The sequence below is a fragment of the Mirounga angustirostris genome, unplaced genomic scaffold (assembly GCF_029215605.1).
Source record: "Mirounga angustirostris isolate CCGP_5_RB_7025 unplaced genomic scaffold, mMirAng1.0.hap1 SCAF_1, whole genome shotgun sequence".
Classification (NCBI taxonomy): domain Eukaryota; kingdom Metazoa; phylum Chordata; class Mammalia; order Carnivora; family Phocidae; genus Mirounga; species Mirounga angustirostris.
In genome coordinates, this window is record NW_026991709.1 from 125,522,732 (window position 1) to 125,642,343 (window position 119,612).

General features: G+C 49.7%; 1 protein-coding gene across 1 annotated transcript; it reads left to right on the forward strand.

Annotated features, from left to right (window-relative positions):
- The first annotated feature begins 19,057 nt into the window (after positions 1 to 19,057).
- On the forward strand, positions 19,058 to 103,907 carry SLCO2A1 (solute carrier organic anion transporter family member 2A1). Its single transcript, XM_045903755.3, has 14 exons — positions 19,058 to 19,945; positions 56,620 to 56,757; positions 62,227 to 62,389; positions 83,036 to 83,263; positions 84,151 to 84,249; positions 86,335 to 86,471; positions 88,207 to 88,285; positions 88,821 to 88,985; positions 89,996 to 90,185; positions 92,381 to 92,546; positions 94,880 to 95,043; positions 98,485 to 98,549; positions 100,919 to 101,042; positions 101,935 to 103,907. The coding sequence occupies exons 1-14, from the start codon at positions 19,850 to 19,852 to the stop codon at positions 102,053 to 102,055; spliced, it is 1,935 nt and encodes a 644-aa protein (XP_045759711.1). The 5' UTR covers positions 19,058 to 19,849; the 3' UTR covers positions 102,056 to 103,907.
- The last annotated feature ends 15,705 nt before the right edge of the window (positions 103,908 to 119,612 follow it).

A 119,612-nucleotide genomic window follows, 5' to 3' on the forward strand; every position in this document is an offset into this window, starting at 1 on the left:
GGGGGGGGGCGCACCTTGGCAGAGTGGTTCTCCTGTGCTACATGGCTGGGCTTCCGACAGCTTGGGTTTGCATCCCAGCCCTGCACGGACTAGGTGTAGGACTCTGGACAAGTCACAGGTCTCTCTACGCCCCAATAGCCTCCTCAAATGGCAAGAATGAGACTCTATCTTATAAGGCTGTTATAAGCAGCACATGATGGGTGCAGAGCATCTAGTGTCATGTCTGGGACCCAGGTGGGACAAGTGCTCAGTGCATGCTCACAATCATCATTATTGAGGCTGCCTTAGTATTAATCCCAAACCATGAATCCTGACTGCAGGGTACTGCAGGAGTCCTGCCCGAGTAGCTCTCTGTCCTTTTTCTTCCTTTCCAATACACAGCCACCACTCCAACTAACTTGAGCATGTCTGTGTTTCTTGCAGCTTGAAAGAGCTTCTCTAACATGGAAATAAGAACTGTATTGATTTGCCAGAGCGCAGGTGGCCAGGATGCCCAGGCCCTCCAGCACTCCATGTTATACACGTGGGAAAAGCAGCTGCTGGGTGGTGGCTTGGCCTTTAAAGGGCGAGGTCTTGAGTGTCCTTTGGATCAGTGCAAGCCCAAAGAAATGCAGTTATGGGGCACGGCGTAGCTCCCGGAGGGAGAGGTGGTGGAGGCCATTTCTAGCCTGGAGTGGAGGGAGGGAGCGGATGTCCCAGCCTGTCCAGGGGAGGAAGGACAGCACTCCAGGGGCTGCTGTCCCTTGGCAGCGAGGCCATGCCCCTGGCTGTGTGTGTGTGAAGCAGGTGTATGCGTGGACAGGGATGGGTGAATAGGTAAGAGCGCAGCATGTCCCATGTCCATTGATGCATCTGTGTTTGCCAGGGTGGATGTGTGTGAGGGCAGGCTGCAGGGAAGGGTATGCGTGTGCAGTTTTGTCCCTGGGGAGCACTGTGCTGGGGTGTCCTGCGTGTGTGTGCCTGAGGATGGGTAGCGTGCTCAGGTGTGGGTGTGGCCCCAGGTGCGGATGAGTGTGGGGTCACAAGTGTGCTTCGTGTGTGGGTGATGGCTGTGCATGCCTGTGTGTGTGTGTGATTCTGCGCATGGTGGGTGTGGGAGGAAGTAACCCTCTGCTTTCAGCAGCCCTGCTGGCCCTAGTGCAGGACGGGGCGGGGCGGGCTGCCTGGCCACCTGGCTGACGGGGCTGTAATGACAGGCTTTATGGGGCCTGCTGAGTCCCAGGAACCAGAGCCATTCAGGAGCCGCCGACAGAAGACAAGGAATGAGGAAGTCCCAAAGGCTTCTCTGGGTTTTCATTTCAAGAGGCACAGAGTGACCTTTGTCCCCAACACTTGGGCTTGTGTCTCCCTCAGAGAAGGAGAAAGGTCAAGTTTCACTTTCTTCCAGTTGTTTTCACTTTCAGACCCCCTTGATTAAACACCGGGGAAGGTGGGGTAGTAATGGCATGACGTGTGCCCGGCTGAGGCGCCCTCATGAGGGCCCTGGCCAAGGCGGCCGACCGGCATGGACACTGCGACACAGGAGCCGCGACCCGCCAGCCCAGCGGACCTGAGGAGAGACGCGCTGACTCCCAGGGCACTCCCACAGGACCTGTCTGGGCCTCCTCATTTGGACTGCTGAGAACACAGCTCCTCAGAGGAGGAGTGGTTGCCCACGGTAACGCAGGGCAGAACCAGCTGTCAGGCCTGGGACTGGTGGAGCGCAGCTGGCTGACTGTCCCACAGCAGGTAGTGGCGGGAGCAACTCTCCTGACCCACGTCCTAACAGTCTGTGCCAGACGGCGTGGCTCCCAGCACCTCTGTCCGCCCAAGCCACCAAGCCACAAGGGGTGCCTGCCTGGTCCTCACTGTCCCTTCCTATGCAATCGGGTGCCGGGTGGGCCCTGACTACTCCCTCAGGCCATACTCACTCCAGACCCTGGGGTCCCCCCAAGACTTCTCCTCAGCCTCAGTCTCCCACTCTTGAGGAAGGTCCCTCCCATGGGAACCGGCCATGAACAGGCCCAGCTTTCTCTCTGGGTTACCAACCCCCAGCTCCACATGTCCCCTCCCACTTGGGTCGTGTCTGTCTTGCCCTTGACCACTGCCCTCCCAGGTCCTGGGGCTCTGCTGGATAGTCACCGTGGGCTCTCTATTCTCCAGAGTGTCCCCAACAGCAACAACTCACATGTACACACATGGCCAGACACTGTGCATCCTTAGGGACACCTTTCCCCATCAGCACATGGCTTGCCTGCCTGCAGCCGGCCCCTCTCCCCTCTCACGACCCCTGTAAACTGGCCCAGATCCGTCTGAGGCTTACTCTCCTGGCCCCCTCACCCATCGACCTCTGCGGGCTCCACCTGTGTTGTCTATGTCTTGGCGGATCCTTGACATTCCTCGGGAATATGTTTGTTCTGCGTTTCAAATAACATAACGATAGTCTTTTCCCCATCAGTCTCCATATGAAAGGGAGCCCAGGGCGTTCCTTCATGCCTTCTACTTTGTGAGGACCAGGTGAGAAGACAGCCATCTGTGAACCAGGAAGTGAGTTCTCACCAGACAGAATCTGCCAGTGCCTTGACCGTGGGCTTCCAGCCTTCAGAAACATGAGATAAATTTCTATTGTTTCGAAGCCAGGCTATTCTGTTATAGCAGCCTGAATAAACTAAGATACTCATGAATACTTTTTTTTTTTTTAAAGATTTTATTTATTTATTTGAGAGAGAGAGAATGAGAGACAGAGCATGAGAGGGAGGAGGGTCAGAGGGAGAAGCAGACTTCCTGCCGAGCAGGGAGCCCGATGCGGGACTCGATCCCGGGACTCCAGGATCATGATCTGAGCCGAAGGCAGTCGCTTAACCAACTGAGCCACCCAGGCGCCCCATGAATACTTTTTTTTTAAATTGAGGTATAGTTGGGCGCCTGGGTGGCGCAGATGGTTAAGCGTCTGCCTTCGGCTCAGGTCATGATCCCAGGGTCCTGGGATCGAGTCCCGCATTGGGCTCCCTGCTCAGCGGGGAGCCTGCTTCTCCCTCTCCCTCTCTCCCTCTCTGTCTCTTATGAATAAATAAATAAAATCTTTAAAAAAATAAAATAAAATAAATAAATTGAGGTATAGTTGACATAGCATATTAGATTAGTTTCAGGTGTACAAGATAGTATTTTGACATCTATATATACATTATGTAAGTCTAGTTAACCATCTGTCACCAGAATTACTACAATATTATTGACTCCATTCCCTATGCTGTACTTTACACGGGGATGGCTTCTTTATTTTAGAACTGGAAGTTTGTACCTCTTAATCCCCTTCACCTATGGCAACCACCAGTTTGTTCTCTGTTACCTGTGAGTCTGTTTTTGTTGTTTTGTTAATTTGTGTGTTTTGGTTTTTAGATTACACATATGAGTGAAATGTTAGGGTATTTGTCTTTCTCTGTCTGACTTATTTCGCTTAGCACAATGCCCTGCAGCTGCACTCATGAACACACTTTCAGAAAGGAAGAAGGCAAGCTGAAGGAAGACACGTACCTCCACATTGCTCTTGGGCAAGGATGACGCGGCGAACATCTTCGTGAGTGATTCCCATGTGAGAGCAGAGCTGGACTCTGCTATGACATTATTCAGGTTAATGACACCATTATATGCATTTGTAAAATAAATAATAAGATTTCTTTATTCTTAGACTTTGATAACACTTCTAGGCCCTATTAATAATACTTGTGGATTGCAGATATACCAACAAAATAAAAATCTATTGCAAAATGTTCGCTATTTGAAAACAGATTAATCTTGTTCATTTATCCTGTAAAGTGTCACATGTTAGGCTGATTTATCTCCTATATGCTTGTGAAATGCTTTGGGATGAACATTGCTCTCAAATACAATGTCCGGAACACGATCTGCTTCACTTCCCTGCACGGCGTTTTGGGGATGTGTCGACACCTCTGTTGGCCCTGGGGGCGGGGGGGGGCTAGTCACGCCTTCCCACTCCCCAGTTTAAGTGGGTCAGCAGCCACATTTCCCGCCACATCAGCCTTGGCTGAAATAACTGGCAAGTTGACACAAAAACCTGCTTGAGCCTCATATTTCTTCTTGTTGTGGTTTCCCTACAAATGCCAGGTTACGAGCTGGATCCGATGTTGAAAGAACAAGCAGGAAAGAGGGGAGTTACACTGCTTTTGATTTGAGCAGGCAAAAGGCCAAGATGGGGGGCAGCAGGCGGACCCCAGCCTTGGTAAACTTGAGGAGCAGACTTCCTGCTCACTCTGCTCTCAGGAGTTCTGCTTCAAGAAGTCATTTTGGCCTCAGAGCCCAGAGAGGGAAACCTGGGGCTGTGACTTTGGTCACGTGGCCCAGACAGGCAGCACTCTCCAACCCCAAGCCAGCATGAACTGGCTGGACTGGGGGGGACAACAGTCATCTGCTGGAGCAACACATAAGGATTCTCGCCTGGCCAGGGGCCTGAGCAACACTGCCCAAAGAAAGGAGCGTATCCATGGGGGTACTTGAAATGATGTTGGGTACATAAATTTGGGGATACTTGAAATGATCTTAGGTATATAAATTTTAGCATTTTTGTAAATGGTTATGAATTATTACAATCTAAACCAGGAAAATGTGACATCAAATTCAATAATCATCTATTATACCGTGATACGCCATAGACTGGCTTCTTTAACTTAATCCACATTATCACATTATTTGGCCATTTTAGGTAAGACGGCTTTGTCTGCCCAGCAAGACTGACTTCCCTAAGGCAGGGCCTATGCCTGAAACTGTATGGGCCTGGCACTGAGAGCCCCATCAGCAAGGTGAGCCAGGCATGGAAAGAAGCCCAGCTGTGAGCAGATCTTCCCAACTCTTGGCTCTGGGCAAGACAGGTTTGTTTCTGTTTGGTGACCAAATCAATTCTTAAAAAAAAAAAATCTTTCGTGTGCCTTTTATTGACCTCTGGCTCCATCCCTGGCCCTTTTTTGTTCTTTAGTTCTCCTTTAAGGCCCCAAATCTGAGGACTGGGAATTAGGGGCATTACTTGATGAGACAAGGGGAGGGATGCCTTCAAAGTAATCAGAGGACACCCTGCCCTTGTGGATTCCTGGATCTTTAATCTACAGAGAAGGGGAGGCAGCCCTGGATGCTGTCTCTAGTTGGGGGGCCATCAGAAGGTCGTTGGGGGCTCCTTCTGGGGTGGGGCCAGTGGAGGGGAGGGCCAGGTTGGCCAAGTGGACAGGGAGCCTGTGACCAGGGGCTTTTCATTTGTGAGCTGCTGAGGGACCAATCCATTGTTCCTGAGCAGCTAGCTAGCTGCAGGATGGAAAGAGGATTTGTTTTATGCCCCATCTGAGAACTTCAAAAAGGGAAGGATTTAAAGAAACAGGAAAAACTCAGTTTAGATGAGAGTGGCCAGGATCGTGTCAGATCTTCAGGAATGGACAGATTATTCTGGAATGAATGCATTCGTTCATTCAACAAATATTTACTGAGCATCTTTTGAGTGCCAGGCAATGATCCAGGCACTGCTTCGCTGGCTTTATTAAAATATGGCTGTTTTAAATCAAATCTGGGTCTTGGTAAGGAAGTGAGTACCGCTTTATTACAGTATTTGCCAAAGAAAATATCAAATACTTTTAGGCTTCATCCAGAGAAACTCAACCCCCGCCTCAGCAGCTTCATACGTTCATGAGTACGTACACCTCAGCGCTCTGAGCATGAGCGCCCTTCTTCCTGTGCAGATATGATCAGCCCTTGCTGGCTGAGGGAAACAGGGCAGACATTTGGCAGGGGACTCAAGGTAAAGGCTGTTTATTTAGTCCCTCCTACAGACAGAGGGCAGAGAGGAAGGAGCCGGGGTGGCTCTGAGGCTTAGCCCCTGGGGAGCGACGCTGGCCTGCGTTGAGGCTGTGCTCATGCAAATGTGTTCATCCCATTTCCTTTCCAGGGCTGGCATCCGCCCTGTGTGGAAAGTCCTTCTGTGAGTGCTGGTTGGGGGGCTCAGGGTGCTAGAGGAAACAGAGTATTCTGAATGTGATTGATAATATTTTTCGGCCTTTGCAGAGGCATGTGTCCTTTTTTTTTTTAAGATTTTATTTATTTATTTATGAGAGAGAGAGAAACAGCATGAGAGGGGAGAGGGTCAGAGGGAGAAGCAGGCTCCCCGCTGAGCTGGGAGCCTGATGTGGGACTTGATCCCAGGACTCCGGGATCATGACCTGAGCCAAAGGCAGTCGCTTAACCAACTGAGCTGACCAGGCGCCCGGCATGTGTCCTTTTAAAACTCACATGGATGGGACATAGAGAAAATGCAACCGTCCGAAAGGAATATGTGTGTCCAACCTGGAAGCAGGCAGAGCACCCTCTGATGGCCATCACTACCACCTACCTATGGCTTGCACACCATTAATGGCCATTAATTCTTACTTCCTGCTCTCCGGCCACAGCGAAGTGAACCAAGAGTGAGTCCAGGCACAGAAACAAGCTGATGTCAAGGGACTCACCATTGTCAGCTGAGCCAAAGGGGAAGGATGAAACCATCCCTCCAGTTTAGATGGCCCACATTTATATGAGCCTGCTGTATGTATTGAGGGCTTCCGGAGGAGGCCATTTCCCCTAAAACAGTGATCCTCAAAGCATGGTTGCTGGACTCACAGCAGAATCACCCGGGAACTTGTTAGACATGCCAGTTCTCGGGCCTCACCCCAGACCCACTGCATCAGGAGCTCCAAGAGGAGGGCCCAGCAATCTGTGTTTCTGATATACACTAGGTATGAGAATCACTGCTGTATGCACACCGCCTCCATTCATCCCTCCACATCTGCACAGCCCAGGCAAGCTTTGTCATCCGTAATCTACAGGTGAGACACCAGATCCCACTGTGCATTGAGTGGCCCTGCTGCTGTCCACTGGCCTCTCCAACTTCCACTGAAGCCCGTCGGTGGTGGGGAAGACAGAGCAGCAGAGGTGAATGGACCCCAAAATGTGCTGTTGTAGAGACCAGATGGGCCAGGCTTCCATATGACCTGTGACACTGTCTCTCAGGGCCAGGTGGAAGAAGAGGTGACATCTGCACTGTCTGGGCGCCGAGATTCCATACTCTTGACACTTTAGCCTGGTTCCAGAGAGTGAATTATCCTAGTCTGGATGAACAACGTCATGAGCATTATCCTTACTATTTGCGGCTATTGCAACTGCGTGGCTGTCAGGAGTGAGAAGGACATCTAGCAAGACTCAGAGATTTCTGCCTTGGCGTTGTTGATGGGAAACAGGCGAGCAAGAGGAGGAGGTTTGGGGGGAAGGTGGATGCACTCAGCTGAGTTCCAGGCATCTGTGGGCTGTCCAGATGAGAAGTCAGGGGACCCTGGTGCGTGGTTTGGAGGTCAGGGAGGACCTGGACTGGAGAACGCTGGTGTGAGTGACTCAGTGGCAGATGGCAGCTGAGGTCATGGGGTCCGAGTGGGGGAGGCTCAGAGCACTAGAGCGCTGCCACGGGAGAGGGGTGCATACCATGAGGGTGCTGGAGGAGCCTGAGAAACAGCCCAGGGCGGGGGGGCAGGAGAGGCAGGAATGGGGAGTGTTGGCTCAGCAGGGAGAGAGCCCTCATGAGAGAGCAGGCGAGGCTGCCGAGAACCCACCAAGAGCAGAACCCCAGCCCCTGGTGAACTTGTCAAGGGTAATCCCACTGGGACGGTGAAATCGCCAAGCCAGCTTGTGGTGGTTGAGCTGTGAATGGTAAGCGAGAAAAATAGAGACAATCTTAGGAGACCTGACCATAAAGGAGAACAAAAAAACAAGACAGCGGCAAGGGGAAGCCAAGGGGTTGTTCTGTTATTAATATGGGGAAACGTGAGAACATAAGCAAATTTTCTGCAGAGAGAGAAGAGAAAGAGACCGCAGGGGAAGATGCCAGGGCGAGGAGGAAACTGGAAGGAGCAAATACCCTGCCGAGAAAGCTGCAGGGGATGGACACAGAGCACATTCTAGGGGTTAGTCACTCTCAGCCAAGAAGAGGGATAGCCCTTCCATGGAACTCTCTAGGCTGTGGGCTGGAAGGAAGTGGAAATAGGTGGGGACAGGGAGATGGGAGGACTGAAGGCGTTAAAGCACTGCGTGTCTCTGTGAAGTGCAAGGCCAGCTACGGTTGGGTTTGGCCAGAGTAGAACATGGGTGTCTAGAGGTGGAGCAGCTCCTGGTGGAGGCGACCCCCAGGTGTGGGCACAGGTGACTGATGCGGCTGAGAGGGAGAGGCCGCCAAAGTGGAGGAGGTCAGGCACTGTGGATGTGGGGACGGGAGGGTGGTCATGTGGTGTGAGAGGAAGCCAGAGGAAAAGCTCTTGAAGAGTGAAGCGAGGGACTGGAGGGGTGGGGGAGGGTGGGGGGAGGATGGGTGACAGAAATGAGAAAGGGGCTGAAGGGAGGCTGGGTTGGATATGTGAGCCTCATGGTAGGCAGGGCCCAGGAAACAGAAGTGGCCTCAGGGACCCAGGAGAAAGCCTCCTGCCATCCTTATGGTCCTGGGTATTGGAGAATGAGCAGCTCCACTCAGAAGGGCACAAGTGGACCTTGTGGGAAGCCAATTCTGATAAAAGGCAGGAGAAGGGAGCAGAGGGGGGCAGAGGGGGGCAGAGGCTGAGGAGGTGAGGGATGGGGACCACGGACCCCAGGGCTCAAGGCAGGCTGAGAGGAGCTGGAAGGGCAGAGCAGTGGGAGCAGTTGGGTCTGGAAGGAATCACAGAGGGGACTCAGGGTGGAGGAGGCAAAGGATCTAGATCCAGAGGTCTTGAGTTTGAGCATGCCCCATGCCAGGGTGGGGGCCTGGCTGCTGGCCCAGGTGGACCCAGAGGCTTGGCAGGGTAGGTTGATGTTCTTCAGGCTCCAAGGCTGAGGGAGGAGGCAAGGGCAGAGGGGCAGTGATCACATTCCCTGAGTTACACCGGCACTTTCTCAAATCTAGCTATGGTTGATGATGTTCTCTTGTTGCCTTTGATGCCTTCCTCTCTCTCTGCCTGGATAGAGCCTACTCACCCTAATGCAGTTCCTACCTGCTCTACAAGCCTTTCCTGATCATCCTCGGCCTCTGAGCTCTTACCACATTCATTGTTTTCTCATTTTAATCCTCAAATAACCTTGAATTTTTATTTTATAGTTACCCATCTATGGACTCATATATAATTGGTGAGTCTTTGCTGATTGCACACCAATCAAAAATTTATTATGGATAACTCTTTTTATTAAGATTTTTTTTTCTTAGAGAGACAGAGCATGCATGGGAGTGGGGGGCAGAGGGAGAGAGACAATCTCAAGCGGACTCTCTGCTGAATGCAGAGCTCGTCAGGGCTGGATCTCACGACCCTGAGATCATGACCTGAGCTGAAATCAACAGTTGGATGCCCAACCAACTGAGCCACCCAGGCACCCCGATAATTTTTTTTAATGTGGATGTTACTATATCAAGATATGCATATCATAAAAGCATAAAAATAGAAATTAAAAATCATGAGACAGAAATAGCTCTAAATAGTTGTAATATATTCTGTCCATTGCCCTTGGGATTGTCCTAGGCCCCCACCAGGGTGCACACACTCCTCTTGAGATCACAGATCTGTATTAGGAGCTGGAGGGATAGGCTGGTATCTTATATTTCCTCCATGTCTCCTTTGTGAATAAGAATCATGTCATGTTCATAGCAGGTGCTTAGTAAATATTTGTGAAAGGGACAAATAAACAAGTCATCCAGGAATGTTTTGGGATAGAGGCGGCATCACAGCATGGCCAATGGCTTGGACTTGGGCATGAGATGGATTGCAGTTCACGTTCGAGCTCTGCTCCTCACTGGCCCTATCACCAAAGGCAGGTTCTTGGGCTCCCCGAATCTCAGTTTTCTTCCCAGGGAAAGGGTCACTATGAGCAGAGCTCCCCTACAGGCTGATGTGAGGATGGAGCGTGCAGCGCAGGGTTGGGTTCATGATGATGGGCCACCAATGAGGAGCAGCGTTTTCTGGTTGTCTGATGTGCGGGCTTGAAGTAGCTGAGCTCGCCTGTGTGTGTGTGTGTGTGTGTGTGTGTGTGGATGCGGATTTTGACAAAAGTCAGTGACTGGAACAGTGACTTGGAGCACTTTGAAGTAGCCCACATACCCTCTCATTGTGCAGACACAGTGGGGAGTAGTGACCCCTCCTTCCCCTAAGACCACAAGGTCAAAGCAGGGCTGGGCCAGGAGCATCTCCCCTGACACCCATCTAGGCGAGGGATTGACGGAGATTTGGTTTCAATTCTGAAAACGGGGCTTGTGGAAAACTGTTATGTGGCCAAGTGATTCTTCTTTTGCTTTTTATAAAGCTTATTTACTTCATTCTAAAGTAATATTTATCATTAAAATCAGAAAGATGTAGAAAAAAACAAGATTAAAAAAAAAAAACCCGGGCGCCTGGGTGGCTCAGTTGGTTGGGCGACTGCCTTCGGCTCAGGTCATGATCCTGGAGTCCCGGGATCAAGTCCCGCATCGGGCTCCCTGTGCGGCGGGGAGCCTGCTTCTCCCTCTGACCCTCCCCCCTCTCATGTGCTCTCTCTCTCTCATTCTCTCTGTCTCAAATAAATAAATAAAATCTTAAAAAAAAAAAAAAAAACCCTCACATTCCTACCATGGAAAGACTATCTTTATTAACTTTTTTTTTTTTTTATAATTTCTTTTAGTCTTGCCTGGTGTTGTCCAAACCTTGGTTTCCTGGATTTATCTAATATGCCAGCAACAGGAAATCCAGCTCCACAAAACTTAAACCATAAAGAGAATCTATTGGCTCACAGGACTGCAAAGTCCAGATGCAGAGTCCTGGTGGCAGAGCATGAAGGACATGGTTACAGGCTTCAGTGACCTCCATCCCACATTCCCACTCCTTCTCCCTAGAATGCCCCAGGCCCCAACACTGAGGGAGGTGCCCCCCGCTGCTGGCAGTCTTGGGAGAGAGTGCGCCGTCCTGACTGAGGGACTGTCCAGCAGAGGGCCAGAGCGGCGAGGCCTGGCCCCCATGCTCCCACCCACCAGGCCTCATAACCTGAGAGTGAGGAGGGGTGGTACTCCAAAGGAATGTCAGGTGCTTCCACCCGAAGTGGGACAGATTCTGGCGGGGGCCCACAGCAGATGTCCACTCCTTGGTTATCATCCTACTACTACAGCCAGAGGGAGGTTCTTGGGCCCCGAGCCCCTGCAAGGATTAGCCCTGCATGCCAGTGTGAGAGGGCTGTGGTCTCCCCATCCTCACGTCCAAACCCTCCCTAGATCCCCTCCTCAGCCTCCTCTCCTGCTGGCTTCACAGGGGAGCACTGAACATTCTCTTCCTGAATCCCCAGCAGTGTGCTCCCTCCCTGTGACCCATGACCAGGGAGGAGGCTTGACTTCCAGTGACCTCATCAGGTGACTCAGTGCACAGCGAACACGGCCCAGGGTGTGTTAGGGACCCCGGGCCCAGGTGAAGGGCCCCACAGAGCTTTACAGGCCCTGCAGTCTACAGCTGAGAAAGCAGTCGATGCTGCCCGAGAGCCAGGCGAGGGGCGGGGCACAGCGCAGGGACAGAGCAAGGACAGAGCAGGGACAGAGCAACAGAGGAGGTCATTACCAGAGCGATCGCTGCCGGCCCGCAGCCTCCGCATCAGCGCTGTCCGGCTGGGAAATAAGGTCCAAGATGAGCACCTACGTCCCCACCAGTCCCCGAAGGAGAGGTGGGGAGAGGCAGGCTCTTCTGACAGTCGTCCCTGCTCTGTCTCCTGCGGGCGGCATCCTGCGATCCCCGCTTGTGTTTGTACTTGGTCCCTGCCCCGAAGGCTCACAATCCACTGATAGAGGCTCAGTCCAAACAATGCAGGGAGGGCGTGTGCCTGGTGTGTGCCCTTTCCCCGAGGGAGAGAAACAGGCCCTGGGAGACAGGGAGGGCGTGTGAGGCGCATAAGGGAGGGAAACAGGGGACAGAGGCCTTCACGACAAGCAGGGAGGCTGCAGACCTGGACGAGTAAAGGAAAAGGAGAAGGGGGGGCCAAGAAGCAAGACAGAGGGAAGAGGAAAAGATCCCTTCCGGGAAGCAAGGGTGGGTCAGGTGGGAGCAGGAGACCAGACCTGGATTCAGAACCAGGGAGAGGGCACAGGGAGGGATACAGGTGGCCCAGAGGGACGGATGATCAAAGGACTACTGGCCATGTGGGAAATGAAGAACACAGAAAAGAGGCTCAGCTCACTTCCCTCACCAGGCCGACCCAGCTGTGGACGAGGTGAGGGAGAGGTGAGGAAGAGAGGGGCACCTCCAACCGGGAAATGCCAAGAAGGCTTTAAGGAGGCCTGTGCGTGAGGGTACATGTGTGTGTGTGTGTGTCTGTGTGTCTGTGTGTCTGTGTGCTGGGCTCCTGAGGAGGAGTGGAGGCCAGGACTGGGACTGGGACTCCCAGACTCTCCCATGCAAATGTAGAGGGGAAGACAGGGAGGGCAGAGGACAGCAGGGCCTGCAAGGACACCTAATCCTGTAGTTGCCTCCTGGACCCAACATAAGGGGAGGATGGGGCTCCAGACAAGCTTACTTAGGGGGTTGGACTAAGGGTCGCCTAGGCTCTACTAAACAGAAGTCTTTGGGAAAATGTCATTATGGAGAAAGCAGGGCCTCCTAAGGAGAAAAGCGGGGAACAGCTGAGGAGGGAGCAGGGACCCATGAGGAAACCTCTGCTGAGTAAGGAGAAAACAACAGTAGTAACAGTGATGGTGATCATTAGTGAGGGCATGTGTTCACTCCTCATACAGCTCTAAGTGGCAAGTGCCACCCAGAGAGGTTAAGTGACTTGCCATAGGTCACACAGCTAATAAGTTGACAGAACAGGGAGAGAACAAGAGGATAACCCCTCCTTTGGACTGTGAAGTCCAATACCTCAATTACACAGGTGAGGGATCCAGCACTCCCCAGGAAGGTGCCCATGCAAGGCCTCTGACCTACAGTCCTGGGGGCTGAGTTGCTTCAAGCAGAATTAGGGGTAGGGAACAGGATTTTGGATCAAGGTAGCCACACTCCATGGCATCCTTGGACCAGCCCTGAGTTGGCTCTCTGAGCTCCAGGGCTTGGTCTGGGCTGTTGGGGATAAGGAAGACCCCAGGGTCCCCAGTACCTAGGTGGACTCTCCAGCTGGAAGAGTCATGCCTTTCCTGCTGGGGCACTGGTCTTCCTCTATTGGGGCTGAGAGGGATATCACTGGGGAGGGAGAAGGGACCTAAGTGGTAGAAATACAGCATGAGGACTGATTTTGAATACCATAGAGAAAAATATCTAAATGTGTTCAAATTACACTGTTTGCAATCAGTCCTAAGGCAAACTTTTTATTTGCAAAAAGTTATTCAAGTCGTTATTTGTAAAAGACAAAACTTAGAGACACCCCGAACATTCAACACCAGCTCTGGGTTTAAATAACTCCTCGTTGCCATTCAGAGAGATGGTGATGAGCCCTTCTCAAAATGGAACAATGCTTATGGTCAAAGAGTAGGAGACAAATAGTACCGTGAGTTTTCTAAGTGAAAACTTACTCACTGGGAAGAATTAGGAAAAAACAGAAATTCCTCAAAGCTTAAATAGTGGTATGGAATGATGGGTGAATGAAACAAATAGTTTCTCTCTCCTAGTAAAGACACAGTTGAGTTATCTTTGGAAGGGTATAATATAAAGATTAATAAAGTTTAAAAACAAGCATCACTGCAGAGACAAGGCAGTGGTGTTCTGTCTACTCAGGAACATTCAGATGACGGGATCTGCTGGGTCCCGGGCTGCACAGGGCCAAGGATGATGTAGGTGCCCACTGACTGAGCCATGTGTGAGCCCAGAAGGAGCAAGAGGCCGAGGTGAAGTCTGAGCTCTCTGGCGTGGCTGCTTATCACACAGGTGTGGTGATGAGCGGGCACAAGGATAACAGGCTCTGATAAGCATCCCTCCGCATGACCTGCACTGAGGTGGGCGGGGTGCAGAGGCTGGGGCCAGACTGGGGCTCCTCACCCACAGGGAACAGACATGGGAGGGATGCAGGGTGAGGCCTATTTAAGTTTCTCTTTTTCCTGCCCTGCTGTGCTTCCTGCCAAAGCAGAGCATGACCTCCACTGACTGAGACTCGGAGAGCACAGCCCGGCCTTGAAAAGCCTTCCCTGGAAGCACATGGAAATTCTGTTGCTGCGTGCCCCAGCCTGTGCCAAGCGTTGCTGTGCCCCAGGTGATATGCAGAGAACCTGGGGTCCCAGGAGGCGGGACCCCCTGGTGCTGTGGCACCCTTCCCTCTTGTCACGGCATTTTCTCAGGGAAAGGGAGGGCAAAGTCGGCCTCAGGTCCTGCGAGGGAGATGTGGGGCTGTTGGAGTGTAGGGTGGGCTCTATGTCACCATGGAAGAGAGAATGGCATGCAGTAGGTGTTGCAGGAATGGGATGTGCATGGTAGAGAGGAGCAGAATGGAGCGGGGTCTTGGAGCTGGATCTAGGAGGGCCACCGCGGCCTCAGGCGGTGCTCAGACCTCACTTAAGGAGAGCACTCCAGGCCAGTGGTGCTGGCAACAGAGGTTGGGAGGGGGCAAGGGTGGGCAAGGAACCAACATGGGCTTTGGACCCCTAAAGAACCATCCTGTGGGGGAGGGGGGCTCTGACTTGGCCTGCCTGCACGCTGTGACTCGATCTCTGTGAGCAAGAACCTCCAGGAACTGGGATTTTGCACTGGGCTGCCAGTGTCTGGGTCCTGGCTCTGCCACGTACTAGCTATGTGTCCTGAAGCAAGTTATTTTACCTCTCTGTGCCTTAGATTATCCAAATAAAAAGTGACACTAACAAAAGTAACCCCTTTCATTGGATTGTTTCGAGGATTAAATGAATCAATGTTGTACTGGTACCAAGTACGGACCGTCAACACTGTGTGTATGTTAAATAAAAATACAAACTAGTGGCCAAGGTGGCCCACGGGGGAGCAGGCTGCCGCATGAGGGGCAGTGACAAAGCGCTAGACAAAGCCGCAGGTGTGCCCTCCACCTGCCACAGGTGGGGCGCAGTCACTGGGGGACCTCCCCCGCCATGCCTGCATGTGCGCAAGGAGCGGGGCGGCCAGAGTTAATTCATGAGCACTTGAGGGAGGATTCAGATTGCCGGGAGTCCCTCATCAGTGGCTGCAGGCGGACTGATAAACATACCTAGGGGACCCTGGCGGCCACCGGGGAGGACAAGGTAGACAAGAAGCCTGGGGGTGAGCGGTGGGCAGAAGGGACGGCCCCAGGCAGTAGGGGTTTGACAGAGAAGGCTTGGAAGCCTCAGGACAATGAGGTCTTCCCCAGTCACTGGGTCTTTTTGGAATTCAGCTAAGCTCAATTCCATTTAGGAGACGTTTTTTAAGCAACAGGGAATGCTGGGCCCAATGAGGGACAGAAAGAGAACTGGCACAGAAGCTCCCAAGGAGCTCACAGCTGAGTTGGAAAAAGAGACATAGGGCCCACTTATTGCCGTCGGCACTGCCAAGCACCATAGCAACAGCCGCTGGCGCCGAGAGCCCACTACACGCTTTGGAACAGCCCCCCAGCCACGCGTTAATATCTCCGTCTTCAAGAGAAGGCACTGGGGAGCTGGGAGGTTAAGCAGGCCATCTGAGGTTACCCAGCTGAAGAGAAGGGTGGTCAGCATCTACGTCTGACTGTAAGGTCTGCGCCCTTAGCCACCACATGTATTGTCCCTACTGTCACTGGTGATAATAAAGGCAGAGACACATTGTATGTGCTAGGGGAGAGCCCTGAGCCGGAGTTTATTCATCTGTAAAGTGGGGAGAGTGACATCTAGTTTCTTGAGAGACAAGGGATGATGTATGTGACAGGTCTGCACCATGCAAGGCATGTTTCTACTCCTGCTATGGAGGCCCAGAAAGGTAGTAACAGGAGCTGCTCTTGAAGCGTAGAAGCCAAGCACTATGCGGCTGGCAGGGGAACAGAATGAGCAAAAGCCCGGAGGTGTGAACATGCAACTGGTCCAGCATGAGACCTGAGAAAGCAGGAGATTCAGGCAGAGGGGAGAGCCCAAAAGCTGCTGATAGCCCCTTTCCAGTTCCTCTGCAACACACATAATCTGACCTCTGCACAAACTACCCACCAGAAACACTCTTGCCAAGGTCTTCAACGCCAGCCTGTTGCCAGCCCATTGGCCATTCTTAGGTCTTATCTTCCCTCCTCCACAACCTGGATGTGTTCCTGATCTTCTCTTTGAAACACCACGTCTCGGCTGGCTTTTTACCCTGCATGCTGGGTTCTCCCCTGTCTCCTTTGCTGGATCCATCCCCTGTGCCACCCCTGAATGTGGCTGTGGTCAGTCGTGGGCCTACTTCTTGTCAACAAATTCTCACTGGGAGACTCATCCGTTCCCGGGGCTTACCCACCGCCTGCATGTGGGATGTCCAAGACCCGATCTCTAGCTCAGCACCCACCCTGAGCACTGGACCCATATACCTCTCTGCAGGGCTTCTAGACCTGCATGTACTCCAGGCAGTTTGAACTCAAAATGAGCCCAGAGGGGTCCTGCATCCCCCCAACAGCTGCTGCTCTTTCTGGGTTCTCTCCACCAGGGGTTGGCATCACTAATGCAAGCCAGATCCTGGGAGTAACATTCCCTCACTAACACCTGGGTGCCACGTCCTGTCAATGTCTCTCGCATCTTTCTCTCCCCCGCACAACATCCCCACTGCTACAGAACACACCTTCATCATGGCTCCTGGGGCTCCACAGAACGCCCCATTGCACTCCTACCCAGCTGCCAGAGAGGTCTCTGTAAAATGCAAATCTGCCCAGGGCACCCCCTGTCCAGAAGCCTTCAGTGGTCCCCACTGTGTTGGGGATAAGGCCCACACTTCAGAGCAAGCCACTCAATGTTCCAGCCTCTGTACCACACATTCCCACTGTCCCTGGGTCTCCAACAGGACTGAAACCATGGAGCAGATAGGTTTACCTTCCTTCACCCCAACCATCCCAATCCTTCCAGTCCCTAGGCCTCAGCTTGAGGCTCCCTTCCTCCAGGAAGCCTTCCTACTGCCCCAGAATGAGTTAGGGCCCCTCTTCTGTGCCCCTACAACAGCTGTGCATGACAGAGAGCTATGCTCTCTTTCTACAACACAATAATGCTTTCTCTTCTTGCTCCCCACCTGAGACCATGGAGTCTTTGAAGTCAGCAACTGTCCTTGTGCTTTATTTTTCTATGGTGCTAAGAAATATTTGCTGAAATCAAAGGATTTGGGAAGGATCTTAGAAACAGACCCTGGGGGTGCTTTTAGGAAATGGTTACTCTTTGTGCAGACACTGAAAGTTGAATACACTATATCCTTTCTCCCTTTTTCCCTAACATAACCCCAATTTTGTTCAGGAGATAGCAATAACATAAACTACATTTCCTAGTCTCCTGCGCAGAGGGTAGCCATGTGGCCTAGTCTTGGCCAACAGGACTTAAGAAAAAGTAGCTAAGTGTGCATGGGAGAGATCGGCTTCCCCGCTGTGAGCACAACCCCTTCCTGTTTCCTGTCTTCCACTTCCTTCTTGGAATTAAGAGAAGAGGCTGGAGGTGGAGCGGCTATCTTGTGACAATGAGCTCACCACACTCTAAGGAATCCTTCGGGGCCTAGGTCATGACCCCTGGACTACTACTATCAGGCTTCTTACTACGAGACAAATAAATCTCACTGAAGCCACTTTGGTCAGGTCTCCATTACATTTAGCTAATTGTAAGGGCAGATAAAAGCAAATGACCGTTGGTGAGCATTTCTGAATAGGCCTTTCCTTTGGAGATGATGCTGGTCCTGACAGCAGGCAGAGGGCAAGATTAATGGAGTAGGATAAAATGAGGGTTGGAGAAGATGACTCTCCCCGGGTTTCTATCAGAGGACCATGACAAGGCCTCACTCAGGGTTTGAGGAAGAAGCTCCAGGCATCGCAGGCCCAGTGTGCCTGTGACCAGGGCCTTCTCTGCTCTGAATGAAATGAAATGCTCTCTTCTTTCTCTTCTCATTGTGAAATGAGGCTGCTGGACTAGATAACTTTTCAAAGGGCATAGTGCTCCAAGTCTGGGCTTTGGAGTCAGGCCGAGCTGGGTTTGGGTTCTAGCTCCATCACTTACTAGCTGTGTGTCTTTCAGTCATTTTTTTTTAGTTGACCTCTCTAGCATCATCATCTGTAAAATCCAAATTGTAACAGTACCTATAACTGTTGGACTAATGCTGGGGTTCTAAGGAATCACGCATTTAGACACCCAACAGAATGCCTGGCACAATACACCATGGGTACTGCAGCGTGCATTGAATGCTCTGGGTGGCAGATGTCCTTGTGTTCCAAGTTCTCTCAAAGGGTAGACTGGTGACTTGGAGTTTCCTGCCTGTTCTGGGTCTGAGGATGCTGCAGGGCTCTGGGAAGCCTCTCTAGATGCCCTTTACTCTGTGGGTGAGTGAAGTGGCCAGAGGCTGCCCACTGTCCAATGGCTTTTCTTCCAGCACACATGCTGTTGTGTCCAGGGTTCTTGGACCGCAGGTGGATAGGGGAAGCCCACAGACAGAGGACAGCCCAGACCAGGCCCAGAAAGGCTTTGTCCTGTGGGTCTTTGTCTTATCCAAAGTTTCGCGGGTATTGAAGCTGGGCTTGTGCTTTTCCTGGCAGTTGAGTGGGCCTGCACAGGACTACAGGAATTAGGGAGCTGGAAAAATACCTCCAGAATTGGATTCCTTACTGCAGCTGCTTTTGGCATAACTTTCTTCTCCTTGTCTTGAAAAGCCTCACCTTCTTTCTCTTCTCTGCAGTAGGAATCCTGGTGGAAAAAATCTTGGGGAGGGGGGGAGGAAATAAAGCCGCTGTTCTATTCCAGCCCTGAGAAGGTCAGTGGGGTGCGTCCCTCATGTCCACGGGGGGCCCTCTCTCTTGGCCGCAGTACTTCAGGCCAGACCCAGCCATGCTGACACTTGACAGCGCCTGCAGTTTACCCTGGCTCAGGTCCAGAGAGTTCGCCCGGGGCGGCCCCCTCTCCAGCGCAAAGAGCAGTTTAAATATAAATCAGTCCTCGACACAAACAGCCTCAGCGAGTCTCGGAGCCATCGCCGGAACTGAGAGCCCAGGTTTTCGGCGAGTGCAAACAAGCAGAGACCCGCTCCGTAAATCTCCCCGAGGGCGTCGGGAGGCGCGCCGCGGCACCCCTCTCCTCTTGAAAATTCGGCGCCCCGTCAAGCCCCCTGGCTCCCGTTGGCCCCTGCAGCCCATCTCGGCTCTCCTGCCCCCGAAGCCCTGCCAACCTCTTCTCCGGTCCCCTCCAGTCGCCCGCCTGTCGGTGCCCGCTGCACCCCCCGCCCCGCCCCGCCCGCCCTCCAGGCCGCCCCCACCCGCCTGCCGGCTCCCGCCCCTCCAGCCGCTACCTCCCCCTCCCCGGGGCCCGCCGCCCCCCGCCGCCCAGCCGGGGACCTTCTCGGGGCGGTCAAGCCTCGCGGGTCCAAGCCGGGCTCCGGGAGCAGAGGCGACCCCGGGCGCGGAGCGAGGTCACGCGCGGTCGGCCGCCGCGTCCCACCTGTCTGAGGGGGCGGCCGCGGCGGGGGCGGGGGCGGGGGCTCGCAGCGCCTTCGACAGCCGAGGAGAAGAGGGAGGAGGGAGAGCGCGTTTCATCATCGGCGACGGCGGCTGCCGCTTAAAAACTTCTGGGCGCGCACTCGCTCGCGCAGTCTCCGCGCTGCGAACCTCCTCCGGCGGCCGCGGCCGCTCTCACCAGCCACCCGCGCGGCCGCCCCCGCCCGAGGCGCCCGGCCCCTGCTCGCCCCGCCGCCCGCCCGGGCCCTGCCGCCGGCGCGCCGCTGCTGCGTCCCGCCCCGCCGGGGTCGCCACCATGGGGCTCTGGCCCGAGCCCGGCGCGCGCCGGGGCAGCGACGCCTCCTCGGGCCGAGCTGGCCGCTGTCCCCGCTCGGTCTTCAGCAACATTAAGGTGAGCGCAGAACCCGCGACCGTCGGGGCCCGAGCGGGCCGGGCGAACCTTCGGCGGGCTCCCGCGTCCGTCGGCGCTGCGGGGCCCGAGGGGGACGCCGGGGCGCCGGGGCTTCCGCTCGGCCCTCGGTGCCGCGCTCAGGGACGCCTCCCCGGGGGCCTGGCGGCGGGCGAGGGGCGCCCGGACGGAAGATCTCGTGCTGGGCGGTGTGTGCGTGTCTCCGTGTGGTGCGCGCGCTCTCACGCCCTCCTCGGGGCAAGAAACAGGACAATGACCCGACCTGCCTATTGGGTCAACTCTTCCCAGGTGGCGTCCTGCCCTTTGAAAAAGAACATCTCGCGGGGGACTTTTTCGGTCTCCTGCGGGCAGTTAACTTGGGGAAGGGGTGGGTTTGGAGGTGCCGGGAGATGACAGGCTGTGGTTCCCCTGAGATGGGGGTCAGAGCCTAACTCATCCTGGGGTGGGTGGCAGAGGGGACGTTCTCCTTCCCCAAAAGCTGCAGCGCCTGGGCTCTGCTACCTCTCCGCGCTGCTGCCTGCAAAGTTCAGCACTCCCTCCCGGGGGTTGGCAACCCACACAGCGTGCTTCCTGGTCTGGAAATGGCCCCAGGAAAGCGGCAGGCCCTCGCAGTGTGTCCGTAACACCGGAGCAGGTGCCTCCGTCCTGGCGAGTTGTTGGGAGTGGGTGAAGAGGGGGTGTAGGTGGCCGAGGGGTGAGGACACTCTCGTCCCCAGGGGGATGGGGAATGCTCACCACTTCCTCACACGTCCAGGGCGACCTGGAATAGTTGAATCCACACTCAGGCTCTTTTGCTGGTTCTGCCTGGGCAGAAACAACTGAGAGATGCACCTCCTGAGAGGCCAGAGCTGCTGTGGTGAAGACTGCAGAGCCCACATTAAGGCTCCTTGAGGGTAGTTGCGGGGAGGGAGGATGGTCCAGAGAGGTTCTGTCCAACAATCATACAGTCAGATGGGGCTAGGTAAAGCCTCCAGTGGTGCAATTAACAGGAGGATGGGGGAGAGGTGCTCTGTGGACTGATTATGTGAGTGTTCACCAGAAAGAGATCTGGAGGTCACAGTGAATCCCACCCGTATACTTACTCATATTGTTAGCAGTGGAGCTGCGATCCCCACTCCTGCTTCTGCTCTGGCCCCACACCACAATAAATAAAGGCTGAGTTGATTCCATGGTTGGATGTAAATAAGACACAGAAATTTTGAGATAGTTTCAGATAGTCCTCAAATTGCCTCACCTTTGGCCAGACCTGGATGAGAACACTGTGTGTGGTTTTGGTCCCACCATTCAAAAGAGTCTTGGAGAAGTTTCAGCAGAGAACTGTAGAAAATTTGGTGTTTATAAATTAGGGATTGGGAGGAAAGGGTGGGAGCAGCAGCTGGGTGGTCCGAAAAGGAAGAGGCCCAGGAGAGAGTCAGGGTGGGGGCACATCTCCCTATTTCACCAACAAGGGCAACAGAGGTAGCTTGTCCCAGAAGAGTTTTCTGACAGTGAGGGTCACCCCCCATGAGATTGATCCATCTAGACCTGCCCTGAGTCCCTAAAATGAGTTTATGGCCACAGTTTCTTTGAAGATCTATAAAAATGAGATTATGTATCATATGTTGATGATTTAACCACACATGCCTGAGGCCTGGACCCAGGCCAGTTGGCCTCCTAAAGGTTCATACCAGTTAAGAGTTTTTCTTAACTCTAAAAATCAGATTCTCTTAATTATTACCTCCACTGATCCATAGTAACTCTGAAACCAGAGTTTAGAGAGACTTCCACTTAGCTTCTCTTAATCAGCCTGAAACCAGGAACAATTTGGATATCTCAAGGCAAATCTGGGGCCTGGAATTCCATTAGTTAAACTCATATAAGCCTTTTCTTCCAGAGGACAGTAATGGTTGTCTGGGGAATTGCGATTTGCTGGGAGATTCCCTCCTCCCAATGAGAGGTTGGGTGATTGCTCTGCATTCTCTCCCAATAGGTGATGGACTGCATGTGTCTTGTGAACATGTGTGACATGGGGGCTAACAGGGGACACCCAACCTAAGGACCCATTCTTTTCCTGGGACAGACTAACATTGGCTTTATGACATTCCTGCCAACCATATGGTTTAGGGGAAGGGGATGAGGCCACAAGATGTAGATCCAAGTCAGTCTAACCTCTTACTAACTAACACATGGGGGCATTTCTCACCTTTCCTGGGCATCAGAGTTCTTATATTAAAACAACAGCAACAAACAAAAAACAGGTACTATGAATGATCCCCACCTCATGGGGGCTCCTTAAGGATTATGTGGCATGAGGCACAGGAAACCGATTTTGTAAACCATGTAGGACTCTCCAGGACTGGCATCAATAAGATGTCAGTTTGCCTCAACAAACAGGATGCACGTTTAAACACCATTTAGGATCTGTTGTTCCACCAGTTATGCCTCACATGAGGCATAGTTAATAATTAAGAGAAACTACAGTTAATGTCCAAAATAGACGTAATAGTAGCTAACACTAATGGAGCTATCTGGATGTACCAAGAATTTGGGATATATTCCACCCATAATTAATCCTCATTATGACTCTATCTAGTGGATACTATTACTGTCGCCATTAATGATGAGGAAAACAAGGCTTAGTGAGGTGTGGACACATAGCCAGACAGGGGTGGAGTGTCGAGGAACCAGGTATGGGAGACCCCAGGGTCAGAGACTAACGGCCAAGCACCCTGCCCTCACCACCACATAGTGCTGCTCAATCTTGGTTGAGCACTCAGGGATACCGGAGGTATGCTTGTTCCTAGGGGTCAGTGCTTTCTTCAGGCCCTGCTGACACACACATCCCAACTGGGAGCAGGGGTCGCTGTCATGGCTATAGGATGGATGTCCCCAGTCAGTAACAAGCTCATCATACCTTTTTACTCTTCACAACTCTCCCTAAAGAGCCTGGTGACTCTCACTTATGGGGTGAGGTTTTTGTACTCTCTCCTGTAGGAGTAAATACAATTGTATTTATTCTGGAGACAGTCTGTATTGCCTCTGGCTACAGGATTCTTAAGAAGCAGAAGACATGCTCACTAGTCATTGACAGAGAGAACAGTTCAACATCCAGAACTCTAAATTAAAAACAGATTCATTCATCGATTATGGGGGTAGGGGTGGGGAGGCAGGAGAAAGAGCCTTTGTGGCTAACGCATCCTGGCAGCCTCAAAGAGATCTGTTGCTTCTTGAAATGAAATTTGGGGGACCAAACTGAGGTTATCTTATAAAAGGAGTAGACCATTGGTAATTGCTGCCCAAATTTCAGGAACTCCCACACCTCAGGCCCCAGCGCAGGGAAATAGTGTATATCCTGTCAGTGAGGGAGAGTCCAGTGGGGATGGAGGGCATGGGATACATAGTGGGAAGAAAGGGACGGACAGATCTCACAGCTTGGCCTATGTGGCCCAGTGACCTCTGACCTGGGAGGGAGGTCCAAAATTGAGGGAGAGGTACTTTATCCTGGCCTGTGTCTATAACTTCCTAAGGCCTCTGACCCCCAAATGTGGGGAGACATCTTGGGCTTAATCTCTTGGGCTTAACCTCTTGGTTTCCAGAGGAAAGTGCTATATCCCACCAACCTGACTATTCATGCTTGGGGAAAACACTCTCAAAAGAATCCCTGGGGCCAAAGAATTCCTTAACTGGCCTCATGGATTAAGAGGTGCCCACTCTTCCTGCCCCAGGGCTGGTGGGTATTTCTCTGATGTTGAGGACAACATTTATCTATATCCCCTGAGAGGGCTTGGCTTGCCCTGCTTATATATGGGGGTGTGGGGAGGGGAGAATAATAGGAACTGGTTGGGTGGGGGTCACAGGTCACTCAGACCCTTTTCTCCTGTGATGATGCTCAACGCCCTTCTCCTGGTGATGAACTGGGACCTATACTGCCACAGAACAAAGGGAAGACTGATTTATGTCTCACAATATGGATCGCTGATCTTATCTCTTTCTGATCATTCTCTTTTGTCTGTGACAGTGACTTTGCTTCCATTCTAGGAGATCCAGATATGATGTTGGGATGCTGGGTTGGGAGCATGGCTTCCCCTCACCTTCTTTTGCTCTGTTTGTGAAATGCGGAAGAATGTGGGTGGTTCCCAGTGCAGACCTCATTCCTCCTTGTTCTCCCTCTTCACACCCCTGCTTGGTTACCCCTCCCATGGGTTTAACCACCTCCAGCCCTTGCTTCACCCCAGTTTCTGGCCTGTGGAGAGCTCCAGTTATGTGCTGAAGCCAGAGAGCTTGGGCATGGTGAAGCTAAGAAGCTTGGGACGCTCTCGGGCAGTGGCCCCCATTTTATATCATAAGTTCATGACCGTGTACTTGGGCATTGCACTCTCAGTGTCTGTTGAACAAGGACATAAAGAAATAGCTATGTGAATTTACACTTGTCTGTACCCCACAGGACCAGCACAGATGGGTTGTCACCATGGTCCTTGGGGGCTCCTTTTGAGGGGCTATGGGAGAAAGCTGAGTTCTTAGTACCAGACAAAGCTTGATTTATTTTGAGTTTTTAAAAAACTTCTTATTTTGAAACAATCATCTATTCATAGGAAAAATAGTGTGGAGAGGTGCTGTGCACCCTTCACCCAGTTTCTCCCAGTGGTTCTGTCTTAATTCTGCACTATAATACCAAAAGCAGGGACTGGACATTGCTATAATGTGTGTGTGTATTTTCATGCCATTTTGTCACAAGTTTGGATTCATGGAACCACCACCCTACTGCCTCAAGACACAGAACTATTTCCGTCACCACCAAGATCTCTGTTGTGCTACTCCTCTGGAGTCATGCCCACCCCCTTCCGCCTGCCTCCTATCACAACCCCAAATCTGTTCTCCAATACGATCATTTGTCATTTTGAGAATGTTACATAAATGGAATCATGCACTATGTAACCATTTGAGATTGGCTTTTCTCATTCAACATAATGCCCTTGAGACCCGTCCAGGATGTTGCTTGTATCAATAGTTTGTTCCTTTTTATTGTTGAGTTGTATTCCATGGTATAGATGTCCTATGATTGGCCTAAACATTCACTTATTGAGGGACATTTGGGTTGTTTCCAGTTTGGGGCTATTACAAGTAAAGCTGCTATGGACAATCATGTACAGGTTTTGGGGTAGACAAAAATTTTCATTTCTTTGGAGTAAATGCCCAGGAGTGCATTTGCTGGGTTGGATGGTAGTTGCATGTTGATTTTTTTTTTTTTTTTAAGAAACTGCCCAACTTTTTTCCAAAGTGGCCATACAATTTTACATTTGCACCAGTAATGTAAGAGAGATCCAGTTTCTCTACATCTTTGCCAGCATTTGATGTTGTCACTACTTTTTATTTTAGCCATTCCAATAGGTTTGTAGTAACATCTTGGCATGGTCTTCATTGGCATTTCCTTAATAGCTAGTGATGTTGAACATCTTTTCATGTGCTTATTTGCCATGTGTATGTGCTCTTCATTGAAATGTCTGCTTGTATAGTTTGTCCTTTGTCTAATCAGAATTTTTACTATTGTTTTGAGAGTTCCTTATATATATGAGATACAAGTCCTTTGTTAGGCATATGGTTTGCAAATATTTTCTCCCTGTCTGTAGCTTATCTTTTTATTCTCTTAACTGGGTCTTTCATAGAAAAAAATGTTTGGATTCTGATGAAATCTAATATATCGATTTTTAATTTTCTGGATCCTGCTTTTGGTGTATGCCTAAGAACTGCTCATCAAACCTAGTCCCTGAAAGTTTTCTCCTATATCTTCTAAAAGTTATATAACCTTGCATTTAAATCTATGATCCATTTTGAGTTCATTTTTGAATAGGTGTGAGGTTCTTTTTTGTTTGTTTGTTTGTTTATAGTTATCCAATTGCTCCTGCACCATATGTTGAGAAGACTATCCTTTCTCTATTGAATTGCCTTTGCTCCTTTGTCAAAAGCCAGTTGGCCATGCTTGTGTGGATTTATTCTGGGTTTTCTGTTCTGTTTCATTGATGGATATGTATATCTCTCTGCCAATACCACACTGTCTTGATTACTGTAGCTATTCAGCAAGTCTTGATGTCAGGTAGAAGCTTGATTTTTTTTGTCTGCAGTGGTATGTGTTTATCTTATGGTTACCATATTTTATAACCCATTCAGTTTCCCTTCTACTTTGTCTTTTAGGAAGATTTAAAGACAAATTTAAAGCTTGCTTTTAGTAACTGGATGGGATTTTATGTATCTCTGTGCTCCAGCTTTTCTTCTGGGCTCAGCTGAAGAGTCTTTTCCTTTGAACTTGATTTGTTAATTTATGATCCTAAACCTTTTTTATTCTCCACAACAGCCTTGCAAGGGAGGTTTCAGCATCTCTATTTCACACTTGAGGAAATGGAGGCTCATTCAAGACCACCTGTCCAGTAAATAGCAAGCAGGAATTCCCTCTCAGGGTCAGCTCACTCCCCAGCCCTCTTCTTCCCATGGCCACAGACTGCCTCTCAGTTCTGTATTCTCTCATCCATGAACATTTGGACCTGAGCTCCATGATCTCTGAGGTCCTTGCAAGTTCTCAGGTTCTCATCTCATGCTGTTCAGTTGCTGATGGAGATGAGACTGGGAGCAGGGCCAGTTGGGTCTGAGCTTTGCTGGGAGACCTGCTATGAAACCTGGCGGAAGTGGAGGGTGCAGACTGGCTTGTTGTCTTTGATCAATCCCCAGCTCTCTCAGTTTAGAGGACCTTGATGGATTACATTTGATCAGGGTGGGGAACGAAACCAAGGCAGGGAGTGTCAGGCTGCACCATGGGTTGAAGGATGGGTAGATACTCCAATGAGTAGTCCTCTCCCAGAGCAAGTCCTCCCAGCCTCTTTGTCCTGTTGAACAAGATGCTCAGGAGGCTCCAGGGAAATGCTGGAGGCTCTGGCATGGCTGGAGGGAGGAGCACCATCCTGGGACACTAACCCCAAATGAACTGGGGGACATTCAGTCTGGTCAGCATTGGTGCTGGCTCCCCACAGGGCTGCCCGCCGCCCCTCCCCACCCCACCCCCGCCTCCCCGAAAGTAGGCACACTAACCCTTTGGTAGACATTTAGTGTGCACCTGAGTCCTGTAGGAATCTGGGAGTTCTGGTAACAAGTTTCATTTTGTTTAGTCAAACATCAGTAATACCTACTTATGTTCCGAAGAATGTTACATCTAACACCCCTGGGAGATGCTGGCCTAGAGCACAGAAGGCCTCAGCTAAAATGCAGATGTCATTAGGGAGGGCTGCAACAAGCCAGTGTTTGTCCAGCCGCCCCACCAAGATGCCCTGAATTCTAGGAGAGAGTGAACAGGTTTCCACACAGGGGTAGACAAGAGGATGAGTGGATGAACCACGAGTATTACATTTCTGGGATATTTTATGTTTTATCTTAAAATCAAGTGAATTTTATATTTTCCTCCACAGTATAGCTATGTGTTTCCGAATATGTTGTATTTTCCCCCAAATCTTGGAGTAACATTGATGCTCTAGGAAGCTCTGCCATGTCTAGCTCGTGTCTCCCAAATGTGACTCCCAGGTAAAGCATACCAAGTTTGGGAAACACAACACAGGTAAACCTCAAGTCAGAACTAGTTTATCCAGTTAGTTCACCCAGCCAGCTTGTTAAGCCAGACGGAACGGTACCTAGAAAGTTTAAGTAGGACAGATACGGGGTGTGAATGTCAGACAATTCCTGGGTTGATCCCTGTGGGACACCCAGGAGATGAGCCAGCTAGAGAATGTACTGAGGTCCCTGTGGGCTTGGAGGAAAAGGATAGTGGCAGAACGGAAGGGTGGGGAGGACAGCAGGCTTCCCGAGTCACCCTTGCCCTACATAATGGGCTGCCAATGAGTTTGCAGGATGAAATTTTTTTTTTAAAGATTTTATTTATTTATTTAAGAGAGAGAGAGTGTGCGCATGCAAGAGAGCGCATGAGCCGGGGGGAGGGGCAGAGGCAGAGGGAGAAGCAGACTCCCTGCTGAGCAGGGAGACTGAGGCAGGACTCAGGCCCAGGACCCTGGGATCATGACTTGAGCCAAAAGCAGACGCTTAACCGACTGAGCCACCCAGGTGCCCAGGGTGGGATTAAAATGACCATTTTCTCAGTCTCTTTTACATCCTTCCTGTCTTGTGCCTCAGGCCCTTTTGAAAACTTTCTGCTTTGCCTTTGCTTCTCAGTGTATTTGAGGGAAGTGGCAGGAGCTAAGCATTGGTGCAGGAGCCTGGGGCTCACTCACTCATAAGCCTTTACTGAGTGTCCACCACGTGAGGCTCTGTACCAGGTATTACTGTTTGCACTTGGCTCCCTAAGAGGCTCCCAAGCTTCCAAGAAACAAGAGTCTGTAAATTCCCTGCCTCTCAACATGTCCACCGGCCTTATTTTGCCCAAGACTGAAGCAGTTTCTGGGACACAGGACTTTCAGTTTTAAAACTGGAGAAGTTCTGGACAGGTTGGGACAAGTTGGTCACCTTACTGCCTCCTTTGCTGTGACATTGTACAAGAATGGACTTCCACCTTGACTGTGGGGCAGAGGAGCCACCGATGGAGGGTCAGGGATGGTGTCCGGTGATGGAAATAAATCGCAAGGATCTATGGCAGGAAGGGATTGTATTCGTCCAGAGAGAAGACGAGGAGGAACCAGGACACTGGTGGTGGGGCTCATGGAGCAACAAGCCCCATTACTCCTTCTTATTTGTATGCAGAAGTCCTCCTACCCAGTCCTGCCTTCGTTGCTCATCATGATTCCTAAGCATTTTTAACATCTCATGGTATAGAATCCATACAAGTGATGATAAAACTGACCTGTAGAAAGATAGTGCTTCTTGGCTTATAGAATTATTCAATTTCAAAATTGAATGTGACGAGAAAGATCATCTGCTCAAAGAGGCAGGAATCCTCTTGATGATGTCCTTACCTCTGTTTGCATAGCCCTAGTAATGGGGAACTCACCACCTCACAAGGCAGGTCCAGGAACTGGTAGCACCACAGGCTTTAAGTCTCTGCTATGTTGAGCTGAGGTCTGCCCCTGCCCTTCCATTGGCATCCCCAGAGAGAAGCTAGCAAAACCCCCTCTTCCTGGTCACTCTCCTGGATATTTCCAGTAGAAAGCAGTCTCCCGGGTGCCTGGGTGGCTCAGTTGGTTGGGCGACTGCCTTCGGCTCAGGTCATGATCCTGGAGTCCCGGGATCGAGTCCCACATCGGGCTCCCTGCTTGGCGGGGAGTCTGCTTCTCCCTCTGACCCTCCTTCCTCTCGTGCTCTCTGTCTCTCATTCTCTCTCTCTCTCAAATAAATAAATAAAATCTTAAAAAAAAAAAAAAAAAGAAAGCAGTCTCCCCTCTCCCATAAGTCCCTCTAACTGGGGAGCTACTTGTCACGGATGAAATGGAAAGCCAGGTGGTCTGGACTACCCTCCTCTAAAAGCCAAACCAGGCTCTGAAGTTAGTCATTGCTAAGGGGTATGTGTGGTCCCCGACTCTTGTTGTCCCAGATCACAGAGGTTTTCTTGCTGGTTCTAGTCACTGCAAGGAGTTTGGTCACCACTCATGAAGGAACCTCCAGCTTTGTGGAGGCTGGTGGGCCCTGAGTTTCCTGGAACCAGCAGAGACCTTCCCATGATGGGGAACTCCATCCCATCAGGCCCTGCAAATTTATGCCCTCATGAGCTGTGAGGCCTGCCCAAGCCCATCTCTCACACTCTTCCTCCTTACCCCAATCTTCCTCTGTTCTCACCGCTAGCTCTCACTTCCCCCTGACTCTGCAGGCCTTCACAGAGTGTCCATGCCAAGCCTGGAAGAGCCCTGGATAAATCATTGTCTATCCTCTGGCCTCCAGCTAGATGACATCTCTCAGGAGGAAGTAGACAAGAGGCTCACTGGGGACTCCATCCTGACTTTATCACCAGAGGGCCCATCAGAGACCCTCACAGAGGGATCTGACCTAATGCTAGCAGGAACATACCTGTGGGATATACTCCAGGGATACACCCCACACATCCCTCCCATCCCCAAATGGCAGGGCCAAATTATTATAGAACCAGCTTTGTCTATTGGGCCATCTCCACCCCTGAACCTTGTCACTGACTTGGAAAGTGAGCCTACAGCGCCTTGTGGTTGTCCATTTCATTTCACATTGCCCCTGCTGTCAGGAGACTGTCCTCCTAGGCTCACCACAGCCTGGGGGGCTCCTTCTTCTTTGTACTCAGCATCCTAAGAAAGCACAGTCCCACTGAATCAACACGTGAACTTAACATATAAGCATGTAAAACTAACAAGGAGTGGGGACAAGGCTGTTTTGGTTGCCTGAAAATCACAAATATTCAGAATTCCCATCCTCAGCAATACATTTTTATTAGTAACAGTTACAATTTTCTGAGCTATCTTCACAAAGATGGATATATTTTATTACGGCATGTATATATGGGAAAATATATGGGGGCATATGGATATCAAATTGTGAATGCAAATGCATTTGAGGGAACCTATTATGTGCCAAATTTAGTGAAATAATAAGTGGACCTTTCAGAAATGCTATCTGACTAAATCTTACCTCCCATTCTCCAAGATGCATATTATCTGCATTTCATAGTGGAAACTGGCAGGCAACTCATGGGAATTGCCACATTACACAGTGACAAAGCTGGTATTTGGGGACTCTGTCTTACGACTCTTTCCTCTATGGCTGCTTCCTGCATCCCACCACAAATCCCAACCAGCTGGGGCACCTGGAGGGCTCAGTTGGTTAAGCGTCTGCCTTCGGCTCGGGTCATGATCCTGGAGTCCCAGGATCTAGCCCCGCGTCGGGCTCCCTGCTCAGCGGGGAGCCTGCTTCTCCCTCTGCCCTTCCCCCTGCTCCTGTGTGTGTGTGCACATGTGTGCTCTCTCTCTCTCTCTCAAGTAAATAAATAAAATCCTTAAAAAAAAAAAATCCCAACCAGCTGAGCCAGAGCTTTGCACTTCAGTCCTTCATACCATCAGACACAAGCAGGTCTACTTATTTGTATGTATTATTGTATTTTCCTAAGCCAAATTTGACAATGGTTGCCCTGAAAGTCTTTGTTCCTCAACTTTCCTCTCTTTCCCCTCACCCGTGCTCATAAGGCTAGACAGATACTCCAGCTGAACAGCACACAGCACGCAAGGACCCAGCCTGAAGGTGGCTTAGAAACACTTCCTAAAGAATAAATGGAAACCCAGTCAGCTGAACATTTTATTATGTGACTCATAATGCTCAGAAGCTTATAGTGAGGAAATGACTTATATATCTAGAAACTGGAGAGTCCAGGGGACGTCCATCTATGGAATATTTACAAATTATTTTTTGAAGTTTTCTTGAGAATAGTTTAAACTTGGGGGAAGGGTTCATTCTATAATCTAAAATATAGGCTGTAGGATAGGCAACTATATGTAGAGATGATCCAAATTTTTAAGTCACAAGAAGACTTGAAGAGGGTACAGCTAAACAGATAGTTCTCTGTGTGAGAAGCCTACAAATGGTTTTGTTTTCCTTCTTTGTGACTTTCTGTGTTTTCCATTTTTCTATGATAAATATGTCCTGTGCTTATAATTAGAAAAAACTGTCAATTATAAAGCCCTAAAGTCTGTGGTGACACCCACACCCCCCCTTTGCTGGATATTCATTGTGGGATATGAAATACCATATAAGATGGGAGGTGTCTGGTCTCCAGGTACCTAAGGCTGGACCAAAGATGAAGCCAGGATGGCCGGCAGGGCTGTGCAGTTCTCTAGAGGGACCATTCCCAGTTCCCATCACTGTTCCCACTGCATTATTACATTTGTTCTTGCATTTGAGTCTTATGGCTCCTCAGAGTTGGAGATAAAGTCAAATAACAATACTTTAATTCTTTTTTTTAAAGATTTTATTTATTTGAGAGAGAGAGCATGAGCGGGGGGAGGGGCAGAGGCAGAGGGTGAAGTAGACTCCCCGCTGAGCAGGGAGCCCGATGTGGGGCTCCATCCCAGGACCCTGAGATCATGACCTGAGCTGAAGGCAGATGCTTAAACGACTGAGCCACCTAGGTGCCCCAACAATACTTTAATTCTTAAAGAGAGATAAAACTATGGAACATTTTCTTCTTTGGGAAGATTTGAGAGGCGTTTCTCTACTTCCCTCTCTGCTCTTCTGGTGCCCACTCCCAGTGGCTGGCTCAGAGCTTGGGAATCTAGCCCTAAGTTTGGCCAAGCATCTTAGGGAAGTGAGTGTATCTGATGGGCTCCATGCCATGAAGGAAGAGTGGGCCTGAGGGAGAGGCAGTGAGGATAGAGGACGGGACAGGAACTGCTAAGTGCTGCCTGGGGTCTGGTCCTGAGCCTGGACTTTTACACCCAGGTGGATGTGGGGACATTCTGGGTGGGTTTTCACCCAGTCATTTGGTAAGCCTTGATTAACTACCCCCTGTTTGTAAGATAACACTCTGCAAGCTTTGTATTCAGCAGGGCTTTCGAAACTCTGAGGCCAGGAATCGGTCAGGATGGCTGCCTGAGATGCATTCATTTTGTTCATTCATTCATGCAACATGTTATTATTGATCACCTACCATCAACCATTGAAGATACAATGATGAACAAAAGAGTGGGCTATGTCCTCTCGAGAGATATATAAACAGTGAGCAGATGCACAAATAACATGGTTACAATGTGTGTCAAATGAGGGGGAATGGAACTGGGTTCTCTGAAGAAGAAGGGGGTAGAGATAGAACTGGATTCTGCTTAATACATATGCAGCCACAGGCTCTGGATTCTAAAAAGTCATCGTCATGCTTCTGATATATAACCTCTGCTTGGGGAATACAGCTGTGCATCAGACAACACAGCTGTGCATCTTTCAAAGGCTCTGGTTAGTTAGGATAAGATGGATCATAAAGACCAATAGTAAATTATGGCTTCCATCAACATGACAGGTTCACATAACACGGGACTTCATACTATAAATACCTAGAGATGCTTCATAAAATAGAACACCACCAAATATTTAAAAGTGGAGCCAAGCTTGCAAGAAAGAAAGTGAAATTTTCAGGTGCAAGAAATGAAGACTGAGTTGAACACCAAAACAATGAGTGTACCAACTGACCCTACAGCAGGGATGGAGGGGAGAAATGTGTGTGGTATGACTAGACCAGTAAAGAAACCCTAAAGAAACTCGTAATGGAGATTAGGTATTAGTAATCACACAGGGAGCAAAGATGGCATGGGGAGTTGGCCCTCAGATTGATGCGTAAAGCTGGCCCCCTGGTGAGAAGGGTACTAATTAAACTCTGCCCACCACCCTAGGGACAGCAAAGAGGCTTATCTCTAACAGGACCTCTGGGTGAAATAATTCCTCTAAGAAATCATAACCCCAAGTCTGTGCCACATAGAATTGAAAACAACTTATACTATCCACATGGTATGGGAATCTCTAAGCAAATAAAGTAGCGTAAAATTTATTTTTGGGCTGGCAATAACTCTTTGCCATCTGGTAGACAAAAGAGTAAAACCACTCCGGAAGGATGTTTCTATAATCTAGACCAACCAGAATCCCTAAGAAAAGACAATGCCCTTGGAAGAAGAGTTTACAACAAAAAGTTACACAAGGAAATGATCCACCGTAAGCAACAGGCAGCAGATATATCAATGAGGAAAATTAGCACCTGAAGATTTTGAGATAATGGAACATTCTGAAAGAGACTATAAAACCATATTAAAATGTTTAAAGAGGTGTAAAAAGAAATAGAAAAAGGAATGGGCAGTTTTGAGAAGTACATGGGAATTCTAGAAATGAAAAACATAGATATAAAAAGTAAAAGTTCAGTGAATGGTTAAATAGCAGATTAGATAATTTCCCAATTTCAAACCCTTAACTTAATCACATCTGCACTTAATGATAATTTGGAAGTGGAAGATAGGATTGAAGAAGTCACCCTGAATACAGCACAGAGGAATAAAGAAGTGGAAACTGTGAAAGACTGGTTAAGAGATATGGAAACATTAAGGATGAAGTCCAATAAAAGTCTGAAATGAGTACCAAAGATGAGAGTAGAATGAATAGGTGACAGACAATATTGAAGAAATGACAGAGAATTTTCAGAATTGAGAAAATATATTATACCACGATATAAAAAAAAGCACAGTAAATTCTGGCAGGAATTTACAATAAGAGCACACCTCTACATAGAATACTGAAATTGCAAAATAGTAAAGACAGAAATATTTTATGAGCTCTAGGGTGAAATTGCAGATTACTTATAAGGATCAGTAATTAGACCGATACCAGTCTTCTCAAAATAAATAATAGATACTAGACAATAATGGAATAATTTTCAGAATGCTAAGAGAAAATTAGCACCAAATTCAAATTTTATAACTAAAAGATAATTCAAGAAGACAAATTAGAGATTTTTCAAACAAAAGCAAGGAATTTACCAATCATGAGTCCTCACTAAAATGAAGAAGGGTGAAATTCATAAGGCAAGAAATAAAACACAGAAGGAAAGGATAGGTTACAAAAAGTGGTAGTAATTAATTATAGGTAGACAAAAATAATAATGATTTATGGAGGGCAGAAAAGATTGAAGTAGGATAATACACACCATTAATATGAAAAGTTAGAAGGGAAAACTGGAGTTAAGTCTTAAGTCCTTGGCTTGTTTGGAAGGAGAGTGGAAAAATTAATTAACTTTAGTCTTCGTTAAGTCAGTTATGTATGTTAAAATGTATGAGTAATCATGGGGACACCTGGGTGGCTCAGTCGGTTAAGCGTCTGCCTTCGGCTCAGGTCATGATCCCAGGGTCCTCGGATCGAGTCCCGCATCAGGCTCCTTGATCAGTGGGGGGCCTGTTTCTCCCTCTGCCTGCAGCTCTCCCTGCTTGTGCTCTCTCTCTCTGACAAATAAAATCTTAAAAAAAAAAAAAGTATGGGTAATCATGAACAGAAAAGACATTGAATGTATACTTTCCAAAGTAGAAGAGAGTAAGAAGTTGAAACCTAATAAACCAATAGAAGGCTGGAAAAGAGAGAATGAAAGGCCAAAAATAAAAACAAAAAACATCATGGAAATAGGAGCACAATAAAATGAAGTAGTTATTAAATCTAGATTTGTCAGAAATTACAACACATGAAAACAGACCACTCTCACCGTTTCAGAGCCAGAGAATCTCAGACCGGATTGATACAGAGACAGGGAGAGAGAGGGAGAGAAAGGAGAGAGAGAAGGAGGGAGGGAGAAAGGGAAGGAGAGAGAGAGGACCTAGTTACATGCTGTTTAAAAGAAAAAGTTGAAAATCAGAGGACAAAAGAAAATATATCAGGAGAATATCAACTAAAGAAAAGATTACCTACTTTGATAAAAAGAAGAGTTTTTTTTAAGGCAAGAAGAATGGTAGATTGTGAGATGCTTGCAGTGTCTAAAACTGACTAGAGACCAATATCTAGGCCCTAGGATCTCCTAATAAGAGAAATACAAGAACCAAAATAGAAAAATGTGCGAAGATATGGGCAGGTGGCCTGGAGTGCCAGCTGGGCTCTGTCTACCCTCTGTACTTTTCTCTGAATGTCACCGCCAGTATCTTACACAATAAACCTCTGTCTTCTTCATGGCTGAGTCATGCTCAGCAACCAGCATACCTGCTACCCTTTGTTTAGTTCCACCTTGAAATAATCCCAGGGCAGGACTCTGATTGGCTCCTCTGGGTCATGTGCCCCTCCCTGAGGCAGGGCAGGGTCCTCTGACAGGGGGCTCCTCCTGGAACCCTGTGGTTGAATAGGGGCCATTCTCTAGAACAAGGAGGGGGCAGTGCTGGTCTCAGGAGGAGAGCTGAGCAGACAAGACAATTGAGACTTCCTATGGAGAGGCAGAGAACACACCTCTCGGAGACACTGAAAAGGAGGCAATGTGGTCCTGATGAGGGAAAAGAGGTAGGCTGAATGGAGGCATTGCTACTGGGGAAGAAGGGAAGGTCCTGGATGAGTCAGTGTTTGTATTAGTTTTTTACTCCTGTTGGAACAAATCACCATCAAACTTAGTGGCTTAAAACAACCAAATTTACTGTCTTATGGTTCTGGAGGACCTCCAGTCAAGATGTTGGTAGGTCTGTGGTCCTTCTGGAGGCTTTAGTGGAGCATCTGTTTCCTTGCCTTTCCTAGCTTCTAGAGGCCACCTACTTCCTTGGCTTGTGGCTCCTTCCTCCTCAGAGGCAGCAGATGAGCATCTTGAAATCTCTCTCCCTCTCACCTTTGTTTCTGACTCTGACCCTCCTGCCTCCCTCTTATAAGGATCCTGTGATTACATTGGGCTCACCCAGATAATCCAGAATATTCTCCTACTCTAAAAAATGTAATCACTTCTGCTAAGTCCTTTTTGCCATTAAAGCAACGTATTCACTGGTTCTGAGTATTAGGGGACTCAGACACTGGGGAGGCCATTGTTTTGTGTATCTCAGGGTTTGATCAAACCAGAGCCAATAGAAGATACACATACATGTATGTATATGTATATGTATTTCAAGGAATTGACTTATACAGTTGTGGGGGCTGGATAAGCGAATTGAAAATTCACAGGGCTGGCAGGCAGGCAGGAAAAGATGATCACAGGCATTGGGCCAAAGCTCCTATTCAGGGGAATCTTTTTCATTCTCTCCCTCCTTCCTTCCCTCCCTCTCTCTCTCCCTCCCTCTCTCTCCCTCTCACATCTGCTCTTAAGGCCTTCTGATTAATTGAATCAAGTCCACCCCGATTATTTAGGATAATCTTCCTTACTTAATGTCAAGTCATTATATATTGTAATGACATCAACAAATTTCCTCCACAGCAACACCCATGTTACTTTGATTGAATAACTGGGGACTGTAGCCTAGCCAAACTGGCACATCAAAAACATTGTCACAGGGTCAAAGGGCAGTGACATTCAGGATCTGTACATGATAGAATGTGGCAACCACAGGCAGAGGGCTCCAGGAGAGGTGAGCGCCACAGGGCAATAGAACAACCCCCCCCAAAAGGGCTGCAGGGGCCAGAGGGGCTTTGCTGAAGTCACTGAGGGGAGGAAGGCGCGTTTTGGGGTGAGCTGCTGCAGGGAGGCCCCGGATGGGGCACTCCGTCCACTTCTTCCCATGACTGGAGTCTCCTTGCATCCTCTATACAGATCAGATGGCCAGCATATCGCCGGTGCCTAGACCCACCTTCCTTATGTTGCCTATCAGTATTCGTCCTGTGATCTGCTGTGGCGGTCACAGGCCTCTGGCTGCAGACATGAATGGATAGCGGTGCTGGAAAGGTGGGTGAGCTCATGTCGGCTGGCATGCGGCTAGGGCTGCAGCTGGTAGGCGTCAAGTATTTGCTTAGCTAATCTTTTCCCGTCTAGGGATGCTTATTGATGATTTCATTCATGAGTCTTAAACCTGCAGGTAGAAATCCCAGCCAAAACAAACCAGGTATGGATGATGAAACCACATTCCTTTGCACTTGCCTTCAACACCTCTAGGTAAGGCAGCGTGGGAGAGTCAGAGGAATTGGGAGGTGGACGGAAGTACACAGCCAGGACGAGTGTGCCGGCCCCCACCAGCAGTGCGGCCAGACCCTGACCATGTGAAGAGACCACATGTCCAGATGGCCAGGTGGCCAAGGGAAGTGCCGAGAGATCATGAGATCGCCTCAGTTTTACCCCATTTTTTTTTGGTAATGGATTTGCACACAGAGGTTGGGCCTTGTCTCCAGGAAAGAGATGTCCGGAAAGAAAGGTTTAGGTTAAAGCTCAGGAGGACCTCCTTGAGTCTGAGGCGGTGGTTCCCTAAGTGTTGTTCCTGTACCAGCAGCATCAGCATCGCATGGGAGCTTGTTATAAATGCAGATTCCTGGGCCCTATCCTAGAGCTTCTGAATGTAAAACTGGAGGTGGGGCCCAGCCGGCTGTTTCAACAAGCCCTCTGTGTAATTCTGATGCACCCTGAAATTCTAGAACCTCTGCTCTGAGGCAAGGCACATATCAGGACACTGATTCACATGCAGAGGTCACTGGGATGTCTGTGATATTCTTGTCCCCAAGATGTTCACTAAAGCCACTGATAGGAAGTGATCAGTTAAGCTGAAATGGTTGCCAGGGAGTGTCTCCAATGTGGGAGCCATAGCTGATGGGAGGAACTTTGGGGAGCTTCCTGCTGCGTGTAGCCTGGGGCAAAGCCATGGGCTATGCATGTCAGGCCCTGAGACCTGCCCCTGGGCCAGGAGAAAGGAGGTTGGGGAGTGTACAGAAGGCAGAGCCTTCTCAGCCTGGAGAAGCATGGCCAGCCACATGGTGGAATTCAGAGACTCTCCGGAGGTGCTCTGGGCCCATTGACTTGCTGTGCTAGGCTGAGTTTCGTTTCAATCTTTTTTACCCCAAGTAGTTTGGAGATGGCAAATGTTCTCTGGTCAGGGGTGTTCGAACTAATGATATTTATAGCTTACAATTAAATACTGTAGGTAAACAGAGAATTTGAGAAATTGGCTTGCTCTCCCCCTTGCTCCCACTCCTTCCCTCATTTCCTGTGTTTGGATGGGATATGTTATAGTGCAACAGAAGACCTTGACGCCCTGAGTGAGCCCTCCCCAGCAGCGGAGGAGATCACTGCAGCCTAGTCCCCTTGTCACTCCCAGGGGTCCTGGGCAGTGGGTGTGGGAGGGAGTGCCAGAGGGTGTGGGTGGTAGGGAAGGATGTTCTGGTTGCTTTTATCTAAACACGGCTTTCTGGTGGGAAAGAGCCTAGCAGGCCTTCTTGACTTCCTGCCTTGACCTCTCATGTAACAGTTCCCTTTCCTCTCAAACACCAGCCTGAGACCTGAGGAAATCTTTCAAGAGAGGCTTTGGGCATTTTCTGCAGTGCTGACTAAAGCCCTCTCTTCTCTCTGCCTGAAGACTGGTTCCCACCCAGTTTCTTCTACCTTTCCCTCTGCAGGCCCACCAGTGTTTCTCCCTCTTCGCCCTCCTTACTGAGCTGAGGGGTGGAACTGGGAGGAAGGCAGATAGAGGGGAGGGGAGAGGGAGCACCTTGGGAGACACACAGGAAAGTCAAAGAGGTGAGGTCCCGGAAGGAGCGGCCCTCTGTCTGCAATAGCCCAGAAATAAGTTGAAGCAATGGAGAGAGTAGAGCTAGAATAGATGCCCCAGGCCATGTGCTGGCGGGGATAACTGCAGAAGACCACCTACATCCTGGTGCAGACTTTGGTGATAAAGCTGCCCACCCCTGGAGACGAGACGGAAGACTCAACTTGGACCAAATCGTAGTATGTTGTTAGCAACCAACCTGCCTCTGTCACGCTCCAGATCCTTCATTTTTCAGGTTAGACTTCCTGTGTCCCAGAGAGCCATGTGGCCTCCTGATTCTCCTGTAAATTTAGCAAGTGAAGTTCTGTTAGGAGGTATTCCCTGGGGCTCCATTTCAGGCAGACACTCCATCTCAAAGATGGTAACTTGCAGCTGTGTGGAGTCTAACAGGGCATAGAGCTCTTCTGGCCTCAGGGAAAAGGAGCAAAAGGTAAAAGAGATAATGGGACAAGACATCTTCTCATAGCTGCAGTCTCGCTCAAGGAGTGTATCGTCAACATTGCATAAAGCCCAAGGTGGGGGGGGGGGGATTTATTTCAAAACTCTACATGTAGCTACCATTTTATTTTGGAGATTGGTCCTTGAATTCCATATGGTCCGAAGGATCTTTTCCTTTCTTCTTGGGTGTGAGGTTGAATAGCTATCATCACTCACCCTGATCCCATTGTCTTTTGAGTTCTCTCCTTCCCTTTCCTTGGTCACTCACCACCCCCCACTTCCACTTAGTCATCCAGCCACTGCCTTCCCTGGAGCTTTCCTCCTGCTGACATCCACCAGTCCATGGCCACCCCCGACGGGAGGGGCTTCTTCTACCCGTTCCGAGACCTTGCATGGGCCTACCTGCCTCTAGTCTTCCTTCTCTCTCCTCTCTTCCTCATCTTGTTACTGGTTAACCTTTCTAAGAACGGTTGACAACATTATTGCTGTCAACAAGTATTCAGTGATGGCCAAAGAGAAAATTCTGTGGCTCTCCTTGGGCACTGATCCTCTTTCCTGACTTGGTTTTCTCCTCTCACCTAACCAGAACTTTCTCAGGCTAACCAGATGATTTCCTGACCCCTAATCCTGTCATGCTTACGTTTTTCCGCTCCTCATCTTGTCTCCTGGGCTAGGACGACCCTTTGTTCCTTTCTACATTCTGACATTCTCCTCATCCTCAAAATCCTGCTCTGACCTCATTTTCTCCAGGGACCTCTCCCTCGCCTTCTCATATTCTCAGCACCTCTGGCACCATTACTTGTATGGCTGCTCTAGCATTTGCCATATTGTCTTAAGATATTGTATACATATGCCTCATCTTATTAACAAACGGGAGCCCCCGGAGGGGTCTGGCCCGGCTTGGCCCTTGGTCTCCCCTGGAATATGCTTGGCCCATGATGGTATTCAATAAATATCTGCTTATCACATTATTTTTTATGTTTCTTCTGGGCAAGACTAGCAAATAATGCAACCTCCCCCCCAACACACACACACACACACACACTCACAGCCCCCAATAAAATCTATCAGAGCTGGCAAGCCAAAGGAATTGTAAACTGTGTCTGCACTTTTGCCAGAGGGAGGCGCTGTTTCAGTCATCACAGGCAGATCCCACATTCAGTGAAGGATAAGTCTTGACCTGTGTGTGTTTTGAACTAAGTGAGGTTCCCCCTCCACCCCTCCCATATAACCACGACTGCCCTGGAATCACAAGTGTGATGGCATTAAAGTGATGTGCAAACAGAGTATGACAGGGAAATCAGAGGCAGGCCGACGAGGAGTCAAGGGAGGGCAGGGAGCAGGAGAATGTTCTAGGCAGAGAGCAGCATGCACAGGGAGCAGAACCCACATGAAGAGAGGTGTGTTTAAGGAATAGACACAAGTGCCTCCCAGAGCAGCCATGCAAAGGAAGGAGGCCTTGTACAGGTGTGCATGATGGCAGGCACAGGTTTGCAGTGAGTCTGGAAAAGGAAAAGTCTGGAAAAGCAAGTCAGTCTGGAGCTGTATCCTCTATAGGATCTAGAAAAAAATGGTGAGTAGATACTATTCTCTGGCCTGTGGCAAAATGCCTGCAGATGGACTCTCTGATCCTGGTGAGAATTTGCCATCAGCCAAGAAGACAGGTCATTCTATGCGACAGCTTTGAAAGGTAGGAGGGAAAACAATTTCAGCTGGAGGAGAGAAGGAGCATCCCGCCCCCCATTTTGCATGGGCTTCTTATAACTATTGGCTCACATGGAACAGAGGTCTTTATATTTGGGGAAAATGCTCATGGACCCTCCAACTGTGGATAGAAGGCAGAGGAACCTGAGAATGAGTAAGGAGATACCCAGTGTGGGGGAGGGGAGCCTAAAGGCAAGACAGATCAAGGATGGGAACAGGGGTGAGGCAAGAAATGGGTGCCCAGCACAGGAGGCCTTGGCTGTTACTGTGTTTGCCCACAGTGGACAATAAGTGAGTAATAGAGGAATTAAGGAAATAGCTGGGTGAATTTGGAGGCCCTTAACAATTAAAAATAAAGCAACCTGCTTCCTCAGGCACCTGGAAAGCAAGTGAGAGCACTGGAGCTGGAGGGGGAAATGTTGTGGCCCAAGGGAGATGAAACAGGTTTCTGTGAGGGTCAGCTGAGGACAACTGGACGAGAGGGACAGGATTCTGTCACTGAACCGAAGAGATGAAGACCAAGGGGTTCGCAGATTCTAGTGATTGGCAGAAGTCCTTAGTATTCCTTGGCTTGTAGACACATTAGTCATTCTCTGCCTCCATTGTCTTGTGTATCTCGGTATCCAAATTTCTTCTCATAAGGACACCAGTCGTTGGATGGGGGCCTGCCCTATTCCAGTATGACTTCACCTTAACTTGCCTTACAGCTGCAAAGAGCCTATTTCAAAATAATATTACATTCACAGGTACCAGGAGTTAGGGCTTTGACCCTAACATAATCGAAAAACACAGTTAAACCCATCATCCCCAGCAAGGAGGCTGGGGGCAGCATAGGTGGTACAGAGTGTCCCTAGTACTTTTCTGTGAGTTGCAGAGGCAGAGGGAGTTGGGTGTAGAGAGAGGTGGTATAGTCCTTTGGGTCCATATCTTTGCTATTTTGACTCTCATGGGTCAGTGGGGAAACTGAGACTACCAGGTACATGCCCCTCTTGTTATCCAGTGGCAAGTGGCAGAAACTGGAATCGTGATCATAGCTTAGCACTTAGGGGAGACATTTTATTCCCTTGAGGGATCTGAGGGGATAGAGAAGTTCGAGTGTGGGACAAAGAGCCCTTTCCTCCTGCCATCCTTCCACCTGCCACCAGAAGAACAGAGGGAGGGAAGAACTACAGAAGGGTGGTGATTTTCCTATGTCGGAGCAATCAGTTCACTCTGCTGCAGGTTGGGTTCCCCCCCACACCCCCGGGAATGTCTTATCCTGGCTGCCACGGGCCTGCTCCACCTGGGGCCGAGGTTTTAGGGGGCTGCATCTCTCTCAGAGTGATGGGATCTTGGAAGGGTGTGGGCCTCTGGGAGAACAGCCCGAGGCTATGAATCCTGGGTCCCTCAGCACGCAGGGGAATGCCAGGGTGATCAGAACAGGTGTGACAGTGTTCCCATGCAGGAAAGCATGTCCCTGCCGCCGACAGGCCTGTTGCAGGAGAGTCCCCACCTGTGTGCTTGCATGTGATGGGAGAGGCGGGCTGAGCACGCCCATCTGGTGCACGCACGTGCCTGTGTGCCAGGGCCTCCGTAGGCACCCTGACAGCAGAGCGGCCGGCCGGACAGTGCTGACCAGGAGCGGCGCCCAGCATGGTGGCTGGGTCTGCGCCCATGGGCAGCCACACACACATGGCAGTGCCTTGGCCTCTCACCCTGGGCAGCCGCTCACCCTCCTTCAAGCACCTGCTGTATTTGACTCTCTTGCAGCCCCTGGATGCTTTGTTCTCAGCCCTCCACTGTGGCTTTGATGGGCTGAGCACGCTGTGGTTCATCCGGGAACTCGGCAGCCTCTGAGGGGGGCTGTGGGATGGTCTCAGCGGGTAGTGGGTGGGCACAGGCTGCCCGCGGCAAGGGTTTCCCTGGCCAAGGACTCCTTCCTTATCCTGCCAGGGTACCCAGCCGTTTTCACCGAACCTTCTCAGGCTCCTCACCCGGTGGGCCAGGCCACACCCAGATGCTCGCTCTCTTGCTCCCCTCCTCCCTGCGCAGGGCAAGGCTTCCAGTCTCTCGTCTGCTACCACACCTGCTGGGGCTAAGAGTCAAAGATGGGTCCAGGCTTTCATTACTACAGCTGCAGATGCTTGGGAGCTCTGATAGGGAGCTGGTCCAGGGTGAAACTCCGAGGAGAGTGAAAGAAGTGACGAGGGCTTGCTAAGCAACGTACCAGACTCCAGAACTTTTTTTGGGAGATACATGGGTACAGTAGGAGGGAAAGACTATCCATCTGCACAAGGAATTTACAATCCCTTTTAATCACTTCACATCCACTTACTTACGGCTTACGGGTGCCTCGGGAACCAGTGGTGCCATTCACCGAAATGTATTTCTTCCCATTGCTTTATTGGTTATTGGTTATCATGCAGGGGCCAAGCCATCGCCTCCTCTCATCAAGTGGCAGCCGCGCTTCTGTGGCGGTTCCTTCACCCTGCTGCCTGGTGACAGGTACATGCGAGGCGCCAGGATTGCCACAGGGCCCCAAACACTCAAGGTGCTTGTAATTGCAGCCTGGGCTCAGGGCCCCGAATGAACAATGGGGTGTGTAACAGGAGGGACATTCTCTGCCACCAGAAAGATCGGAGAAGCTAACCAGGGGAGGGGACGGGAGTAAAGAGCCCCCAGGGAGAGTGAATGGCCCCCACCCTCCCAGGCTCTGAGGGGCTATGAATTTTCCTCTCAGTTTCCACTTTCTACCACAGGCTGAACGGAGGTAGCTTGGTACCTGAGAGGAGGCCTGGGTGGTGCGTAGCGCAGCAAGAGCAGAAGGTACCCGGGGGCTGGGACAGGGAGGGCCCTGGAGGCTGGGGCACTTCGCTTGTTTTTACTCTGAGCTGGTGGGAATCTGTTGGAGGCTTTTTTACAGGTTCAAGGCAGGCTCTGATCTCCATTTTCAGAAGATCATGCTGACATAGTATGTGATTGTATTTCCATAAAGTACAAAACAGGCTGCCTGACCCGTGCTGCTAGAAGTCAGGAGAGTTGTTCCCTGGGACGGGGAGAGAGGCTGAGAAGGGCATGAGGAGCTTCTGGGAAGCAGGGCGTGTTCTGCTTTTTGATCTGGGTACCGGTCCCTTAAGTGGCCCCAGTTTGTGAAATTTTGTCAAGCTGCTCTCTGTGACTTATGCCTTTTTTGTGTGAATGTTGTACTTAAAGGTTCTGAAAAGATTACTGTTGGCCCAAGAGCAGATTGGAGGGGGGAGGAGTGGGCTTAGGAAAAGGGTAGGAACCCATGTCACAGTGGCCAGGGGTGATCTGATGGTGGCTGGAGTAGAGGGCAGCGGTGGGGCTAGAGACACGGCCCGGACTTGAGTCTTGGTTTGGAGGTTGCGTCCCAGAGCAAGAACTGAAACTGAAAAGAGGAGACGATCCAGGAGGAGATAATGGTTTGGGTCATGAATTTCAGATACTGGCAGGGCGTCAAAGCTGAAATGTGTGGCATGCAGTTCCCGGCATGGCCGGGCCTAGAGGAGGGGCGTCTGCCCTCCAGCAGTGGCAGGAGGTGTCAGCGGGCCTCTGGGGTGGCCCTGCGGGGCGTGAGCGGGGCGCCCAGGGCCAGCCTGTATAGGGAGACGCGCAAAGGGGCTGAGGACGGAGCCCAGATACCATCCTCATCAGGTGGGAAGCCAGAAAAGAGCTCCCCCAAGGATTTCTAAGAAGGGACAGTCAGACAGAGCAAGAGCACTGGGATGGCAGGTAACATCACAAAGGTGAGGGAAACCAAATGTGTTGAATGCTGCAGAACTTAGGTAAAGCCACCTTTGGAGGCCACTGGGTTGGCAATTATATAGCCAGCAATCTTTTTTTTTTTTTTTTAAGATTTATTTATTTGAGAAAGAGAGAGAGAGAGCGCGTGCACACATGTGGGGGGAGGGGCAGAGGGAGAGAATCCCAAGCAGACTCCCTACTGAACAGGGAGCCCGATGCAACTCGGGCCTCGATCTCATGACCCTGAGATCATGACCTGAGCCAAAGCCAATCGTCGAACACTTAATCGACTGAGCTACCCAGGTGCCCCGATAACCAGCAATCTCAGTAAAAACAATTTTAGGGAGCCTCCTTCCCCCAAATTCTCATAAGATTGGGCAGCTCGGTGGAGCAGGATGATGGCCTGATTTGGTGTCAGCTGACTGCTACCATTTACTAGCTGTGTGACATGAGACAATTGCGTAAGCTTCCCTGAACCTCCGTTTCCTCATCCGTAAACAAAAGGAATCCTACCTACCTCTCAGGGTAGTATGAGGATTAACTGAATGCAGCAAATATTGACTGGACATTTATTACGTGCCAGAGAGCCAGATGCAGAAGATATAGGGTGACCAAGACTGACACACGGGGAAAGACAAAATAAGTAAACACATATGATGATGTGAAGAAAATAGCCCCTTGGTGCTTCCCCATGGCCACAAGCCAGCCTTCCTCCTGGCCAGCTTCCTAGGGATCAGCTTCAGAGTTCTGAGCTCTTTGGATGCCATATCCCCAGTCCCCACTTTCTCTCTCTCTGAAAAACTAGCTTCCCCTCCTTGAGGGCTTCATCTTCAAACCCTTCAGGGAAGTGAGGGGAAAATATTAATAACTTATCTTGTTACTACAAAGAATAAGAAGAATATAAAATATGGTGAAGTCTCCCTATTAATACTGTTTTAATGTTCTTTTCCTGCCATAAGTAGATTCAAAGCAGTTTCCCTAACGGTGCCTTATTTCAGTCTAACAGATTACTCTTGTGCCAACTTCCAAAAAAAACAAATGACGCTTGTGGTCCACGAAGGAAAGCTTTTCTGACTGAAAAAAAAAAAAAAAAGAAATAACTGTGGGAATTTCTGCGGAAGAATTTGGACACATATTCACATAAATGTCAATGATAGGTTTGTTTCAAAGTTTTTATTTTTCTGAGAACCCTTGAGCACCATGCTCCTAGCTAATCTGATAAATTCAGATTATTAGAATTTCAGAATAATCTGAAAAATCAGATTTAGTCTCATGTGCTCATGTTTCATCTCTTCCAGAATTTTCTTTTTAATCAATGATTTCTAAAGCCCAGATTGCAGGTCCCCATCATCCCAGGCCATCTCTCACCCTCTGTTCTTCATTTTATCTTCCCTCACGAATGATACCAAATCAGTCCAGCCATCTGCCTTCTCCCTCCCTGGGGCCGAGTGTCAGAAAGGAGAAAACCTAAACAAAACAACCATAACCAAAAGTATTTGAGGATCACCGGTGTTAGAAGCTAGAGAGCTCATGTACCTCCCTTTTCTGTGCCCAGTGTCCCCTCAGACAAGGATGTTGCAGTGGCAATCCGTGTGTTTTTTTTGTTTGTTTGTTTGTTTTTTTAAAGATTTTATTTATTTATTTGACAGAGACAGAGACAGCGAGAGCAGGAACACAAGCAGGGGGAGTGGGAGAGGGGGAAGCAGGCTTCCTGCTGAGCCGGGAGCCCGATGTGGGACTCGATCCCAGGACCCTGGGATCATGACTTGAGCCGAAGGCAGTCGCTTAACCAACTGAGCCACCCAGGCGCCCAATCCGTGTGTTTTTTTACAGATAGTTCTGATCTGTATACTTGCAAGGGCCCCCAGGACTCTGGCTTATCAAAGGCCTTTTCTAGCTCATAATAATATTAAATACAAAACCATAAAATAATAACAAAAACTAAAAGAATTATGCAGGTTGGGACTTCCAGTGTCCATCCTAATTTTATCTTACATAGAGGCCTTCAGGTGAGATTTTTATCCAAGCTGAGTAGACTAAACTAAGAAATGGCCAAAAGATCTCGCCTAATTCAATTCACTGGGGACCTGGCTTCAAGAGGTGCCTTGGTCAGGACCCCCCAGGCGGTGTGAAGGTGGGAGAGGGTCCACCTGGGCATGATGCTCCTCTATGCCTGCTGTGGTTTCCTGTGGCCTCCTGGCCTCCACTGAGCCTCCGTCCTCCCTGAAGCAGCTCTCACAAGCCTCAGAGAATGGCCTTTCTCGGTCGTATTAGGAGAACCCTGCCATACAGTAAGGCCACTGTGTGGACGCTAGGGGCTGGCAAGGGGACGCTGGAGAGACTGGCCTCCCCTCCGGTTCCCAGTTGCAACTCTCCAGGCTGGCTACTTCCCTCTTAAGGAACAAGGAGGCTGTCTCCCTGCTCAGCGAGAAGCCTGCCTATCCCTCTCCCACTCCCCCTGCTTGTGTTCCCTCTCTTGCTGTGTCTCTATCAAATAAATAAATAAAATCTTTAAAAAAAAAAAAAAAAAAAGGAACAAGGAGGCTGTCTCCCTGCTCAGCGGGAAGCCTGCCTATCCCTCTCCCACTCCCCCTGCTTGTGTTCCCTCTCTTGCTGTGTCTCTATCAAATAAATAAATAAAATCTTAAAAAAAAAAAAAAAAGGAACAAGGAGGCTGTAGTGGAAATCATGTTTTTCTTTTTAGATTTTCCTGATTTTTAGACTTCCAAGGGCTCTCAGGACCCTGTCTTATCAAAGGCTTTTTCTAGTTCACAATAATACTAAAGATACCTTTTATTATCGCCACTATGAATACCACCAACTTTGACCCAAGACTGGCTATTTTGAATCTCTGAGCTTTATCTTGTTCAGACATTCTTCCTGCATGGGAAAATATTTGATTTCCTGAATCACTTCTTGAAAGAGACATTTCCCTTTGTGGCCACGGGGCCATGGTTTGGATCGAAAGTCACACCCTGCAGAAGGTACAGGAGGGGTAAGCAGGCCAGCTGGTGAAGGGAGCCTTTCACATCTGAGTCCTTGCTTTGCTCCCTTCTTTTTCTTTTGGCAAGACAGGGAAAAGGATCCCTGTCTCCCATCCAGCTCTGAGGGGCCTCTCAGGTGGGCCTCAGAGGAGCTAACCCAGAGACCCACCTCCCCTTTTAGAGGCCTACATCTCTCAGGTCACTGGGAAACAGCCAGGAGTTACCCTTTCTGAGTTGCCTTCTTCGTCCCCATTTGCACTATGGCTTCTTTTGCCCAGAGCCTCACCTCCTAGGTCTTACCCATGTGGTGAACTGCCAGCCAGGACTGACAATGGGCTATGAGGGTAGAGACACTGAAAGACACAAAAACAAGTAGAGATGGGCAGACACCCAGAGCCAGCACCACTCTCTGGCTGTGTGCCTTCTGTTGGAGACACTCCAACCACTCTGGAAGATTCTGGCCAAATAAATGAGGTACTAGAATGCATGAATGTAGTAGGGAGGTGTGGGGGAGAGTTGTAGAGAAAAACCTGGGTATGCATTTTGGTTTGACTGCTTAGTTCACTGACAAGTGTATGCTACTTTTTTCCCCCATTGGAAAAGTGGGCACAGAATTATCAATTTGTTTGCTAGACTGGCATCAGGAAAGACATTGGGTTTCTGATTCAAATGGCAGACTGGACACATGTTTGTCTCCCTTCAACTCCATCGCCCTCATTATAATGAGACTAATGAATGAAAGAATGGTGAAAGCCAGTAACAGAAAAAAGAGGAAAAGGGGAAAGAGATTATGAGTAGATGAACGGTTGCAATAATTTCAGCAAGATGGAGACGGTTGGGAATGTCAATGGACCAAGGAAGGGCCTACAGTGCTCTCAGGAGCATGCATGGGGCCTACAGTGTGCAGAGCCCTTGGACTGGGCACAGCCTTAGATAGCAACAGACTTAGAACAAGGAGGTGTGGCCAAGACAGAAATGAGAAGTGGGGCTGAACCCCGAGGGGGTAATATAGAGCACCCCTTGACCCCTGGAAAGCACAGGCAACCTTCTCCATGAGCTGAGGGACCGTCAACGAGCACGGGTGTGCACCCAGCAGGGAAGCCCCTGCTCCTTCGGGCTCCCAGCTGGCTTGCCACAGAGTGAAGTGGTCCAATATTAATGCACATATGCATAGAATGATTACAAGTTGGGAGGAGCAGGGAGAGGGGTGGGAGATGCTAGAGCGAGGGAGCTAAATCCTCTCCTCTAATGGTGTGCAGTCTACAGTGACAAGTCAGAAAACTGCAGAACAAGTGTATTATTTTGATATGTGTGGACGTGATGCACAGAAAAGCTGACCCCAGAGGTGGCTGTCCCTGACCTGCTGCACAGGTGGTGGGCTCGAGCTGGGTGCAGGCCTGGTCTTCGGCATTCTAAGCCCTTCTGTGTTACTTGATTTTTTTTTTTAAACATATGCATGTAATACGTTGATTCACAATGAAAGGGAAAGATGAAAAAGAGAAAACAGCTGGAAGTGGACTTATGATTACCTAGGAGGGATTCCAATTGACTGGGAAAAGGAGTTTCTGAATGCCAGGTGTCACTCAGACCCCATTGAGTTGTCAGTGGGGCTGTTCAGGTCTGATGCTTCCCACCAGATGTTTGAGCCTGTCTGCGGTGCGGTCGGCTCCAGCCCAGGGACAGGGGCAACAGAAGGGACACTGGGGCCAGATTTTGACTCCCAGAGGTTGGAGGGATGAAAGCAAGCAGCACCGTGGGGTCTCCTCTCTCCCTCAGAGAACTGGAGAGTGGCCCTCAGCACACCCCTAACTCTCCCCAAATTGCTGGGGAAAGTGAGAGTAAGGTCTTACTGTGCTCTTCTTTTCTCTTTCTTCTCTCTCTCTCCTTCCCTCCCTCCTTTCCTTCTCTCTCTCCTTTCCCTCCCTCCCTCCTTCCCTCTTTCCCTCCTAACCTCCTTCCCTCTCTCCCTCCTTCCCTCCTTCCTTCCTTCTGAAGAATAGCTCCATTGAGATTGCTGGCAACTGCCACGTATGGAGTGAAGCAGTTGTTTAAACTGGACGGTCACAGCCTATGTCTCAGTCAGGCCCCACCTCCTGCCCCTGAAGGGTTTTCTTCCCATTCCTAGCTCCCTCAGTATATTAAATTATCTCAGAGACATTACATCCTAGTGGACATCAGGCGTCAGGTGAATTTTTGGAGTTTTGCCTTCCCCAGGATATGTGTGGACCAAATCAGAAGTGGTTGACAGCAGAGTCAGTGATCAAACAGGTAGCAGGGTCCCTATAATCACAAGTGGATGCCTCAGATCCATCATCCTAATGCTTAGTTTGGAAAAGAGGGTGATGAACAGGTAGAGTCAAGGACACCACATCTTGGGTGCACTTTGACCCTTTCTCATACATCCTGAGCTGCGAAGGTTTCCCTCCTTGTCCTTATGGTTCCCCTTTATGGCTGTATGACTTACATCTGGAAGCTTGCCCAGGCCCTGGGGCCCCACTCTGAACCTCCACTTGCCATCACAGCAGCTCATCAGCCTTTTGTAGCTCTTTGGCACAGGTAGCAAAAAGATTTCTCTTCATTCGAAGAAAGATCTTCATGACCACCCCAGTTTCCCCACTTGCCTCCTCTCCAAGCCTCCTCTTCATGTTTGTTAGGGTTCGGAGGAGGAATGGAGCGGTGGCCGTGAACATTTGGGTCTTAGAGCTGCCCGCCCACCACGCCTTGCAGGAACATTCCCTCGAGTTAGCCTTCTCCTCAAGCTTTCTTCTACAAGATGTGTCTACAGACATGTACAGTTTTACACACATGGAAACCTAGCTGTTTATACTGGAACACCACGCAGACGTCACACTTACATGGATTCTCACCCTTTCAAAGTGGGCTCCTTGAATAAATGTATTCCGATGATACTGCCAATGCTCATAATATTAAAAAACAAAATGGGGCGCCTGGATGGCTCAGTTGGTTAAGCGTCCGACTCTTGATTTCAGCTTAGGTCATGATCTCAGGGTCCTAGAATCAAGCCTCCCATTGGGGTCCACCCTTGGCATGGAACCTGCTTGAGATTCTCTTTCTCTCTCCTCCTGCCCCTCCCTCCCTCCCCTCCCGACTCTAAAAAAACAAAACAAAACAAAACTGTGGAATTCCCTTCAAAGCCTCAGAACATTATTTTGAATACTTTCATGGTTGCAAGTCTATTTAAAAATTAGTTTTTCCTTAAATCAACTCTATTGAAATATAGTTTACATATAATAAAGTACTCAGATTTTAAATGATTGATGAGTTTTGACAAATTATACACCTGTGTAAATACTGCCACAATCAAAATATAAAATATTTTGGGACACCTGGGTGGCTCAGAGGGTTAGGCATCTGCCTTTGGCTCGGGTCATGATTCCAGGGTCCTGGGATAGAGCCCCACAGATCGTGCTCAGCAGGGAGTTGCTTCTCCCTCTCCCTCTGCCTTTCTCCTGGCTTGTGCTCTCTCTCTCTCTCTCTCTTTCACTCTCTCTCTCAAATAAATAAATAAAATCTTTAAAAATATATATAAAATATTTCTACCACCCCAGAAAGCCCCTTCAGACATAAATGCAAACGTCAAACTTTTTAGTTTGGGTTTAGAAACCCCCAACAGATCTAGCGTTGAGCCAAGTAAATGAGTGGGGCAGCAGAGCGGACACATGCTGCTTTGTACCTTGTGACGTTGGTGGCCTGTGGACTGACCTAAGGCAGCGCTGAAGGGGGGTTCATATATGACTGAGGACAGACCATTGGAATGAACCTGCAGCTTCCTGAATGGCTACTCTGATGGACGAGTTTCTGGAGCAAGAACTCATGAGTTAGAGTATTTAAAGACACATTCATTCACTTGACAACCAAGCCCCAGCTACGGACCAGGCATCGTTCCAGGCAATAGGGAAGTGGCACCCTAAAAACCATTCATCATTTTTCCTCCCTGCAGTCGCTGTCTGGTGGGGGGACATGCCAGTAGGTGAGAATGATGTAATTTTAGGAAGCAAGAAGTGCCACGAAAAAGAAAAAAAGTAGAGTGAGGGGATAGAAAATCATGGTGAGCTATTTTAGGAAAGATAATACGGCCATGTAACACATCTTTATTTTATTTTCATTTTGTGGAGAAATCACAAGGCTGATTCTACCGTAAGCTGCTTTCTAAAAGTGACATGGGATCTTCCTTAAAATGTATTTTGCAAAGTACTATTATCTGTTATATATATATTTTAAAAGTGTATGTTGGGGGAAGGGGGCTCCATGGCTGGAGAAGTATGGAGAAAGTTGGATAAAACAGTTGAGCCGTTCTTCACCAAAGACTTTCTCAGAGTCTTTAATATACTAATATGAATTGTAAATATTCATGAGGCAGGATGATAGTAAGCAAAATTTCCCAAACTTTTTTTCTCTTGGGAATGCTTTCAACTTGAAGCATCTCGAGTGTGGGGTGTTCTGCATGGCACCTTGTGGGAAACTCTGCTCTAGAGTTCTCATGCAGCAACAGAGAGGCTCAGTTACTTGGGCAAGTGAGGCGGGTGGAAGAAGCCTCCACTTACTGAGTATCCCTCACATGTGCGACACCCACTGTGATTCACGCAGGGGGCCGGGTGCTCAAATGTGGAGGCCCCACAGCAGCACCGTGAACAGGAATCATCACTGCTCCCTTTTCGTAGCAGGGAAGCTGCTATCGGAGAGGTTAAGATACGGAGCCAAGGGTCACGCCGTTCCTTGCAGAGTCGGGATTGGAGCCTCCACTTGTTTGACTCTGAATCCAAACTATCCAAACCCATAACACTGTGTTGTCTAAAGGATGGTGGAGGGTGATGGCAGCCCAGCTAGCCAACCTTTTCCTTCTCCCATCAGGGCATCCACATAGACTCTTAAACCCCGTGTTCTATTTCTCCTGCAAGTGTCGAGTATTTGTTGTGCCGTGTCATGCTGGCCATGGACTGGGTTCTCGGTAAGGTCAAGCAGCCTGGGGGGTGGTGCCAGGGTCCAGTCCACAGAAGCTCAGTAGGTGGGGCCCGACGGCTGTGACCCTGAGTGGCCCTGGCCAGAATGCTCTGCTGGAACCATCCATCCATTTCTTCCCCTTGCTGGCATTTTCTCCCTTGTGGCCACGGATCTTCTCATTCCTCTCCATCTGCTGAAGCCATTGGAATGAGGCGCCCGCGTGTACGCCAGCATGTCTGCCAGGACACCCGGAAGGCACCCAGACCCGACAGGCCTGCAGTGGCCAAACGCTGGTGATGAAGTTGGCTCTGTGAGGGGGCATAGGACGTGGAAAAGTGCCGGCTGGCTCTAGGTGGAGTCTCCCACCTAGTATCGGGGGGAGAAAATAGGGGGTTTCTGTATTTCCTGGAAAGAGCAACGGCATACCTTTCAGGAGAGACCTGAGACAGATTTTTTCTCCCACTGTGCTCACCTTCCTCTCATGAGACTGCTGGGGGGTTTGGTAGAGGTTGGCCACTCTTACTAATTCATTACTAATTTGGTTAGAGGGAGACTGGCCTTTTCTGAGCTTTATGCTCAGAAACTCAGGTGTTCCACAGCTGAGCTCCCTGTCCCCCCTCTCCGTATACACCCCTCCACCTGTGGCCGCTGTCTCCACACATGGCCTTGCCCCCTTCCTGGCACTGGGGCTGGAGACTCTGCCCCTTTTCTTCCACCTTGAATCGGTGACAGCCTTGTCTTCAAGCTCTGCAGGTCCATCCCTGCATCCCCACTGCCGTCCTTTGGTCCAGACCTCATACTCTGTCCCAGCTGTTCTGACAGCCCTCCTGCTGGTGCTACCTCTAATGCCAGCCATGTGCCAAGCCGTCAAGAGGCCTCTGCAGCAACAGGGTACTGGGATTTTTAGAAGCAGCTTTGAACTAGACTCATAACTGAGCCCCGTGCTGGGCAAAACGAGCCCAGAAGACATAGTTATCGAGACCAAGAAGGGGAAGGTAATTCTGTCCAGAGACTGAGCAAAGACACAGACAATGACTGTGTGCTGTGGGGAACTTGAGTCGTATGACCCTGATGAAGTTTGAAGGGCAAGCTGTGTGGCAGCAGGCGCTGCAAGCAATCTAGTGCTGCATCACAAAGCAACCCGAAACCTAGTGCTTCGAACAATGACAGCATTCAGTTTGTTCACACATCTGCCATCTGTGTAAGGCTTGGTGGGATAGCTCATTTCTGTTCCACTTGGTGTGAAGGCTGGGGCTGGAATCCCTCTGGAGGCTCTTTCAGTAACATGTCCGGCAGTGGATGCTGGTTGCAGATGGAAACTTTAGCTGGAGTTGGCGGGAACAGCGACATGTGACCGCTCCATGAGCAGGGAAGACTGGGCTTCCTTACAATGTGATGTCTGGTTTCTAAGGATCCCAAGAGAGGAGCCAGATGGATCCTCTATCAGGACTTAACTTCAGAGGCTGCAGAGCATCAGTTCTGCTTCATTCTCTTCATTAGAAGCAAGTAACAAAGATCAGCCCTGATTGAAGGGGAGGGAACACAGACCCCACCTCTTGATGAAGGAATGTCGTTGTCACACTGGAAGACATGCATGTAGGACAGGAGATACTGGGGTAGCCATCCTCGTAAAATACAGTCAGCCACAGCAGGGAACAGAGCTGGAGGCAGGCAAGGTCTAGGATCTGTAGCATCTTCAATACCGTACCAAAGGCATGGGTTTTTATCTTGTAGGAGGCAGGGGGGCCAGTGAGCCATGTTAATTTGGAGATAGCCTGCTCACATCTGAGTTTGAGAAAGCTGTCTCTGGGGTGGTGGGATGGAGGGTTTTAAGGGGGCAGCCAGTGAGAGATTGCTGCAGTAATCCAGGGAGAGAGGGGGGCCCGAGACAAGACATGACCTGCACACACAGTGCAGGTCGAGTAGGAGAGGCGCCAAGGAGAAATCAGGGGGCTTCCACCAATTTTGATTCAGGAGGCCTGGGTTTGGGCCTGACTTCTATATTTCAAAGACACCACCACCTCCCACCAGGTGATTAGGGATCAAAACTGAGTTAAGAGCCACCAATTTAGCCCAGTTACCTCACAGGGAAATCAAGGGCCCAAGAGGCCCGGCACTGGCTAAGGGTTGCATGGTGGGGTGAGAGGCAGGCCCCAAACTGGTCCACCCCAGGCATCCCAAGGGCCTGGCCCTTAAGCCCAGAGGGCCGGCTGCATGCAGGATGCTGTGCAGGCATTTGGGATCCCCCTCTCTGGACTTCAGTTTCCCCGTTTGTAAAAGACAGTGGGACTAGTTTTCCAAAATACCTTTATCAAAAAATCTTAAGAATTCCAAAATATGAGGTGAAGCAGAGCAAAGGCTCCCTAGGGAGGCAGGGGTGGAGTGCTACCTCTGCCTCTAGATGTAGAGGCTTCCTTCCATCCCTGGTGAGGAGCTAGGTGGCCACGGGCTCAGGCAGGAGGCAGTTGGGAGAGGCATGTGGTTTTGTGGGTGTAATGGCCTCCTTGGATTTGGAAACTGTGAGCATGATGTGTGGGCAGGCAGCCAGTGCCGGGCCCTGTCAGAAGCCCCAGGCTGGCCTCACAAAGGCTCTGCCCCGGCAGGTAGGAGAGGGAATGTCAGCTCTGATCCCACAGCCCGGAGAAAGGCCCCTGCACAGGAGGTGGGCTCAGCTGTGCAAGGAAACGGAAATGAAGGTGGAGCCCCAGTAGCTGTCCTAAGATGCCAGCCCTTCAATTAAGGGAAGAACTTGGGCAGGCTATGACACATCAGGGCCCTCCCACCCTTCCCTGAAGGAAAAGTGCAGTCTCCAGAAAGGGACACCTCACAGGGGAGCTCAGCGATGTGGGGCTCCTGGCTCTGAGCCTGCTCTGGCCCAACCCACCAGCCGAGAACCCAGGAAATCCCAGAGCTCAGCCTGGAGCCAAGTCCAGATGCTACAAACCGCTGTCCACCCTCCGCGTTGGGTATCTGTCCCATCAATCCAAAGCTCACATCCCCATTTCCTCATACCTACAGGACAGGCATATGGGGTGCAGTAGGAGGCAGAGACAATGGCCTGGGGCCTTCCCAGGGCCCCTATTATCCATCCAGGAGAAGCAAGCACAATCACAGATACCCCAGATAAGAGGTGATAACAAGCTGGGGGGGGGCATTCAAACCAGGCGGTTTGCATCTTCATGGTGCATTAGCGGGGAGCCTTGGAGAATGGGTGTTAATGGTGGAGAGGAGAATGGAGGACAGCTCAAGAGGCATGAAGCAGTGTGACCTAGGGCTTGTTGTACCCCTGGGAGTGACCAGGACAGGCTGGAGAGTTGCCTCCATGCCTCCGAGGACACAGGAGGGAGGGCAGAGCAGTGCCCACTGGACACGGTGGTGCAGCAAGGGAAATCAACAATGCTGAGGGCCCTGGATGTGGGTCTGGGGAGTCGGGCCTTTGCCTCGGGGGCGCTTCTCCAGCCCTGTGGTTTTGCGGGGCCATTTATGCTGACCGGGATGTGAATGGCAGGAATGGAGGGAATGGCTGACGGCGCTGAGCCAGCGCACAGGGTAAAGCACTGGTGTTACCATGGTGCTGCTTCACCCTCAGGACCCTCCCATGACGGAAGTGTCCCCAGGTAACCAGTGAGCAAACGGGCCAGACGGCTGGGCCTCCCTGCTGCAGAGGTCCCACAGGGGAAGGCCAGGGTCACACACAGCAGGGCTGGCTGTCCCGAGGCCTCACCGGCCAGTGTCTCCCCCGCAGGTGTTCGTGCTCTGCCACGGCCTCCTGCAGCTCTGTCAGCTCCTGTACAGCGCCTACTTCAAGAGCAGCCTCACCACCATCGAGAAGCGCTTTGGCCTCTCCAGTTCCTCCTCGGGTCTCATTTCCAGCTCGAATGAGGTAAGCAGGAGGTTCTGGTGCACCCGACCGCACGTGTGCACCCCCCGAGCCCAGGGTCCGGTTGGGGGCTCTGCGAGGGGCAGGGGAATGGGGAGCTGGGACGTACCCATGGGGGATAGGAACGGGTAGATGCAGCAGGCGTGGTGGCAACTACATTTCCTGAGGCTTCCCTGCACCCAGCCCTGAGCAAAGAGCTCTGGCAGCGCCTGACCCTGGGGCCTCGTCACAGCAGCCCTGTGAGCAGGTGCTCTACTCCTCCCACCTGACGGATGAGCCTTCAAACTCTGTGTCTCTCTGATTGAGTTCTAGGGCCACGCACAAGCTGACGTGGCTCTGCTCGTCCGCAGTCCGGGGGCGGACGAGTCTTAGGCCTGCAGGTGGAGAAGCAGCCCCAGGCCCGAGCCAGAGCTGTGCAGTGGCCTTCACTCCCAAACAAGCTCGGATCTCTGTGACCTCCCGGCAACGGGGATTTCACACTGTCCCTCAGTGACCGCACATCAGAGTTGGAGGAGGATGGGGCGGCCCCAGGGACCCGGAGTGGGAGGTCATTGGGCAGAGTCAGCCAGGGGTCACTGGAAACCAGGGAGGGAGAGGCCGGGGACGCAGCCGAGCTCCCTCCGTTGTGGCCACCACACCGGTGGCTCCACGTGAGGAGATGGGGCTCCCTGGCCTGGCTTCTCTCCTCTTTCCGCAAGGCCCACTGTTCCGGGATGGAGGCATGGCCTCCCCCTCCCAGAGCAGAATTCGATCCTCCCTTGACTTAGTGGAATTCAGGTCCATGTAGTAATCTAGAGCCTGGCCTCCGCCAGGGCAGCTTCTAAGATGGAGCCATAAAAGAAAGTGGGGTGCCTCCTAGCACCACCCTCAGCCGCCACCTTTCGGTGTCCCCACCCCCCATCCTGCTCCCAGCTGGAAACGCTCCTTTGCCCTTCACTCGTTCACCCTCAGGGGCCTACACAGCAGTGCCCTCAGGAGCCCCTGCCCTGTGCCAGATTCCCCTTGCAGTCCTAGGAGTGGGGGTGTCTCTGCATAGCCATGGTCTCCAGATGAGGAAGCTTGCATCTAAAGCCCAGGTGCCCCATCCAGGCTGGCCACATCCATGCACACAGGGCAGCCAGTATCTGAGCCCAGGTCTGTCTGATGGCCCCCATGCTAAGGCCTCCCTCTGAAGCCCCAACCCCCCTTTCCACCAGTCCTCCCCACTCCCTTGTCCACAGCCCTGCTCTGCTCCAAATCCTCTCCTCCAAGCACATGGCCAGAGTCTGTCTCGGTGCCCCTCTCTGCACACACTCCCCCCAACATGGGCTGTCTTCCGCACCTGGGACATGCAGGGACTTGCCCACATGCAGCGCTGTGGCCCATCAGTCATCCCTGCTGGCCTCAGGCCCTCTCCTCTGAACTCCCTCCCAGAGTCACTGCTTCCTGTCTGTGTCTGTGTGTTTTAGGGTGTGTATATGTGTGTGCGTGCACACTTGTGTCTGTCTGTGCGTCTGTGTCTCGGCTTCCTGGTGATGCCGGTGACCGGTCTACCTCTCCATGTAGGTTGTGCTCCTGCAGCTTGGCCAGCTCCCGTATAGCACAGATCACAGCACAGGGACCTGGCAGTCCTCCCACGGACTGCACCCTCCTCAGGTTGGCCTATGACTTTAATAATGCCCCTGGCACATCTTGTCCTCACTCATGAAGGGAAAACAGAATCTCTGACATCTGGGTCACTGCAGTCCTATCCTAAGACCCTGGCAGGCATCACTGATCAACCACAGTCGTCTTTCCAGCTGAGTCCAGACTCTGACTCCTTCTCAGCACGGTGTTCTAGGCACGCTACTAATCAGTAACAGATTAGTATCAGGCTGCTGCCCAGTCTGAGAACCTTCCAGGCTGATGGGTGAGTGATCGGGAGAGGAGGGCTGGGTGCAAAAGGCCAGTGGCAGGATGAGGAGCTTGGCTGATGGGAGAAGACATGGGCATCTTGCCCTGTGAAGCAGCCGCTTCTCCTGCCCACTGCTAAAGGCCAGGCCTGAGCAGACAAAATCAGAGGGAGCCCTAGAGGCCCCACCCTTAATGCCTCCCACCAGTTTGCCTGGGGCCTCCTGGGTTTGGGACACTGATGGGCAGGGATGTGTTACAATGGGGCTTGGGTTGTAGAAGGGCTGAGGGGCTGAGTGGTGGACTATAGAGGCCCTCCCCTCCTTAGCTAGAATAGCTTCATGTATATATATAAAATGATATATTGTATCATATTGTATCATATTGTATCATATTGTATCATATTATATCATATTATATCATATCATATCGTATCATATCATATTATATTATATTATATTATATTATATTATGGAAAAACTGTTTTTGCAAAGGGACTCCACTGCTGAAGAAAGGTTTGGGGACCCAGGACTTAAGCCAGCATCAGCCATAACAGCTGTGGAGGTCCCACTTCCTGCCGAGAAATGAGCACACGCCCTGGGAGTGCTGGAAGGGCCAGTCCAGATGGGCAGGGCCGGGGCACCCCAGGCCTTCCTCCCCCTTTGGGGCACTCTGCCATCCCTCACCCAGACCTTTTAAAGTCAGTTTCAGTTAGTTTAGCTGGTGTAGTCTCACACTTACAATCATTTCTTGAAAAAATGATAAGAGAAAAACATGGGGAGATAAAATCTAAGAAGCTTAAGAATAATGCTTTGCTTCCAGGTATGGGTTTCAGAATCTCCTAGAATGATATCTGGCCAGGGGCTAGAGCCACCCCCTGGATCAGGCTGGGCTGCTTCCCCACACACCTTCACATCCCCTTTTTGTGTGTGGTCTTCTGGGCAATTGTGTCCTCTTGAACAAGCCTATCATTTGTTCATTCATTTACTTACTCAACAAATAGTTGATGAGCACCAACTATGTGTCAAACACCGCTGTAGGTGCAGGGAGGCAGGAATGAATAGACAGAAATCTCTGCTCGTATATCATTCTAGTGATAAATATAACATTTGTTTATAGAAGTAAATAAAACTTGGTAGATCAGATTATAGTAAATATATTGAAGAAAAGTAAAGTCATGGAGGGGAGTGGTGGTTATATTTGAAATAACTAAATTATAAAAATATTCAAATGTAATTTAAATTATAAAATATATTTAAATATAACTTAGATTATAAGTGATATTTAATTATTATAAATATAAGTTATACTTAACTCCTTTTTTATTGAGATATAATTGACATTTAATGTGATATTATTTTCAGGTATACAACATAATGATTGGACCTTTGTATATATTGCAAAATGATCACATTTGATCACATTAATGACCACAATAAGTCTAGTTAACATCCAGCACCTCACATAGTTACAACTTTTTTTTCTTCTGATGAGAACTTTTAAGATCTACTCTCTTAGCCAATTTCAAATAAACAGTACAGTGTTATTAACTGTTGTCACCATGCTGGGCATCACATCCCAGTACTTCTTTTATAACTGGAAGTTTGTACCTTTTGAGCACCTTCACACATTTCACCCACCGTCACCCCCTTATTTTTCAGAGAAGCCCTTCATAAGAAGTTTCCATCTCAGCAAAGGTCTAAAGTAGGTTAGATGTCAGGGGAGCCCTGTGGACAGGTAAGAGAAGGGGCAGCAAGTACAAAGGCCCTGAGGAGGGTATTTGTGTGCAGCTAGGAGAACAGCTGGAGGCCGAGCAGCTGGGGCAGAGGGGAGGAGAGGGATGGAGGAGAACAGGTCAGAGCCTTCACGGGGAAGCAGGCTCTGGGACAGACTTTGCCTTTACTCTTTTGGGTTTGAACGGAGGTAACGTGGTCTGACGTGTCAGCAGGACCGCTCTGGCTGCTGGGTGGAGAATAGGCTGCAGGGAGGCAAGAGTGGAGGCAGGAGACCCAGGGAGGAGGCTGCTGTAAGAGGTTCAGATAGGATACTGCAATGGCTCAGACCAGAAGGTAGTGATAGAGGTGGAGAGAAGCAGCTTCCAAGGGGCTGCTGAAGGTCCAGCCAGCGGGATTGCTGACAGCTGCATGTGGCTGTGAAAGAGCAGTCAGGGATGATGCCCAGGTGTTTTGCTTGAGCCATTGGTAGGATGCAGGTGCCATTTACTGAGCTGAGGATGACTGGGGTGGGGGGGGACCAGGTTTTCAGGGGGAAGATGAGGCGTGACGTTTGAGTGTGCTAAGCCTGTGAGAATTAGAAGCACACACAGAACATGGAAAGCCATGGGACCAGATGAGCTCACCAGGACAAGAGCGGAGGTTCAGGGACTGAGCTATGAGAGTTGGGAGTTCAGGGAGGCGAGGAGGAACCAGCCAAGGAAATGGAGAAGGAGCCGCCTAGGGGAAGAAAACTAGGAGAAGGTGGTATCCAGGAAACTCAGTGAAAGAAATGTTTCATGAAGGAATGGTCATCTGAATCACACGGTGCTGAGAGGTCAAGTAAGAAGAAAACTGAAATTTGGCCAGTTGGTAATCTTGATAAGAACCACATACCAAGACTCTGTCTCCTATTTCCTGAGACGGGGCACCTGCTTTTCCAGCCAGAAGGAGATTGTGGTGTGGACAGGGCAGGGCTGTGGGTACTGACATTCAGGGCTCCCCCAGTCCAGATGAGCTTACATTCTGGGCCAGAGGATCATCTCTTTGGATGGAGTTGTAGTCAGAAGATCTGCCAACACCCTGTTTTATCATTTAAGACCTTGCTCCCTAAGCTGGGCCTTCACTTCCCTTCCCTGGCTCAGGGTGGGGCTCAGAGACCACACCTTCCAGGGAGCACCAAGAACATGGAGTTACTGATGTTTACAGCTGGGAAGAAGGAACTTAGGGGTGACTTAGTCCTCCTCCCTCACTGACAGGAGTGGAAGTAAGCCCAAGGAGGGCCAGGGGCAGGTCAGTAGCAGAGCTGCTGGGGCAGAAACCCACTTCTCCGAGAGGCAGTAGACCAGTCCAGTTAAGACTGGGTGCTTTAAACTCATGCAGTCCCTGTTCAAGCTACCTCCTAATCTCATGGCCAGGACAAGTTACTGACTATTCTGAGTCCCACTGTTGTCACAAAAAAGAGAGTTGTTGCATGATGAAATGAGACAGTACACATTGCTTGGTGGTTATTCTGACCACCAAGCCAACATCCCTAGGGCATTTAGTTAGAGAGTATGTGCTGTTCCTAGGAGGCAGCCAGAACTGGAAGCTTCCTTGGACTTTGCCCCAAGAGGTTTGGGCCTAAGATGGTTGAAATTTAGGCTATGAGCTTTTCATGGTCTCTAGATGCTTCCCTTTGTCTGATCCAGGAGGCTGAGGCTGGGAAGGGACAATAGGGGAGAGCTGAATCAGCACATCCTGGGCCCACTGTGAGGCTCTCTGGGTGAGGCTGACACTAGGTGGCCTCTTGCCTCTCTGCTTCTCCTGGGCCAGCTACAGTCAGGTCTTCTCTGTGGGTGAGTAGGGACGAAGTCTCTGGTCTCACTCAGCCCCTCTGCTCTCTCTGCAGATCAGCAACGCCATCCTCATCATCTTTGTCAGCTACTTTGGGAGCCGGGTGCACCGTCCACGGCTGATTGGCATTGGGGGTCTGCTCCTGGCTTCGGGTGCCTTCGTCCTCACCCTCCCACACTTCCTCTCAGAGCCTTACCAGTACACCGTGGCCAGCGTTGGTAAGTGGCCTCCAGCCCCCGCTTCAAGGGGATGTGGAAGGAGTGGGCATCTCACCAAAGTTGGTGGGGATGCTTCTGGGGCAGTGGATACCACTCCAGGCCATGCTGTCCTCTCCCACCAGAAAGGGTCTTTGGCTTTCATTGTTTCGCTTCTCCCCAAAGCACATCTGAAAGTGAAAACATACGAAATGATGTAGGGGGTATAGCTCAGTGGTAGAGCATCGGACTGCATACGAAATGATGTAGGGGGTATAGCTCAGTGGTAGAGCATCGGACTGCATACGAAATGATGTAGGGGGTATAGCTCAGTGGTAGAGCATCGGACTGCATACGAAATGATGTAGGGGGTATAGCTCAGTGGTAGAGCATCGGACTGCATACGAAATGATGTAGGGGGTATAGCTCAGTGGTAGAGCATCGGACTGCATACGAAATGATGTAGGGGGTATAGCTCAGTGGTAGAGCATCGGACTGCATACGAAATGATGTAGGGGGTATAGCTCAGTGGTAGAGCATCGGACTGCATACGAAATGATGTAGGGGGTATAGCTCAGTGGTAGAGCATCGGACTGCATACGAAATGATGTAGGGGGTATAGCTCAGTGGTAGAGCATCGGACTGCATACGAAATGATGTAGGGGGTATAGCTCAGTGGTAGAGCATCGGACTGCATACGAAATGATGTAGGGGGTATAGCTCAGTGGTAGAGCATCGGACTGCATACGAAATGATGTAGGGGGTATAGCTCAGTGGTAGAGCATCGGACTGCATACGAAATGATGTAGGGGGTATAGCTCAGTGGTAGAGCATCGGACTGCATACGAAATGATGTAGGGGGTATAGCTCAGTGGTAGAGCATCGGACTGCATACGAAATGATGTAGGGGGTATAGCTCAGTGGTAGAGCATCGGACTGCATACGAAATGATGTAGGGGGTATAGCTCAGTGGTAGAGCATCGGACTGCATACGAAATGATGTAGGGGGTATAGCTCAGTGGTAGAGCATCGGACTACATACGAAATGATGTAGAGCTTTGGAGCAGCCCTGACTTGCTGAGATCAGAGCGTGCAGCTGGTGACTCGCCTCCCCCTCTGATTCCCTGTAATTCCCTGTGCTTCATGCAAGGAATGATCCAGTACACACAAGGGGGGATGCTTTCGAGCAGCGCCTGTGATGGGCTTGGCGGAGGGTCAAAGCATTGCCCATGATGAGATCTGCGGATTTTCTGCGCGTTTAATCATGTGTTTAATGCTTCCTGACATTTGTACAATCATCCATCATTCTTTAGGTTATAATACACATAAACTGTGATCTCATTTGATTTTCCTGGACACCTGTGAAAGGTAGAGAAAAGGTCTAAGATGAGAACTTGGCACTCAAAGTTGTCTAGTAACTTTCCCAAGGGCACCAGTTAGGGAGAGACAGACCCAGGTCTCCTGATTCTCAGACAAGTGGCCCCTTCTGCAACACAGAGTCTCTGGTTCTTAGTGATATGCCCTGTGGTAGGGAGAGATGTATGAGGATTTTGCATAAGTAATAAATAAGGAATTAAATAACACGAACTTGCCTGGTAAGAGTTCCCTTGTCTTTAAAAAATTATTTTATTTTTAATATGAAAAAATCAAAATATAGCAAAGTAAATAATACAACAAACACTTATATACTGATATGAAGATAAATCTGTTTTCCTTCAGATACCTCTTCTTTTTTTCTTTTGACAGTTTTATTGAGACCTAATTCACATACCATACAGCTCACTGTACATTTAAGGTGTTTGGGTATATTATGGTTTTGGGGTGTGTGTGTGTGTGTGTGTGTATGTTTTCAAGTAGGCTCCATGCTGGGCATGGAGCCCAACACAGGGCTTGAACTCATGACCCCGAGATCAAGACCTGAGGTGAGATTAAGAGTTAGAGGCTTAACTGACTGAGCCACCCAGGAACCCCTCTTATGTTATTTTTTAATTGTGGTAAAGTATATATAAAACATAAAAGTTGGGGCTCCTGGATGGCTCATTCTAATTAAGCGTCTCCTTTTGGCTCAGGTCGTGATCCCAGGGTCCAGGGATCAAGGCCCACATTGGGCTCCCTGCTCTCTGGGGAGTCTGTTTCTCCCCCTGCCCCCTCCCCCAACTCATCGTGCTCTCTCTCTCTCTCTCTGACTGAAATAAATAAATAAAATCTTAAAAAAAACATAAAAGTTGCCATCTTAACTAATGGAAGTGTACAATTCAGTGGCATTAATTACATTCATGATACTGAGCAACTATCACCACTATTTCAATAATTTTTTCATCAACTCCAAACAGATACTGTACCCATTAAGCAATAACTCCCCACTCCTCTCTCTCCCTAGCCTCTGGTTATCTCTAATCTGCTTTCTGTCTCTATGAATTTGCCCATTCTAGGTATTTCATATAAGTGGAATCATACAATGTGTCCTTGTGTATCCCGCTTATTTCATTTTGCATCATGTTTTCAAAGTTCATCCATGTTGTAACATGTTGTAACATGTATCAGAACTTCATTTCTTTGTGGCTGAATAATATGCCATTTTATGGGTACAGTACACTTTATGTATCTACTCACCTGTTGATGGACTCTTGGGTTGCCAGATGCCTCTTTTTCAAAAAGAAATAAGACAAGGGTTATTATGCTAAGCGAAATAAGTCAGTCAGAGAAAGACAAATACCATGTGATTTCAGTCATATGCACAATTTAAGAAACAAAACAGGTGAACATAGGGGAAGGGAAGGAAAAATAAAATAAGACAAAAACAGAGGAGACAAACCTTAAGAGACTCTTAACTATGGGAACGACTTGCTTCAGGGGAAAGGGGTGGGGTTGCCGGAGGGGAGGGGGGTGGGGGATGGGGTAACTGGGTGATGGGCATTAAAGAGGGCACTTGATGTAATGAGCACTGGGTGTTATATGCAACTGATGAACCACTAAATTCTACCCCTGAATATATACATACACCATATGTTAACTAAATTGAGTTTAAGTAAAAAATTTTTAAAAATTAAAAAAAAAAAAAAAAGAAACATTAACTCCTTCTTGGCTCCTCACTTCCTCCCCCACAGGAGGTGGCCACTCGCCTGTAGTTTGTGTGCTTAAGTTCATTGCATATCAGTATACTTTTTCCTTCTAGTGTTATGTCTTATTTCTTTAGGCTTATCTTTCTTCTTCTACTGGTTTGGAAGTTATACAGTATTAGTTATCCTTATGTTGAAACATTTAAAAATTATTAGAGAGTAAGATTGACTTTTCATTGGGGGTGACACATAGTTCTGTAAATTTGAACACATTTATAGATTTGTGTAGCCACCACAGTCAGGATATAGAACAGTTCCATCACTCCGACATGTCCATCATGCTATTCTTTTATAGTCACACTCTCCCCAGGCACTGCAACCACTAGCCCGTTTCCATCACTATAGTTTTGTGGCTTCGAGAATAACACAGAAATGGAAACATAGAGCATGTAACATCTTGAGACTGGATTCTTTCCTGGGCCATAGGCCTTTGAAATTCACTAAAGTTGTTGCATATATCAGTAGTTCATTCCTTTTTATTGCTGAGTAGTATTCTATTGTACGGATATACTACAGTTTGCCTATTCACCCATTGAAAGACATTTGAATTGTTTCCAGTTTGTACCAAGTACAAATAGAGCTGCTATAAATATTTGTGTTTAGGTTTTTTTTTTTTTGTAAATACAAGTTTATGATGTTAACATCTTTTCATGTGCTTATTTGTCATGCATATATTCTCTTTGGGAAGGTGTCTGTTCAAGCCTTCTGCCCATTTTGTAATTGGATTATTTGTTTTCTTACTGTCCAGTTTGAGAGTTCTTTATAAATTCTGGATACAAATTCTTTATTGGGCAGAAGATTTGCGAATATTTTCTCCCAGTCCTTAGCTTATCTTTTACATTCTTTTAACACTGTCATTTGCAAAGCAAAAGTTTTTCATTTTGATGAAATACAATTTATAATTCTTTTTTCTTTAACGGATCATGCTTTTGGTCCACATTTAAGAAATCTATGCCTAATTCCAGGTCAGAAAGATTTTCTCCTATGCGTGTGGTTTTTGTTTTTGGGTTTTTTTTTTTTTCTTCTTAAGTTTTATAGCTTCCCACTTACATTTAGATCTATGATCCATTTGAGTTAATTTTTTAATAAGATTCTTTTTCTTCTTTTTGCCTATGGATGTTAAATTGTTTGTGTCATTCGTCAAAAAGACTATCTTTTGGGGTGCTTGGGTGGCTCAGTCAGTTAAGTGTCTGCCTTCGGCTCAGGTCATGATCCCGGAGTCCTGGGATCGAGTCCCACTTCGGGCTCCCTGCTCAGTGGGGAGCCTCCTTCTCCCTCTGCCTGCCGCTCCCCCGCTTGTGCTCTCTCTCTCTCAAATAAATAAATAAAATCTATTTTAAAAAAGACTATCTTTTCTCCACTAAATATTTTTTGCACCATTATGAAAAATCAATTGGTCATACTTGTGTGGGTCTTTTTCTAGACTTTCTGTTCTTTTCCAGTAGTCTCTGTGTGTGTTCTTTCCCACTGTCACACTGTCATGATTCCTACAACTTTATAGTTAAGATTTTAAAACTGGGTACTATGATTCCTCCAACTTTATTCTTCTTTTGCAAAATTGTTTTATCTATTCTTATTCATTTGCCTTCCCATATAAATTTTATAAACAGCTTGTCTATCTAAGAAAGATGCTTCTGGAATTTTTATTAGAATTGCACTAGATTCACAGATCAATCTGGGGACACTGGACAAGTTTATTGAGTCTGCCAGTCCATGAATACAGTATGCCTCACCCTTACCCTTACATTTTAACACTGACCTATGACTTAACAAACTCTAAAGCTGATGAATGTCTCTATTCTCCAACAGAACAAAGTAAGGATGCTGGGATATTTTACTGCTCACTGTCCTCTTCCATCTTCCATGTTTTTGTTGACCCGTACTTTAGTTCTGCCTGTCTTTAACCTCCCCCCAGTACCCATTATTATTATAGTCGTTGTTAGTTATAAATAAGTCAGCACTTACGTGTATTTACCCACAAGTTTACTAGTTTTTTTGCTCACAATTGCTTCTTGCATTTCACCTACCCTTGTTGATTTAATTTCCTTTTTCCTGAAATATATTCGTTAACATGACTTGCAGGTGGGCCCATGAATGAGAAAATCTCTAAGTCTGTGTCTGAAAATGTCAGTTTTACCCTTGTCCTCGCATTATGGTTTGGCTGCAAGCAGGATTTTAAACTCATAGTTATTTCTTCTCAGTGCCTCTGTCTTCTGGCTCCTCTTTCTGGTATTGGGACTTCTCCATCAGTCTCATCGTTAATCCTTTCTGGTAATTCCGTTTTTTCTCTCTAGTTGACTTTAAGATTTTCTCCCTTCTTTGTGGTCTTGCATGTTTACCATATGGTGTCTAAGTATAGGTTAATTTTTACTTATCTGTTTGGAAGTTCAATGTGCTATTTCTTTTGAAGATTAAGGTTTTTCTTTGATTCTGAAAAACTCTCAGCCAGAAACATTCCCGATATTGCATAGCCCTATTTTCTCCATTCTGTCCTCTAAAAATCCATATAATGTATTATATATAAAATATATAAATATATAATATATAACATAAAATATTTTATATGTTATAACATATAAAATAAATATATAATATAGTATATATAATATGTATATACATAATACATTAATGTATTATATATGTACATTAATGTATTAATGTATTATATATAATACATTTTGATGTCTGGCCTTCTCATCTTTTGTCTTTCATAGTTTCAAGTGCTTTATTCATCTAAGCTGCCTCCTGGTAATTTCCTCAAGTACGTCTTCTTGCTCACTTAGTCTCCCTTCAGCTCCCTTAATCTGATCCAACTCATACTCTACATTGTACATTTTAATGGCTCTATATATTTTGCTAATTTCTAAAAGTTATTATGTTAGTTTTTCAAATCTCTCTGCCCTGTTTTCATGATTTTTGATATTGCCTTATGATTTCTATTTACTTTGGTCTCTTTAATTATTTTAAACAAATTTATTTTATAGTCTTTTTCAGTTTGCTCCCCTTAGCTAAAGTTTTGAGGCTGCTAAAATGTTTTGTGTTTGCTTGCTCTTGTTCATGGTGGATTATTTCCTGTATGTTTTATAATGTTTGACTGTGGGATCATTTGCAGTGGGATTTTTTTCCCCTGTAAAAATTTTGTGTGGTCTGGGTTGGGGAAATAGCCTTACAAAGTGGTTTTGCATTTGCATTCACTCGGCACCCCAGGAACAACATTGCTTTGGAGCTAATTTTATGATAATTTATTGGCTTGGGATAAACTTGTACATGTTTTGAAGGAAGTAAGAAGTGGCAGTGGCTTTGTGATGAGCAGCAATGAGAGTCCACAAATGCTCATCCTTGGCCCACTGTATTGGAGGTGAAGATGTCTGAGAATAAGTAAGCCACCAAAGGATATGCTAAGGGAATAACTGATTCTGATTCCTGTTTACCTGCTTACTTAAATGTCAGGTGCTTTTTTTTTTTTTTTTTTTTTTTTTGGTCTCATCTAGAGGTCAGGTTCAAGAGTTGAATCACTTAGAATGATAGAAGGGATTCCTTTTTTTTTTTTTTTAAGATTTTATTTATTTATTTGAGAGAGAGAGAGAATACACATGTGAGCTGGGGAGATGGGCAGAGGGAGAGGGAGGAGACACCCTAATGAGCAGGGAGCCCTATGTGGGGCTCGATCCCAGGACCCCAAGATCACGACCTGAGCCAAAGGCAGACGCTCAACAACTGAGCCACCCAGGTGCCCCGAAGGGATTCCTTTATGGGTTCTGAGACTTCTGGTAGGGACAAACAGGAGGCTGGAACGGAAAAAGAATGGAGCCAGAGTAGCAGTGTCTAATGATGAAATGTCTGCTGGGTTCTGATCATGGGGATCTTTTCCCCACCTCTATGTAAATCACCAGTGAATTAATCTTTTCTCATGAATGCATTGTGGCCTTGTATCTATTTGGACTGTGTAGAGACTGAGTTCTTCTTCAAGTAGGTCCAGGTGGAAGACAGACCCAAACCTAGGTGTCCTGCCATGCTCTTTCTCCTCCTCAGTCTAGACAAGGGATTTGAGGCCAGCTCTGAAGGAGAGTCAGGCATTGCTGTCTACCGTCCCAGAGAGCCCTGTGCCAAGCCCACTCCAGACCCAGGGTCCCTGCCCTTCCCCAGCAGCATGAGGACTGGGTTAATGAAATCAGCAGGGGAGCCCGGGGCACTGGGGCCAGGCTGAGGGGAGGGCATCCTGCCAGGCACCACACACTGTGGGTTGGTGGGTTGGCTGCCCAAAGCCTGGGCCACATACCAATGGCATTTGCTTCGCACAGAGCAGCCACCACAGAGGGTGGTTAGAGATGGGCGGGCCTCTGAAAGCAATCACTCTGCTCCTTGTTAGGGATAGTCCGTTGGCTGGGGTTCAGCCCACCATGATCCTCCTTGCTCAGAGGGAAACACTCTGCCATTCCCTCCTTGACCTCAGTGCTCTTAGACAAACTCCACTGAGAGGGAACTGAAGGGGACTGGGACAGGGACCACAGCTGGCCTCTCAGCCTGCAGGGAGGAACCACAGGCCAGGAGAATCAACTTTTTCATTGTTTTTGCTCGTTTCATCTGTGTAAATTCTATTTGCAACAACGAGGTCCGGCAGTCTCCCTTACTGTGGCTGGGGTCAAAACGGCAGCTGGAAGTGCTCAGGGCTGAGGCGCCTTTAGGGCATCTTCCTGGTGTCAGGAGGAGGGATGAGGAGGACTTGGCCCAGGAGCCACATCCGTGGCATCTATCTGGGGCTGTGTGCTGGGTACCAGTGCAGCATGGGTATGTGCTGTGCTAATGTGTGCAAATGAAAATATCCAGAAATCTCACTTCATGGGGAAAGTTTGAAATGCAACTCCTATCTCATATGTATTCCTACAGGAACTTTAGTTTTGAATTAGTCAAAGTGATCAGGAACAAATGAATTTTATTAAATGCACCACCCTGAGTGGTGTTCTGGAGTCAGGCAGTCCTTGGGAATGGAGACTCCCTCCCTCGGGCCACCTCCTCCACAGCTGAGGCTCAGTTCCTCCCCGTATGAAACAGACACTTGCTCACAGGGCAACGAGAGCTGGGAAGATGCTTGCTCAGAATTTAGCCTGTTAAATGTTGGCTTTTATAACTGGCAGTGGTGGGATGGGGCGCCTGGGTGGCACAGTCGGTTAAGTGTCTGACTTCAGCTCAGGTCATGACATTGGGGTCCTGGGATGGAGCCCCATGTTGGGCTCCATGCTCAGTGGGGAGTCTGCTAGTTCCTCTGCCCCTCCCCCAGCTCATGCTGGATCTCTCTCTTTCTCTCTCTCTCAAATAAATAAAATCTTTGAAAAAAATAATTGGCAGTGGTGGGGACAAGATATGTATTATGCTGGGTAAACTAGGGTCCCAAATGAGGAAGCATCCTGCTTCGTATAACAAGCTGAGTCTCATAGCTCATGGGCATGGGCTGATGGGCTGGGCATCCTGGGGGCATCTGAGCACAGCTTCTCCCTCGTCCTCACTGTAGGTCTTCTGCTCTGGCCTAGAGCAGGGCTCGTCACTCAACATAGTCCCTGCTGCATCCTCCATATGTGAGTCCATAGGATTTCTCTCAGTTGAAGCTGGGGCTGCTCTTCTGTTCTATTCCCAGACCCTAGTTGGAGCAGCCTGGTCTGATGGGAAGAGCACAGACTTCAACATTCAAATGTAGCTCAGCCATTTACTTGCCAAGGCTCCTTAAGCAAGCTCCTACTTTACCTTTCTGAACCTCAGTTTCCTTATCTGTAAAATGGGACCCATAATACCTTCACTTTCAGGGTGTTCTGAGAGCAAAATTAACACAAAGTAGTATAGGTAAAGTGCCCATGTTAGCTGTCCAGCAAATTTTTCTCTGCCTGCCCTTATTGTGACATTTGAAATTTGTTACTCATAAGTAATGACCCCCAGACCTATTATGTCTTGATTGCTGATTTCCTCCCGTTGGAGCAAAGCTACTCCAGAAATGAACATGGGAAATGAAGAGTAACTATGTATTTTAGGAAAAAAATAAAGAGGAGCTGAACATTGTGGGAATCATGGAGACCTTTAACAACTGATTGCTAATTTTAAAAAGGCCAGGCAGACATTTATGAATGTTTAGATTTTCTAAATGTCAGAGGGGTCCGGAAATGTGCCCTGGCGCCTTTAGAAAAAAGACTAGTTACCCAGCCAAGCCTCCAAGACCACTTCCGGAAGGCACAGAGAAGTCTCGGTAGATGGGAAACAGGCCAATGTGATATCAATTCCCTTAGGAGATGAAAGAAGGGTCTTCGGAAACCAGTGTCGGGCAGGACTAGGTGTAACCTGTGGAACCTCCTAAGCCAAGTCCAGAGGGAAGTCGGCCCCTACACAGACAATGGATGCACACAGGCAGGGAGCTTCCTGTAAGATAAGAGGTGGGGTTGGATTGTATTTTTGAAGCAGTCAAGAAAAGAAAGGGAAGAGTCAGCTTTCTAGTCCTTTATTCATAAATGTGTCAGCTCGTCCATGCTCATTCATCCCAAGGGTGTCCCTGAGAAAGAGGGTGGTAAGGAGGCATAAGGAAGGGAAGCCTCAGGCTCCTGAGTGACTGTATTTCTTCCTCAGTGGACAACACACAGGGCCTAGAATCAGCTCCCCAAGCCCCAGAGCAGAACCCACTCCCCTGAACTGTGGGAGCCACTCAGGGTCCTTCCACTGAGGGAACTGCTCATGGCAAACAAGCTCAGGGCTGTCCAGTGGTGAACAGCCAGCTGTGGTGTGAGATGGGTATGCTTAGAAGGTGTTCAGGGCAGGGCGGGGGGATGTGTGAGTGTGTCTGTGGGGTAACTGTGTATCAGTGTGTGTGTGAGGGAAGGTATACTGGTGTGGACGGGAGGTGGATGTATGTGGAGGTGGGAAGGGTGGGGGTGGGGCTGTGTGCGAGGGAAGAAATGCGGGGGAGGCGTGTGGAGGGTGTAGGGGGACCGTGTGGATGTGTGGAGTGTGGAGATGGGGATGTATGTGAGAGGGAAAAGTGTGTATGGCAGGGGTTGGTCGGGGCGTGGAGGTGGGGGTATATGTGGGGGGGGAAGGGGTAAGTGTGTGTGTGTTGGGGGGTGAGTAGGTGAACAGTTGGGGTAGAAGTTGTACAACCTGGCCAATTGGATCTATTTAACCTGAAAAGGAAGAGAAAACAACAAGAGGGGGGAAAAAAGTCACAAAACACATGGGGGTGATTAAATCAACTGAGAAAAAAATAGCCCCAAACAGATGAGCACAGCAAAACCTAATGAAATTTGATGTGGAACATTTTTTAATGCATAGTGTAGGAAAGAATAGAAACCAATGGGGAGAAATGATAGAAAACACTAGACTGTGGTGCTGAGCATTAGGGGAAGGCCAGGGAAGGAGCTGGGACTCCTCAGGTGAACTGGTCATTTCCATGGCAACAGGACCATGGCCTCTCTAAAGGCCCCAGCAGTTGATATGAGAGTAGTTGACCGTCAGGTTCTCTTAACATCTGCTTTGTGGGCAAGCCACAATCTCTCCCCTTGGCCAGCCTGGAAATGAGAGCCCCTTGTTCTCCTAAGTCTCCAGCTGAGGTCTGAGTAGGGACCTGAGTGTGGCTCCCCCTCCCAGTAAGGCCCACAAGGCTTGTTTAGTCATTTCCCCTGTTCAGGAATGAGGCTGGGGTGGCAGACCTGCTTGGGTCTGGGAGGAGGGGCAGTGCTGTATGGCAACCTGCATCCTGCAGGTTGTATCCTGCACCCTGCTCCCCTGGGGAGAGTCACTTCTCCAGCATTCCCAGCTGACTTGGATGTCTTGGGCGATGTGGGAGGTTGCAGGGGGGGGGTCTCCTCGGGGGAGTCGGCACACAGGGTGGGAAAGAAAGGGTGGTTACTATTCCAGGGGTTTTGGGCACCCCAGGAAAACTGTTAGGGAGTGAGGGATAGCCCTACAGAAACAGTGTGGGTCCCTGTCCCACTGGGGATTATGGCTTGAAGAAACCATTGACCTCTCCTGCAGGAGGCCTGGGGCTCCCTGAGGATCCCTGGAGGACACAGGGAGGAACTTTCTGTGCCACACCTGGTAGAGCAGAACTGTTGGCTGTGCCCAGATACCTCCTGTGGCCCAAGGGTTTGAAATGGGAACCACCAGACACATTTGGGTAGTGTACCACCCACCAGGAGGCAGGAAACCAGCAAGAGACAGGGACAAAAGGACTCTTCAGGATTCAGAGCTTGGATTGGCCACCATCAGAAAGGATGCGAGGCCCAGATCTAAAGGGGGAAACAGCACAGAGAAGTCAGGACCACCATGAGTGTGCTAGGAGGTGAGGCCTGTGGGAGGTGATTAGGTCACCAGGGTTGTGCCCTCATGAATGGGATCAGAGCCCTTATAAGAGGTCAGAGAGCTCCCTCACTCTCTTTCTGCTTTGTGAGGGCATAACAAGAAGTTGGCAATCTGCCACCCAGAAGAGGCTCTCATCAGAACCTATCTGTGCTGGCTCCCTGATCTCACACTTCCAGCTTCCAGAACTGTGAGAAATTTCTGTTGTTTACAAGCCACCCAGTCTAGGGTACTTTGGTATAGCAGCCCAGACTGATTCCATTTGATTCATTCTCCTTGGTTGGAGCCCCTCCTTATAGCCTCAGGCCTAATTTTGAGTTTTCAGGTTTTGGACTGTCATTCTTTCTTTTTTTTTTTTTCCCTCTCCTTTTTTTTAAATTAACATATAATATATTATTTGTTTCAGGAGTACAGGTCTGTAATTCATTAGTCTTCTATAATACCCAGTGCTCATTACACACATGCCCTCCCCAATGTCCATCACCTAGTTACCCCATCCCCCCACCCACCCCTCCCCTCCAGCAACCCTCAGTTTGTTTCCTATGATTAAGAGTCTCTTATGGTTTGTCTGTCTTGTTAACTATTCCTCCCTGTTTTGTGTCATTTGTGTCATTCACAAATTTGTCAGCTGTTACTGCTTTCACCCAAGCCTGTGACAACAGTGTTGAGTGGTGTGCAGTTAGGGCCATCTCCCGGGTTGCACTGGCCCATTGATGTCAGCCCTGGGCACGCTTTGAGCCAGTTCTCCCCAGAGGACTCTCCAGCCACGTGTCCGCATCTTGTCTACCAGGATATCATGACAGGCTTGTCAAAAGGCTTCCTCCAGTCAAGTAACACCATGTTACAACTTCCTGCTGGTCTACGAGCCCGACTAACAGAGGAAATGAGGTTGGTTTGGCATGACTGGCTCTTGATGAACTCATGTTGGCTCAGCTCATCATTTTTTTTTTTTTTCCAAAGAGGTCCTCATCAGCCTATTGAATAAATCTGTGAAGAGTATGTTCTGCTTCACTCCCAACTGGAGGGTGCATATTAAGCTCACATCTCTTCCAACATTTTAAATGGCTTTAAGCCACCATCCTTCTCACTCAGGTATATCTTCCATCCCTACTGTGCACTAAGAAACAGTTTGATGATGAGCCAAGCCAGGTGATGCCTTCTTCCTTGGCCTGGTGGCAATTCCTTAGGGCGCAGGGGCAAGGGTGTGCGTGGGGAAAGCTCCTCACCAGCAGGGTAACATCCAGTCTTGTTTCACCGCGCACAGTGGACCTGCCCTCTCACATCTGGCCTCCTCAATACAAGTAGGCATTTTCCCCAGGGCTCCCTCTAGTGCTGGGGTGATGGTGTGTGAGGGATGACCAGCCAGCCTCAGCCTCAGAACTAGTCTTACAAACTCAGTCGGAGAGCAGAACACAGGATCACTCTCCTTCCACTCCCTGAGCTCACTCTTTTCTTTCAAAGATATGAATCCATCCTCTCCTGATGATCAGCACTGATCTTACTTGTCTCTAGTTTCTAGACCCAGCCCCCAGGTTCTTAGAAACCTGGGCTTTATTGCCTGTCTCCAGGGTTCCACCTTCTCCCTTCTTCATTTAAATTTTTCAGTTTCTGGCCTCTTTGGATGAAAATTGATATTATTTGATCACTATGTCCCAGGTTATAATATACCCATTATTTTAATCCTAATAAGAATATCACAAGGTAGGTATTATATCTGTTTTGGAGATGAAGACATTGAGGTTCTGAGAGGCCCCCAACCAGTGAGTGGTAGAACCAAGATTTGAACTTGATTTGTCTGGTTTCAAAATATGAATCCCTTTCACTACCCCCTGATGTGTCTCAGGCTGTCAGACTTAACTCTGTCAGTTTCTGCTGGTGCAGAAGAATCTGTTCTCCTAGTTTCCCAAAACGAAACTCAGAATACCCATAGAAATTTTTTTGTAAGTGGAGACTTAGTCTAGTTGGAATAGACCACATATTATTAGCGGGGCATTATGGAGTAACAAGGCTTTGTGAACTGCACTGGGAACCCAATCACTTATGATGTGTGAACAATCCACTTTGCAAACCACTTTGAGATCTCAAATCATCTGAGTTTGGGACAGTCTGTTCCAGGCCTGCTGGTGGGTGTTGCCAGAGTTTTCGGGAAGGACTGTTGAGTAGCTGAATTTAGGAAGATGAGGAAATAGGTCCTTCAGAGTGGAACATTCTGAATGAGGTTCCAGGGGTTTGCTGATAGCCTGAGGGCTTGGCATCTTGGCCTTGTTTCCAGAAAACTCTCCAGAAGCACCCCCCGGGCCTTTTCCTATTATTCTCTTACGGATTGCTTCTGAGGCTTGGGCCTTGCCTCACTTGACCCTACTCACCCATAAACCATGCCCCCTTCTGAGCAGGGAGGTATGTGTGGCTTTCAAGGAACATGACTTGAAGGAGAACTCACTGCCGCCCGTCTGTTCCCCAGAGGAACTCTCTTCTACCAGAATGATGAGCATGACTAGTCAAAGGAAAGCCCCATTTGCCATGGCCTTCCTATGTTTCTTGACCCTTCTAGGGTCCTCTCTCAGACCTAGTTTCGGATCTTTGTGCAGAGACCTCTTACATCCTTGGCAGCCCTCCAGCTGAGCTCAGCCTGGCCACACCTGGAATGTGTGTCTTTGAACAATGGAGTGGCTAGACCTTGGTCTGCCCAGATTTGTCCTGTCTCTGTAGGTCCCATTCTGGGGAAGTAGACCTTCCTGCCACAGAGTCCCCTATCTTTCCAAGCCCACTGAGGGGTCCAGAATTAGAACTGAAACTCTGAATTTAAATTGTGGAATGAGTCAGAGGGTTGACTCACGTGCAACTGGGGTGGTGCTGGGGTAGCTGGAGGAGGAGAGAGGTCCCAGCCTGTTTCTAGTTAGCATTTCACAGCCCTGTGAAAACTGGCACAGCCAGACTTCTGGGTCTTGTGGGAAAAGAATGTGCTCTGATGAACTTGAGCCTTCCAGAAGTCTGCCTCGAGGAAGATGAGAAACAAACTGACATCCCTCTAATGAACAGATTCCCCTCCCTCCCTTTCTCGGGGCCCTCCAAGAGGGAGGAAAGCGACCTTGGGTGGGCAGGCAGCCTCTGGAGTCTGTGGTGGCTGGAATAGACAGGCATTTCTCTGACCTTACCACAGGATTTAACATGGTGGGAAGGTCAGAGCTAGCAACATCAGAAGAGGAGGGTGATGTGTTTCCATAAGTCAATGGAGAGTAACTGGGTAGAGGGCCTTTGCTGGAATGCTTGAGGAATGGGGAGAGGTGGCTCTGTCTCCTTCACATGGGCCTGAGCTCCTAAAGGAAGCTGAGAAACCACTCCAGGGAGGAGAGGGGTGGGGTGGACCAAAGAAACTGAGTCCCCCCCACCCACCATCAGTTTTGCCAAGGTCTTCTGACACAAGGTCTTTTCCTCCCCCTTCTTCCAGCCCTTGGACTCATCAATCCCTGTCCTCTAGATTTTTGGGAGAAAAGCCTAATGGTCTAAATTCTAGAAGACTCCGCTCTCACCAGAGGAAGCCGGCCATGTTTCCCCACTGCCGGAGTCCCAGACATGAGTTCTTGGGAAGCCCACACTATGCCTGTCTCTGGCATAAACACCTGTGCCCACATTGAGGCAGGGAGCAGCAGGTCCTACCCACCACCGCACCCCGCTCTTCCTGGCTCCAGGGCTCCCTGCCCCCAGGACAGCCAGCTGCTGCATCCCGACGGGCGGGGCTCCCTGGTGAAAGAAGCCTTGTCCTCTGCAGGTGAATTTCGCATGAGTCACGGCCTGGGCCAGGGTGGATTTGGCCCCATTCAGGGCTGGCATAAGGAAAAGAGAGTTCAAGAGATCTTGAATCAATTTAGCATGCGGAAGAGCCAGAAAGGAACTCCATAGACTTGGAGTTGGGGCCAATTGACTATATTTTAAAATACACATTTTAGTAAAGGTAGTTCCTGACATGGAGTGTGACATTCTAAAAGTTAATGTAACACACGAGCCCCAGAGGGTTTTACCTCCTGGACGTTTCATCAGGTAGAATTTCGCGAGGATTTTTATGGCACTGGTGAACTGTGCCACGCGCCACGGGAAGACCAAATAAGCCAGTCAACGTTTTCCTGATCTTCGATGACCATGACATGCTCCACAGAAAATAATGTTGCCAGCCAAGCTGGCAACAGTGTTCTAATAAACGTAAGTGTAGTAAAATAACAAGAATCCGAGAAATCAAGGACTAGAGCTCTTAAGAGAAACAATCTCCAGGCCTTCGTTTGTCATGCGCTCCTGCAGCCAGCCTGGCCTTGCATGTCTCACACGCATGCCTCTGGGCTGTGCGTCCCGGAGCTGGCCAGCCCTCCCTGCCCCTCATGCAATGCATGGCCTCACCTATTTTGCCACCAAAATAGCTCTTTATTGGGTCAATTCCACTCCCTACACATGGGCCTCGGATCTTGCAAACTGGTCTTAATTCCTCCAGTTGTGTTCGTGATCTTGACCCTTCTGGGGTTTTCCTTAGGATATAATCCGTGCCCCTTCCCAGGACCCACAAACCCTCCAGGAGTGGCTCTGCCTCACCCCGCTTTTACCTGCATGCCGCTCATACTGAACTGCATTCTGTGCCGTGGAGCATGTCACCCACATCTCTCAGCCCCTCCACATTGCTCTTCCTCAATCCTCCTCGCTGCTCTTTGTCTACTCCTATTGCTTCTTAGCTCAGGGCCACTTTCTCCGGGAATCTTTTCCCAAACCCTCTCCCAGTGATGCTGGGTTGATGCTTCTCCCACACGCTCCCTGTTCTCTCCCGACTCGGTGTGGAGCAGGCTACATTATGCTTTATTGTGGTAATTATATATATATATATATATATATACACACACACATAACATTTACCGTTCTCACTATTTTTTTTCTTAAGATTTTCTTTATTTATTTGACAGAGACAGACAGCGAGAGCAGGAACACAAGCAGGGGGAGTGGGAGAGGGGGAAGCAGGCTCCCCACTGAGCAGGGAGCCCAACGTGGGACTCGATCCCAGGACTCTGGGATCATGATCTGAGCCGAAGGCAGACGCTTAACGACTGAGCCACCCAGGCACCCCCATTCTCACTATTTTTAAGTGTATAGTTCAATGGCATTAAGTACATTCACACTATTGTATGACCATCAACACCATCCATCTCCAGAACTTTTCATCTTTCCCAGCTGAAGCTGTACCCGCTAAACACTAACCCCCCATTCCACCTCCCACCCAGCCCCCAATAACCACCATTCTACATTCTGTCTCTGTGAATTTGTCTATTCGAGTCTCTTCATATAAGTGGAGTCTGCAATGTTTGTACTTTCTCTTTTTTTTTTTTTTTTTAAGAATTTTATTTGAGAGAGAGAATGAGATAGAGAGAGCATGAGAGGAGGGGAGGGTCATAGGGAGAAGCAGACTCCCCGCTGAACAGGGAGCCCGATGCGGGACTCGATCCCGGGACTCCAGGATCATGACCTGAGCTGAAGGCAGTCGCTTAACCAACTGAGCCACCCAGGCGCCCTGTTTGTACTTTCGTGTCTGGCTTATTTCAGTTAGCATAATGTCTTCAGGGTTCTTCCATTTTGTATGTAGCATGTGTCAGAATTCCCTTCCTTTTTAAGGCTCAGTAATATTCCATTGTACGTATCTATCACATTAATTGTGTTGGTGGACATTTGGATTGTTTCCACCTTTTGGCTATTGTGAATAACCCTGCTATGAACGCTGGTGTACGAATATCTGTTAAGTCCTGTTTTACATTCTTTTGGGTATATACCCAGAGGTGTAAATGCTGAATCATATGGCAGTTGTATTTAAAGTTTTCTTGAGGAACCGCTGTACTGTTTTCCATAGTGGCCACACCATTTTGCATTCCTTCCAGCAGTGTACAAGGGCTCTAACTTTTTCCACATCTTACACAAACAACACGATGTTTTCTGTTTGTTGTTGTTGATAACAACCATCCTGATGGGTGTGAAAGGGTATCTCATTGTGGTTTGGATTGGACCAGACAATGCTGTGGTCGCTTCTTCAATGAACTGTGTACCCCAGTAGGCTGAAGAGTTTGTAAAGGCAGCACCTGTGCCTCTCCATCACCTCCTGTCCCCCACCCCAGCAGAGTGCCGGCCCACAGTCACTATTGGCTAAATAACTGACCAACTGAGGATGAATGAAATTTGGCCCGGGAGTTTTTTCAGGACTCAGCATTTAAGCTTTCCCCCTGTCTGGATGACGCTGACAAGAAGACATCTTGCCCTCCCTTGCTGTTCCTAGGATAGGCCTCCTGTTCAATGGGGGAGCCCCGTAGGTCAGCAGTTTTCAAATGTATCCTATACAAACACCAGTGTAGAGGACAGGTAAGAGTGGGGCCAGGCTGGACAGAACATGTGTGCCTGGGGGAGGGAGAGGGCAATGAGGAGAGCAGACCCGCCGCCACCCCACCATCCAGGGCAGCCTGGGGCAGAGTTGAGCATAAGGGACAGATCTGGTCTGCAGCCCTCATATTTCCTCTTTGTGGGGCTTTGAGGCCCACAGAGATCAGGGCTGATACCCTCTCTGGGAGGACCCCAAATGAGAATTAAAAGGAATTAGGTTAGTATGAAATGAACAAACCCATAGAGCAAGATCAGTGATATCAGTGATGTCCATTGGCTTGGACAAGGTAAGAGAAGAAGGGATCTTTTTTTTTTTTTTTAACATAATGTATTATTTGTCTCAGAGGTACAGGTCTGTGATTCATCAGTCTTACACAATTCACAGAGCTTACCATAGCACATACCCTCCCCAAAGTCCATCATCCAGCCACCCCATCCCTCCTACCCCCCTCCCCTCCAGCAACCCTCAGTTTGTTTCCTGAGATTAAGAGTCTCTTATGGTTTGTCTCCTGCTCTGGTTTCTTCTTGTTTCATTTTCCTTCCCTTCCCCTATGATCGTCTGTCTTGTTTCTCAAATTCCTCATATCAGTGAGATCATATGATAATTGTCTTTCTCTGATTGACTTATTTCGCTTAGCATAATACCCTCTAGTTCCATCCACATCATTGCGAATGGCAAGATTTCATTTTTTGATGGCTACATAATATTCCATTGTATATATATATACCACATCTTCTTTATCCATTCATCTGTTGATGAACATCTAGGCTCTGTCCATAGTTTGGCTGTTGTGGACATTACTGCTATAAACACTGGGGTGCACATGCCCCTTCAGATCATTACATTTGTATCTTTGGGGTAAATACCCAGTAGTGCAATTGCTGGGTTGTAGGGTCGTTCTATTTCAACTTTTTGAGGAACCTCCATACTGTTTTCCAGAGTGGCTGCACCAGCTTGCATTCCCACCAACAGTGTAGGAGAGTTCCCCTTTCTCCGCATCCTCGCCAACATCTGTCATTTCCAACTTGTTAATTTTAGCCATTCTGACTGGTGTGAGGTGGTATCTCATTGAGGTTTTGATTTGGATTTCCCTGATGCCAAGTGATGTTGAGCACTTTTTCATGTGTCTGTTGGCCATTTGGATGTCTTCTTTGCAGAAATGTCTGTTCAAGTCTTCTGCCCATCTCTTGATTGGATTATTTGTTCTATTTGTTGAGTTTGATTAGTTCTTTATAGATTTTGGATACTTGCCCCTTATCTGATCTGTCATTTGCAAATATCTTCTCCCATTCTGTCGGTTGTCTTTTGTTTTGTTGACTGTTTCCTGTGCTGTGCAAAAGCTTTTTATCTTGATGAAGTCCCAATAGTTCATTTTTGCCCTTGCTTCCCTTGCCTTTGGCGATGTGTCTAGGAAGAATTTGCTGTGGCTGAGGTCGAAGAGGTTGTTGCCTGTGTTCTCCTCTAGGATTTTGATGGATTCCTGTCTCACATTTAGGTCTTTCTTCCATTTTGAGTCTATTTTTGTGTGTGGTGTAAGGAAATGGTCCAGTTTCATTCTTCTGCATGTGGCTGTCCAATTTTCCTAACATCATTTGTTGAAGAGACTGTCTTTTTTCCATTGGACATTCTTTCCTACTTTGTCGAAGATTAGTTGGCTATAGAGTTGAGGGTCCATTTCTGGGGTCTGTATTCTGTTCCATTGATCTATGTGTCTGTTTTTGTGCCAGTACCATACTGTCCTGATGATGACAGCTTGTGCTCGCTTCAGCAGCACATATACTGATGATGACAGCTTTGTAATAGAGCTTGAAGTCCGGACTTGTGATGCCACCAGCTTTGCTTTTCTTTTTCAACATTCCTCTGGCTATTCAGGGTCTTTTTTTGTTCCATACAAATTTTAGGATCATTTGTTCCATTTCTTTGAAAAAAGTTGATGGTATTTTGATAGGGATTACATTAAATGTGTAGATTGCTCTAGGTAGCATAGACATTTTCACAATATTTGTTGAGAAGAAGGGATCTTATGGAAGGGAGCCCTCAAGATCTCTCAAGGCCTTGGAGAGCAGACAGTGCTGATTGGTTAGTGTGGGCCAAGTTAAAAACAGCCGCATGGAGTGGCAGTCCAGCCTGGCCTGGTCCCCACAGCCACAGGCTGCATGGTGCTCATGGCACGCTGGGAGTCTCTGGGACCCTCACAGAAGGGTCTCAAGGTGCAGCCTGGCTCCTGTGGTGCCCATTTGTAATAGGAGGGACTAAACTAGACAGTCTCAAGTCCTTTCCAGCTCCCCAAGTTGTAGGATTCTTGGTTGCTGCCCACATTCAGTAAGGACATTAAATGCCTTTGTGTGACACACTGCCAGGCTTATCCAGGAATCAGGCTCCAAGGGTCAAGACACAGGAGAGATGCATCCCAGGTGGGGCTGACACTGTCTTCTGTGAGACAGAATGGCCTTTGTCGTGCTAAAGAGAACCACACCCTGAGGACCTCAAGCTTGAGGCTGCGCATGGGGCACTTCAGGCCAGCAAGCCTGGGTTTTGATCCTGGATCCCCCTTTTTCAACTGGGTGACCCTTTCCTCCGGGAATGACAGTATCAGCCTCCATGCTCAGGCCCCCGCCTGTACTCGTAGAGGACAAAGAATGGATAACCATGGGCGGAAGATTCGTCTCCCACCCAAGAAGGTCTGCTCCCAGAGCAGGGAGGCCACACTCTGACCTCTGTGTCTATAGTCACTTCCCAAAGGCCTGAGAGGAAGGGCAGGTTTGGAGGGCAGCTGGTGGAGCCAGGAGACCGGCTGGTGACTGGCATGCCCTCTCATTGCAGGGAACAACAGCTTCTTCCAAGCTGAGCTCTGTCAGAAGAACTGGCAGGACCTGCCCCCCAGCAAGTGCCACAGCACCACCCAGGACTCCCAGAAGGAGACCAGCAGTATGTGGGCTCTCATGGTGGTCGGCCAGCTGCTGGCAGGCGTTGGGACGGTGCCCATTCAGCCGTTTGGAATCTCCTATGTGGACGACTTCTCTGAGCCCAGCAACTCACCCCTGTACATCTGTGAGTCACAGGCTTGAGGAGGGCAGCAGGGAGGGGGCCCAGTCCTGAAGTGGCCTTTGCTGAGGCCCTGAGGGGCTGAATCGAGGTCGGACCTTCTTTGCTCCACTAAACACAGCAAACGAGTGCCGAGGTTTGGGGAGCAGACAGATCTGGCTGGAAGGCCAGCTCTGTTACCTACAAGCTGTGTGATCCTGGGCAGGTGGCTGGGCCCCAGGGTCCCAGGTTCCCTCGCTTGCAGAACGGGGCTAATAGTATCCATGCCCTGGGCAGCTGTGGGATTATATAAGTAATGTAGGTCACCCCTTAGCCCCACGCTGGGCACAGGGGAGCTCCTTATCAGCTCCTGGAGCTATTGCTGTCCAGTCCTCCAGGCACAGGCCGGGGTACCCGTGTCTTCCTGACCGTCCACTTAGGGACAGGACAGCCTCAAGGAAGGACAAGCAAAGCAGATAACCAATGACCACCTGACTGCCCCCATCCTTCCCTTAGAACAAGCCACACTGAGCATTCTCGAGGCCCACGCCCCAAACCAGACAGAGCACCCGCACTGGCTCAGTAGCCCCACAGCTCCTGCCAGGGCCCCCAGCATCATACTCGCAGGAAGCCTCGCCCACCAGCACACCCGGCAGGAATCTTTAAGTGCTGGAGAGGCTTTTCCTCCTGGCAAGTGGATCTCTCTGGCTGGAGGAGAAACAGCTTTGGTTCTGCACATCTCAGGATCTTGAGTGATTCTGGTCTTGTCTATGGGAAATGCCCTCAGTGCGGACTTGTTAGGGCCAGGGGACAGATGGCATGACATCTCAGGAATCCCTCAGCTAGGGAAAGAACCTGGGGCTGCCACACTCTCTCAAGCTCCCTCAGCCTCCTTTGCCTGCTCCCCTTTCCAGCCATCTTATTTGCCATCTCTGTATTCGGACCGGCCTTCGGGTACCTGCTGGGCTCCGTCATGCTGCAGATCTTCGTGGACTATGGCAGAGTGGACACAGGTGAGTGTGTGCAGGGAGTGTGCAAGGATACTTGTCCTACCACTGGTTCCACGAAGCAGCCTCCCCGGCCCCAGCCAGGCAGGGCAGAAAATGAAGCTTTAACTCCAGGTGCTTGGGCCCTCTCCTTCCCTCACTCATTCACACCTGCAGAGCCTCAGACAGCCAGGAGCAGACCGCGTGAATCTTCTGGCACAGGACCCTTTCTGTCCTCAGGAAGTTGGTAGCAGGAAACCCTGAGACCTGGGGCAGGGCCTCAGCTGTTGCCACCACAGCTGCCCATCTTGGTGGTGCTATTAAAAACAGTTTTATGGTCCTTGGACTCTAAGGTGGTGTTTAATTATTTTAAGAAAAGATTTAATAAGAGCTCTTTTGAGGATCAAAAAAGCACTACATAAAATATACACATGGATTATGATTCACATCATGCTTAACAATGTGGGCACTGGCAGTAAACAAGCTGTGTCTAATCCTGGTTCCACCTCTCACTGGCTGAGTGATCTTGAGCAAGTATCTAGATCTTTCTGTGCCTCGGTTTCCTCGTCTATAAAACGGGGCTAATGATAGTAAAATAGAGTCGTTGTAAGGATTAGAACATGCCTGATATATATTAAGAGGTTTACAGGTATGAGCTCTTATTCTTCACAAAATGGTATGGACTAAATCACTGTGTATCTTAGAATGAAGAGGACATATGGTCTGTAGACCAGGGCACAAACACTGAGGTAACCCCTCATGGAACCAGCCCCCAGTGAATCCTGCAAGAGCTCATGGCCTTTGTAAGCTTGTCCTATGCCACCCAGCCTCCCAGAGGGCAGGGAGAGCCAGCACTGTCCCAGAGGGGCAGGCAAAGTGCTTTGGAAGCTCCAAGGCAGGAGACAGTGCTCCTGCCCGAGGTGGTCAGGGAGGGCTTCCCAGGCAGCTGACATCTGCATTGAGCCCCATCGGTGGGTGGGATTTCTGCCTTCCAGGTGGAGAAAAATACTTGGACAAAGCCAAGAGGTGGAACAGGTGTGGAGTGTGGTGGTGGTACAGAAAGCTCCCACTAGCCAGAAGATGTGGCTAGAAGGCAGATCTGAGCCAGACTCTTGGGAATAGTACTCCCACCAGTTCCTGGCACACAGATCAGAGCCTGCACATCACACAAAGAATGTGGACAGGCATTAAAGCCACCATGCTGCCAGAGTCCACAGACTCCTGTTCTCGGGGACCATCAGACCATGATGTCTTCCTTGAGGTGTCACCTGCCTTTACTTCACATGACAGGGAAAAGCCCGGGGGAGCTTTCTGCCTCAGGGTCAAGCCACCTTTGCCCTTTTACTGGCACTTCCTGAATTGGTTCCTGTCTCTTGGTTGCCCAAAGAGACTTGCAGCTGAGCTCCCAGTACCAGGGCCAGTGCCCAGCGATGCCTGGCATTGCTTGGCTGAGGGCCATTCTGCTACCTTCTTCCTCCTTCCATGCCCACATAGTTTCTTTACAAAGAGAGACACAATGGCAGACTCTCAGATGCGGGTGGGAGACATTGCCAGAAGTATCTCTTTTGGAGGCTCAGCAGCCCACTCTGATGATGGTTGTTCCCTCAGGCTCCTAAGGATTATGGGGCCTCCTTTCTTAGGGATCAATAAAGTTGGGAGGCAGTAGCAGTCAGTGGTTAAGAGTGCAGGCTTGGACACCAGGGAGACATGGGTTTAAAACTGACCAATGAAATAATACTTACCAGCCTTGACCTTGGACCAGTGCAAAGCTAACGTCTCTGATCCTCAGTTTTCTGATTGGTTGGAGGTGGGTGGATGCAGCCTCCTTCATTGTTATTTCTACCAAGGGTTGGGAATAAAATAAAGTGAGGCCAAGGTTCTGATTCCTTCAGCCTGGGGATTCTCTGATGCTCTGCTTTATGCTCAGTGGTCACCATGCTCTGGAGACCAGATGGCCTGGAGAGGGAATGTTGTCTTGACTCAGATTCTAGCTCATGGCTTGCCTCTTCTGCATCATGGGAAGAAAGTCCCCCTGATCAAAGGCCCTCTTTACAGCAAAATGAGAACCCACATTCATCCAGAAAACACTGTTCCCTTTGCTTTCTTTCCCAGCTGCCGTTAACCTGAGCCCTGGAGACGCCCGGTGGATTGGAGCCTGGTGGCTGGGCCTGCTCATCTCCTCAGCGTCCTTGGTTCTCACCTCTTTCCCCTTTTTTTTCTTTCCTCGAACAATGCTCAGGGAAGCGGAGGTAAGGTTCTGAGAGCCCATGACTCCCTGCCTATCAGAGTTCAAGAAAGGGAGGTGTGGGAAAAAAATAAACTGAACTGAGAAGCAAATTCTGGGTGAAATCTAAACAAGTTATATGATGCAGGACTTCTCAGAGGCTTTGAGAGGTGAGAGTGCTGGTGAATTTCCAAAAGACGGTCTCCCCTTACCATGTCAGCATCTCAGGTATCAGGAGGGTTCCAGGGAACGCAGTTTGGGAAACACCAAGTTCACAGTGAAGAGCCAGGAAAAGCTGAATATATGACCTGGCACAGTTGGCCCATCACGTGTGAACCTGCAGGACTGAGTTGGAAGGAGACCCCCTAGAGCTGAAGAGCGTGAGGGCGAGCTGAAGAGCGAGCCGACTGTGGGCAGATGGACCTTCTGTGTGTCTGCTGGGGAAGAAGTCAGAAAAGGATGAGAATGGAAGACAGAGACGAGAAGTCTAGGAGGGGCTTTGATGTTAGGCCTAGGGTCTAAAACTTGTTCCGAATCCATGAAGTTCTGGGGTGCTGCAGTGACTGGGTGACCACGTAGGGGGCACCATGGCAGCTGGGCTGAGGTCGGGGAGTCAGGAAGGAGGGGAGGCTGGCCATCTGAAGAGGCCTGTGTAGAGATGGGGGATGAGGCTGAGCGCCAGGGCGGGGGCTGCTGGGCAGCCGAGGCGAGGGCAGGGAGCGGTGTTCTTGGAGAGGCTGCCAAGGACTGAGCGGTGGACAGATTGGAGGAGAAGGGGGCTGAAGTGAGCCAGAGCCAGAGCTCAGCGTTTGGCAGTGAGGTGTGTGAGATCTAGGCCGAGCTGTGGGAAGAGGGGCGGGAGTGGGAGAGCCTCCGCTTGTCTTGGGGAAGAATTTCAGAGGTTGTCAGTGCATTACGGTGGTTTGGGGGTCAGGCAAACCTGAGTCTGAGTCCAGATGCTGAGTGATCTTGGGCAAGTTTCCTTGTTTCTAAGTTTCCTTTAAAATACTGGAGATAGAGCATAAGTCTCAGAGGAGGCTGTGAGGAGTGCCGATGCGTGTGGAAGGCTGGGCATGGTGCCTGGTGTGGAGTAAGCACTCAGTGCGTGGGAGCTCCCGTGCCTGGTAGTATGTTCTCCAGGGGAGCCCCAATGGCATCAGGGCTCGGGGGGAGCCTTGCACACCTTGTGCAGGGGTTCAAAGCTGCAGCTGACGAGTTCACAAGGGGTAGGCGAGCTCACTGAGGTGGTATGGGTAGAAAGTGTGGGCCAGGGGCCAGGATGGAGCCTTGAGCAGGACTCAGCTTTGGGCCCAGAAGGAAGCAGGAACTCTATAGAGGAGACAGAAAGAAAGAGCTAGAAACAGAGGTAATTCTAAACCAGTGTATCCCAGAAGCCTGCGGCCCCTGGAATCTGAGGACGGGGAGGAATTGTAGCCATGACAGACAGACAAGGGGTGAGATCTGATCGGACACCTTTTGGCATCAGTCAAGGGAAAGTTAGATATGAATAACATGCCCAGGGGAGTGTCGGGAGGCATTGTCGTGGATGTGTTCTGGCCGGCAGCCACAGCACTGGGCTCACTGACATGCAAGTAGCATTTGCTTCAAGAGAGCATTCTCTGGGCGCCCTCCCACCCACACCTGGGGCAGCTTAGTGCTGCCCGCCCCTGAGCCACCGAGACCAGGAGGGGCAAGGGCCCAGGGAAGGGTCACTACAGGGAGCCTACGCCTTTAACGTTCACCCCCTTTGCCGCCTGCAGAGGTCTCCAGCCATAGTGGATGAGGCAAGGAAGATGGACGAGGTCAAGCCAAGAAGCTCCCTGGTGGATTTCATTAAACGTAACTAACTGACCCAGCAAAGTCCTGGGGGGCGGGCCTGGCTTGCAGTGAGGGTCAGAGGGTATCCCAGCCCATGTGGTGTGGTGTGTGGTAAGGGGCAGTAAGAGCAGGTGGTCCCATCTCTCAGGAGGGGTTCTGCCAGGGGTCCTGGTGACTGCTTCTGTGCAGGTTCCAGGAGACTCAGAGCTAAGCAGAGTCAGCCCCACCTCCATGGTCCAGCCCCCGTGTTCTCTCCTCTCCTTTTACATGGAGGTGGCTCTCATGTGAGGAGGATGTTCCCAGTGTTAGCTCTATTTCTATCCAGGCTTCGCCTTATATCTCCCAGGCACGTCCTCACTTTACTTAGCCCATTGGCATGTTCAGTGGGAGTCGAGCGGCTGTGTGCCCCTGGCCACTGAACATCTTGGTGCCTCAGATCTGCCCTGAGGAAGAGAGGAAGGCTGCCTGGAGGAGGAGAAAGGGCAGTGACTAGTCCCAAGCTACCCGTGTGGTGACTGCCATGAGGGCCCGGCCCCTGACAGCCATCTGTTTGCAGGCTTTCCCCGCATCTTCCTGAGGCTGCTGATGAACCCACTCTTCATGCTGGTGGTCCTGGCCCAGTGCACCTTCTCCTCTGTCATTGCTGGCCTCTCCACATTCCTCAACAAGTTCCTGGAGAAGCAGTATGGTGCCTCCGCAGCCTATGCCAACTTCCTCATTGGTGAGTCTGGAGGGTGGGGGTGCTGCAGGAGCTGGGGGGCCCTGCCTGGGCCCTGCCTGTAGGAGTGGCTGGCCCTCCTCCACCCATCCAGGGATGGGCGAGGCCAGACCGGACACAGACAAGAGCCAGAGGAGGACTGGCCCAGAGGAAAGAATTTTAAGGACATTTTTCCTGGTTAGCAATCTAGAATGTTCTTGGCAGATCTTTGGGGCCCCTATCATTCCAGGCAGGAGTGGGTGGAGGCTAGGGTCTGCCTTCCTCCCCGTCAGAGGGGCTGGAAACCTGACAGCCTCCCAAGGCCCTGACATCATCAGGGCAAACAGAGGAAAGAGAGAAGGTAGAATTTGGGGTTAGGCAAAATGCCTCGTGGTTTTTTTCCTTTCTTCACCAAGGACTCAGATACATTTACTTGGGTAAGGAATATGTGGCCCAGTGATTCTCTACCCTGGCTGCACTTTAGGATTCCCTGGACAACTTTTAAAAAATACAGTCACCCAGGCTTCCTGCTCAGTCAATGAAAGCAGAATCTCTGAGTGGGGCCCAGCGTTGGTATTTTGTGCAGCTGACGTTGAGAGGCACTGATGTGGTCCCACCAAGTACCAAAGTGAACTACAGAGCCCAATCCACAGGTGAGCCTGGCCATATGGATGTGGCAAGGTGGTCAGGGCATTGGCTGTGACCTCATCCCTTTAGCCTTCAGTCACCAGCTAGCACATCAGACAGCGACACCACCGTGGGACCCATGTGGTCACAGTGAGAATGCAATGAGGGGCCAGGTAATGAAAGGTGCTTAATAAATGCACCTTCAACCCACATCCCTCTGGCTGCAAGGACTCCACTTGTTTCTTTATTCTTTGCACAAGCAGGGCAAAGAGTTATTACCACTGCAATTGAATGTATCAAATGTTCCTTCAAGTAGCCATGCCCCTTTGTCCATGGTTCAGCTCAGTGTCTGTGCCCTGCCCCCACTTCCAGTCCTGTGCGCCCAGACAGCTTCTCTTTATCTGTAGGTGCTGTGAACCTTCCTGCCGCAGCATTGGGGATGCTGTTTGGAGGAATCCTCATGAAGCGTTTTGTTTTCTCTCTGCAAACCATTCCACGCGTGGCTGCCACCATCATCACCATCTCCATGGTCCTTTGCGCCCCTCTCTTCTTCATGGGATGCTCCACCCCCACTGTAGCGGAGGTCTATCCCCCCAGGTAATGGGAATGAGAGGTGAGAAGATCCCCTTTGCTGAGGCCAGAGCCTGGATCGGGCTGCCATACGCTTTCCTATCTGCTTCCTCAACTCTCTTCTCTCCTTTTCACTTTTTGATCTAATCTCTTACGTGGCAACTTAGAAAATGAGGTCTTGAATCATATGCTCAATTATGAGAAGAAATCTGAGGGTCCTAGTGGGCCAACAGCAATCAGGGTCAGGGTTCTGTTTTTTAAGAAGCACCAAAAACTAATGAGTTTGGTTTAAGGATAAATCTGTAGGGCTGTGAGCCTCAAGAACCAGGAAATAAGCTATGTTTAGCATCAGCTCTATGCTGGCTACAATTACAAAGTCTCCTTGAGCTGCTGAAGAAAGATGAGAGAAGGAGACTTGAAAAGATCTGGGAAAGAATAATGCAAGTGATGGCAGACTCAAAAAATTAGGGCAGGTGAGGAAGAGAGCAGGTAAAGTACACCTGTCAGTTTGCATAAAGCAATCTGGTCCCAGGTTTTAAGTCTGGCTTCATGTTCAGGAAGAGCTTTAGAGGCCCATGAGGGGAAGGTGCTGAGCAAGGAGCATTTATTTTTTCCTGGGTGCCCCTTCCAACCACCTCTTCTTTTAGGTTTTGCCTAATGAGGTTGCAACGTTTGGAGAAACTGTACCTTTCAGTCTTGGTGTTTTCTCTTTTTCTTTGAAATACCATCTTTTGTCTTTGGTGGGTGAAGGAGAGAAGGGGCACAAGGGAAGGGAGAGTTGCTCAGGGCAGGACCCCCCACCCAGTTTGTATTGTTCTGCAGGCTGACTATGGATTGAGAGAAACCGAGAAGACTTTGAGCCTTCAGGTGGTTCTCACTAGGAGCTTTTTTAAAAAAGATTTATTTATTTAGGGGAGCCTGGGTGGCTCAGTCGGTTAAGCGTCTGCCTTTGGCTCAGGTCATGATCCCAGGGTCCTGGGATCGAGCCCCACATTGGGATCCCTGCTCAGCAGGGAGTCTGCTTCTCCCTCTGCCCCTCCCCCCGCTTATGCTCTCTCTCTCTCTCTCTCTCAAATAAATAAAAGAGAAGGAGAGGGAGAGGGAGAGAGAATCTCCAGCAGACTCCCTGCTGAGCGCAGAGCCCAACACAGGGCCAGATCCCAAGACCCTGAGATTATGACCTGAGCTGAAATCACAAGTCAAACACCTAACTGACTGGGCCACCCAGGCGCCCCCCCCAACCCCGGGGAGTTTTTAGCACAGGGCTTTGTCATCAGACTGGGGTGAGTTCTGGCACAGTGCTTTGTCGTTGGCGAAAGTTACTTTTCTAATCTTCAGTTTTCTTGTCACGAGAGGAACGTGATTTAACTGTAGAGTTGTCATGATGGCAACATGAAAAGTCTTGGGCACTGTGCCTGGCACATAAGAGATACCCCATTAATGTTAACCATCAGCAGTGTAATTATTTTAGCAGAGCCCTGGTCTGCGATTTGTCAGCCTATCCCAACCCCCTCTCCCCGCAGAGAACAACCGTGACTGTCAGATGAGGAGGATGGTAGGAATGGTGAGATCAGCTGGTGAAACCCCCTGGATTATGGTGCAGGGGGATGCAGTGACCAGGGGCCCCAGCCTTCTGTCAGCCCAAGCCCGGGTGGAGGAAGAGAGAAAGGAAATATTGCCTGTGACTTTGGTGTAGTATCTGCCATCTCTTTCATCGGAGTCCTGGTTGGGTGGTTGGTTGGTTGATTGTCTTTTTTTTTTTTTTTTAAGATTTCATTTATTTATTTGACAGAGAGATCGCAAGAGCAAGAACACAAGCAGGGGGAGTGGGAGAGGGAGAAGCAGGCTTCCTGCCGAGCAGGGAGCCCGATGCGGGGCTTGATCCCAGGACCCCGGGATCATGACCTGAGCCAAAGGCAGACGCTTAACGACTGAGCCACCCAGGCACCCCTGGTTGGTTGTCTTAATGCCTTTCTGCAGTGTGGGGTTTGCTGACCAGGTCTTTCTGGCCAGCACTTGGTGGGTGCCATGAGCACTGACCAAGCAGGGCATTCACCATTGGCCCCAACAGGCGTAATTCAGATCCCAGGGTGGCACTGGCCCAAGACAAACGGAGACACACAGGCACACGAACCAGGCGGGGAACTCACGCTGGGCTGGCGTGGGGAGGTTTTTCTTTGGTCTTGCTTTGTTTGATTCCCCATTTCCTGTTTTGCTGGCAGGACATCAAGTTCTATACATCCGCAGCTTCCTGCCTGCCGCAGGCACTGCCCGTGCCCAGACTCTATCTTCCACCCGGTGTGCGGAGACAATGGAGTGGAGTACCTCTCGCCCTGCCATGCTGGCTGCAGCGACGTCAACATCAGCTCTGTGGCCTCCAAGCAGCTGGTAAGGGCCGGAGAAGGCCCGTGGGGGTGTTTGCGCTCAGCCCGTGCCCTCGCACACTGCTCCTCAGCTCCAGGATGGGCAGAACGCCACTCGCTCCCAGCCTCGTGGCTCTGGGCCACACCCGCCCTCTCTCCACCTCCCCTTCCCTAAGGTCATGACCAGATGCCTACAGCCCAAAGTTAATTAAAGTTTGGCTGATGTTCAAAAAAAATTCACATTCCTGAGCCCCAACAATGCTCAGAGCAGAAAGGAGCCAAAGCAGTCCTTCAGCTGAGGCCTTAGAGTCTCATCCTGATGGATCCTAAGGGGCATCTCTGGGTCCTGCATCCTGCCTGTGTGGGAAGCCATAAGGACAGGCCCAGAGAAATCGAGAGCAGAGGGTCTTCTGTGATCTGAACCCGGAAGGTTAGAGCTGGAGGTGTGATCTAGGGCATTTGGTTGAATCCCTCAGCCCTGATGTGTAGCTATACAACTGGCCTAAAGTCATGCAGCTATTTAGGGGCAGCTGTGGGACTAGAACCCAGGACCCTGCCTCAGTCTGGCGCACATCTGTTCAAGGTCATGTATCTGCTGGCCACCGGCCTTCCACTTGTGCAGCCCTCGTTCACTGGGCCCACGAGGTGAGGTTCTACCAGCCCTCAGAGGGCTATGGCTCCCGACTTCTAGGGTCAAGCAGCAGCAAACCAAGTCAAGACATCTGTTCAGCTATTCGGCAAATACTTAGTGAACAGCCAGCACAGCCACGGGTGTTGAGGACTCAGTGCTGAACCCATCAGACAAGGTCCTGCTCTCGTCGAGTTTGCATTCTATCAAATAAATGTACAAGGTAGTTTTAGAATGTATCCCATGCCACGGAGAGACTTGATGACTAGACTCTCTAGTTCCTGGGGGCCTCCCTGTGGAGGTGACATTAGAACTGAACAACCAGAAGAAGAAAACCTTAGGAAGGCCTGGAAGTGAAGCCTTCCAGGTAAAGGAACAGCAAGTGCAAGGCCCAAGGGCATGACAGAGCCAGGCACAGGAGAAAGCAGGGAAGGCCAGGGTTGGCGCTAAGAGGCATGTCACACCCAGGCCAAGACTGGGCGGGCCGGGCCCAGGAGTCGGATGTACCTTCTACTAAGAACAGTGGGAAGTTCGTGCAGTTCTGCTAAGGATGCCCTAAGGAGAAGAATGTGCCTCATTACCTTAAGCCTGTGTGGAGGGCATGGACAAGGCTAGCCCCCGCTAGGCATCCTCTTCCGAGAGCACAGGGCAAGGCTACTCCCACAGCCACTTCCGTGGGCAGAGAGAGAACAAAGAGCGCAAACAAGGTGGTCTCTCCGTGGCCTTCTAGTCGGAGGGGTCTGTGGTGGCTTCTGTGGTTTTCTTATCTTTATTTACTTACTTCTGACTCATCTACTTCCAGAAATCATCTTGACAGGTTTCCAACAACAGCACAAATCCACTAGCATAACATCAAGAAAAGACAGTAAATTATAAGGGGGGAAAAAAACCTTATGTTAAAAAAATGCAGACTGACGGAAATAACAGCCATATTATATAGAACTAACTTCTGAGTTTCCTGGCAGCCAAAATAAAGAGGGTGCATAGTTCCTGCTGTTGGCCAGGAGGAAGCATACTAGCTCGTTAGTTCCATTAGCAGTTGTAACTGCTATGGCACTTAAATGGTCCCAGGCTAGGCCATCAGACGCTGTGAAAAGTAAGGTGAAGACCCCCTGACACGGGCAGTGGCCCCCAAGGCCAGTTGTACCAGAGTACTGTGCCATATGAACTTGCAGCCTGGAGCCAGGGGCCTCCTTCCCTAGAGTCCTTCACAGACAGGAGTTCCTCTCAGGCAGGAAGCTCTGGCAAAGGCCTGACAGATGAAGAGCTCAGTGGGTTCCACTGGGTTCCCACTGCTATCTCCTCCTGTCTATCCTGTCCTTACCTTCCCTGAAAGAAGCACACAAACAGCAAACACAGCACCCACAGAACCACTGTGGTGACGCACAGGGCGGCCTGGCCCCAGAGAGAGCCCTCCTGGCCCCCGGTCCCAAGCTGGGTAGGCCTTGCCTGGCAATAGGGTCCCGCATGTCCTGCTGTGGGTGGAACTTCGGGAGGGGCCCAGCCCCTGCTCGATGACCGGTTTTGGTGAAGACGGTTTTGATGGCCTAAACAGTGGTCAGAGGTGGTATCCGCGGGGCACCTCCAAAACCTCCCTGGGTCTGCTCTCCAGCCTCCACACACAGCATCGCCCGAGGGACTCTGGCTGGAGCTGGTACCGGCGTTTGAAGTGTGTGGTGGTGCGGGTGATGATAGCAGATCTCCCCCTCCCCCTCCCTCTCCTTTCCAAGACGTATCTGAACTGCAGCTGTGTGACTGGGGCGTCCACTTCAGCCAAGTCGGGATCGTGCCCCATCCCCTGCGCCCACTTCCTGCTGCCGGCCATCTTCCTCATCTCCTTCGTGGCCCTCATAGCCTGCATCTCTCACAACCCGCTCTACATGATGGTTCTGCGGTGAGTGCGCCTCTCGGTCCCCCACGCTCCCTGCTTCTGTCTCTCCTCCTTTCCTGCCACTGAGAGACCCCACCCCCAGGAGGGCAGAGCCACGAATGGCTGAGCCTCCGGGAAGCCAGGCTGCCTGGCTCCACACTGTGGAAATGCCTGAAGATTCACATATGTTTAAATCCTGAAAGAACTAAGAGGAAGGAAGAGAATTCCGTTAGATGTACAAAATCAAGGGGGGGAAAATGTGGAAAGTTCAGAATGAGGGCTTTGAGAAAGGATGAAAATAAGAAAAGTGTGCTAGGAGCCAGGGCCAAGTTCTCAGGTCAGAAGAGAGAGGCTGGCCAAGATGGGAGGGGAGAGCAGAGGTGTCCCCTTACAGTGGCAGTGGAATGCCTCTGAGGTTTTGAGAGGGAATTGACCCTTCCTTCACCTCACCCTCTGCCAAAGAGAAAACAACATTTCAACCAAGTTCACCTAACCCACCCCTGCCCGCCTCTTTCCTGTCCTCACCCCTCTTGAGAGCAGAGAGGGAAAAACACAGGATCTGGATTCCCAGTGCTAGGGTCAAAGGCCCAGCTCGGCTGTACACTGGCTGGATGTCCTGGAATGTTGCCAACCTCACTGAGTCTCAGTTTCCTCATTTATGAAGGGGTTCATGATATTGACCACAAGGGACTAGTGTCAGGATTACCTGATAAATTGCTTTGTAGATGTAAGGTACTCTATATATTGGTTAATTATCACTATTAACCAAATTCTAAGAATTATTAACAGCTAGCTAGGTGCCAATGACCTATTTTCCCCAAAGGCTAGGAGAGGAAGAACAGAAGCAGCCACCTGTCAGGGTCTGGTATTTTAGCCTATTGACAAGTTAGCTTGCAAACTACCAAGCTCCTATTTTTTTTAAAGATTTTATTTATTTGACAGAGAGAGACACAGCGAGAGAGGGAACACAGGCAGGGGGAGTGGGAGAGGGAGAAGCAGGCCTCCCGCCGAGCAGGGAGCCCGATGCGGGACTCGATTCCAGGACCCTGGGATCATGACCTGAGCCAAAGGCAGACGGTTAATGACTGAGCCCCCCAGGCACTCCCCAAGCTCCTATTTTGTTACTGTTTCAAGAATGCTGGCAGCAGACAGGAGACTCCTGGTTCAAAGACAAAGGCCTGTTACTCACAGGTGCATGCAAAGAGCAGGAACCTTGCATCATTTATCCTTGTGCCCCACATCCCATGGAGTGACCTGGAATACCCAGGTGTATGCGTCACATGCAGTGAGCTTCTCTCACAGTGAGGAACACTGAGCTTGGGAGAGCCACCACCTATGTAGACCAATCCTGCTCTTGGTCTAGGGTAAGGTTTTACCCCATGCCTCTAGGTTGCTCATTGCAACCACAGCCCTGAGAAGTAGCCCAGGAAAAGAGCAGTCAGAACCTTGTGTTCTTAGCATATTCCCCAGGAACATGTGGGGATGCTCAGGGCCACAGCATATTGCCCCTCCCAACACCATCAGCACCCTCTTTCTACCACTCCCCACCCTATGCATTCCAAACACTGGTGCTGTCATCCAAGGCCCTTGAGTGGGGTTACCTCTTGCACCAGGGCCAGATGGGCCATGGTGGACCCTCTAGCCCTGAGAAATACCTGTGGGTGGCCATGATGAGGAGAGGGAACAGGATAAGGACATTTTACAGGGAAGTTGCTGAGCAGCAAGTAGGGGGCAGTCCCTGTCAGTCCACCTCCCAGAGGATTCCATCAAGCCCCAGAGCTAGGGAAGCTGTGGAGGAGGAGCATCATTTCAACCACAGGATGGGCTTTCCTAGAAAACCTCTCCCTTCTAAGTCTGATCATGGGCTGGAGTGAAACTAAAGAGGCTCCAGGATCCCCAAATCATTTAAAGATAAATCCCACTGGCAAAGATGAGAGAATGGATGCAATTTAGTGTGAAGAAGGTGAGCCTTAAAGGTGACCTTGTAGGCGACCCAAGTGTTATTTGTACCCTGGCCCCCAACCAGGCATGGAAATACAGGCTGGGAGGAAAGGTTCACCAGAAATGTGGAAGAAGAGAGTGGTCCAAACTCCAGAGTTAGTTCACAGCCAAGGGCAGGAGGGGCTCAAGCTGTCCATCAGAAGCCAAACTGGGGTGCCCAAGCCCTATTCAGTCCAGAATCTAGGGGCGTCTGCCCAGGGACAATGACCAGGACTATTATGAATTTGGGCCACTGGAGGGACCTGTGGGCATAAAGGGAGCATCCATTAGATTGAGATTTGAGGCACTTTCCATGGGGTGGGCATCCTAAGTGGGTGCCTCAAGCCCATGAGTATTGCTTTCACTGGTCCACCTTTCAGAGGAACTGGAAGAGGGCCCCTTTCCACTTTGCTAGCAGGACTGTGAGGCCAGAACAAAATGTGTGCAGAGACCTGAACATTACTTCTGAGTTCCCTTCCTTGATGTCCCCTCTGCCCCAAATGCCCTTCCCCCACAGGCACCCCCACCCAGGAGTGTGGGTGTTCAGAGCACGAGAAGCCTGGTGCTTCTGCAGGCCACTGCCTGGCTCCCCACCTTGTGGATGGGGTGTCCTCCCTCTCTGCCCCCTGCCCAGCTGGGATGGCAGGGCCTGGCAATACCACCGCCAGATAGCTTTCCCATCTCTCTCTGAATCTCCTTCCTCAGCCAAATGCTTGTCCTCTCTTGAGGAAAGAAGGGTGGGGGCAAGACTGGCTATATAATTTGTAGGACCCAGTGCAAAATGAAAATGGGAGGCTCCTGGTTCCAAAATTATTAAGAATTTCAAGACCAGCCACAGCAGAGCATTAAATCAAACCTGGGGCCTTTCTGAGGGCAGGGCCCTGGGAGACAGCACAGGCCCCATGCCCACGAAGCTGGCCCTAGGTAAAGGATTCTTCTAGTTGCACACAGAAGCCTACGGCCCAGGGGCCTTAATTACACTTTCATCCGGGCTGTCTTTATTGCTCTTCACACTCTATGGGAGTTGTTCAGACCTGCTGCTGTGAACACACCCTTCCCCATCCTTCTCTCCATTCCCAGCCTCTTCTGCCCTCTGCCTCTTGAAGGGGGCAGGGGCAGCCCTGAAACTCAGAGACCAGAGGTTCTCAAATTTGAGTGCACAACAGCCCTGGAGGGCTTCCTAAAGCACAGATGGCTGGGCCCCACCCCCAGGGACCTGAGTCTTAGGTTTAAGATAGGGCCTGGGAATCTGCATTTCTAATGAGTTCCCAGGGGTGGGGGCTCACGCTGCTAGCCCAGCGATCGTGCTTTGAGAACCGCCGATACAAACAACGGGAGCACGCGGCTGAGGTCAGTCGAGTCAGCCAGCTAGCTGTCAGGCCCCTTGAGGGTAGGTTCTGGCTTGCTCTGAGGCCGGCTGCCCCTGACTGAGTCAAGGCACAGCCCCGAGTCCTCTGGCTGCTGACTTCCTATCTTCCTTTTCAGTGTGGTGAACCAGGAAGAAAAGTCATTTGCCATCGGGGTGCAGTTCTTGCTGATGCGCCTGCTGGGTAAGTGTCTGAGATGCCCCCTTCCTTCCTGGGGAGCGGCGCCAGGGCATCCGAGGGCTGTGAGGTGCAGGGAGGGGCTGAGGGAAGCCCTGTCTCATCTCTGCGGTAAGGAGAGGGCGCGCATCACCAACACATCGGCAAAGGCCGAGACCCTATATGGGCAGTTTCCCCGTTACTTGAGGTTAGGAAAGATTCCATCTAAGGCATTAATTCCAAACAAAACTACGTAAGAAAAATGAAAAGTGGACACAGCTGAGGATACCTAATGAAGAATTGAAGGCAGGTATTTTTTCATCTCTCTCCAAGAACTGGCTGTAGGAACAAAACCCTGCATTCCTGTCCCAGCCAGAACAGCAGCTGAGCCCAGCCCTGGCTTCCCTCCCACTTGACAAAACTCACTCCTCTTGCCTCTATTCTGCAAATGTTCTCAGTGCGGGGCCCTCTGCCGGCAAACCCAGCCTATGCTCAAGAAGCCCAGAGCCCACGGAGAAATGGAGCCTGCGCAAATGGTCAGCAATGCCCCCCAGGAGGGCCAGCTGCCCGCAGGGAGCGGGGAACACCCGGCCCTCCCTGCGGACCTGGGCTGGGGGGGGGCATGCGTGCCCCTCGCCCGCCCTCTCCCAGAGGCTCATGCTGGACTGTGCCTTCTTGACCCATCCAGGCAGTAATATGCAGGCCCTTGCAGTGCTGGGCAAGCCAAGTAAAGGGACTACATTCAGCTGAGTATTGATTAAGGACGCAGTGGGTGCCCAGGGCAGCGGGGAGTAGGGCAACTGCAGTGGAGGGACTTTAGCCGCTCTCGGAGTGTCCTTGCTGACCTCCAGTGCTGAAATCCCTGCAGAGCCCGCTGTGCCTTATTATCCGGGAGCCAGGCTGCAGTTGGCCCTCCAGCAGCTTCCATCATCCTTCTGGGCTGTGTTGGTGATGTCCCTCCTGGGGCCTGCTGAGCGAGAACCTGTGCAGGGCCCTCTCCCCCAAAGGTTGGGTGAGGAGTGCAGATGATGAGGACTGAACCAGCTTTTCCACGGGATCTCTTGGTATCGGGCCACTTGCTGCCCTTGTCCCAGCACTGCCCCTTCAGAGCCTGCTGCTCAGGCCTATATTACCAGTGTGGAGGATGCAGGGCACGAAGCCCCGTGTTGCGCCCAGCGCAGCCAGTGGCTAGGAAGGGCTCTGAAGAGCTTCTCCCAGCCACCTGGAAAACAACCGCTGTCCCACTGCTCATGGCACCTGCCACCTTGTTTTGTCACTTGAGCTCAGACAACTCGATACGGGATCACGGTTAGAAAATCTGGGCTGGAGGCATTCCTTTCATCATCACCCAAGAACGCAATCGCACTCTGGGGTAGAAAGAAGGACTTCACATGGATAAAACCCAGCAAGTTTAAAATTACCCACTGGGACTTGGCTGAAAATGTTTCTGGACTGTGTTTCTATTTAGGGTAGCATCCTTGGTGGACAATCCCTGTGGCCAGTTTCCATCCCCTGCTTAGCCAGAGACTTGGAAGTGAGCAGGGTGTGAGTAGAGAGGCTGGTTCTCGAAGGTTCCCACTTATGGGTGGAGCCACAGGCAGATCTCTTGCTTTCCTCCTCAAGCAGCTTCTCACAGTGCCCTCGACAGAGTCGGCGAGGCTGTTCTGAGCACAGTGGTTCAGGGTGTGGATCCTGGATAAATCCCTCCCCAGTCCAGTGACCGCCCAGAACTGTAGCTAAGAATATGGGGGTCATCCTGAATACTTAACAGAAGGAAGGCATAGCCTCTGCTGGATCGGGGCTCACCACTCAGCTGTGGGGAAGTTCAGGGGGCTGGGGTAGAGGCTCTGAGCAGCCAGGGTGTCGGGGGTCTTCTGGGGGGGTTGTCTAAGCCAGCTGGGCAGGCTGGTGTAGTGGAGGAGCATGGGCTTCGAGGAAACTAGGGCTCAAAGGCCAGCCCTGACCCTCTTGGTTATGCAAGCATGAGCTCGCTGTGCCAACCTTCCTCCTCCTTAGAGCGAGGGCACCCACCCACCTCCAGGCCCTGTGAGGACGTGAGGAGTCGATGCCCCACGGTGGAGGCCAATCCAGTGTGAGAACTATATTGTCGGTCTGAGCTGGCAGCTAGGTGACCTCTGTGACTCACTGCCCTGACAGGATGGCTCAGGTCTCGTTTCTCTTCTAAGCCTCTAGTGAAAGAGGAATTCAGCCGTCAGACAGCGATTTGGCTTTCCGAAGTCACTGCGGTTCCCAGGGGTGGGGCAGAGCCGTTCTCATTCATGGGAACCATGCAGGGGCAGCTGGGGGGGGGGGGCTTGTTGCCCACCTCGCCGGGCACCTCTGCCTGCAGCCCCGTGTAATCTGGGCTCTCTGAACTCTCTTCCCGCGGACGCCAGCCTGGCTGCCATCTCCAGCCCTCTACGGCCTTGCCATCGACTACTCCTGCATCAGGTGGAGCTTGCAGTGCTCGGGGAGGCCTGGGGCCTGTGCCTACTATGACAATGACGCTCTCCGAGACAGGTGAGGGCCCAGCACACCCCCGTGGCCCGGGGTGGGCGGCGTCAGGCACTGGGCCAGAGCAGAGGGCAGCCATCTGCTGCGGTGCCCTTTGTGGGGGCTGCCAGGCTCCCAAGGGAGAGGCCCAGAGGGGTGCTGCCACAGACAGGGAGCAGGGGTCACTGGTGAAGAGAGCCGTGAACGTCCTGGAGTGTGTGTGTGCGCGCATGTGCGTGCTGCTGGGAGCTAGCACCTAGTCCACAGTCCCTCAGGAGACGCAGTCGCAGAAAGACGTTTGTCAAACGGAAAGGGGCTGGCTGGAGTCTGAGGTGAGGCCGTGGCTGTGGGACGATGCCAGGCCAGCTCCCACTGCTCAGAGACAGGTGGCCCCATCGTGGCTCACAGTGGAGGTCAAGGGCAGGTGGGCCTACCCTGCCTCAGCGGGTCCAAGCCCAGCTGCAGCTTCATTAGTTCTGCACCCCTTCCAGCCACCTCACCTGCTGCCATCATCACATAAACCAGAAACCATGGGGAGAGTGGGCTTGAGGGGGGCTGAACGGTATGGGGGTGGCATAGACAGCCAGGAGAGGGGTGCCCCAAGAGGGCAGCGAGCAGGTACCCCTCTCCTTCTGGCTCTGCTGGGAGGACTGGACCCTCCACACTGGCTGGGGCTGCAGTGTTGCCTCTGGCCCTGGGGGAGTCACTGGTGCAGGAATGAGGACCACTGAATTAGGAGTCTCATGCCTCCTGGGAAGTGATCCCCACCAGGGTGGTAATGGATCCTTACCTAAGTGGTGACAGCATATTCCCTGGGCCACTGTGAAAGTGATGCTACTCTTCCTGATGGCCCTGGCCCACGGCATGGCCACAGAGCCTCCACACCCCCTCACTGGTCTCGTCTCCTCCTGCCCCACAGGTACCTGGGCCTGCAGGTGGGCTACAAGGCGCTGGGTACACTGCTGCTCTTGTTCGTCAGCTGGCGGGTGAAGAAGAACAAGGAGTACAATGTGCAGGAGAAGGCTGCGGGCCTCATCTGACCCCTGACCCTCGGCCCAGCCACTGCCCTGTTCCAGAAAGTGGACCCTGCCCCTCCACACCTGCCTGTATTTACTAATGTTAACACATCATTTCCGTTTTGTTTTCTAAATAAGAGAAAACCCCAGTCACCATTTGCCCTCCCTGCCTCCACGCCCCCACCCCAGGATTCCTTAGGTCCACTGTGTACCTGGACTGATGGGCACTGAGCTGGAGGGCCAGGTCTTTCCTGGCTCCTTTCAAGGCACCTGTGTGTGCCCAAGCTTTCCTCAGTGCTGGATCCCCCAGCAAGGATGCCCACTGAGGCAGCCCCTGCTCCCCCACCCCAGCCTTGTGGGTGGGGCTGGTTTCCTAAGTGGAGAGAGCAAAGCGTTATCTTCCCAGGGGAAGGAGGAAGAGGGCTGGGTTATGATTAATGGCCAGAGGCAGGCTAGGGGAGGGAGAGCCTGGCTGTAGCCTTCTTTGTGTCTTGGTTCAGCATCAGCACAGAACTCAGGAGGGACTGGCCTCCTTCCCCTCAGATCTTCGCTTCCTGCCCCAAAAGGCCATTTTGGAAGCTGCCATGTTGGGAAGTATGGCCAGCCGGTCCCCTCTCAGTTACCCCACACTCAGGCACCAGAGCAGAGACCAAGACACCATGAGGTGGGTCATCCAGATGCTGTTCCTGTTAACTCTAGATCCTTCTGTGCTGAGAAAGCCACACCATGGTGAAGACCCAAGGAGGGCCGTGAAGTGGTCAGTAGCCCAACCTCCCGCACCCTCTATGTGAGGATGAGACCACTGAACTCAGAGTGATGGGAAGACCCTCCCCAAGTTTCCTTGGGAGCAGATGAGGTGGCCGCACGTGGGCTACCCTGTCTGGACCACACCCTGTGTGCCAAAGAGTAAAGACAGGCAGTCCAAGATGTCAGCAGAGCAAGCAATGAAGCTGGGGGGTGGTGTCAGGGTCTGCCAAGCTGGATGGTAAGCCCATGAAGTAGAGGCCAGGGTGGTCCGCTTCCCTGGCTCCAGACACTCCTGTGTTCAACATGTTCTCAGCCTCTCCTCACTGCCCCTCTGGGGGCCTGGGTTGAGCGGCCCCCCTGCTGTGTGGTAAAGGTTCAGAGTTAGCTGTCCACAAAGGAGGCCTTTCATCAACAAGTATTATATTTATTGCAGACCAGCTTTGTGCAAGGCAGCGCTAGTACATGGCTCTCCGGCGAGCTCTCCTAGGCTCTCCCCTCCCCGCCCCCCATCCACACCGGGCCTTCTCCTAGAGTGTGCTGGGGACAGCGGCAGGGGTGACACGGCATGAACCCAGAGACTGTCAACAGGACCTTGACCATCTATGTCCCACCAGATGGCCCCTGCACCTAGCCCTTTGCCAGACAGAGACCTGGCTCACCGTGTCCTCTGGAGCAGCTGGGAACTGGTTATTGCCACACATGGCTCTCTTGAGCGCCATACCTCTCGGAAGAACCCTCCAGAAGCATACCAGAAGCCATCTCTGGAAAGGGCTCATATGGTGGTAAGCCAAAAAATGTATGTCAGTGGCCAAACCGCCAGGAGATGGAAGTTTTTGTGACAGCCACTGCTACACGTGGCCTTTTTTCCAAAGATCTCACTCAGGAAGGGAGGCTCCATGCAACCTCAGGGGCTAGTTTCAGCATTTTAAGATGGTTCCGCTTGGAAAATGATTCCCTGCAACTAATCCTGGTCCTTCTCTCTGTGATTTAACCAAATTCTGAAGGCACTGCCTTCAGCTGAGCTCACGAACAATGAATGCCAACCTGCAGATTCTGGAAGATTGGTTGCCCTCCCAAGGCTTTATTCTATTATGATATTGCTATTAATATATTATAATTTTGCTATTGACGTAACTTGGTCATGAATTTGTACTGTCATCTGTGTCAGTCAGAGAGCCTATAGAACCTGCACTTTCTGGCCAAAGGAGATGCCCATGCCCCAGCCACAGGGGCGCATGGCCATGGGGATGGGAGGTAACGCCGCTCTCCACCCATCAGCCTGGTTCAGAGCAGGCAGCAGGCTCTTGTTGTTCCTTCAGTGAAGTTCTGCAGATAACCATCAAAGGCCCACAGTGCTTGGCTCTCAGGAGGCCTGATCCCTGCCTTGAGTTTATATCCACAAGTGGAGTGGAGCACCAATAGCTAAGTCCGTGATACAAATCAGAATTAATATCATAATCGTCTTTGGTCACTTGGGCACAGCCATCCTACCACTTCCCACAGCAAATCTCTTCTCCTGACGGCCTGCAGAGAATACAAGGTGTCACCTTCATTTCACTTCTAGAGCAAACACTTCTAAAGCTGAGCAAACTTCCTTGAGTGCTGGACACTCATAGAGGATGTGGTTAAAACACAGCTTCCCAACCTCTCCAGCCAGCCCCCGAGTCTGTGGGAGTGGCACCTGTGACCGGCCTATCCTGTGAGGCCGGCGTGGGTGGTCCCTACACCCTGGTGGTGGGTCATCAGTGCGGCAGAAACTTGGCGACACCCACTTGTGCTTAGGCCACTGAGAACTTTACAGACTCTGTTGGCCTTTGGTAAGGAAAAGACGACAAGGGAAGGGGGGCCTGTTAATCTGATTTCCTGGGTGGCTGCCCTCAGGAGCCGGTGGGCATGAAGAATAGAGCTCAGCGTTCTGTTAAGAGCATACTACGTACGAAAAGTGGGACTCTCGCTCTCCCAGCTTGAGTGTGCAAAAATGGCACAATTATTCTCTAAATCAGTTATGTTTGTTTTCTAGCTGTCATCCTGCTGGCTGGCTGGAAAGTAGCATCGACCATCCTCGATGGTCTGGCCCCAAAGGCATCCACGGTCCCTTGGGTCCTGCCAGTATGAGCCTTTGGTCCTTTCCCAGGCTGAGGCTCCCTACTTGCCCTGCTTCCCCCTGAGCCTGGAAACCGTGCAGAGGCCGGATGCAGGGCTAGGCCCTCCCCCGCCCAGCCCTAGGAAGCCCACCCCTCTGTTGCACTCCGTCTGCCAGCATAATCCAGCCCCTCAGGGGCTGAACAAAAAAAGCCAGGAAAGAAAGGGTCTGTAGGAAAATTTTACCTCATCCTTCCTGGAACTTCTTAGCACAGGAGGGGGAAAATGCAGTGAAAATCAAATACCATATCTCCACAAATTATCCCTTCGGCCTAAAGCCCTCTGGGGTGATCCTCACCATAGCCCCATGAGGGAGGCCAGACTGGTCTGAAGGCCCCAACTGAAGATGAGGAATCTGGAATTGAGGAAATCATTGTGGCCCACTTCACCCAAATGACACCTAGCTGGGTCTGGACTTAAACCAGGCTGTCCAGATCTTTCTCCTCCAGACTCAGCTGCAGCCCCAGCCTCCCTATTCTGAAATAGGGGGAGGCCTGTCTATTCCCACTGAAATTCACTAGCCTGTGGAGGGAGGTGGGGAATCTATTGAGGGCTATGTAAGGTGGGATGGAGGTGGGGAGGACCAGGTACGACGTCATTTACCCCACCTTCAAGTAGCAAGAACATTACACGTGCTCATTGCACAGGGCCGGTTTCACCTGATAGCACCATGAGTTAAAGGAGAGTCGCAGAGAAAATGGACAGAGGAAAAAGCTTTCACACAGACAGACCTTCAAGGGAACACCCCCACCTGGTGACAGGTTAGCAGATTCTCACTTAGGAAACAAAGCCACATCGTGATCTTCTCCAACCAGCTAAGCAGGGGGCTGAATCCGTCTGTCTCAGATTGTTATTAAAATATCATATTACAGACTCCTGAAGTGATGAGATTGGCAGGGGCTCCGTGTGTGTGTGTGTGTGTGTGTGTGTGTGTGTGTGTGTGTGTGAGAGAGAGAGAGAGACAGACAGACAGACAGAGAAACCCTGCTAATCCAAAGGAGAAATCCTCTTTTCCAACCACAGGAACCACATATCCGGGGAAAATGTCCATCTCCTGCCAATAGCACCCGATTCATTATAACCTTTCCTCAGAGATTAAATATGTAAACAGGCCCCGGACAAGCCCTTGGCAAATCGTAAGTGAGAGAAAGTTTTTCTCCCATGGCACACCCTGCCATTCATCCCCACATGACACAGGGGTCACCCCAGCTTGCTGAAGCCCCTGCCCCGCCCCCCCCAGGCACTGCCGCACCTTGATGTCAACAACAGTGACTAAAATGCGCGGGGATCTTGTCGCCCAGCCGCGCATCTCCCCCGCTCCTCTAACTGCAATTCAGGCAGGATAGGCAGGGCCCGCTGTGGTAACCGCCCCCGTCTGTCATGTGACACAAAGGGCGCTCCTCTCTTGCTCACCCGAAGTCTACTGTGGGTCTGGGTGGCTCGCCAGGGCAGTGGCTCAGCCGTGCAGTCTGCTCGGATGCCGAGGTCCCTCCATTTCATAACATGCCACCAGAATTGACGAGGCAGGGCCAGAAAGTCCTCAGAGGTCTCGCACTGGTAAGTCCGAGTTCTGGCCCCTGGGTGACCGGCTCCATCTCTGCTCCCAGCCTGTTGGCCAGTAGGTGCGTGTCCCTGCCCAACTGCCACAGGGTGGCGAACCTGGGGGACATAGGTGCTCTTGGACACTTAAGCCAGCTTCGTCAGGCTGTCAGGAAGGGGGATTTCCCAAGGAGGCAGCATCCATGCTGGCTCTGAAAGGGGATGGGACGATTTCTAGGCAAGGCCTAGCCCACAGGCAGTTTGCAGAGGGCTGGGGAGGTGGGGAAGGAAGCAGAGGAGGTGGAGCTGGGGCGGCAGCTGAGAGAGATGCAGGGCCCGGGAAGGTTCTCTTGAGATGGGAGAGGTTTGCTGGGGAGGCTGAGAAGCCAACAAGAAGTACAGCTGTCTGAGCGACCCTGGGAAGGAAGAGGGGATGAGCCGATACACTCTGGAGGAACCTCACCCCGAGCTTCCACCAGACCTGGAAGGCCAGTATGGCTAATCCTAACCTCGGAATGGAGAAAACGAGGCCCCTTCTAGCTGTCACTTGTGCCTCCATTTATTCATTTAGTACCTGATGCAGATGAGGACCGGAGATGACAAACACGTGGTCCCTATCCTTCAGGGGCATATTAGGAGTCAGAATAAGACCTTAACAGAGGGCAGGGTTCAAGTGCTATGAGCTCATTGGGTTGAGAAATCAGAGAAGGGGGTTGATCCAGGTCTTGGAGGATGGACTAGATCTCAAGAGACTCAAAGGTGCCAAAACATTCCAGGCAAAGGGAAGGAAGCAGGAAAACCTGGGTGAGCTCTGAGAAACCATGGACACAGGGCCCACGAAGGAGATCAGACATAAGGCCTGGAGAGGCAGTTGGATCCAGGCTCAGAGGCTGCTGGAGGGTCTTGAGGGCTGGCTGACACCAGGCTGTGAGTGGTGGGGCCAGCTGGGTCCTGGCTCCTGGGTCACGGCCTGGGAGAAGGGCCTCAGAGCTCCAGCCAACCAATCCCAGGAAGGTGCTCCTAGCTCAGGGTCTCCTCCTGGAGTCTACACTGGAAAGGGGCTCCTGAGTGAGCCATGCTATACCCTCAGGGGGCTGTCCTTTCTGTACTCTCAGCATGCACCAGCCCTGCCCCACACATTCACAGGGAGACCCCACCGCATGTGCTTGAAGGAGATAACCCATTTGCAGCCTCCCTCTTGGCCAGTGCTCCAGGGCTGTCCCAGCCAAGGGTGGGGTGGAAGCTGCTCTGTCCCCACTCTTTCCCTCCCACCTCCTCTCTCTGACCATCTGGGCCCTGGAGCCACAGGCTTGGAGCTGGGATTAGAGAGGCTCAGTCTCAGGGCCCAATAAAGCAACTAACTTAAGTCCCCCAGTGTTGCCAACCCCTTTCTCTTTACAGACACCAAATCCATAAAAGTGACCTCAGAGGTCTTGGATAGGGACCAACATTTGTTTAAACCTTGGTCCTCATTTCACCTCACTACCCCTAGTTTACAGAAGAGGAACAGGGATGGCTGGATGAGACAGAAGCGCTCCCTTGGGTCCACAATGGGAAAGGACCCAGGCCGATTTCACTCTGTTTCTGTCTGGCTCCTTGACCCAGGCAGCCTCTCCAGACACACTGAGATTTCAGAAGGGCTCTTGAAGCGCAGAGTTCCAATAGCTCGGGAGTGTTGAGCGCTCAGATACCGTCCCAAGTGCTTTAGACAGGTTTGCACCTTGAATCATCACTGCACCCCTGTAAGATGCAATCATCATGCCATTTCACAGACGAGGAGCCCGAGGCGCGGCGCACCGCGGTCTCGGGTGCTTTTCTCTCCTTTGCAGTGAGGTGCGGGCGCGCGCCGGGAAGGCGGGCGCTGCGGGCTGCGGGAGTGGCGCCCCGCCGGGGCCGCAGGAGCCAGCCGAGCGGCGGCCGGCCACCAGAGGGCGCGCCCGTCCCTGGGCCCGGGTCCCAGCAGGAGCCCCGACGAGGCACCACGGCCCGTGGACGCCAGGGACGAGCGGCCCGGCCCGCCCGGCCCGCTCCGCGCCGCGATGGGGCATCTGCCCGGGTTCCGGCCGCACAGCTGCCCCGCCCCGCCCCGGCGCCCTTGGTCCTGCCGCCCTCCTCACGCCCACCCCACTCCCGCACCGTCTACACTGGCCGCCGCAGAGCGGCCCGCGGTCTGGGCGCCGGCTCACAGGTCGTGGCCTTGAGATGTCCCCCTCTCCCGCTCCACGACAAAGCACCATTTAGTCTGTTTATCTGTATTTTCAGCGCGAATGTGTAGTGAACCCATTAAAGAACAAGGAAACCAAAGGAAAAGATGCGGGGAAGCACCAAAAGGCACACACGGCTTCCTGACTCTCTCTGACCTCTTGTGAGCAGAGCGGCCACCCAGCCCGCAATGTGGGGTCCTCACAGCCTCTCCACAGCGTCGCTCTCTGGGGACCACCATTCCACGGCTGCAGGGGGCTCAGGTCCCTCTGACCCCTCTTTCCTCCGGTCCCCAGAGCACCTCCTAGGGCCTGGCCCTGAAATAGGAGCGAGCCTCAGAGAGAAAGCCGTGTCTGTGTCCTGGGCCTCTCCACTTGGGGAGTGTTCCAACTGCCCATCCTGTGGAATCAGGCATCCAGCAAGTACTGGGCACCAGACCTGTGGCGTGAACAAGACAAACAGAACCCCTTCCCCCTTGGAATTTACAATTGGGGAAGCAAGAGAGACAAAACCAAGGAGGCACACAAATTGCATAGCAATTGCTAGTAATCTGTTACAGGTGCCGCAGTGCCCCGAGGAAGTGCAGACAGACAGATGGATACCTGCATCAGACTGCAGGGGGAAGGGCAGGCGTGGGGTGCTACCACAAAGCCGAGAGAGGCCAGTTCCCCAACAGATCGGAGTGGGGGGGGGGCAGGAGTAGAGTCGGTGAACTCCAGCTGAATCTTGAAGGGTAGGGCAAGTTTGTTGAGCAAGGTCTCAGAATGGGGTGTTCTGGGCAGACGGGGCTGCAGAAGTGAAGGCTCAGAGATGAAAAAGCTTGGGTAGGTTTGTCTGGAAAGCAGGGGCAGGTAGTGCGTATTACAAGTTGTCAGAGCGTAATGGGTGGTCGTTGTACCACGCATACCTCCTTTAGCAACTGGATGCTGGCTGTGGGTAATGGGAAGGCACCGACAGCTTTTTAACAGGCAAGATACAACCAGGTTTCTGGGTTATTTAATAAAAGGCCGCTGGGGCTTGCAGGTGTACTTGGGAAGGGGAGCCTGGCTGGCAAAGGTGGGTTCTACGGAAGGAGGCTGCTGGGGGAACCAGCAGTGGAAACGATCAGAGCTGGGATGCTCCAGTGGGTCCAGAGCTGAGGGAAGGGCCAGTGAGCAGCAGAGCACCCCAGGCCCCCACAGGCTCCCAGCAGCCACGCTGTGTGCCACCCCCCCCCAAGTACTGGAAGTGATCCAAGCCCCAGAATGTGCCTTGTTAGAAAGCAGATGTTGGAAACCAACCGTGCCTGGATTCTGATAGGCCCACAGGACATTTATGTTTTCCAGTTAGCTGCAAACGTCGGGAGTGTTTGAATTTTGGATTTTCTCTGGAAAAAACCCCTGGGCCAGCACTCCTGCCGGATGACAAGGGGCTGGAGCTGAGTACAGAGCACTCCTTCAGATGGTCCCTGTACTCCTAGCGTTGCTATGGCCCCCACATCACTGGCTTAGTCCCTGTGGGTATTTAAATTTCCACGCATACACACACCCTGAAAGAGTCCAGCTGAGCCACTGAAAATCCAGGAGAGTGTCAGAAAAGGCCTGAAGGACGGTGCTTGAGAAATAAGGAGCAGGTGGAGGACTGCCTGCGGGGGGCGCTAGAGAGTAGCGTCCGAACTGAAGTCCGGGTCTCTGCCCGGACCTCCTCCCCCTGACTCTTCCACCCCACCGCGCTTCATGGCACGCCAGCCTTCTGGCTGATCAGACTTAGAAGAAAATAAGTGAGGAAAGCTTAGGAACTGGGGAGGCACGAGGGGAGGCTTCCGTGGTTGTAGCTATGTTCTGCTTCTGGAGTTCGTGGAGGGTCCATGGTTTGGGGAGAATTCATTGAGCTTTATGTCCTTCTGTGTCTTCTAGTTTGCAGAACGAAGGGCCAGCATATCACGCATGTATCTCAGTCGGGCCCCGCTACAGCCGTTCCATCACCCCGGGGGTGGGGGGGAATCTTCCGTAAAGTAAAACTCACACTTCAGATTTGATTTTCCCAAGGTTGGTTTACGTAGTGGTTCTGAGTACATTTTAGATTTACACGCCGAGTAGGGTTTTATTGTACAATAACATTTTACCATCTTTTTAAGCAAATGGTCTTTGTATTAAAATGCCCTCAGATGGAAAGCCTTTCCCATTATAAAACTTTTACCAATTTACTTTTATGTTTATGATTTTTTTTTAACGAGGGCCGGTATTACCATGTGGCAAGGCACCACCTGCCCTGCAATTTATTTGAGACAGAGGTGGCTTTGAGCCAAAAGTCTGACTTGGGGTTTTTTGGGTTTTTTTTTTTAATTTATTTTTTATTTTTAAAGATTTTATTTATTCATTTATTTGAGAGAGTGAGAGAGAGAGAGCACTTGAGAGGGGGGAAGGTCAGAGGGAGAAGCAGACTCCCTGCCGAGCAGGGAGCCCGATGCGGGACTCGATCCCGGGACTCCAGGATCATGACCTGAGCCGAAGGCAGTCGCTTAACCAACTGAGCCACCCAGGGGCCCAGTCTGATTTGTTTTTAACTTAATAAAAGAAAGAAAATAAGTGACTTTTTTATTCCCCACTTTCTCAGTCTGCACTGTCTGATAACGGCAGAAAACAAATTATGTGAGAAAAAATAGGATTATCATTTTTAACATTCAGCATAAATTGTAATAACATTTTAATCTTTATTGTTTGAAAGTCATCTGGGACTTAAAATGTTATAATTAATGGCTTTCTACCCAAAAATAGCTTCATATGTTTGTTCTCTCTTGTCAGAGCACAATATTTACTTGTAAAATGGAAACTTAATTATTAATAATTTAATTTTATACCCACAAGCTACCTATTTCAAGAGCAAAGTTTTTATGTTTTTTTTTATAAAGACCGTTCTCTACCCATGAATTTTTAAAACTCATTTAATATGCTTATACACATCTTAGAGTTTTAAAATCACACTTCACTTGGCTTTCTATAAGATTGCAAAGATGGGCCCCCTGGGGCTGTCGGGACACACGGGGGCGGGGGGGGGGCAGGGAGAAAGAATGAAATGTTCATCAAGCCTTTGGTTGTTAAGACAATGAGTCAGGAATCCACAAATCATGTACTGTTTATCTGAATACCCCTGGAATATTATTCCACATCTCTGAGTAGATAACCTCATATGGCCATGATTCATATGTGCTGAGTGAGAATCCCTAGAGACACACCCTCCTGTCACCTCCCACTTCACTCTGTTCCTGGGGAGGATCTTTTACACTTAAACAATGGAACAGAGGTACTCAACCCAGTGCTAGAAGGGCCTCTCAACCCACACGACTTAGTTAAGTAGGGAGATTTTCTGGGGTGTGAAGCAGAAGGCGCCATCCAGAGTGGGGGTTACACACCCTGACCCATACACAGCAAGCACCTCCTTTTTGTTCTGGCTCCTAAATTGTGGGCCCTATTGTTGAAATGTGAATGATGCCCCCATACAAATGCCCTGTGCACAGTTAAGAAAAGGAAGGAGACAATGTGGTCAGAACTGACTCCTGTTGAAACAAGTTGGGGCTAGAAGCCGAGAGTCCTAGACTGGCCATTTGCAGGTCAGTACACCCCCTTCTGCCTTCCCGTCCCTACCAAGGATCCAAAACAGCAAACACTCAAGCCAGCCAGCATGGGTGTCTTCTCCGACTGAGGCTTTATCCTCTAACTGCAAAAAGGCCTCACAAAGGGAGGCCTGAGGAAAGCCTGACCCTCTGCCTTGGCCTGGGACAGCGATGGAAACCTCCCACGTGGGGGATTCCAAATTCAGATCGGAGTACAGTCGCACATTCCCAGCTTTGAGATGGAGACCTGAATTTCTAGTATGAGGAGAGAGAAACTTTTCTAAGTTTCTTAGTCTTACCACCTATGGTAAGCTGAATGTTGGTCCCCAAAGATATGTCCATGCCCCAGTCCCCTGGAACCTGTGGATGTTACTTTATATGGCAAAGACTTTGCAGATGTCATTTAAGGATCTTAAAATGGGGAGATTATCCTAGGTTATCTGGGCAGACCCTAAATACCATCACAAGTGTCTGTATAAGAGGGAGGCAGAAGATCACATACAGAAGAGAAGGCAATGGGAAGAAGCAAGGAAAAGTGTCCGTGAGAATCTCCAGAGACAGCATAGCCCTACCAACGTCTTCATGTCAACCTACTTTCAGACTTCTGGCCTCTGGAACTATAAAGATAGACTTCCGTTCTCCTCTGTCGGTCTGAACAAAGTCTGACCAAAGTGGCAGTCATTTGTTACAGCAGCTACAACAGGAAGTTAGTGTGCCACCTCTCAGCCAGAACCCTAAATTCGCCTTGTGACCAAGTTTCTAAAATTTTGGTCCTCAACACAATTGGCTGGCAGGCTGGCATTTCCTTGCTATGTGTGATCAAGTGGTTATACAGCAGAATCAGCCCCTCCTAGCTGTGAGCTGGCAGGGAAGTGTACCCTAGACATCCCACGAGATAAAGCTCCATGCCAGGGAGACCAGGCATCCTGTCCATCTGGCCATGATTTCATAATTGCCATAAAAGAGACTCTATGTGGGACGCTTGGGTGGCTCAGTGAGTTAAGCGTCTGCCTTCAGCTCAGGTCATGATCCCCAGGCCCTGGGATCGGGTTCCTTGCTCAGCGGGGAGCCTGCTTCTCCCTCTGCTTGTGCTCTCTCTCTCTCTGACAAATAAAATCTTTAAAAAAAGAGACTCTATGTTTTATTTTAAAATAAATATGCTACAAATTCTTGCCTAAATATTTTTAAGGAAGAAATCTTACCTTTAATTTTTTATTCCCCAGAGACTCTCCTTAGTTAATAAACTCTCAGATTAATTACAAACAAGGTCAGAGGGGACATAGTCAAGAATTACTTGTCAAGTGGTTGTGAGCAAATCAATTTCCTACCACCAATATAGTTTGCAACTCTAGGGGAACATTCATAATTTTTTATAACAAGCATCTTGATAACTACTTTTCTCTACTGAACATACAAAAAAATAACACTTTTCCCTACCAAATACACAAAATAAGCATTGCTGTTTCTAAGGCCTTGAGAGGAGATGTTACATTCCAAAGAAAATTAATGGTAATTCTAGAGGTAGACTGCAGAAGATTACAGCGCACTCCTGCAAATAAACTACTTAAGGTAATGATGACAAGATTAGAATAAGCAATTTTTAAAAATTTTTCTCTTTTATATGAAAGAAAACCAGTATGAGTTTTGTTAGAAGAATGCATACTTATTATAAATTATTCAAGCACTGCATGGAGGTTAAAAAAATTCAAATGCCACTCTTCATAAATAATTAACATTTACATTAGGAGGATCTTTTCATGTGTGTGTTCCAGAAAGGCTAAAGAGATATACCAAAAGGTTTTGATAAATATGTGACTATTTTATGGGGCACCTGGGTGGCTCAGTCGTTAAGCGTCTGCCTTCAGCTCAGGTCATGGTCCTAGGGTCCTGGGATCGAGCCCCCGCATTGGGCTCCTTGCTCCGCGGGAAGCCTGCTTCTCCCTCTCCCACTCCCCCTGCTTGTGTTCCCTCTCTCGCTGTGTCTCTCTCTGTAAAATAAATAAATAAAATCTTAAAAAAAAAATATGTGATTATTTTATATATGCTATTTGTAATGTTATTACATTTAACTTCATTTGTATTTAAAACTGGAAGAAGAAATCGAAAGGAATCTAAAAGATTATATCTAACTCTAATTATTATGTTTAATAATATCTAATATATAATTATCACATAATTATATATGACATATAATAATTAGATATATTAGATATATTAGATATATTAGATACTAGATTTTTTTTTACTAGATTTGTTTTTTAGATATTAGATACATTTTTCTTAGTTACATTAGATATTTTTAAAAGATCTTTTTATAATCACAAAAAGAGATTTGGGGGAAAAACATTGAAACTAGAGTAATTGTTTTTACATTCCATACTTCGATTTAGGCATCATCTTTTGACTCCCTGACATGAAAAATGAGGACATCAGATCGGGAGCCTTCCTTTCCCCTCCCCCACATCTTCACATATTGTGATATTAATATTCTTATATAAATAGTATTTATATTTTAGCTCATAACTATAATTTGTAAAATGGATTCTATTAATATTACTTCATAGTTAAATGTTTCCAAATCTTACCACAGCTTCTCTACTCCTGAAATCTTCATTTTGACTTACAGAAATTTAACTTCAAATAAGATCTTTATCCCCTCTCAGCTAGTGATATTTATTTCGTGAATGTTTTTATTTACAAAAATACTTATTTTCAACAGTATTTCCCCTTAATTTTTTTTTAAAGATTTTATTTATTTATTTGACAGAGAGAGTGAGAGAGGGAACACAAGCAGGGGGAGTAGCAGAGGGAGAAGCAGGCTTCCCGCAGAGCGGGGACCCCGATGTGGGGCTCGATCCCAGGACCCTGGGACTATGACCTGAGCCGAAGGCAGACGCTTAACGACTGAGCCACCCAGACGCCCCTCCTCCCCTTAAATTTTTTACTCTAACTTGCGACTTATATTTTCTTGAATATTTAAATTTTTCCCAAGGCTTAGAGAAACTAAAAGCTTTGACCCAATGTCACACAGCTAGTGTGCAAAGTCAGGATGCACATGCAGGCCTAATTTCAAAGCTCACCCTGTTGTCATCTATCCATTATCCACTGCTCCCATTCGGTTATACACTTGCTCATTATCCATCACTCCTCACCTATGTAGCCCTGTATCTATCCATCTGTTACCTCCATTCATCCTTCAGACATCCATTTACCTACTTTTTCATTATTTCACTCACACACATATGATACAAACTTACATACATATATACATAGCCATTCATCTATCCAGACATTCTACCTATTCCAATCCATCATCCTTCTATTCACCTATCTATCCATTTATCTGCATTAATTTACTCCAATATCCATCCATCCACCTATATATGGATACACAGATAGATACATCCACTCATCCAGACATTCATCTATCCATCTACTCACCCACAAAGCACCCTTTCACAAACCAGTCCATTCCATCTCCCAAGGATCCTTTTATCCTTTCTATTAATTCATATGCTCATCCAACCAGTTTATCTATTTATCCAGTCACCGGTAACTCTGAAAACCAGACCTTCCATGGAATAGGGAGTTGTCTCCTTCTCAGATTCTCTTCTGTTCTTGTTCCATTTCCCAGCCATCAAGAGAAGACCACAGCATTTCACAAGCACAATAAGGAGGTCTGTGAACCCCTAACTGTCTCCCACCCATATGAAAATTCTTGCAACAGAGACTGTGGGTCTTATGGTACCCTATTAAATATGGAGCCCTTCAGTAATCTCCCCAATAATTGAACCTTCTAATATTCATACAGTAATGAATCCTCTCTTTATTGAAGAGTCATCAGCAAAAATTACAACCTAAGACCATGAGGCAGAAATTTTGCCCATATTTGGAATCCTTTAGACCTCCTCTATCATTGGCCTGATATTTTTGTTGCCATCACAACCTTCCATCAATCCACCCACTGCTTAGCTCCCCGACCATCCACAAGCAGTCACTGAAGGTGACTTGCCGATTGACGCCTAGTGTAACTTCACTTTGCCCACCCCCAGTGTAGGTGAAGCAGCCTGGACGCACCACTCTGGTGGACCTCAGTAAGAACTTAGCATGAGAGAAGCTCAGTTTCTCACTCAGATGAGTGATTCACAGCTAGAATGATTGGATCGAGGTTATTCGTGACAAAGACAAGTCAAAACAAATCAAGAGAAAAGAATATAGAAATAAAAATAAATTCTAAAGGCTCTCTTGCAGAGTATTCTGAAAAGTAGAGATAACGAAACTATAATCAAACTTGGAGTAGAAAAAGAAAAGGAGCAAGAGGAAGAAGGAGGAAGAAGAGGGGATTAACGATGGTGACGAGGAGTTCTAGGAGGAAGAGGGGGAAGAAAGAGAGATAGTAGTGCCCTATGACCTAGAGAACCAGCCTTGGCTTCTGGTTGCCCCCAAAACAATCAGTGATAAAGAAATTACAGAGATAAGACAGAGAAACAAATATAAGAACTGTGACTGGTTTCTGGGGAGAGTAAAGCTGGGGTGAGTTCATGTGAAAGGTTGACAGCAGACTCAGGTGGGGGCAGCAGGCACAGAGATGGGGAGAAAAACTGTGGAGGGGGGACTCTCAGTTCAGTTCATTCCTGTCTCCCATATTTCCCAGGGAAGATGACTGGTGGCCTCTGCCACTAGAAGAAAGAAATCAGTGGTAATAGCTTGGCGGCTCAGGAAATATGCCAGAGTAATATCAGAGCTGTGCCGAGTTGAGATTCTGATAAAAACACAAGCAGGCATTTACTCTTCTGTCCCAGTCTCCTCAAAACGCTCATGGATGGCAGATGACCATTTCAAGGGCAGTGGATGATCTCCTTGTGAATGGTGGCTGACCATTCTAAAGATCTTGTTTTCTTTCAGTGCTGTTTTTTTTCTAATAATTTAAAGGGGAATCTCTGACTAGAGAAATTTCTCTGTGAAATGAGAGCAAAAGGGATGTGGAGTAGCAAGTCTGGAGTACCTGAGCCTCTCCATCCTGGGGCTCATCCCTACTCCTTCCTTCACACTCACTGGAGGGACAAAACCAGACCTCTATCGTATCCCTCCCCATTAGCTGACTGGGCAGCTGATACCCACGAGAGAAAAGTGAGCTCACAAGCCAGAGTCAGTAGAGGGACCTGAGGAGTAAAACCACTATAAAATATATACAACAAACTGAACACCGTGCAGACCACAGACAGATCAACAGTGTAAGATAAATATAAAAAATATAACAAAGATACTCAAAGATATGAGAGAATATTGATAAAATTAAGAAGGAACAAGAAGGAACAACTGGGCGGCCCAGTCGGTTAAGCATCCGACTCTTGGTTTCGGCTCAGGTTGCAATCTCAGGGATCGAGCCTCTCATCAGACTCCATGCTCAGCGGGAAGTCTGCTTCTCCCTCTGCCTCTGCTTCTCCCTACGGCTCATGCCCACCTCCCCCCCAAATAAATAAATAAATAACCTTAAAAAAAAGAAGGAACAAGAAGAACAAGAAGCAATAAAAGAAGACAAACCTGTGCCTCTTCTGATAGAAGAATAGGAAATTCATTCAGGACAACAAGAGAAACAGGCACCATTTTTAAAGACATACTTAAAGATAATGGGGAGAGAACAAAGTAGTAAAGAAGTGGTCGGGGATCTTGGAGATCTTGGAGAAAACAGGAATCCAGAAAAGTGTGCTGAACATTTGGACTACTTCTGCCTTGGGAGCATTTACTGATTCTGGACAAGTCAGCAATATTTGTAATAAGCAAATACTGGAAACAACCAAAATGTCTTTCTATGATAGATGGATAAATAAACTGATACATTCACATAATGCAATAGCGCACAGTAGTGAAATGAACCAACTACAACTACATGCAACACCATGGGTACATTTCAAAAACTCACTACTTAATGAAAGCAGCTAGATGCAAAAGAGTACCTGTTGTTTGATCCAACTTACATAAAGCTCAAAAACCAATCCATGCTGACATATCTGAATAGTTATGTCCTTTGTGGGAACAGTGTAATGACTGGGAGGGTGATGGAGGTTTCTGGGGTACTGGTAATATGTAGGTAGGTCGGTGGAGCCCACACTTTTCCCTATTCTTCCTGCTAAATACAACTGAATACCCTAGATATCGTATATAAACAGAAAGGTGGAGAGAAGAAGACAGACCAAGTTTGGACCTTGGGACCCAAGGAATGACATGGTAATGAGTTCCCTATATGCTGTTTTTATTCATATATCCTGGACTTGGAGCAGAAGAAGCTGGTGACTCAAAAAGACCACTGAATATAGACAAATATAAAGAACCAACAAAAGCCTGCTCTCTCTAGTCAATGGACCGGGAAAAGGATAGCCTAACAAAACAGAAAACTTTAGTCAATAACTGCTATATTCCAGTCAAATGCCACAGTAAAAACTGTGAGTTCTCCCCTATCACCTACCTACCCCGGCAAAGTCCACGCAGTGAGTAGAGACTTCCACCATTGCCAAGCTATATCAAAGCTGGGATGGGGTGTCAAGGAAGGTCAAGATGGAAGCCGGGCCTTTCATGCCCACTGGGCAGTACTGAGGCCTTCCCCACCTGTACTATCAGAGGAGACCATGCAGAGAGTCTGGACATTCACCCCCACACACACACAGTAACAAGGCCCAACTGATTTTTGACAAAGGTGCAAAAGTAATTCAATAGAGAAAAGATAGCCTTTCCAAAAAATGGTGCTGAAGCAACTGGACATCCATAGGCAAAAGAAAAAAGACCACCTCCAACACACCTCATACAAATCTAACTCAAACTAGAGCATAGACTGAAATGTAAAACCTAAACCTATTTTTAAACTTTTAGAAAAAACATAGGAGAAAATCTCTGGGACTTAGGACTTATTGAAGAATCCTTGACATGACACCGAAAGCACAATTCCTAAAAGAAAAAATCAGTAAGTGGGCTTCATCAAAAGTAAAAACTTTTACTGTGCAAAAAGCCCTGTTAAGAGGTTGAAAAGACAAGCTGCGAAATGGGAGAAAATATTTGCAAACCACACATCTGATAAAGGACTAGTATCTACAATATATAGAGAACTCTCAAAACTCAACAGTAAAAAACCCAAACAATCCAGTTAAAAAATGGACAAAAGACATGAGCAGACAATTCACCAAGGAGGATGTACAGATGGCAAATAAGCACATAAAAAGATGTTCAGCCTTATCAGCGGTTACGGAAATGTAGATGAAAACCGCAATGAAATATCACTACATAGCTCTCCGAGTGGCTTAAAAAAAGAAATAAAAAGTAACAAAAGCAAAGGCTAGTGAGGATGTGGAGAGACTGAATCCCTCA

Coding starts and splice junctions, on each gene's coding strand:
- SLCO2A1 (XM_045903755.3), top strand. CDS start 19,850: ATGGGGCTCTGGCCCGAGCCCGGCGCGCGCCGGGGCAGCGACGCCTCC. Junction 62,390..83,035: donor GTACACCGTGGCCAGCGTTG/GTAAGTGGCCTC, acceptor CTCTCATTGCAG/GGAACAACAGCTTCTTCCAA. Junction 90,186..92,380: donor GCGGAGGTCTATCCCCCCAG/GTAATGGGAATG, acceptor TTTTGCTGGCAG/GACATCAAGTTCTATACATC.